This window comes from Salvelinus namaycush, chromosome 11, assembly GCF_016432855.1.
Source record: "Salvelinus namaycush isolate Seneca chromosome 11, SaNama_1.0, whole genome shotgun sequence".
NCBI lineage: Eukaryota > Metazoa > Chordata > Actinopteri > Salmoniformes > Salmonidae > Salvelinus > Salvelinus namaycush.
The window spans coordinates 11,048,160-11,170,055 of NC_052317.1; the positions used below are offsets into that span (position 1 = coordinate 11,048,160).

Sequence of the window (121,896 nt, forward strand, 5' to 3'; positions counted from 1 at the left end):
CAGCTCAGCTTTAGGGTGGCGATATTCTCCTGGTTGAGCCCAGGGTCCCTTTCCGTCCAATATTTCCTCCCATGTCCATGAGTCCTGGTTACTTTGCCGCTCTTGTTGGTTCCGCTCACGCTGCTTGATCCATGTTTGGTGGGGAATTCTGTCACGGTCGTCTTGAGGTGAATGAATGGACCAAGGCGCAGCGTGTGCAAAATACATCTTCTCTTTATTTTGAAGATGAAGATGAAGATGAACATGAAACGAAACACTTATACAAACTATACAAAACAACAAACAACCGTGAAGCTACAAACGAAAGTGCACACACAAGCTACTTACGTTCAACATAGACAATTCCCCACAAACAGCTAAAGCCTATGGTTGCCTTAAATATGGCTCCCAATCAGAGACAACAATAACCAGCTGTCTCTAATTGAGACCCAATTCAGGCAACCATAGACTTTCCTAGATACCTACTCAACCATAGACACAGCTAGACTTCTATACTAAACATAAACCCAACTACTCTAATAAACCCCCTAAACCTTACAACCACCCTAGACACTACAAAAACACATACATTCCCCATGTCACACCCTGACCTAACTAAAATACTTAAGAAAACAAAGAAAACTAAGGCCAGGGTGTGACAGTTTGTGTCTGATATCATTTAAAATCTTACAAACAGGATTTTCAAACTGTTTTATAATTTCCTGTAAAAAATGTTTGTTTTTTAAAATAATATTGTAATTTTGTTTTAACCTTTAAATATCAATTATCTAAAAACAAGTAAACTCAGATTTTCTTTCTCCATATTCACTTATGTTGTAGAATGGACCTATCCCTGGATGCCATTGTTTTGGCATACAGGTCCAAAGAGTCCCTTTCTTCCATAGGCAAACATGTATGGAAGGCTTTGTTTAAATCAAAAGGGATGCTGTCAAAAAGTGATTGAATTCATATGGATTTACCCTACTGTTTTAAGAGATTGGTGTCCAGGCGAACTATAAGCTTCTTCTCCTCTCTACTTATTCTTCCTCACATAGGACCTATCTGATCAGGTCTCTTTTCATATTTATTTTTAACTCCGGAAGGAAAAGTGCTATATGAATAAAGTAATGTCTATTTTCATTGTTACAGTCTTACAGGACAGTTATACATCATGGGAGCATAATCCACTTCCTATGAGCTGCCGATCTCGTTTTAGTCTGCCAGGACAGTCATAAATAACTTTAACCTCCATGCACATGACTTCAACTTGTCAAATTGTGCCTCCAATTAGGAAACCAAGAGGTCCATTCATCCCCTATTAGATCAGCCAACCACATTTCCCATAATGGATGTTACAATCTCTTTCAACTGATCTGGTTGCTCTCACAGGGACCTCAGTCTGGTTTCACATCATTGTCAGTCTGTAGCAAGTCTGCTTTAGGACTATTGGGCTTGGACTCCCATGCCCCAATTTTATACATTTTTTTATTATCTGTTCCAGTAACAGAAATGTTTTCCCCCATATATCGTTTTCCATAGTTCATTGTACATACATACACTTGGAATATCAGTGTGAGGTGACCTCTCGTCACTAAATTGGCAACCTAATTTTATTTCACGGCATCCCATAAAGCACAAAATGTGCATTTAAATTGAAAATGCAGTGTACATAAACCAAAACACTTTACACGTAGTTGTTATAAATATGCAATAGGTCACTAGGATAATAATTAAGTGATAATGCCCGAGAAGCCAGTGTTTGGAGGATATATTGGCGCGGGTGTTGTTTCATCTCGGGCCTGCAAACCTTACAAATATATCCTCCAAACACCGGCTTCACGGGCATTATCACTTTTATACAACGGGTTACCAACATATTCAAATAATGATTGACATTTTTCATTAAAAACGTTATTTGGATTAATTAATTCATACTATTTCATCCTTCCACAAGATATAGTCCCGACACAAATCTGGGGTTGAAACCGAAGCCGTCTGGAGGTTCATTCTATTGGTTCAGTTGCCAGAGACGCGACCCAGTCGTTCAGTCTTTTTGTTCGGTACCCATGGACTCGACCCAGTCGTTCGTTCTTTTTGTTCGGTACCCATGGACTCGACCCAGTCGTTCGTTCTAAATGTTCCATTGTCATTCTGGCTGGCAAAGGTTCTTATCCCTTGCTTGCTAGCTAGCCAACAACGGCTAATTTACAGTCACTTCAAACAGTGCAGCCAGAATAACAACAGTAGTTGTATTTGCATTTTTTATGCTGTTTTCTAGTGACATTTATTGTGACTTCCATAACAATGAGCTAATGAGGCGCGATTTCGCCTGAAATAGAACATGTGCTCACTCGTCAGGACACTTGTTCAGAGGAGCTAGCCAACAACACAGCTAACACAATCACTTCAAACTGAAGCTGGAAAGACTGCAAACTAGCTGCACTTCGTTTAGTTGTACCTTTTTTCAATTCACATTTCTTTGTATACATCCATAAAAATGATACAAGCTGATTCATGAGTTCGACTGGCTGAGAAACGCTGCCTGCCTGTCTGTTTCGTCCCGACTCGTTCATTACTATGGGACAGCTGGAGATGGAAATTGAATATTGAAACAATGTTGCAAATGTCGGAGAGACAGACAGCAAGGTTTATACAAATTATATATTTTCTTGATAAGTGCGTGAATTAGACAATTTTCCTGTCCTGCTAAGTATTCAAAATGTAACTAGTACTTTTGGGTGCCAGGGAAAATGTAAGGAGTAAAAAGTACATTATTTTGTTTAGGAATGTAGTGGAGTAAAATTTAAAATCGTCAAAAATATAAATAGTAAAGTACAGCACAGATACCCCAAAAAACTACTTAAGTAGTACTTTAAAGTACTTTACACCACTGGATTTAGCTGGTGGTAACGTGTGGAATAGACACAGGCTGGAATGCGGTTTAACCAGCGTTCAGCATTCAGGATTAGACCCACCCGTTGCCTAATTAATAAGAACAAATCCATTCATGCAATGTGCATATGACATGTTCATAGGTTAATCACCGGCAAAGCATTTTGAATAGACATATATAACCACATGTCATATCCTCATAACCATTACTTGTTAAAAAAAAAGTTAATTTTGTTATTTATACATGTAAGGACCTAAAACCGCCCCTTTTTATATAGGGTGCTGCAGCTGATCATGTGAAAGATTGTATAAAGGTTTCATGTTAAATTTGCGTGATCGGGCGGAGACAAATTGACGTAATAAGGCAAACTGTCCAATAGCGGACTCTGTTTTGCAGCCTATATGATTCTACTGTAGTTAAATTCTAGGGATATGACCTATCGCCTCTTACTGCAGCGGTGAACAGTTAAGAAACGAAAGCTAGGGGAACTGTTGCAAATAACGATTGATAGAAGCAAGAATACATAAAACAATCTTCCTTTTGAGTTTCTCTTCTTTTGTAGTATAACGATCTACAAATTCAAATAAGGTCTGTTCAAAGAGGGGATTGCTCGAAACGAAGATAAGGGTTTGTGTAGCACGCAAGTAGACTAGCTGTCTAGCTAACGTTGCTACGGCAATCTGAATCACCGTTCTAACTGTTACTGATTGATAATCGACGTCGCTGATTTATCGAAGTGCGCAAGTCGTCTTCGAAATCGGGGTGGTCGACCGTTCGCCATCCAACCCTGTCTTCCCGTTTGACGCAGTCCGAAGAGTGTACTGGTACAGAGAATGCTAAAGAATGAGTCAAAGGGATACCTTGGTTCATTTGTTTGCCGGAGGGTGAGTAGCTATTATTTGCTAGGAATAAGGTTAGGTAGTCGACATAACATTTCGTGACTGACTTTTATAGTCAAAATTAGCTTGCATGGCTATCTTGGTGAAAATAACACCCATTTATTTCCCCATTGCCATTTTTGCAAGGCGCGCGTGCATGTTACATTAGTAACTGCACTACCCGACCCATCCTCAGGCAGCAGCTAGCCATTTGCAGTATCACAGTAGGTACCACGGTCTAGTTAGCTAGGCGCTGGCCACTACTATTGTAGCCTAGTGTCAACACATCAGAGACATTGCAGTAGTGTCCGATGTTGACTTTTATCACACACATTATTTAATTTGACAGAAAACAGGTTGACACCAACGCATCACACTCCACAGTGTTCCTGATTGCGCTGACAGATGAGTATGCTCGTGAATGAAACATCCATGACGCACGAGCCTTTGTTGTTCTCGAGCGGCGTTTGACCGATTAGCGATAGCTATGTCGCCGAATAGCATGATTACATTTCTTGACACATTTGTTTTGCATTTTATTACTCCGACAAACCTTTATAAAACACACGGAGAATATGCCCAGGCCTATTCGATTCATACATTGTATCAACTAACTTACTGCCACACCATTCCATAGACTGGATAAAAAGGTCAGGTCAAAACAGAGGTGTAATCATTATTCCGAACAGGAATAATGATGATTGCACTATAATGATTACATTATTTCAAACAGTTGGAACGTTTTACAACTAAAACTATTGGACAAATTCAGGTAGGTCCCTCCCCGTTTCGTTCCGTCTGCTTCCGTTTAAAAAACGTTTTGCAACTAAATGTAATAAATACGCCCCTAGGTAGGCTACAATATATTAGTTTGACTGACACACACGGTAGGCTATAAGTAAAACTCAACGCCACGATGTAATTCACATCAGCGGAGTTGAGCGGTGACTAGTGTGGGCGGACTTGGGCTCCGACCTCACATAAAATGTAGTTGTTTTTAATCGAAAACTAAGGATTTCAGCACCCCCAAAATAGCCCGCAATTATATTGCACATTCATTGTCCCGCTCTACTCCATTGTGAAGTTGTTTTACTTGGTTAAGGATAGTCTAGTTATGCATGTCAGTGAAAATATTGAGGAACAGTATTCTCCGTGAATTCTATTTCTAGCACACATGGAAAAAAACGGGTCTCGTTTGATTTGGACTGAAGTCTCCCAGTGTTTATTTCAAGTGTCATTCTCATTCTAGCTTTGCTACATTGTAGTAGACCTTTACATTCAATACATCATGCTGACACAGGGAAGTTGAACAGGTTAAAGGGCACCTGTAGTCTAGGCTGTGGAAAATGTACTTGTTATTTGTGTTGATTCCATGTCAGACTGCTCCAAGTAAATTGAGATTGTAGATTTCACCAATGTGCTTAGGGGCATTGAAACATGACCAGTTGGTTATTAGAGCCATTCTCGCAATTGGACACTAAATATGCCTACTTATCACGGCAAATCTAATTCTAGTATACTTTTAGGCGCAAGTCTTTGGATGACACATTCAGAGGAAGACAAGATGCTGCTTGATTCCATTGTAGTGCCAGAATAGTTTTCTTCTTCTTTCCTCTTTCTTTCTTAGCTTTGTTTTCCCCTTTTTATATTGTTTACTTTGTCAGTCAGCCTCTTCTTTTCTTTCAGGCACTCTGCAAACGTTTAAAATGTCAGCATGTAAGGCCTATCTTGCCAAACCAGAATATTTTATATCTCCTTCATTGTCCTATGAAAACGCAATGTTAGGGGCACAAGTTGTGACAAAGTTACTTCAGCGAGAAGCAAATAATTACAGTCCCCTTGATATTTCTCACAACAGGGCTCAAGGCCTGTGCATGTTAACTCTTACTGCCTGTTGTACACACACACACACACACAGGCAGCAGCATGGAACAGCCTTCTGAATCTAGGCCAAAGGTCGCTCTTGCCTGGTTGTGGGTTAGTCTGACAGAGAGCTCAGCCTGTAGCAGCCAGTCAGCACTCACCATCCATGCTACTCACATTCACTAAACCTGACCTACAGATTATATACAATGGTGACTATTTTCAGGAACCATTCCACTATAATTGTGCGCATTCTACACAGCCCTGAGCCCATGTTGAGGTTCATTTGACGAATATTATTTGAAAGAGGAGCTGGGAAAGCCTGTAACCTAGCAAACACAGAAGTCACAACACATGAATAGTAACCCACTTAACTCAGGGGGGGGCCAGACAGACCATGTCAAGGCATTACAGGCAAAAGGGCCAGCACCTCAGTTTGCACATTGTCACAGACAAGTTAGTCCAGTTCAAAGTCTCCCAGGCAGTGGGTTGGCCCCTGGCCATAACGGTTAGCGACTATTTACAGTTGCACGTTTTATGTTCAACTCAAGCTGAATGTGTGTCAATATGCTGAACCTGACCCAGATCCAGCTGCTGCTAGCATTGAAAATCAGCTGGTTGTTTCCAGAAATACCAGGTCTAGATATGGGTGTCTTACTCTACTTCTCCACTGCGTTGTTGGCCCCAATAAAATCAGAGTTGAATGATCCACCATTCACTTCAGGAGATTTTATGCCCATCTTAGTATCACAAAGCATCAAAACATTTTAAAAACACAAGCAACAAACTAGGATATAGCTGTTTGTTTGGTAGCACTTTCAATTACAGCACAGAATAAAGTAGTTAGGACTATAACTTGGCAATAAAGTGGATAGGACTATAACTTGGCAATACAGTGGGTAGGCCTATAACTTGGCAATACAGTGGGTAGGCCTATAACTTGGCAATACAGTGGGTAGGCCTATAACTTGGCAATACAGTGGGTAGGCCTATAACTTGGCAATACAGTGGGTAGGCCTATAACTTGGCAATACAGTGGGTAGGCAATACAGTGGGTAGGCCTATAACTTGGCAATACAGTGGGTAGGCCTATAACTTGGCAATACAGTGGGTAGGCCTATAACTTGGCAATACAGTGGGTAGGCCTATAACTTGGCAATACAGTGGGTAGGCCTATAACTTGGCAATACAGTGGGTAGGCCTATAACTTGGCAATACAGTGGGTAGGCCTATAACTTGGCAATACAGTGGGTAGGCCTATAACTTGGCAATACAGTGGGTAGGCCTATAACTCGGCAATACAGTGGGTAGGCCTATAACTCGGTAAAAGTAAAGTTTAGCACAGTATTTACTGTACTTTTGGCTATTCTGACCTGCCCATCTTCCTCCCCTACTCTCTCTCTCTCCCCATCTAGGTGTGGGGGCACAGTGGGTGCTATTCTGACTTGTCCGCTGGAAGTAGTGAAGACCAGACTCCAGTCCTCTCATGTCACCTTTTACATCTCTGAGGTGCAGCTCAGCACCGTCAACGGGGCCAGTGTGGCCCGCATGGCCCCCCCGGGACCCTTGCACTGCCTCAAGTAAGTTCACCAACACACAGGGGTCACAGAGAATATCCTACACATTATGTGAGTTTACAGGGTTTGGTGGGTCAGTTCTATTTTCAGTTCAGTTCCATGAACTGAAATGTTTGCACTTACCACAGAGAATACACACTGTCTACTCAGTGAGGTTGGAGTCAACTCTGTTTGAAGTTTAGTTCAGTTCCAGTCTATTCTTGGGATGAGTGGGTGTTTATGGACATTGCACAGACAAAAACCATGTGGGTCAAATTCCGACCCAAAACGTTCACGTGTAACCTGATAAACTCTGTTGACATCAGTGCAGGGTTTCCGTGACAATAAATGTTGGGGTCAATCTGATCTCTTATCAATTCAATTAATCAATTGAAAACTCACAACTGAATGGAATGAAAATAGAAATCATCCTAACCCTTGTACCAGCAACTGGCAAACCAACAGCAGACATTTTTCCATCAAACGATCGCCGACCCTCTCGGTAAGAGTTAATATCTGGCTGTTTCACTGTCAAGGCCACCTATAGTATCGTACCTGCCCTTTAATACCATTACCGAACACCCTATGACTCAAAGATGAGTTACTGTAGACGGGAGTGTTATCAGACAGAAACATGTTTCAACTTCTCCTTTTTCATGGTTACGGAGCGGCCATCTTTTATTGTCCACAAAGGTCGTTAATGAAAGAGCCTACTTTAACCCGTCTCAAAACAATTATTAAGCTAGGAGAGTCCTTCCCTGCTTTCATCATACTATGTTATGACTGAATCTTCCCTTGCATTCAGCATTTTGATCGCAGGAATATGGATATCCCATACAGGGTCCGACATTAACGATGCCCCGGGACCAGTAAAAATATGCCGGGCCAGTGGATCTTGTCAGTGCATTTTTGCATTCCAGTTCAACATTTACATTCCAGTTCAACATTTACCTGCTCTGTCGCAGTCTACCATTGAAGACTAAAGTCGTGCTTTTTGTATTTGAGCAATACGATTGGCCGTTCGTTCAAGCTCCACCACGCTCCGAGCACTCAAACAGTACAGAAGTTAATGCGTTAACACAGCACACTCGAGCTGTCCAGACAAGAAGACTTGCCCATCAATCAACTCGCTGAGTTTATTTTTTTTTAAGGAAAGTGATTTACAAAATGAATTTTGAACATACTAGCAATATGCTGGCTACTGTTGATTGTCTGCCAAAAGAAAGTTACAAAAATACGCTTTAGCATTAGTCTTGGCTAGCCTGCTGTAGCCAGGTCTATCTCTTTTGGAACGCAGTTCTCTTAAGGGGCCGCGTCCTATTTTGAGATAAAATAAAAAATATTTTCAAAATGGCATACTTTACCAACAAAAATGAATACAATGCAATTCTAAAAGAATGGAGTAATGACTTACATTGCTAAATTATATTACACAGCTTTTTAATACATATCATAACCAAATGTTGCATGTCAATAGATGCATATAGAGAGAAAGGATGCCAACCTATAGGCTTTGTATGATCCCAATTAATTGAAAAACCACACCATGTCCGGGCCAGTAGAAAATCTGTTTGGGCAAGTAGATTTATGGCCAGGCCAGTGAGAGAAAAAGTTTACATTGGACCCTGCCCACACACAACCACATAGCGAGAATAGCTTCTTGACATTATTTTGGTAAAACACATCTCAGATTGGGGATTTAGCATTGTTTTCATCATTTCCGATTAGGCAAAAATATCCCTTATCATATTGGACAAGTACAAGTTGTTCCATTGCATACTTAAATCAGGCCTCTCGCTCACTTGTAAAAATAGAAGGAGAACAGAAGGGGGAGAGGCTTAGTGTGGTTCTGTTTTGGTTTGCTTATACCGACAGCTGTCAACATGCCCTCATCTCAAATATTCCCCACCGAGGGGCCTGGAGGCACAACCTGTTTCACAACTGGCGTTATGAAGAGAGCATACAGTAAGTGAGGGGTAATGGAGGCTTGAGCGTATTACCTAAAAACACTGGGCCATAGACCTTGTAGTTGTATGGGCATACAGTGCATTCGGAAAGTATTCAGACACCTTTACCTTTTCTAGATTTTGTTACATTAAAGTCTTATTCTAAAATGGATTAAATCGTTTTTTTCTCCTCAACAATCTACACACAATACCCCATAATAACAAAGCAAAAAGGTTTTTTAAAGAAATTTTTGCCAATGTATTAAAAATGGAAATTCAGACCCTTTACTCAGTACTTTTTGAAGCACCTTTGGCAGTGATTAAAGCCTCAAATCTTCTTGGGTATGACGCTACAAGCTTGGCACACCTGTATATGGGGAGTTTATCCAATTGTTCTCTGCAGATCCTCTCAAGCTCTGTCAGGTTGGATGGGGAGCGTCGCTGCACAGCTATTTTCAGGTCTCTCCAGAGATGTTTGATCGGCTTCAAGTCCGGACTCTGGCTGGGCCACTGAAGGACATTGAGACTTGTCCTAAAGCCACTCCTGCATTGTCTTGGCTGTGTGCTTAGGGTCGTTGTCCTGTTGGAAGGTGAACTTTTGCCCCAATCTGAGAACCTGCTCCAGAGCGCTCAGGACTTCATCAAGGATCTCTGTACTTCGCTCCGTTCATCTTTGCCTCGATCCGGTCTAGTCTCCTAGTGCCTGTCACCGAAAAACATCCCCACAGCATGATGCTGCCACCAACATGCTTCACTGTAGGGATGGTGGCAGGTTTCCTCCAGACGTGACGCTTGGCATTCAGGCCAAACCGTTCAATCCTGGTTTCATGATTGGGAGTCCCATAGGACGGCGCACAATTGGCCCAGCGTCGTCCGGGTTTGGCCAGTGTAGGCCGTCATTGTAACTGACTTGCCTAGTTAAATAAAACAATCAACAGACCAGAGAATCAAACTCCAAGCGGGCTGTCATGTGCCTTTTAACTGAGGAGTGGCATCCGTCTGGCTACACTACCAGAAAGGCCTGATTTGATGGGGTGCTGCAGAGATCGGTGTCCTTCTGGAAGGTTCTCCCATCTCCACAGAGGAACTCTGGAGCTCTGTCAGAGTGACCATCGGGTTCTTGGTTAGACTGACCATCGGGTTCTTGGTCACCTCCCTGACCAAGGCTCTTCTCCCCCGATTGCTCAGTTTGGCCGGGTGGCCAGCTCTAGGAAGAGTCTTAGTTTAAAACTTCTTCCATTTAAGATTGATGGAGGCCACTGTGTTCTTAGGGACCTTCAATGCTGCAGAAATGTTTTGGTACCCTTCTCCAGATCTGTGCCTCGACACAATCCTGTCTTGGTGCACTACGGACAATTCCTTCGACCTCATGGCTGACATGCACTGTCAACTGTGGGACCTTATATAGACAGGTGTGTACCTTTTCAAATCATGTCCAATCAATTGAATTTACCACTGGTGTACTCCAAGTTGTAGAAACATCTCAAGGATGATCAATGGAAACAGGATGCACCTGAGCTCAATTTCGAGCCTCATAGCAAAGGGTCTGAATACTTCCGTAAATAAGGTATTTGTTTTTTATTTTTAATACATTTGCAAAAATGTTTTTGCTTTGTCATTATGGGGTATTGTGTGTAGACTGATAAAAAATGTATCAATTTTAGAGTAAGGCGGTAACGTAACCGTGGAATAAAGGAAGGGGTCTGAATACTTAACGAATTAACTGTATTTGTGGGTCTCAATGAAATACATTGTCAGAGAATCACGTGGCAGTTATCTTTTCAAGGAAATTAAATATTACACTAGTTTAGTATAGTGTCTGAATAAATATTGATAAAGATGTGGAGGGTGCTCAACCAACGTGAGTCGAGGTGCAAAACATTTAAAAAAAAATCCTAATTAAAAAGAAAAAGGTGCAACGTGCACATAGGTTAGGTTTCTATGATTAGCGAGCGGTGCGCCTTTTCATTTGAAGTAAATATTGATTTCCCGTTTATTTGTCTCTGCCTGCAAATCGGCAGGCTATATCCTATATGCAAAGCGTAGCTCAAGGGAAAGTGCAAGTGTCTGCTGTCATCATTCTTGCTGCTTCAAGTTCAGTAGCTATATGTGCAAGATCAGGTGCCCGTGTGGTCTCAATTAAATAGAGTAGGCTATATCCTACGCATGGACGGAGAGGCACGGGACAGTTATCTTTTCAAGGAAATGTACTTCCTAAATATGATTAGGCTATAGTTGACTACATTGCCTAGAAATAAATATTGATCATCCAGATTTGTCTTGGTCTGAATAAATAAAACGTAGCTCAAGAGAAATTGCAAGTCTCTTCAACCCCTTAGAGTCGATTTCTGCAGCCCCGCTGAATTTTAATTGGCGTAATAAAAAACATCAAAATCCGTCTGTTTAAGCTAGAGATTGCATTGGATGAGTCTCAAACGACCGCATCCGCCGATGTTGCCCTTCCGCATCTGCGGTGAAAGGTGGCAGAGCTACAGCGGGGTTTTGTCAGACCACGAGACATCCTTTAGCGCCCGAACGGTTTGGCCCCAAAAATATTATGACACCTCTATTCGCTGATATAGCCCAGTAATACCGACAGCCTAATATAATTGGCCACGAGAATTTCTGGTAATTTAACCTATTTCTATGGTAATTTTTTCTAATTTTGATGTTGCCTATAGGGCAGAAAATTGCTGGGACTATGGCTGCCAAGTGAGCTGCGTCACAGGTGCCTAAAATAACATTGCGGGACTGCGATTGGGTTCGGGACCAGTTCTTGCGGTAGCGGGTCGGAGTCGGACAGAAAGCCAGCGGGTGCGGTATGAAAAGCTGCGGGCGGGAGCAGGATGAATAAATCCATCCCACCCAGACCTCTAGCTGGAGGCTTGGTTCCGTCTTAACACAGCTCCGCTGCAGTGTTCTTGGGCCTGCTTCTCCCCCATCTTTCCCTCAGTCAACCTCCATGCTTCTTCCCTCAGGAAGCACTAGCTGAAACCCAACACCACCACTAGGCAGCACAGGGAGAAAAACCCTGCAGAAGTGGGTCACTTACGCAGTGCAGGCCAAATCCCATTTAGAACCCATTAGTTCTGTATGAGCTGAGCTCTGTGGCTGCGTAGATATGAGGGAAGACGCTGTAAGTCTTCTAGGACTGTATTCATAGTTGAATTCACAGTTGAATCTAGAGTCCTTAATCCTTGATATAAAGCTATTTCAAAGCAGTGCGCGTGTGCTATCTCGATGGAGTAGGTTAATAGTGGAATAACCTTGGCTTGAATTCAGGCTAGTGATTCCTAGGGTGTAGGGTAGCAGTGATGTCAGGAAATGGGGTAACATTTTGTCATGGAGCTCATACACTGAGTGGACAAAACATGACACAGATTGACCAGGTGAATCCAGGTGAAAGCTCTGATCCCTTATTGATGTCACTTGTTAAATTCTCTTTGATCAGTGTAGATGAAGGGGAGGAGACAGGTTAAATAAGGACTTTTAAGCCTCGAGACAGTTGCGACATGGATTGTGTCTGTGTGCCATTCAGAGGGTGAATGGGCAAGTGAAAATATTTAAGTGCCTTTGAACATCTTATAATAGTAGGTGCCAGGTGCACCAGTTTGAGTGTGTCAAGAACTGCAAAGCTGCTGGGGTTTTCATGCTCAACAGTTTCCTGTGCGAATCAAAAATGGTCCACCACCCAAAGGACATCCAGCCGACTTGACACAACTGTGGGAAGCATTGGAGTCAACATTGGCCAGCATGCCTGTGGAACGATTTCCATGCCCTGACGAATTGAGGCTGTTCTGAGGGCGAAAGGAAGGTGTTCATGTTTTAAAAACTCAGTATATAGGCTAATGACACTATAAACACAGCATGAGCACAATCCTCAGCCATTACCATGTTACATAGAGCAGCTACTCGCACTGCGTGCCCTTACAATGTCATGCTGTCTCCATTGGAGGCCTGCTATCTATCTTTACTGTTTGGCAAGGCGCCTAATGCCACTCTCTTATCGCTCATCATGACACAACATACGTATCAGGTATATTGCCCTGTAGTACATTTCCACTCGTTTTAAATCCCCATAATGTCCCAATGTCACACTCCCACGTACGAATGCTGAGATGCGTCATCTAATCGACTGCGTCATCAGTAATATTGATCAGTTTTTACACGTTTTTGGTTCTTTCCATTTGTGACTAATATTGTAATAAACAGATGCGTTTATGGTCCATTTCCTGATACTGTGTGTTATTGCAAAATGGGACATAAATGCATCGGTATATTAGTCACAAATGGAAGATTTTAGGCAAAGGGCGATGTGCTATGGTCATGGCAGTCTGATTATCCACATTGGCACTAGCCCACGACTGGAGCACTGTCTTAAATATCAATCTTTTCTTATGTTTCAGCATAATGAATAATTAGTACTTTGATTCAGCACTATGCTAACTAACAATGCCTCTCTCTCTCTCCCTCTACAGGTTGATACTGGAGAAGGAGGGACCCCGCTCGCTTTTCAGAGGGCTGGGGCCCAACCTGGTGGGTGTGGCTCCTTCCAGGTATGACCTCACTTGTGCAATAATTATCCTTCCTGTTGTGGCTTCTGCTGTTATTTTCTGTCGTTCTGTGTAGGCTACTTCATGGAGCTTTTGTCTGGCAACTGCAGATTTAAACGTGGGTGGCGATGTAGATTTTATATTCTATTCAGCTGGGAAACGGAGATAATTATGTTTGTCTTTGGTTTTCCATTATTTGACCTTTGCGAGACCTCCGCTTCAGAATCCCTTTTTTTTTTAACCACAACCCTCATCGGAGGACAAGATGATTACCACAATTTACGTTATTTTTCATTACACCACACAGAACATAATCTTTGTCCATGAAAAGAACAATACATGATTGCTACCGAATCTCAGTAAAATTCCGCTCCTGCCCCGTCCTCATTTTCCACCTCCACCGGGGCATTATTCATTCTCCCTAGTGGTAGAACCCAGACGGAAAGGAGACCGTTCTAAGTGTGAGCCATATTACGCAACAGCAGCCTCCGGGGTCTAGTCTCTGTTAATCAGAGTCACTGTGAGCAGAGCAGCGGCCGTCCACTGGGGCTGCTGCTGGGTCATGTGACTGATGGTGTCGCTGCCGTAGCATCGCAATGCAGCGACACCATTGGCCGGCTCTGTTGTTGTGTGTTAATCTCCCCTTCCCTGGATGAGATGGTTCTTTCTGTCTCTGTTTATCTTACACATTTGTTTTTATCTCTATCTGCGCTTCTCTCTTTACCTTTCTGCATGTAGATTATCTCTCTCTCATTCTGTTTCTCTCACCTTCTCTGTGGGGCGTTAAATGCCCTTTGACGGTCTGCCCTGTTTCCGGCTGTGTATTTTGTCTGTCTAGGCTGTGCCTGTGAGTATGCAGAGTCTGAATAGAGTGTGTGTCTGTTTTCCCGTCCTCTGTGGAGTGAGCTGCTCTCCCTAGCTGTGGCGGCTGGCTGCCTCGTGACGGGCAGGGAAGAGAGGGGATGTTATATAAAATCTAACTCAACACTGCAGGAGAGCGAGACCAACAGCAGGGAACACTAAACCTGAGCATGCACACGCCTTTGCTAGCACTGCAGGACACGAGAGAGGGAGGTAGTGAGAGAAAGGTGAAAGACTGACCTGAGCTCAGACTGCCTTGGAAAAATACTGAGGAGGAAAGAGTGAGAAATGCAAGGGGAGAGAAATCAAACTGCAGGGTTCCTCAATGCTGGACTGGGACAGAGCAAAAAACACAACTCTTCACCAATACCGCACACCAGCGACTTGACACTAACCAGGCTTTGCCTACAGTAACACAGCAGGACACCTCATCTAACCAGGCTTTGCCAACAGTAACACAGCAGGACACCTCCTCATCTAACCAGGCTTTGCCTACAGTAACACAGCAGGACACCTCCTCATCTAACCAGGCTTTGCCTACAGTAACACAGCAGGACACCTCAGCTAACCAGGCTTTGCCTACAGTAACACAGCAGGACACCTCATCTAACCAGGATTTGCCTACAGTAACACAGCAGGACACCTCATCTAACCAGGCTTTGCCGACAGTAACACAGCAGGACACCTCCTGTAACCAGGCGTTGCCTATAGTAACACAGCAGAACACCTCATCTAACCATGCTTTGCCTACAGTAACACAGCAGGACACCTCATCTAACCAGGCGTTGCCTACAGTAACACAGCAGGACATCTCATCTAACCAGGCGTTGCCTACAGTAACACTGCTACTGTGTGCTCTGGCTGTGGAAAGGTAATGGCTGATGTGTCTCCCCTTGGCAGCGCGGCTGCCGAGCTGAGCATCTTGTTGGCCATTAGAGCATGGCTGGATGGTTGGCTGGGCAGTCAGCTGTTCATCCAGAGCACAGCACACACTCAGCATCACAGGCTTTAAATCAGTCCATTTCACCATCACTAAGGTCGGCTGTTGCGTAATGCTTACCCTCTGACAAACGCACACTGAGGGCGAGGTGAGCGAGCCAAGTGCAGGTGGGTCGTTGGTTGTAAACCCCCACAGTGGAAATGTCTACTTGAGTAATCCTGTGATTTGAGTTAAGTAGAGAGAGTAGGAGTTGCAAGCGCAATAAATCTGCAGCTAGAGCAGGGCATGTGATCTGGGAGTGGGGGGGGGTGTGAGTTGAGATGTACGCGCTACGCAGGAACCCTCCTAATGGACCATTATATAGGCCTAGATGGAGGCTTAATGTGGGTTGGTGACATGGGGACACAGACACAACTACCCAAATGAAGGCAACTGGTTTCAGTGAAAATCGCTCATGTCATCAGTCCCAGGCCATTTACCCCGTGTCAATTTGGACAGACGGGACGCTGCCTGTCATTTATACTGTGCTATTTTGCCCTAAATCTCACAAGAAGGAAACATGTTTTTTGTTTACTGTGTTGGTATCGACTATCGTGACCCAAGCAAATATTGTTTATTGGAAACGGCCCAGAGTTCCGGTGTTGTTACCGATTGATTCACGGTATTCTTAGCTCCCGTCAATTCCCTCCTGTTTCCACAGAGCCATCTACTTTGCAGCCTACTCCACTGCCAAGGAGAAGCTGAACGGTGTGTTTGAGCCTGACTCCACGCAAGTCCACATGGTGTCTGCAGGCCTAGCAGGTAACAGTCGTTCCACAACCCCCCCTCCCCCCTCCCCCTCGGCTGTCTAACATCTGGTCAGTGCAGTTTCTACTGGTTGTTGCTGCTTTCAAAGCTCACTTGTTTAGACAATTGATTTCCAGCTACTTATTTTATTTTGACGGATTACATAGAAACATCAAGGGGATATTGTTTCTTTTTTAAATATTTATTTTATGTTTTAAAGTAACATATTTTAATTTAATGAAATAGATTATAGAAATAGAGTTGCTGTTTTCATTTGAAGATAATTAAATGTTGTAGAAACATTGCTCTAGCTTATAGCCAGCTACAGCTATGTGCTAGACATTGCCACTATATGGTATACCTTGATGTGGACATTTTCTTGTTTTGAATATCAACCACAGATGGTTTGTCCGAAAGCACAATTGAAGACTTTCAGGATCAAACGGTCCCTTTGACAACTACAATAAACCCCATTTTATATTTATAGTGACAGTGAAGAGGTTACGGCTTATTCTGCCCTTCAATATTGCAGTTCTTAAGTTAGATGTGAACAAACGTTTTGTCAAAGCACTTAGAAAATACAAAAAAAAGTGCGACAAAGACAAAGCACACAGTTAACTGTTGCATTTTGTACTAACTGCCTCTATTCATATATTTAACTGCTCTCTCTCTCTCAATAGCTTTTCCACTCAGCGAATAGACCCACTGACCAACAACTGCTTTGTCTTTAACCTACAATGATATACAGCCAACATGGCAGAGGCTCAACATTTTACTACTTACCACTATAATACTTACCAGTAGCTAGCTGGCTGGTCCAGCAATTTGATAAAAGAAACATCCTCAAAGTTTGGGTTGTGCTTTCTGTCCCACCCCCACTTCCCCCAGTTATTTTTCTCCTTTCCCCGTTTCTTCATTTGTCGTCTCTTTTGAGGCTCTTCGGAGGACCCTAAATCGTGTTGACGTACCAGTTGGTTGCTAAACAGTGAGTGTGGCCCTTCACGCGCTGTCTGTGCTGTGTGTGTGTGTGTGTGTGTGTGTGTGTGTACAGTAGTAAAGGGCCCCAGGGTGCTAACATGTCAGGGGCCTCACTGCGGGAGGTCTCCTCGCCTCGCGGCTACACGCCGGCCGGACGTTGTTGGGCGGACGCCTCAGGTAGCACCCCATTTCCTTTCACTGGTATGACCATTATGCTAATGATGATGATGATGCTATTGATGCTAGTAATAATGATGATGCTGATGATAGGTCACGGACAGCTGGTTTGCAGCTCTCGTATCTCCTGTAACTTCAATGTGATTGCGCCGCCTTGATACACTGCCCCCCTCCCCCTCTTACCAGCCTGTTACACCCCCCACCCCCCCCCCCACTGTAAAAAATAAATTAACAACACACCCACTTTGATTTTCCTTTAAATCGGCATATGAAGGGAAATGCTAACCTTGTCACTATTAGAGGTTTGAGTGTCCTTATTTGGCTTGTCCATTCAACATCGTTAGTCTTGAACAGCGAACACAGCAGACGTAGTAAATATATGTAGTTCACGTGTGATTCAGCTATGTACGTCCGCCCTCTAACGGGAGCTCTCCACTGTGCCTTCAGTGCCCTAAATATGGCACCCTTGTAACACGCATGTACGGTGGCGTCCGAAATGATTGACACCCTTGATATAGACGAGCAATTATGACTGTAAAATAAATAATTGAAATACTGCGCTATATTGTATGCTAAAAAAAATGCAATTGCTGAGAATTTTTTTTTTTTACCAAGTAATACTCAAAAGGTAGGGGTCAAAATTGACACTCATAAATATTCTTATAAATAAAGTAGTCCGAAGTTTATTATTTGGCTCCATATTCCTAGCACGCAAGTACTACATCAAGCTTGCTTCCAATTTGTTGGGAGCATTTGCTTGTTTGTTTCGGTTGTGTTTCAGATTATTTTGTGACCAATAGAAATTCATTGAAATGAATTGCTACCAGGATTACGGATAATCCTGAATGAATCGTGAATAATGATGAGTGACAAAGTTAGAGTCAAAGATCATAACCCCAAGACATGCTAACCTCACCATTACAATAACAGGGGAGGTTATGATCTTGGGGGTATGATCTTTGACTCTCTAACTTTGAATCGTAAATAATGATGAGTGACATTCAGGATTATCTGTAATGATAGCCTTAAACTAGGATGTAGATTATTTGACCCCTCGACGATAATATTGCTGCGTTTAAAAACAACTGTGAACTTGGAGAAATACAAGGACAAATCATCATGTCAGTTACCTTCAGGTCGGAAAGTCTGAGCTCTAGAGAGAGGTCTGAGTTCCCGAGATGGAATTTCGAGTTGGATTACTGTTCAGTGCTTTTTCCCCAGTCGGAGCTGAAAAGATTTCTCTCCAGAGTTCCCAGTTGTTTTGAACGCACTTTCGTCGGAAGTCGGAGATTTCAGAGTTCCCAGTTGTTTTGAATGCGGCATTGGTGACCCTCTTTGTGCAGACAGATGGATACCTTCTCCTCCTCTATCATGTATTTTAATAGAGGGCTCCATTCAGCTTAAAGCACACTGCATTACAGCAGATGACTGCAGTAATAACACTGGAACTAAGCCACACCATTGAATTTGTTTAGATATGAAACAAAGGGGCCCAGCAGGAAAAGGCTGACTGACACTCCAGTAAAAAAAAAAGAAGGAAAATGACTGTTTGCGACATCAGGCCTCCACACAATCCTTCGTCCAACATACTATCAGACCCGATTGGTGGTATTCTTGAATTGGCATATCACAAAACAGAGATAAACAAATCAGACCTTCTAAGTTAGTCATTCATAGACTATATTAATAAATATGATAATATATGCCATTTTTTATAAGCCAGCTTGACAAGGTTAGCATTTCAACCCTCTCTTGCACTACTTGACATTTTTTTATTATGACAGTGTTGACGTTGTCCCCAATTATTATTATTTTTTGACCCCATTGCTCCTGTTTAAAATCAATAAAAGTGATTATGGTAATGATACGATGGTACACAAGGAATGCCACCTGTAGCATCAGCTAAGAAAAGAATTGAAAGAAAATATTGGATTCTTATTGTGTACCTCGCATGTTTATTTGTTTTGTCCTGCACATCATTTGAATTCTACCAGAGGGCTGATGTTCCGTTTACGACAGACTTGCATTTTTCTCTTTCTTTCCCTTACCAAGAAAGACATACCTGACAAAACATAGGGGAGAGAAACGCCACGAGACGTCCTCTTGCATTTAAAACAGGTGTGGGTCGGGAAAGGTCACGGGGTCGGGGGAAGAGATGGGGTGTGACCCCTTTCTCCTCTCACCTTTAGTTGTTGGTTTAACAAAATGGCGGGTACAAATGTGGGAGTGGGGAGGTTAGGGGGATCTTACCTGTTTATATAACAAGTGGGGGGTTGGGAGTGATGCATTTACCTCCTATTTTACCTGTTGAAAATAAAGTGGGATTAGGTAGGATTGGTAAATTTCCTCTCCCATCTATGCTTTTGTGGGTGGGTGGGTTGGTTGGTTGACTGCTGCCTGTGTGTGACTGTGGTACAGAAAAGTCTGTGTCTATTTTAGGGCTTTACTGTAGCTTTCACCCCTGCATGAGGGGGGGACAGCCCCAGCCACCTCAGCCCCCCCCCCCCCCCCCCCATATCTGCAGGCTTCTAGCTGCAGCTGTGAGGCGGAGTAGCTTTGCCCCTACTCTGTGAGTACACGCCATAGACGCTATCTCTCTTCTTCCTCTTCTACTTCTTCCGCAGACTTTTCATCCTCTTCACGCAGTTGCCTTAGGACTGTGTCCCTTGAGACGGTAGAGGCTCTAGATCGAGACTGTACTGTAGAACTTGTTTAAAGAAGATGCTATCGTCCATTTTAGCTCTTGGCGCAACGTAGCGACGCATATGTATATTTCTGTTCGTTTTCCAATGGCCTTGTTTGACTTCTGTTGTTTAGAGATTAAAGTGTCTCGACCACAACAGGACAAAGCACACGTGATGTGCCAGATTTCTGTCCGTCTTTAAATATGCACACCTTATTGTCACACTAGCATTACCGGCACCTTACACATTTGTCGTATACCTCGTAAAGTGTATGGCATAACACTCACTTTTGAAGTAACATACTGACTTGATGCATTGTCAGGGGATTCATTGGTCTCTCGGATTGAAAACTAATTCAGACCCAAATTAGTATAAGCAACTTATTAATAACACAAAAATAATACATGTTTTGGTGTCACTTATATACAGTACCAGTCAAAAGTTTGCACACAACTAGACATTCAAGGGTTTTTCTTTATTTTTACTATTTTCTACATTGTAGAATAGTAGTGAAGACATCAAAACTATGAAATAACACATATGGAATCATGTAGTAACCAAAAAAAGTGTTAAACAAATCAAAATATATTTTAGATTCTTCAAAGTAGCCACCCTTTTGCCTTTGAGAGCTTTGCACACTTGGCATTCTCTCAACCAGCTTTACCTGGAATGCTTTTCCAACAGTCTTGAAGGACTTCCCACATATTCTGAGTACTTGTTGGCTGCTTTTCCTTCACTCTGCGGTCCAACTCATCCCAAACCATCTCAATTGGGTTGATGTCGGGTGATTGTGGAGGCCAGGTCATCTGATGCAGCACTCCATCACTCTCCTTCTTGGTCAAATAGCCCTTGCACAGCCTGGAGGTGTGTTGGGTCATTGTCCTGTTGAAAAACAAATGATACTCCCACAAAGCGCAAACCAGAAGGGATGGCATATCGCTGCAGAACGCTGTGGTAGCCATGCTGGTTAAGTGTGCCTTGAATTTAAAAAAAATCACCAACAGTGTCACCAGCATAGCACCCCTACATCACACCTCTTCCTCCAGGCTTCACGGTGGAAACCACACGTGTAGAGATCATCCGTTCACCTACTCTGCGTCTCACAAAGACATGGCGGTTGATACCAAAAATCTCAAATTTGGACTCCTCAGACCAAAGGACAGATTTCCACCAGTCTAATGTCCATTGCTCGTGTTTCTTGGCCCAAGCAAGTCTCTTCTTCTTATTGGTGTCCTTTAGTAGTGGTTTCCTTGCAGCAATTCGACCATGAATTTCACGCAATCTCTCTGAACAGTTGTTGAGATGTGTTGGTTACTTGAACTCTGAAGCATTTATTTGGGCTGCAATGTCTGAGGCTGGTAACTCTAATGAACGTATCCTCTGCAGCAGATAACTCTGGCTCTTCCTTTCCTGTGGCGGTCCTCATGAGAGCCAGTTTCATCATGGCGCTTGATTGGTTTTTACGACTGCACTTGAAGAAACTTTAAAAGTTATTGAAATTTTCCGAATTGACTGACATTAATGTCCTAAAGTATTATTTGAGCTGTTCTTGCCATAATATGGACTTTGTCTTTACCAAATAGGGCTATCTTCTGTATACCACCTCTACCTTGTCACAACACAACCAATTAGGCTTTTAACGCATTAAGAAGGAAAGAAATTCCACAAATTAACTTTTAACAAGGCACACCTGTTCATTTAAATGCATTCCTGGTGACTACCTCATAAAGCTGGTTGAAAGAATGCCAAGCGTGTGCAAAGCGGACAAAGCAAAGGATGGCTACTTTGAAGAATCATAAATATAAAATATATTTTGATTTAACACTTGTTTGGTTGCTACATGATTCCATATGTGTTATTTCATAGTTTATGTCTACACTTTTTTTATTCTACATTGTAGAAAATAGTAAAAATAAAGAAAAACCCTTGAATTAGTAGGTGTGTCAACTTTTGACTGGTACTGTATGTACTCATTCAGACTCCTCGACTTTTTCCACATTTTGATACGTTGCACAGCCTTATTCTAACCCATAATGACAAAGCGAAAGCAGTTTTTTTACAAATATTTTTGCACATGTATTAACAATAAAGAAATACTTTATTTACATAAGTATTCAGACCCTTTTGTATGAGACTCAATTGAGCTCAGGTGCATCCTGTTTCCATTGATTATCCTTGATGTTAATACAACTTGATTGGAGTCAATCTGTGGTAAATTAAAATGGACATGATTTGGAAAGGCACACACCTGTCTAATATAAAGGTCCCACAGTTGACAGTGCATGTCAGAGCAAAAACCAAGCCATGAGGTCAAAGGAATTGTCCGTAGAGCTCCAAGACAGGATTGTGTCAAGTCACAGATCTGGGGAAGGGTACCAAGAAGTTTCTGCAGCATTGAAGGTCCCCAAGAACACATTGCCCTCCATCATTCTTAAATGGAAGTAGCTTGGAACCACCAAGACTCTTCCAAGAGCTGGCCGCCCGGCCAAACTGAGCATTCCGGGAAGAAGGGTCCCCGGGAGGTGACCAAGAACCCAATGGTCACTCTGACAGAGCTCCAGAGTTCCTTTGTGGAGATGGGAGAACCTTCCAGAAGGACAACCATCTATGCAGCACTCCACCAATCAGGCCTTTATGGTAGAGTGGCCAGACGGAAGCCACTCCTCAGTAAAAGACACATGACAGCCCGCTTGAAGTTTGCCAAAAGGCACCTAAGACTCAGACAATGAGAAGCAAGATTCTCTGGTTTGATGAAACCAGGATTGAATGTTTTTCAGCGGCAGGGACTGGGAGACTAGTCAAGATCGAGGGAAATATGAACGGAGCAAAGTACAGAGAGATCCTTGACGAAAACCTGCTCAGGACCTCAGACTGGGGCGAAGGTTCACCTTCCAATAGGACAACAACCCTAAGCACACAGCCAAGACAATGCAAGAGAGGCTTCGGGACAAGTTTCTGAATGTCGCTGAGTGGCCCAGCCAGAGCCTGGACTTGAACATGTCTGCAGAGACCTGAAAATAGATGTGTGGTGACGCTTCCCATCCAACCTGACAGAGCTTGAGAGGATCTGCAGAGAACAATTGGATAAACTCCCCAAATACAGGTGTGCCAAGCTTGTAGCGTCACACCCAAGAAGACTTCAGGCTGTAATCGCTGCCAAAGGTGCTTCAACAAAGTACTGAGTAAAGGGTCTGAATACTTATGAAAATTTGATATTTTATTAGCAAAAATGTCTAAACCTGTTTTTGCTTTCTTATTGTGTGTGTGGAAAAAACTATTTATTCCATTTTAGCAGAAGGCTGTAACAAAATGTGGGAAAAGTCGAGGGGTCTAAATTCTTTCCCGAATGCACTGTGTGTATATACACGCACGCACGCCTAGTTCCCCTGGGAAATACCACTCGACCTCCTCTACTCAGAGATATTCAGTTATTCCTCTTAGGTCCTCTTGAATAATTCAAGAAAGCCAGACTCCATTTTGTTTCCTCATGGTCCGTGGCAACCGATGAGGCCTTCAGCTGAGGCTCACACAATGACGACACAGCACAGTTATTTATATGTAGGCCTACTGTAGGGCTGAGCTCTCCCCATCTGGGAGCTATCTACTAATGTTCACATTAAATTGACAAAATTCATTGACTCATTTATATGGTAGTCCTTTATCAGGCACTCTTAACCAGAGTGAATAATAATATGAATTGAGGCTGTACAATGGAATAGCACTATTCTATTTCTATACTGCCTGTTCTGTACATGAGATTCAGGCCCATCTTGTTTATACATTTATGATTTAATTACAGACAAATCTTAGATATATTTGTTACAACTTCTAGATATGATAATGAGGAATGTTAGATACTTTGAGTAGGCTACATCTTTAAGCTGAGTTTTTGCCCATGCTGTAATACAATCTTGATGAGGAATCCTGTGAGGACAAACAGTCTGCCTTAATCAAACGTAATGAAGTTCATTTTTATATCATCTCTGGCCTGATTCCGGAATACCGACGATAAGGAAAGGTTTCACGAGATTGCCAATACGTAAATAAACAGCTCATAAACGCAGCTTAAAGATGTCAACAATGCTTTTACACACTGTGGCCAGTTGAGAAGGAAAGTAGCTTCGTGTAGAATTCACCGGGGTTGTATTTCACAAACGCAGGATCGATAGATTGGCCAGGACTCAGTTTTAACTCGTACTTTTTCTAGTTCATAAAGCCAGCTGAAGTTTAATGTCATTTGGTTGGGTTACTGCGAGTATTGAGTCGGTAATATCATTCCCGATATTCAAGTTTTTCTTTCTTTATCATCCAGGAAATAGAGGAAATGTTGTTAGCTGGCCAACTCCTTGGTGGTGCTTTGTGAAATACCCCCCCCGTAGGCCGGTATATATCTTTGTCCTTGGATAGGCTGTCTTTCACACTGTGTCACTCTCCTCGTCTGAACCTCTGAACTCTTCTTCCCAGGGTTCACTGCTATCACTGCAACCAATCCCATCTGGCTGATAAAGACCCGGTTGCAACTTGATGCCAGGTAAGCACTTAGCAGGGAGTCTGAATCTAGGCCATCAGCCGATTAAATTTTTTTAAAGTTAGTTTTTCCCTTAGCTTATGTTATTCCCCAGCTGTTTCATATTTTACTGGTTCTCTAACTATGTTATGGGTTGTCATGCTTATTTGACTAGTTTCATATTGCATTGACTCATGGTACTAGGGGAAAGGGTGTTATTCTGAGTAGTATTGCATATACTTTATTGGACTTTGCAAATCCCTTTTCAATTATTACTTGCCAAATATTTCCTGTTTGCTATATGATCAAATATCCTTTTGCATACCTTTTTTGCCATGTTCAACTATTAATTTACTCACCCGCTACATGTTTTTACCACAGGAACCGTGGCGAGCGGCGCATGAATGCCTTCGAGTGCATGCGGCGGGTCTACCAGACGGAGGGATGGCGTGGCTTCTACCGCGGTATGTCTGCCTCGTACGCCGGCATCTCCGAAACAGTCATCCACTTTGTCATCTACGAGAGCATCAAGCGCAAGCTGATGGAGTCCAAGGCCCAGGCCAGCATGGATCAGGACGAGGATGAGTCGGTGAAAGACGCCTCAGATTTTGTGGGTATGATGCTGGCAGCCGCCACGTCCAAGACCTGCGCCACCTCCATTGCCTACCCCCACGGTATGCACCTACACCTTCCATTTCTACTTATTATGTAACCTTAAAGAATAAATCAAAAGAAAAGACAAATTAAGACTGAATGTATTCTGATCATATCTTTGATTCTGTTTTATTAGTGACAAAATTGCCTAGTCTACAAAATGGTCTGAATTATTGAAACACGATATATCATCCATATCGTTATCAGATAATAACAAAAAAAAGTTCAAACGAATCATGGTTATTAATACATAATTTGGTTGTTGCTCCCATCTCACGGGGAAAATATTGGCTATCGTATCCGTCCGGAATTTCTATACTGTTGTGTCCATGTTCTAAATTAGTCCCCTCTTCTCTACCCCCCTCTTGCCTCTTCCTTTGTAGAGGTGATCCGCACCCGGCTACGAGAGGAGGGCAGCAAGTACCGCTCCTTCTTCCAGACATTGCTGACAGTACCTAAGGAGGAGGGCTACCGCGCCCTGTACCGCGGTCTCACCACCCATCTGGTCCGCCAGATCCCCAACACCGCTATAATGATGTCCACCTACGAGATGGTGGTCTACCTGCTCCAACACTAGCCCCTCCCCTTCCTGTCTGGAGAGGAAGTAGGAAGTGACTGACTTGGTTGGGGATATCTAAGATGGAGACCAAAGGAAAACCGATACTGACCAGAACCAAGAAGAAAGAAGAAGAGCTCCCCCACTAATTCCCCACCAACAACCCCAACCCCCCCTAAGCCTACAGGCCACCCCACAAGGGGGCGCTATGGTCTGGGATGATAGAGAAAGGATGGGGTGGGAGGAAGAGAGAGGGACGGAGAGAGACCATTGGGTCAGTCCTTTACAGAGCCTGTCAAACAGTCTCTGAAAGAAAGACGGAAATCATTTTGTGGCCTTCAAGAGTTTAGTCTGTCTCTCTGTAGAATGAAACCAATCTGCTTTAGCCTGTATCGAAGATGACAATCTGAAAGGGGAATGCAAGAAAACAATCGATAAAAAACAGGCGTCATAACAACACTATGAACATTATAGAAAATGTTTATTGCAAAATGTTCCACCAGTAGTTCTATTTGATTAGATTAGCACTTTTTCCCTAGGATTTAGCATATAAGCCAGGTATGGGCAACTGGCGGCCCGCTTTTTGAAGGCCCTTGGATCAACTTCCCCGAACTCAGTCGGGGTCTCAACTTACTGTTGCAAGTTAGAATAGCAGAATACACAAGGTGCAATTTTAAAATTAGGTTGTGCATCAGCAGTTTCTCTTATGTCAGTCACTGACAGTCAATTAGCCTATCCATGTCAGCGAAAATGTTTTTGATTAGTAAGTTAGTCGAGCGGCTGGTGGGCCCGCATTGATTTTGTTACATGCTGACCACACTGCTCGCGTTGCAAAATAAATTTACGCCTACATGTTATTCAATCATTGCACCCACACTGCTCGCGCGCGCCTACGAGCGTCTGCGTTGCCAATCGCTAAAATAGAAGTCAGTTCTATTTGTGACGCTCAACGCGGTGCAAGTCCTGCCTCTCCCATCTCCTCATTAGTTTATAGAAGCAGATACCCACGTGCCATCTCCTCATTGGTTATACCCACGTGGGTGATTGAAAGATGACCTGAGGTCGGTCGGTCGTGGCAATACTATGAAAGTTAGATGCCAATTGCCATATAAAGTCCAAAGAAGGAAAAAGCCTGGAAGGAAGAAAGATGACTAGAAACGATTCGGTTGACCGTTTTATGTGTGGGTTAATTGTGCATTTCAGGTAAAATAACAACTCAACATTTATATCCCAGGACAAATTAGCTAGCAACAGCAAGCTAGCTGAATAGGACAAGCTAGCCAGCTAAATTGCCATACATTTTTTATGCTTTTTGACCTGTCCCCAAATTAATATAATTGGTTGAGTTTGTTTTGTTATTTCAACCTGCGTGTCGTGATCGCGTTTGGTGTGGGGGGACAAAATCAATTAGCGCACGATGGCGCACTCGCACGTCCGGTCATGGTGTAAGTTTCACTCAGATAACATTTCTCTACACACTATGGCAAAATGTGTAGAATTACAGGAAATTAGCTGTAAAACAGCTCATTTTCCTCTCCGCCACATGGCAAAATGATTAGAATGGCATGAAATAGTTTATAAAGTTGCAAAAAAATGTACTCTAAAACTTAGTCTCTCCGCTGTCAAGAGGGGTGGGGGGGGGGGGGTATGGATGTGGGTATGCAGACAACTGCAGCCTATCCAATTTTTTTTGTGTAGCATAAAAATTTGTCCATCCCTGATGTAAGCTAATGTTTAAAACAAGCTGTGCATGCTTTGTTTCAGCAACTTGAACCCAAGCTTGGTGTTTAAGGAATGCCAAACAAACATTGGCGAGGGAAGTTGTTTTTAAAGGACAATTTTTCATTTTTACAACCATCTCTAAATGGCATGCTATAGAAGGATCCAGACACTTTTTTGGCGACTTCACTTGTTTTTGAAAAACGTACCCCCAGTCAGTGTCACTTCCTCAACGTCGTTGTGCAAAATGGCGGCTCTGAAGAAACATGAACAAATGCTCCAAAAACACCCAAATGCGTCATTTTCATTCCAAACTTTATCTGCAACGTTATATTCCACTTTGCGCGACTCGAGCTGCTTCCCCTATCCAGCTGTTCCATTTTTTGGTAGCCTGCTGCTAGAATGGACGGACAAGTATTGCTTGAGTCACAATAAAATGGAATATAACGTTATAGATAATGTTCGGAATGACAATTTCATGTGTACAACATCTAAAGACCTGCATCACTATAGGGAGAGCTTTTCTGTTTCTAAAATGACGTATGAGTGTTTATGGAGCATTTTGTTCATGTTTTTTCAGAGCCCCCGTACTGTACAATATGGATGAGGAAGTGACTCACTGGTTGTCTGTATCCTTCTATAACATGCCATTGTAAAAACAAAATATATACAGAGAGAGATTTGGTTGTAAAAAAAAAAAGATTTTGAACTTGCACAATCATTTTTCCCCCCAGATCATTTAAGATCACTAGCTAGCTATATAAGAGAATAGCAAGCGAACATTTCATGTACTGCAATGAGTTTGGCTTCAAGCATTCCCCTGAAGGCCAGAGTTTCCCCTTATAGTCTGAAGCAAGGCATATGGTGCACAAGACTAGGGATCGCCGCTGATCACAACACATGCCACAGACGCTTATCCAGTGTTTTATTTGTTTGGAAAGCTGACCATTATTTCAGTGTTTTGTATAATGGTATTGTTTCTCTGATACTAGTCATTGGGAGGGATGTAGTTGTCTCTTGTGAGTGCACAAGATTTCTACGACCTAGATAGGGTGCGAGTCTTTCCAACAGGTACCAACACTTAGCTGGTTAGAGATCTGTCTACCGGTGTGACGCCGCTACTTGAAGATAATTTGTTAAGTGTCGGAAGTCAGGAACTGTCAATGTCATTTCATCATCTCTCCCAACCCTTTGTGTGAGATTTGGATGGTGACTGTGTGTCGATGTGCATTTGACTCTGTGTTTGAGTGTGTTTGTGTGTGTGTGAGGTGAAAGCGAACTGCCCTGATATCTACTCCAGAGGTAGTGAGTGGCCTCCACTAAAGGTTAATCATGTAGATCACTGAGGTTGGGAGCGAGGCAAAGCAGTGAGCCACACCAGCTGCTACACTGTAGCCCTTCCCTACCAGTGGCTTCCAACTGAAGTTTTATGCACTTTTTTTTGTGGCCTTTTGGGGTTTGTGCTTAACATTTTCTTGTGTGGACATTTTTATCTTGTATTATCAGAATAGTATTACTGTATATGCAAAAACGGTGTTTTGCTCAGCAGTTCCCATTGCAGATACTGTACAGTTCAGAGTATAATACATATGCATATCAACTATTGTGTGTATTTTGCTTAGGTCCACGTATTATTATACTGTAGTGTATAGTTGCAAATTATTTGTTTGACTGCATTTGTGTACAATTGTAAGATGTTTGAACCTGTTGCAACATGGTGTGTTGACATTATATTTTTATTTTGTTCAAGTTTTATATTATACAATGTGTATTTCATTTTACATCATGCAAGCCTTGGTGCTGAAAGATAGTCTTTGATTTTATGTCATAAAAGTATTATTTTTCAGAATTTTATATCTATACAGTATATCACAAGTGAGTACACCCCTCACATTTTTGTAAATATTTTAGTATATCTTTTCATGTGACAACACTGAAGAAATGACACTTTGCTACAATGTAAAGTAGTGAGTGTACAGCTTGTATAACAGTGTAAATTTGCTGTCCCCTCAAAATAACAACACAGCCATTAATGTCTAAACTGCTGGCAACAAAAGTGAGTACACCCCTAAGTGAAAATGTCCAAATTGGGCCCAAAGTGTCAATATTTTGTGTGGCCACCATCATTTTCCAGCACTGCCTTAACCCTCTTGGGCATGGAGTTCACCAGAGCTTCACAGGTTGCCACTGGAGTCCTCTTCCACTCCTCCATGACGACATCACGGAGCTGGTGGATGTTAGAGACCTTGCACTCCTCCACCTTCCGTTTGAGGATGCCCCACAGATGCTCAATAGGGTTTAGGTCTGGAGACATGCTTGGCCAGTCCATCACCTTTACCCTCAGCAAGGCAGTGGTCGTCTTGGAGGTGTGTTTGGGGTCGTTATCATGTTGGAATACTGCCCTGCGGCCCAGTCTCCGAAGGGAGGGGATCATGCTCTGCTTCAGTATGTCACAGTACATGTTGGCATTCATGGTTCCCTCAATGAACTGTAGCTCCCCAGTGCCGGCAGCACTCATGCAGCCCCAGACCATGACACTCCCACCACCATGCTTGACTGTAGGCAAGACACACTTGTCTTTGTACTCCTCACCTGGTTGCCGCCACACACGCTTGACACCATCTGAACCAAATAAGAAGTTTATCTTGGTCTCATCAGACCACAGGACATGGTTCCAGTAATCCATGTCCTTAGTCTACTTGTCTTCAGCAAACTGTTTGCGGGCTTTCTTGTGCATCATCTTCAGAAGAGGCTTCCTTCTGGGACGACAGCCATGCAGACCAATTTGATGCAGTGTACGGCGTATGGTCTGAGCACTGACAGGCTGACCCCCCACCCCTTCAACCTCTGCAGCAATGCTGGCAGCACTCATACGTCTATTTCCCAAAGACAACCTCTGGATATGACGCTGAGCACCTGCACTCAACTTCTTTGGTCGACCATGGCGAGGCCTGTTCTGAGTGGAACCTGTCCAGTTAAACCGCTGTATGGTCTTTGCCACCGTGCTGCAGCTCAGTTTCAGGGTCTTGGCAATCTTCTTATAGCCCAGGCCATCTTTATGTAGAGCAACAATAATTTTTTTCAGATCCTCAGAGTTCTTTGCCATGAGGTGCCATGTTGAACTTCCAGTGACCAGCCAGTATGAGGGAGTGTGAGAGCGATGACACCACATTTAACACACCTGCTCCCCATTCACACCTGAGACCCTGTAACACTAACGAGTCACATGACACCGGGAAGGGAAAATGGCTAATTGGGCCCAATTTGGACATTTTCACTTAGGGGTGTACTCACTTTTGTTGCCAGCGGTTTAGACATTAATGGCTGTGTTGAGTTATGAGGGGACAGCAAATTTACACTGTTATACAAGCTGTACACTCACTACTTTACATTGTAGCAAAGTGTCATTTCTTCAGTGTTGTCACATGAAAAGATATACTCAAATATTTACAAAAATGTGAGGGGTGTACTCACTTTTGTGATATACTGTATATTTTGTGTAAATTCCCCTCAATCTGATTTTTACATTTGAATTTGCTCTCCAGCCATCTTCTAGCGATAGTATCCTGTATATCTAACTGTGTAGGCTACTGCATCCTATCTGGTCTTTGTTCCAAATTCTCAATCTGGCATTCAGTAGACAAAAACAGTGTGATGGAGATTAATATAAATGAATATTATATTAATGTCAGTGTCAATATTATGACAAGATTATGTTTTGGCGTTCAAGTCACCCTGAACTATTTTAAACTGATTCAGGCTCTGGATTCATGCCTGAAGACTGTCCGACAGTGCAGAGGCTACATTGGATTATGGTGCGCATCGTTTAGATGGTTGTAAATATCCTTCTGTACACTGAAGTTTTGACTCGAGGCCTCAGTCTATGGTAGTTGCTCATTTTGTCAGGCCAATTTCGAGAGTCTTTTCCTATCCACTGGCATACTGTATATAACAACTGTACTGTGCATATACTGGAGTCCTTTTCCCACAGACTATAGCCTAGCTGTTTTTGTTACTATCATTGCCCTGACAGTCATACTGTGACTTGAATAACTAGCATACAGTACATAACTGTGATGTATTTTGTGGTGGAGCGTAGACTTGCATATAAGGTGATCTTGTTAGACTTTAGTGACTGCCCCGTGCTGCTATCTAAGAGATGGGGCTCAATGCCACTACGCTTCCACTCCACTCAAGACGGCTCTGTTGTATTGAAAACAAATAGCACTACACAGACCAGCAGGTCTGCAGTTTCATGACTTGTCCCCACATAGTCTTGGGTTAGTAGGTTGGCAATACCTCAACCATGTCACTAAAGACTAATCCATTTAACACTGTGGATGCCATCATGGTGGTTCCCATATGGCTTCTCTATTGGCAAAACTGGAGTCTGCCAGGGAGTGTATACACATTTTATACAGCCAAGGTACAGTTTGCACAGTTGTTTGGAAAAGTAGGCGTACGTTTTCTTTTAATGGTACGGTACTGGAGAACTAGAAACTCAAGAATCTACTTCTCAGCTCTCTATCAATGTTATTTCGTAGTCAATAGGGGTCCAGGTTGACATCATGCTGCCCAATTTATATCTGTGCTAGATAAATATGCTTACTCATTCATGTCCATGTTTTTGCCTGAAACATTTTTTTTCTTTTTTTGAACACTACTCAATACTTCAAGGAGAAATGTGATTACTATATGTAAACATTTCAGTGAACTGATTTTTTTTGGAATGTTGTTTTGTTGATTGTTTTTCCTCTTAAATCAGTCAGTACCCCCCTCCTATTTGTTTGGTTTAAGCTGGTGAAATTAATGTGGCCTATTCTTTGCCATCTATGTATCATCATACCTCCTTTTTGTACAAAAGTCAATAAAAACCAGATTGCAACTCCCATTGCTTGCATGCTTAATTTTTTCTTATGGCCTAGAAGCACAGGAAAGAAAGGCCATGTTTGTTCTGAAAAATGGACTGGATTTTCTTGAAGGCTGTAGGCCATTTTATTCGGAGTCTGTTTTACACTGTTCTACTCCATTTCACCACAAGGTGTCAGCAAAGGCAAAGCCAATGTGACGACTATACACAGTGCACAAAACATTAGGAACACCTTCCTAATATTGAGTTGCACCCCTTTATTGCTTTAGAACAGCCTCAATTAATCATGGCATCGACTCTACAAGGTGTTGAAAGCATTCCACAGAGAGGGTGGCCCATGTTGACTTAAATGCTTCCCACAGTTGTCAAGTTGGCTGGATGTCCTTTGGGTGGTGGACCATTTTTGATACACATGGGAAACTGAGTGTGAATAACCCAGCAGCGTTGCAGTTCTAGACACACTCAAACAGGTGCGCCTGGCACCTACTACGTTCAACGGCAGTTAAATATTTTGTCTTGCCCAGTCACCCTCTGAATGTCACACAAACACCATCCATGTCTCAAGGCTTAAATATCCTTCTTTAACCTGTCCTCCCCTTTATCTACACTGATTGAAGTGGATTTTACAGTTGACATCAATAAGGGATCATAGCATTCACCTGGTGAGGCTGTCATGGAAAGAGCAGGTGTTCCTAATGTTTTGTACACTGTAAATCCCACTGTAAACTATATAGGCTTCCGCGGTGATCTCTTGAGCCATAACTCGATGCAAAGAGGAGCGATGGGCCGTCAGGTCATCCAAACAACCATGGAAGAGGTTCTGAAGATCTATTAATTAATCAATCATAGATCTTTGTCTCCCTACTATTCAAAACAATATAAAGACACCGATTTCCTTTGTTTGGTCTCTGCCAGACCTCCCAGGCCCACCCATGGTTGCGCCCCAGTCATGTGAAATCCATAGATTAGGGCCTAATGAATTTATTTCAACTGACTGATTTCCTTATATGAACTGTAACAGTAAAACCGTTGCATGTTGTGTTTATATATTTGTATGTACGGTGTCCAGTGGAGGTCGTTGTTTGAAAGCAGCTTGGAATCGAAGAAAGCACCCGAACCACGGCGAAATCTGAATCTTGCAGTTTTGCAATGCGCGGTTTGAAAAAGCACGTGATCAAATGAAGCTTTTGACGTCATTGATTATATACTTCTGATAAAGCGATACACGCATCCGCACACTGCTTCAAAGCATGCCTCGGAGCTCCGTATCACTACAAAAGCCGTGAGGAGCACCCATCTCAAATCGAATAGTAATCTACGCTCGGTCATGTTGTCAACAAGGCAGCATATGGTGCATCGTCCAGAAACAAACATCACGTTCCCATTAAATATGTTTGAATTAAAATTCGTTTTCATTGGGAAGGCAGATAAAGTACTTTTGCATGAGAAAACAAAGAATCATACTCATTACTCCATGTGCTAATTACCTCACTTTTGTTTTGAACCGACTTCGCCGTGGGCTTTGAACCGACACTTTGCCCACGCCCGGTAGGGAGCCCAGATCCAAAACGAATGCAATCAACTTTCCCCCAATGCAAAACTTACCCGGACAAGAATAAATTAATCCTCTCATTGAATGAATATTGACATCCATTCAAATCTCATCGACTGTGGCCTTTTCTCAAATGTTCCTTCTCGCGTCCTCTCTCCTAGCCTCCTTCTCAAAACCCATTGGAGGAGAAGGTCAAAGGGCGGGACCTCTGGCTTTCTCATCCAATTGGTTTTGAGAAGGAGGCGACGAGCAAGGACGCGAGGAAAATAAAATTGAGAATAGGCCTGCCCCTGTGTGCTCGAGCGATTATGAAGTAACAAAGAAACGAATGCGGTGGGTTGTTACAATTTTATCGGTAACATTTTATCAATATCAAGCGGGGTTTTTTGTACGCGAAATTACTTTGCGAGTGTCCTGTGGCGTTGACATTCTTCACAATTGTCGCTTAGAAGTTGACTTCTCGACGGTGAGTGTTGTTCCAATGTTTACATGCCTTCAAAATGGAAAGCGCTCGTTTAGGCTACAGCAAAAAATTCTGCAAAGAATAACAGAATGTGTGTATAGATTAGTTTATTTTGGTACACTCGACAACCTATGAATATGCAGACTACTTATTTGTAGTTTAAAAAATCTTAATATCAGTTTCAGGTGTTTTCAAATGTGTTCTAAATTCCCATTAGTGTGTCTAATGGTAACCTACGTAAACCAATGATTTAGTTGAATAATCGTTAGAGACAATAAGCTATTACTCGAGTTGGTTTCTTTTTTAATTTCATAGTGATTATCTTGTTCTAATTATCTAATTACATTGGCTGGCAAACCGGTGTTTCATAATGACGTCTTCTTCCTTGGCCGGACGTCAGTCACTTCCTTTAATCCTACGTCAGGACAGTGATCTATTTGATCCACGAAGGGAAAAGGTCTTGTAACATTTGCCCTATACCTGAGTATCCACTCACTTGTCCTCGTGTGTTTCTCTCACGGTTTTTGTGTACATACCATGTGGGCATCTCGTTTACTCGTTCACATGGTCAACTGATATATTTTATCACGTCTCAAAATGGTGGTACAAGGTTACTTGATTGTGTCTCTGATACACCATGTTCTGTGTCATGCAGGACATATATTTGCATGGATTATGGTGGTTGTCTCTGTTTGCACACACCTGTACTGACAGAATCTCTGGAGTATACTTTTGTTTGACCTTTTTTACTCTTTGTTGAGATAAAGGGTGGAGTCACTTATTTTTTTACTCTTCCCAATAAATAATTATAGTATTTCATTTGATCTACAGTGTCTCATGTCTTGAATTACATTCCTCCCTCCTCAACCTTCCCACTAGAGTCATTCCATGTTAGGGATGGGCACAGTTATTTGAATATCCGAACAGACCTTAGTGTTCGATTAGGCTTGATAGGAGAGATTCTTTTTATTTTTGCTGTTTTGAAGTTAAATAAAATGATCTGTGACATTTCTACATAGCCTACAAGGATATACCATTAGATTCCATTTATTTTTTATAAAACAGCAGTATTTATGAGTGTGCACCATTAAAGAAAATGCACAGGTAGTCTACACACTTTATATAGGTGTAGCTTGTTTTTGTTGTCAATTCAAAGTGGTTCTACAGTCAGAGGCTCTGTAGAGTAAGTGAAAGATTTTGAATCACTGCAAAATGGAGTTAATTCTGTGATTTTTAAGTTGGCTAAATGAGGATGAGTAGGCTACAATGATCACCCAACAGGGAGGTTGTTGTAGACAAGGACCTGGGAGTGCAGCAAAATAGCCTCAATTAGCCTTGCTACTTTAGTTAGCTAGCTGGAGACTGTAGCTAGCTAGCTTTTTCCCAACGATTTGATTCAACCAAGACAGGCACTACCAGATGGTATGATAAATAACCTGTGGAAATAATTTATTATTAACGAGCAGATGAGCTCCTGCATTTTTCAGCATGTTTTGAGAAAAAAATATTTAGTTAGATAAACATGGATTTTTTTTTTGGCAGGGACACGTGCAGGATGCTACCCTATACTACAACCTTAACTCCAAATCAAAACTCCAACCCTACAACCTGATTTTTGGATGGAATTACCTGAAGAGCTTCATACCAGCAAGGATTATTATTCTCAAACTATACAGCAAATGCACTGGCAAACAAACAGAAACCTGAGAACACCATCCAACCTGGAACTAGTCTGAAGCCATATTTTTATTTTCAAAAGGCAAGAAGAAAATACATTATAATGATATATTTTACTTTAAAAGGACTGAATGCTAAGTTAACAGCTGTGTGTGAGCTCTCACATTTTTCAACATGTTTTTTACAATAAGATAGTTTTGGAGTATTTTGAGTTTACTTGATGCTACCCTCCACAGCATAACCTTAACTCCAGATCAAAACTCCAAACCTACAACCTAGGCGTGAAGTGTCGGAGCCTTTGAGCCAAACACATGGCAGGAGTCTCACAGGCTACCCCTCCCAAATCCAGAGACCTTGAAGCACGCTCCTGCTGTTCAGGGCCATCCACTGGCATTTTCTACAAGAAATCTGCCTCCAGAAGTAAAGCTTCCTACTCCCGCTGCCTACTGCACTGCTGCTTGGATTCCACCCGGCGATCTGTTCACTGTCTGCCCTGGCTTGTCTCCCCCTGTCTGGTACAGGTACCCCCACCACACACCCCCCTCTAACGTGCTTTTGCTCGCCTCCAGCACACTGGCACTGTTGGGGCGAGTGACTCTGAACTTACAATGGCTAGCCCCAAGTCGTAATTATTTTTCTTGTGCGTTTTGCTATTTGCCTCATGGCTCCTGCTTGCTTTGGTGACTGAACTTTCTTGTTTACCCTACCGTGGGACAGACTGTTTGTTCCCACACTTGGGACTCTGACTCTATTGGTTACAGACTTTTGGCCCCCCATCCTGTTCTAACCACCTCTCGCTGTCTTTGTATTCCTGTTATCTGATGAAGTGGCTGTACAATATGATCCTGTTGCCATCAAATGCACATTCAAATGTCGTAAATCAACACTGCAATGCTCTCCCTGTCCTCTGCCGTGCCTTGATTGTATTACTGTTGATGATGTACACCCTGGCCCATCTACTGTTGCTAGCCCCAATTGACTATTGCTCTGATAACTGTTACACTGATTTCTGCTCTTGTAAAAGCCTGGATTTTCTGCGCGTTAACACTAAACTTATTACCTAAAATAGATCAATTGAAAGTGTGGGTTCCCAGCTCCAATCCAGATGTTGGTCATTACTGAGACGTGGTTAAGAGTATTTTGAATTTTAATGGACAAACATTTTTGCGTTTCTTTCAAAAAAACAAGGACATTTCTAAGTGACCCCAAACTTTTGAGCGGGAGTGTATATATCCTTACAAATGAAGAGGGCTAGGTTTTGTTTAAAAAAAATAAGTCACTTTGGAAAGTTCTTGCTAGCTTACTTTTTAGTTTGGATCCCGTGACGCCGTTAGCATCAGTTGCTGGGACTGCTTGTCTCTGTCCAGTGATCCTTCCAACCAAGGACTGGTCTGAGGACCTATTTAGTGTTGCAGCTAGCTAGCTGCATATCAAGCTAGTGGGGTTTTCTTGGGGGTTTGAACGCAGCCTGCGATGAGGTTAGCCATCGTGGATTGTCCCAGGTTTGTGGCTGTCTAGATCCCTGCTAGCGGTCTTTGTCCCCATGTGCAGTTGCAAACCGTAGTCTGGCTTTTTTTTATGGTGGTTTTGGAGCAATGGCTTCTTCCTTGCTGAGCGGCCTTTTCAGGTTATGTTGATATAGGACTCGTTTTACTGTGGCTATAGATACTTTGGTACCCGTTTCCTCCAGCATCTTCACAAGGTCCTTTGCTGCTGTTCTGGGATTGATTTGCACTTTTCGCACCAAAGTACGTTCATCTCTAGGAGACAGAATGCGTCTCCTTCCTGAGCGGTATGACGGCTGCGTGGTCCCATGGTGTTCATACTTGCGTACTATTGTTTGTACAGATGAACGTGGTACCTTCAGGTGTTTGGAAATTGCTCCCAAGGCTGAACCAGACTTGTGGAGGTCTAGTTATTTTTCTGAGGTCTTGGCTGATTTCTTTTGATTTTTCCCATGATGTCAAGCAAAGAGGCACTGAGTTTGAAGGTAAATAGGAAATAGGAAATAAGGAAAAAAATAAATAAAGGAAATAAATAAAGGAAATAAATCCACGGGTACATCTCCAATTGACTCAAATTATGTCAATTAGCTTATCAGAAGCTTCTAAAGCCATAATTTTCTGGAATTTTCCAAGCTGTTTAAAGGCACAGTCAACTTAGTGTATGTAAACTTCTGACCCACTGGAATTGTGATACAGTGAAATAATCATCGGTCTGTAAACAATCGTTTGAAAAATTACTTGTCATGCACGAAGTAGATGTCCTAACCGACTCAACAAATGAGTTGTTAACACACTTAGGTTGGAGTCATTAAAACTAGTTGACGTAAACTTCTGACTTCAACTGTATGTCGTCCTCAACGAGGACTATCCTAAAGCTGTGCGCCAGAAGAGGAAAGAACCTATCCCAGCAATGACAGCTGCCAGATAGCGTGGGGACATCGCTTACATCCGCAATGACACGCTCATTGTCCAGCCACCTTCCCAGAAGCCTGGAGGGGATGAGAGAGCCATGCCTATGGGTTTGTAGCTTTAACCCTGCAGCACGCACAAACCAATTGATTTAATGGGCTGCTGAATGTATATATTTTTCTCTTGCTTTGTTTGCGCTTTTCAGTGTTATGTCTATCTCTGATAAGCTACCCAGGAAAGGGAGGAAAATAGCCCATATTAATATAATCTCAGTAAAAAATAAACGTCCTCTCACTGTCAAATGTGTTTTAGTTTCAGCAAACTTAACGTGTAAAATATTTGTATGAATATAAGATTCAACAACTGAGACATAAACTGAACAAGTTCCACAGACATGTGACTAACAGAAATTGAATAATGTGTCCCTTAACAAAGGAGGGGGTCAAAATCTAAAGTAAGTCAGTATCTGGTGTGGCCACCAGCTGCATTAAGTACTGCAGTGCATCTCCTCCTCATGGACTGCACCAGATTTGCCAGTTCTTGCTGTGAGATGTTACCCCACTCTTCCACCAAGGCACCTGCAAGTTCCTGGACATTTCTGGGGGGGATGGCCCTAGCCCTCACCCTCCGAACCAACAGGTCCCAGAAGTGCTCAATGGGATTGAGATCCGGGCTCTTCGCTGGCCATGGTAGAACACTGACATTCCTGTCTCACACACCGAACGAGCAGTATGGCTGGTGGCATTGTCATGCTGGAGAGTCATGTCAGGATGAGCCTGCAGGAAGGAAGGGTACCACATGAGGGAGGAGGATGTCTTCCCTGTAACGCACATCGTTGAGATTGCCTGCAATGACAACAAGCTCAGTCCGATGATGCTGTGACACACCGCCTCAGACCATGACGGACCCTCCACCTCCAAATCGATCCCGCTCCAGAATACAGGCCTCGGTGTAAAGCTAATTTCCTTCGACGATAAACGCGAATCCAACCATCACCCCTAGTGAGACAAAACCGCGACTCGTCGGTGAAGAGCACTTTTTTCCAGTCCTGTCTGGTCCAGCAACGGTGGGTTTGTGCCCATAGGGGATGTTGTTGCCAGTGATGTCTGGTGAGGCCCTGCCTTACAACAGGCCTACAAGCCCTCAGTCCAGCCTCTGTCGGCCTATTGCGGACAGTCTGAGCACTGATGGCGGGATTGTGCGTTCCTGGTGTAACTCGGGCAGTTGTCGTTGCCATCCTGTACTTGTCCCGCAGGTGTGATGTTCGGATGTACCGATCCTGTGCAGGTGTTTTTACACGTGGTTTGCCACTGTGAGGACGATCAGCTGTCCGTCCTGTCTCCCTGTAGCGCTGTCTTAGGCGTGTCACAGTACGGACATTGCAATTTATTGCACTGGCCACATCTGCAGTTCTCATGCCTCCTTGCAGCATGCCTAAGGCACATTCACGCAGATGAGCAGGGTCCCTGGGCGTCTTTCTTTGTTTTTTTTCAGAGTCAGTAGAAAGGCCTCTAGTTTCTTAACTTCTCTGAAAAAGGGATGTTTCCTTTTTTTAAAAGTTTATTTGATGCACTTCAACAAAATGTTTCAGGAATGCGTATCTTATTTGTTGCTAACTAGAAAGGATTACAGAACAATCTGAGATGGTGGGTTTGAATATTCTTTCTTGTGCTTTTTGAGGTGGAACACACTCACTACTAGTCAGAATTTGACTGTAGGTGTGAAAGCAATAGGCCTGTTTAGATGGTGGAAATTTGTCAATTTCTTAGTATTGGTGATCACTAAGGAAAGGTTACGAAGCAATAGTATTTAAACTTGGCATTGGCCTGTTTAAATGCTTTGAAATGTGTATTTTCCTTTTTCTGTGGGAGTCCTTGCATTCACCTGTCAATTCATGAAGGTTGCATTGTCAAAGCCCTGTGCCCTGGTTCGGGTTCAGAGGCTGGCACACCTGGCTGTCATTGGCCAGGGCGGTTTTAGACACTGAACAGCTGGGTACTGTGGGTCCTCAGGGAGGGGGCCAGGTGCCACCCTTTTTAATTTGACTAATTCACTGGGGGGGGTGGGGGTGTATGCCCTGTCGAAGGGACTGGGGAGGGGCCAATAAGGTGGGATGGATGGATAGAGGGGAAAGAATAGGAGGTATACAACACCATGGTGACGGGGTCCTTTATTCTTCTGGATCTGCCCAGCCAGTCACGAAAGAGGAGACCAGAGGCTCCCCAGGGCAGTCTGACTGTTTACCTGCTTTCCCCCTCTTCTGTGCCTTCATCTCCCATCTCTTATTCTCTGTTTGGCGCTTTATCTGTGGTGTTTTTAAACGAATGAGCATGTCTCATTAAAGAAAGATGGTCAGTCTGTCTGACTTTCTCTCTCGCTCTTTTTCTTTCTAGTATTCTTCTTTCATTCTCTCTGTATACCACAACTTTCGATCAGTGTCTTCCGTTCTCCCTGTCTCAACCCCCTCAGCTCTCATGCTCGCTCTTTAGCTCTATCTTTTTATTGCGCTCTTCCTTCCTCTCTCAGCCAGTTATCATACCACAACCCCCCCCGTGCCGCCCTATCAATGCACAACAATAGTTCACCCTCTTTCTGTTTCTCATGCCATCCGACTCACTTGCCTGTAGCATGAATTCTCTTTTTCGCTTCACTCATTTCTGGTCATCTCTCTTGCATTTTCTTCTGTCTTTCATGTCCTCTTTAATCTCAAATGTTCTCATCTACTCACTCATCTCGCTCTTATTCTCTCTAACTCGGTCATTCTGACTCGTTTTTTCACTTTTTCGTTCATGCTCTCCCCCTTCCCCTCTTTCTCTCCCTGGTGGCAAATGACCTAAAGTTAAGCGAATGTGTTAATGAGAGGGGTTCAGTTGACAAACCAGCTACTATCCCTCCTATTACTAAACCGAAGCACTTTAAAGATGAGCATATCTATTTTCGGTTTTCTTTTTATTAGTGCCCGCTGTCGGCTATAGAGCCGGTTACACACATTTTCAGCCATGTACTTTTTTACAATTCACAAGACAGATATGCATCTTCTAGTGATCTATTGATATGACAGGTGCCTGTCAGCCACAAAGTGAGCGATGACGGGGAAACACTGCTGGTTTGACAGTGCTGTCTGTCCCACCTCCCGGTACCTGGGTGGGTGTGTTGTACGCTGTGGTTGCAGTCAAACTTCTTTACATGGAGGGAGAGCGTGTGATGCTCCTTCATCGTCTATGTGAGTCAATTTGCACGTCCCATATAATGTTGTAGCAATGAGTCAACATCCATTTAGCCTGTTTTCTGTCACAAATGATTTTCTGTCGCATGTTTCATATGCAGCCACGAAGTGCTGGCTCATAGGCTTACTGTGCTTTGATTGACGATCAGCAAGCTTGACTGGTTTATAAATTGTGTTGAACTGACTGAATAAAGTCTCATGTTGTCATTTAGGAATCATACAACCTAGTTATGTGCCCGTGGTATGCATCGGGACAAGTAAACTAAAGATCGTGTTTGTATTTTCAATATAAAGTCCAGTGGCGCCGTAAAAATGGCGCCAGAGATGAAGGCTGACGTTCTACGTGTCCCCAAACGATTTGTTTTTGTTTGTTTATTTGCGTTGTTATTTTGTACAAGATGTTCCCGCTACCGTCTATGACCGAAAATAACTTCTGGACATCAGGACTGCGATTACTCACCAGACTGGCAGAATCCTTTTTTTCCTTTAACGAGTCTGACGAGCCCGACGTGAACGATATACTGCTTTCTTGGGAACAGGCCCAGATCCCCATGATTTGCGTGAAGAGGTGGGAGAAAGGGGCCAGAGAGTGGGCTGCCTTCTGAGAATTCATAGGCAATCGAATAAACCCCCAATTCTTTCCATTCTGCTAGAAAATGGGCAATCTCTGGAGAATAAAATCGATGACATACGTGGAAGGTTAAACTACCAACAGGACATTTGCTGAACAACGACACTATCAACATACAGCTGGCTGGTTATACACTGTACCGGCAGGATAGGACATGCAGCGTCTGGTAAGACAAGGGGTGGCGGACTATGGATTTTTGTAAATAACAGCTGGTGCACGATATCTAAGGAAGTCTTGAGCTATTGCTCGCCCGAGGTAGATTATCTACCTAGAGTTTTCATCTGTATTTTTCGTAGCTGTTTTACATACCACCACAGACTGAGGCTGGCACTGAGACAGCATTGCATGAGCTGGAAGCAAACAAGAAAACGCTCGCCCAGAGACGGCGGTCTTGGTAGCCGGGGACTTTAATGCAGGGAAACTTAAATCCGTTGTACTAAATTTCTATCAGCATGTTAAATGTGCAACCAGAGGGGGAAAGAAACTCTGTTTGTGGAGTTAAGGTGGTCCAGAGACTCATATACAAAGCTCGACCTCCATTTGGCAAATCTGACCTTAATTCTGTAAACCTGCTTACAAGCAAAAATGAAAGCAGGAAGCGCCAGTGACTAGATCAATAAAAAGGTGGTCAGAAGAAGTAGATGCTAAGCTACAGGACTGTTTCGCTAGCGTAGACTGGAATATGTTCTGGGATTACTCTGATGGCATTGAGTACACCGCATCAGTCATTGGCTTTATCAATAAGTGCATCGGTGACGTTGTGGAAGTCCTGACATATAAAGAATGTCTTTCAAGGGAGACCTGGCCAAGATGGTACGATTTCTAGCTTGTTTGTTGTTTTTGTTTTACATACTTGCTTAGTTATTCCACTAGGGCTTGTATGCTAGCACAGCAAGAGGGCAAAATGTATGTCAACACATTACATTTTGCCTCATCAAAAACACATGCTTATATCTGGGGTAACTTTTGTATTCGGTGGCACACACACTCAACCATCATAGGTGTCCAGACTGCTCTCTCTTCTCTCACTTGGTCTCTGTTTCTGATTCTCTCTCTTCACTATGTGATGAACACTGATTGGGAACACAGGCACAATATTTCATACCAGGTGATTTTGACAAAGAAGCATAGGTGGCTGCAAGACTAACCTGGTGTCTGTTATGTCCCCCATCTTATCTGAAGTTATTTATTCTCATTCCCAGAGAATAAAGATCTCTCTTTAGAGTGAGCTGAGTGTCGGCACTTCTCATTTGCATTTAGATGACAGACGATAAGGTTTCCCCCACCCTTGTTTGTCATGTTGTGATGAGTCAATGTCTGGCTGGGTGTTAGTTAAGGGGACTTTTAGAGTGTGTATGTGTGCACATAAAAATTATGTGTTACACGTGTGTGTGTGATCCAATTCTAGTGTGTGGTTGTGTAAGCCAGTGTTCCCCAATGTGGTTTTATTTGGCCCCCTAAGGGGGGGGGGGGGATTTTCATTGTTGGACATAAACTGTCAAAACACCAGGAAATCAGCTCCAAGTGATTTTAATTTTGGAATCTGTTCCCAAGTATTTCTACGCATAATAGAGACACGTGATCATATACAAAGCCAGGTTTGATCTACAGAAATATTTGACTAAAACATGTCTGTTTTGGCTTCTTGCGGTTAATTTGCAGTCAAATGATTTTCAATTATGTTCCGGCAACCCCGATAGTCCCCTCAAGAAAAAATTGTCCCACGGCTGACTAGTTGATGATCCTTGGTGTAGGCTATACTTCATGTCTGTGTGGTTTGCCATGTCTGGGGTGTGTTCATTCTGTACAGTGTGGTTTCATAATGTGTCTGTGTTTGTCTGCCACAGACAGACTGAGCTGTCCTGTGATCCAGTGAGGTCATACAGTATGTGGTCTGTGTGTTCCATGTGGTTTGACGCCTGATGGCTTTTCCGGTTATGTCCGTAAGATTAAGTTTTCCCTAGACACCGGACTAAGGTCAATTTTAGTGCTGTTCCACCCTAAGGATTAAGGTTAGGATGTTGGGTGAGTAAACTGAGAGGGGGTCATGGCCAATGGCATGGTTTGAGGCCCTCTTGGCCACAGAGACAACATTTTGTTTTTAAAGCAAATGCCCTGTAATACTACACATTTTGTCATGGGGCAGAGAACGTTTTACCACTTCTAAAGCTAGCTTCCTGCAATTATACATATTTTGCCATGGCTTATGCCTTCGCTTAGGGATATCTGAGTAACTCAAACATAACAAAATCAGTGGTGGCCTCATGTAATGAAACGTGATTTATTTTAGATTCTCCCCGACTGTCTAGCTTTTATTTTGGTGATTTGTTAGTTCTCAAAGAGGATCTAATAAGATATTACTCAATTATATTTTATATCTGGTTTTAGGTGTTTAAGATAACATTGCACCATGTAATTATTTTAGCAGTGTGGCAGCCACAATTTAGCATCGGCGATGCGTTGCCGCTAAATGCATATAGGGGAAACGTGTGTGTGTGCTGGTCATGCTCATGTCAGAGCCATGTCCGAGATGAGCTATCATCTGGGGACACGAGAGACAACTGGGCGACTGGAGTCGGTCAGTCACGTTTCTGCTCTGGAAGATGTCATGGTGGGATGGAGGAAAGGGAAGGGATGGAGGGAGGCAGAGGGGAAGATGATGATGATGAGATTGATAAGCAAAGAGGGATGAAGAAAAGAAACCAAGACGAAGGCCACCCTGGGTCATTGGATAGATGGCTGTCAGTTCTGAGAAACAGCAGAGTGGGTGGGTGTCTGTCTGGGAGAGTGAATGAGACACGGTGTTTGTGTCTTTGGGCATGGGTCATACTGTGCCACTTTGCCTTGGCTGGCTCATTGTATTGACAGGAGTTACTGGTAGCCCATAGAAAGGAACCAAGTAGTTTTCATCGAGCATTATACAACAATATGGAAACGCAAGTGCACCAGCATAGAGGTCGCCTGGATGGGATAGTCTACACACGTCTTGGTGTCTAGCCAACATTTAATAGACCATTAATAATTTCCCCACATGTTAGCCTACATTAGTCGCGCACACGCACAGTCCTACAGGATACACGTGTTACAGAACTCCATAGCAGCCCATATGTGTGTGTGTGGTGACGTCCTCTTAAAGTGGAGCCATCAAGGGCTTTTGATTTAGTCTGGGCCTAGCACCCTGTCTAATCTGCTACAAAGACGGAGAGGGGTGGATGGAAGAAAGAGACGGAAAGAAAGAACATGTGGCGGAGGAGACGGAGCAGGAAGGGTGGATGTAGCAGATGTTCACGGCAAAAAAATAGGATGCAATGTGATCAGTAGACAATTGTGAATGATAATGTGTGAACTGCTATTTCTGCCCTGACTTTGTCATTGAAGGCTTCTTAATACATTGACCTGATTCTACAGAATGACTGGATTTAGACAGGAAGTTCTTAACTAGAATCTTAATTTCCTGTGAAATGGGCCTATAATGTTCAAGAAATCCACAGATCAACATAAAACACACTCACTGTAGCGCATACTCAGTGTTAGACTTCAAGGTATTTAAAAAAAAATCTATTTAACCTTTTTTAACTAGGCAAGTCAGTTAAGAACAAATTCTTATTTACAATGACGGTCAAACCTGGACGATGCTGTGCGCCACCCTATGGGACTCCTAATCACGGCCAGATGTGATACAGCCTGGATTCGAACCAGGGACTGTAGTGACGCCTCTTGCACTGAGATGCAGTGCCTTGGACCACTGCGCCACTCGGGATTTTTACTGGGGGGGGTGTGTGTTGAAAAGCCACCACTTCTCTGTTTTTATATCATTACCAGGTAGGCTGTGGCCCTCCACCCAGACACTGTAGTAGTGAGGCGGGCACCGGGTTCAGAGAATATGGAGCACCCCCCCCCCCCCCCCCCCCCCACCCTCCTGATTTATTCATTAATTCACTTTCTTGTTTCATTTGGGGAAAGGATCTAGGTCAGACCTTTTATAGTGTGATACAGAGGAAAAGGAGATTTGTATTAAAGTCACTGGCAGTGCCAAACATGACAATCCATATACTGGTATGATAATGGTGAATGAATGGTGAAACCATGTTCCTACCTTAGCTTGCCACCTGAATGTGTCAAGTTACATTGTGTTTCAGGTTGGATGTATTGTCAGTTGTTTTGTGGTGAGGGGAAAACCTGTTTGCAGTTTAATGGTGTTAGATAACGTTATTCCCGTGAAGAGATGTAGCAAGATAACAACCTTAACTCAGTCAATTCCACACTAGACAACCCATCTGGATAGATTTTCTATAGACTCACTCTGCTAAATGGTGGCGCTGTAGGCCTTACAATGGTCGCTGGTGCAGCTCAAATAGGTATGTATGGCAGCTTTTTTTTTAGAGGACTATGTAAACCTACGTACTCAAAAGCGTACTTCAAAAGTAATGGGTCAGACACACACATCCTGCACTCTCTTTAGACTGAGTGTAGAGTCCCGCCTTACACTGGGACCTTGACTAATTCAGGAAGGAAACCTATTGATTTCAGCCAAGCAGGATCACCTTTTACCTACAGGAGAGCACAGGACACTGCTGCTGGCCTGGGGAGGCTGGATGGAAGGAGCAAGATGGCGGTAGATGGATGGAGGTTGACAATAGGCTAGGGCTGTCCCTGACAACAACAAAAATCTTGGTCGTCTGTTCTTTCAACCAATCGATTGGTCGAAATGTTTAAACCTGTATTTTTCCATATATAGACACAACGTATGTTTGAATAAAATCAACAGTACAGTGTCCTTACTCAAGATTGACAGGAGCGCTCCAAACAAAAGACAATTAATACATTGACAGCTTATAAATGGAATGACATAAACAAACCTTTTTTTCTCACAAGTGTAACCTAGGTTGTGCGGTCTGCAAACAACGTGTCCACTCCCACTATGACAATGGTAAAACTGTGGTGGTGATGATGATGAATGCATTAACAGAAATTACCATAACCAAACATTGTAGGCTAGAAATAATGGTAAATGTACTACTGGTGTGCCATCCCTGTGGCCTCCGCAATGGGTTAGTCCACTCACAGGCATGAATCAGACAGGTGTCTCGTGTGCCATAACATTTCATTTAATATATTTGCCACTGCTCGACTAAAACAATCTTGGTCGACCAACTTGGCCTGTCGACTAAATTTGGTCAGCCCTACAGTGGGCAGCATTTATAGAGTGAAAGCGTTGGAAGAGTTTCATGTTTTATCTGTGGTGGAAAAAGTAGCCAATTGTCATACTTGAATAAAAGTAAATGTACCTTTTTTTTTAATAGAAAATGACTCAAGTGAAAGTCACCCAGTAAAATACTACTTGAGTAAAAGTCAAAGTATTTGGTTTGAATTATACTTAAGTATCAAAAGTAAACGTATAAATGATTTCAAATTCCTTATATAAAGCAAATCAGATGGCACTTCTATTTTTTAACTCTTTTTATCTTACGGATAGCAAGGGACACGCACTAACATTAACAAATGAAGCATGTGTGTTTAGTGAATCTGACAGATCAGCGGCAGTAGGGATGACCAAGGATGTTCTCTTGATAATGCTTTGCATTCAACATAAACAAATACTTTTCGGACTCGGAGTAAAGTACATTATTTTCTTTAGGAATATAGTGAAGTAAAAGTTGTCAAATTATAAATATTAAAGTACAGATACTTTTCTGTAAGTAGCACTTTAAACAACTATTTTTACTTGTTTAATTAGTCGTATTGGATACGCACGGTATACATTGTCCACTAAATGTTTACTTGCAGGTTCCTTCTCCACAATGCAACAACAATAAGAAAAGAATACCAACACAAAGTAAATGGCAGTAGAATAAACATTTTAGCATAAGAGATTAGAAGTAGTGTTTGAAGGCCTAGTGAAGGATATGAAGTGTGAGAATTAAGATGGAGTAGGCCTGTAATAGAGGGTTTATAAATGGCTGGTTGATAGCATCCAAAAGACATTGGAGAGAGGGGGAGAAGAGGACATTTATTTTCAGTGTAGGAATGTACCTGCCCTAGAAGTGACATGTTTTCAACTGTAACTCTATGTAAGTAGGGCAGTACCATGAGGTTGTTATGCTAGCCTTTTAATGTTTTACCCGCTCACTGCTATAGTTAACTGGTCCTATTTCATTCAGTTGATTCTGAGGCTGTGAGGCTGTTCAGACTGGGCCACTGCCCCAGATCCCCAAATCTCTCAAATCCCTCTGGGATTTAAGACACTAAATCCCCAGGGAGCCAGAGCCAGAGAGCTTGAAGAAACAACACTGGTGGCTTGGTGGTGTAGAGCCATATAGACAGAATAGAGTGAACTAAATCCACCATCTTGGCTCAACACCCCCCATGGCAAAATACTGTAGTTTACATTTGGGGGGGGAAATATATAGGCCCTGGAATCTCTCATGTAGAAGATTCTCGAACAAGTAAAAAAAAAAAAATGATATACCCTTTCAGACTTTAAGGCAGTGTTCCCAACAGGTGGGGGAAAAAATACCAGGATATCAGCTCCAAGTGATTTTATTTGAAAATCTGTTTCCAAGTATTCCCATGTGTAATCTGGCAATGTTTTTTAGAACCCAATTTATAGTCCCATTTTTACCACATTCTTGCCAGGATAAGCCTTTTATACTGTATCTCCCGTGCACATGCAGGCAAGTTTAGGAGTGGGTGGATGTCTATTTGAATAAATCCATTAAATATACACATCACAAAGAAATCCATTAATTCGTTTTAGGCAGGTCCTAAGAAACATCAGTATAAAAGTATTTTCAAAAGAATAGAATGGCATATTTTGAGATGAATTATGCTACTTGACTGTGCCATGCACATGAAATGAATAGTTGTTTTCTTTAGGAATGACCCCGTTTTAGTCGACTGGTCGATAGGCTGTTGCTCGACCGAAATTTCTTCAGACACCGGTCTGATTCGTTCCTGTTTGGGTGGACTAATCCATTGGAGGCCGTGGGGATGGCACAGTCCATCACTCTGACATGTGCTATTGAAATAAGCATATTGCTTATATTACATAAGAACAAGGGTCCAACACTTAGAAAATAATGTTATATAAGAAATGCGCTTTCTCCCGTGTTAGATAGCGGTCGCTGTCCACGGTTCTGAAACATCAGTACGCTGTTGAAATGGTTCCTTTTTCCTAGACCATGTTGCTATGTGCATTATAGCAAAGTTACCCAGCATGTTGGAGGCAGAAGTGGAGTTAGGAGACGAGAAAAGTAAGGCAAGGGCTGTTATCTAAGAAAAGTGAGGAGAGCGGAACCCCCACCTTAATTAGGTCTGCCATCAACAGCCTAACTGTTAAATATGCCTGGCTTTATATATCTACAGAAATAAGACGGCTCCTGCTTGTTGCCTGTGAGTGTTTTGTTTAATAGCCTACTGATTCCGTGAGCACCAAACCTCATGCAACCACGTCGGTTGTTTTTAATCTTTGCAATGCTGTAATAAAGGCTTTTCGTTAGAACAGCCTATCTGGTATTGCATATTTATTTATAGTTTACACTTCCAAATTGTCTTAAATTATATTTAGAATAACTCACATTTTTCTTGATCTCCTTGTTATTGTTATCATTATAAGTAATGTCTTCATTCGTAGGGTTAGTATAGCAGCCTTGTAATAACCACCATCGAGCTGTAGGCCTAAGAGCACATCCTGTTTAGTCTTTATACTGTAACTTACTGAGGCCTATATTTCAATACTTATATAGGCTACTGTGTCAATCATTCCTTCGTTCATGTCATCACACAGCAAATGAGTCATTCATGATTTGAAATGCAATCAAGCATTTTAGGTATAAAATAACAAACCGACCCTTGAATAATTGGCATAAACAATTCCATGTCGTCAATTGCATTCACAAATTCATGCTAGTGTTTTTAGTCTTTGCTGTAATAAAGGCTTTCCCCCAAAAAACATTACAATGCTCTCTGTTAAGCTTATCATTTATTTTGTGTTTGTTCCAATGGTCAGAAAAATGAATATTGTAATCTAACAGCACCTGTTTGGCATACATAATATTCACAACGCTTGCTCTTCACCAATTTTTTATTTTTTTTCTTTATCCAGTATTTTCCACAATTTAGTAAAATGAATTCCACACTGCTGACTTCCTCCTGCACAACCAAACATTCCCCCGTTTCGAGTTTGTCATGTCATCTGCATCCGTTACGGTGTTCGGCGTTTAACAGATTTATTGACGCGATTATGATATGCTATAGTTTAGGCCCTATTGGTCACGTGCATGCAATACATGGTGCATTCAGAAAGTATTCAGACCCCTTTTTCCACTTTGTTACATTACAGCCTTATTCTGAAATGGATACGTTTTTTTTTCTTCCCCCTCATCAATTTACACACCCTACCCAAATAACACAGTTTTGTTCATTAAACAGACGACACACTTAGGCTACCCTGAAATGTGTGTGTGTGTGCCAAAAGTTTGAAGGCACCTACTCATTCAAGGGTTTTTCTTTATTTTTACTATTTTCTACATTGTAGAGTAATAGTGAAGACTTAAAAACTATGAAATAAAACATATGGAATCATGTAGTAACCAAAGGTGTTTTCTATTTGAGATTCTAAAGAGTAGCCACCCTTTGCCTTGAAAGCATTGCACACACCTTACATTCTCTCAACCACATTCACGAGGTAGTCTCCTGGAATGCATTTCAATTAACAGGTGCACCTTGTTAATTTGTGGAATTTCTTTCCTCAATGCGGGTGGTGGAATTATTGCGTGTGGTGGAGTCACCTCAGACTTTTAGATTTCTTCAAAACAATCAGACTTTATTATTTCATTCCTGCAGTAATGGAGCTGGTCGGTAATCACCCCTGGAGGTGATCACTGAACTCAACGAGCTGGTTTCAGCCACAGCATTTTATAGCAAAGTCCATCCGCCTTCAGTGTACATGACAAACAACAGATGTATGGAATGGGTCACAAGGTTAAGATTTGTATGAAAGATACCTATAATTCACAGCAGACAGTATCTGCTGTAAACATTTTCCTCATTGTGTAGAGACCAGGGTCTCGTCCCCAACTCCATACTGGAACCATCTCCCCCTGGTCCAGAAATATTAACTCATGCTCTGGAATGTGGTATCACCCAAAGACATTGTAAATCCCCCAGAGGCCCACTTTCAGTTCACACATACAACAGAGTTATAAGAACCCTCTATTCTGTTGCATAAAACAACCATTTGATGCAATAAAAGTATTAACATAATCTTGTAATTTCTCACATGGGTTTGAGCCAATCAGTTGTGTTGTGACGAGGTGGTATATAGAAGATGGCCCTATTTGATAAAAGACAAAGTCCATATTATGGCACAAACAGCTCAAATAAGCAAAGAGAAACAACAGTCCATTGCTTTAAGACATGGTCAGTCAATCTGTAAAATTTCAAGAACTTTGAAAGTTTCTTCAAGTGCAGTCGCAAAAACCGTCAAGCGCTATGATGAAACTGGCTCTCATGAGGACCGCCACAGGAAAGGAAGACACAAAATTACCTCCGCTGCAGAGGATAAGTTCATTAGCGTTACCAGCCTCAGAAGTTGAGGTGTGGGGGTGCTTTTTTTTGTGTTGCTGGTGACAGTGATTTATTTTGAATTCAAGGCACACTTAACCAGTATGGCTACCACAGCATTCTGCAGCGATACGCCACCCCATCTAGTTTGCGCTTAGTGGGACTATCATTTGTTTTTAACAGGACATTGACCCAACACACCTCCCAGGCTGTGTAAGGGCTATTTGACCAATAAGGAGTGATGGAGTGCTGCATCAGACGACCTGGCTTCCACAATCACCCGTCCTCAACTCAATTGAGATGGTTTGGGTTGAGTTGGCTGGTTTTCCTTCACTCTGCGGTCCAACAAGTGCTCAGCATATGTAAACTCCTTCAAGACTGTTGGAAGAGAATTCTTGGTGACTACCTCATGAAGTCGGTTGAGAGAATTCAAGAGTGTGCAAAGCTGTCATCATTTGTGTCATTCTCAAAACTTTTGGCCACGACTGTAGCTGCTTTGAAGAATCTCAAATATTTTGATATTATACTTTTCTGGTTACTACGTGATTTAATAGTTTTGATGTCTTCACTATTATTCTACAATGTATAAAATAGTAATAATAAACACTTGAATGAGTAGGTGTGTCAACTTTTGACGTGTGTGGACTACTGTTCAGAAGTTTGTTGTCACTTAGAAATGTCCTTGTTTTTTTCTATTTTAAAATTACATCAAGTTGATCGGAAATAGTGTAGACATTTAATGTTGTAAATGACTAATTGCAGCTGGAAACGTGTGTTTTTTTTGTTTTTTTTAAATATTTTTTAAATGGATTGTCTACATAGGCATACAAAGGCCCACTTCTTTTTATTGGCCAGTCTGAGATATGGCTTTGTCTTTGCAACTCTGCCTAGAAGGCCAGCATCCCGGAGTTGCCTCTTCACTGACGTTGAGACTGGTATTTTGCGGGTACTATTTAATGAAGCTGCCAGTTGAGGACTTGAGGCATCTGTTTCTAAAACTAGACTCTCTAATGTACTTGTCCTCTTGCTCAGTTGTGCACTGGGACCTCACTCTTTTTCTATTCTGGTTAGCCAGTTTGTGCTGGTCTGTGAAGGGAGTAGTACACAGCATTGTATGAGATCTTCAGTTTCTCTGCAATTTTTGTTGCTTGTTTAATCAGAACAACAGTTTTCAGCTGTGCTAACATCATTGCAAAAGGGTTTTCTAATGATCAATTAGCCTTTTAAAATTATGAACTTGGATTAGCTAACACAATGTACCATTGGAACACAGGAGTGATGGTTGCTGATAATGGGCTCCTGTACGCCTAGGTAGATATCACCTAAAAAAAATCCGTTTCCAGCTACATTAATCATTTACAACATTAATGATGTCTACATTGTATTTCTGATCAATTTGATGTTATTTTAATGTACAAAAAAATATGTTCTTTCAAAAACAAGGAAATTAATTGACCCCAAACTTTTGAGTATGTATGTACAGTTGAAGTCGAAAGTTTACATGCACCTTAGCCAAATACTCTTAAAATCAGTTTTTTAAACAATTTCTGACTTTTACTCCTAGTAAAAATTCCCTGTCTTAGGTCAGTTAGGATCACCACTTTATTTTAAGAATGTGAAATGTCAGAATAATAGTAGAGAATTATTTATTTCAGCTTTTATTTCTTTCATCACATTCCCAGTGGCTCAGAAGTTTACATACACTCAATTAGTATTTGGTAGCATTGCCTTTAAATTGTGTAACTTGGGTCAAACGTTTTCGTGTAGTCTTCCACAAGCTTCCCACAATAAGTTGGGTGAATTTTGGCCCATTCCTCCTGACAAAGCTGGTGTAACCGAGTCAGGTTTGTAGGCCTCTTTGCTCACACACGCTTTTTCAGTTCTGCCCACACATTTTCTATAGGATTGAGGTCAGGGCTTTGTGATGGCCACTCCAATATCTTGACTTTGTTGTCCTTAAGCCATTTTGCCACCACTTTGGAAGTATGCTTGGGGTCATTGTCCATTTGGAAGACCCATTTGCGACCAAGTTATAACTTACTGACTGATGTCTTGAGATGTTGCTTCAATATATCCACATAATTGTACCTCCTCATGATGCCATCTCTTTTGTGAAGTACATGCTCCCACCCCTTTGCTTCACGGTTGGGATGGTGTTCTTTGGCATGCAAGCCTCCCCCTTTTTCCTCCAAACATAACGATTGTCATTATGGCCAAACAGTTCTATTTTTGTTTCATCAGACCAGAGGACATTTCTCCAAAAAGTACGATCTTTGTCCCCATGTGCAGTTGCAAACCGTAGTCTGGATTTTTTTATGGCGGTTTTGGAGCAGTGGCTTCTTCCTTGCTGAACGGCCTTTCAGGTTATGCGGATATAGACACTTTTGTACCCGTTTCCTCCAGCATCTTCACAAGGTCCTTTGCTCTTGTTCTGGGATTGATTTGCAATTTTCGCCCAAAGGACATTCATCTCTAGGAGACAGAATGCCTCTCCTTTCTGAGCGGTATCACGGTTGCGTGGTCCCATGGTGTTTATACTTGCGTACTATTGTTTGTACAGATGAACGTGGTACCTTCAAGCGTTTGGAAATTGCCAAGGATGAACCAGTGTACAATTCTTTTTCAGAGGTCTTGGCTGATTTCTTTAGATTTTCCCATGATGTCAAGCAAAGAGGCACTGAGTTTGAAGGTAGGCCTTGAAATACATCCACAGGTACACCTCCAATTCACTCAAATGATGTCAATTAGTCTACCAGAAGCTTCTAAAGCCATTACTTAATTTTCTGGAATTTTCCAAGCTGTTTAAAGGCACAGTCAACTCAGTGCATGTCAACTTCTTACCCACTGGAATTGTGATACAGTGAAATAATCTGTCTGTAAACAATTGTTGGAAAAATTACTTGTGTCATGCACAAAGTAGATGTCCTAACCGACTTGCCAAACTATAGTTTGTTAACAAGAAATTTGTGGAGTGGTTGAAAAATGAGTTTTAATGACTCCAACCTAAGTGTATGTATGTCTCTAACACACATTTCTCATCTTTTGGTTGCTATAGATGCGACGCGATCGTTTATATTCCATTGCTATGCTCGGTGGCAGTGTTCTTATCCTTTGCTTGCGGATAGCTAGCCAGCTAGCTACAGCTACACAGTCACTACCTCTGCAGCCAGAATAACAGCAACGTTTATTCTGTTGCATTTGTTTAAGCTGTTCATCCCACTTATACCACAGTTGCCTAAGAAAACAATAATAAGCCCATATTTACTGGTTGAAATATATTTCAAAAATATAAGGAAATTCCTACTTTATCATCTTTTGGTTGCTATAGATGCGATCTAGTGGTTCGTTCGATTAGTTCAGTATTTATGGACGCGACCCAGTCGTTCTTTATGTTCCGTTGCCATGCTCGCTGGCAACGTTCTTATGCCTTGCTTGCCAGCTAGCTACAGCTAACACAGTCCTCGTTGGAGGTTGGTTGTGTGGTTGTTGGTTTAGCTTTCCGTAACTTTGTAGCAAGTACGGTCTGCATGTGTAGGCACATATTGCAAGGTGTACAGATATCTGTTTTTAATATCCATTCTAGAATGCCCTTCTAGCCAATCAGAAACAAGTATTCAACAATTATTTGGTATACTGTAAAATATAGCAGAATAAGATGCAAATAATAATTTTCCCACAACTTGCGTCACGGCAACATGTTAACCGCTGTCATGTAAAGTGATATTTTGAAACGAAGCCCACTTTTCACCTCTTAATTACTCACTCCACTTTTTTAGGGAGCAGGCAAAGGGTCTTTTTTATATTGAGTACTTTCATCATGATACCGTTTCTAATTATTTTTTTGAAAATAATAGCATTCTATATTTTCAAAAGCATTCGAGTCTCGTGCTCATATTTCACAACCGCCCTCAAGCTAATAGGTCTATACTTGATTTTAGGTTACATTATTGCACGCTAAATGTTTCTGATTAGTGATAGTATAGCTCATCTATTCAGCGACAAACAGATGAGCTATGCCACCTCCGCTTATTTGCCCAGCCAGATAATTAACCAAATATACAGACCAAGATTCAGTGAAACAGACTAGTCACAGGCCTTTGGTCGGGGAGTAGCCCTGGACTACTACGTGACTGAAGAGCAAAATAATCCACTTGTTAAGGTACATAACATGCTGGCAAAATGTTCTGATCAGTGCTAATGAATGAGCCAACTAGACAAGATGGTCATCAGCAGCACTCACCTCTCATCTCAGCTAACATTTCCACACCATAATTGTAGCCTAACCAGTATCCCAACGGTGCAAAATCTATAAGCATACTTATCTTTTGGTTGAAAGAAAAATCAAACATTGATTGATTTTTATCAAGACATGTCCCCACGCTTGTCTCGAAGCAGCGGGAAGTGGTGCGGAAATAGTTGAACACGCGGTCGGCCATTGCTTCAGATGTTCTATAACAATTGGATGGCTTCGGGAGTTTCCGTAAGCTATAGTTTGATGCCTTCAATTGCATTAGCCTACTTTATTCCAATATTTTCGGCATTCAGTGATATTTATTCCCACAGTAATTCCCACAGTAACACAGTAAAGCAGGAGAGGGAGAGAGACATTAATTTATTTTCAAAAATAGAATGGATAATGTATAGCTACTTATCCATTTCAATCCGTTCTGTTTCTATCCATGATTCCACATCTGTTCTGCTCTTCAGTGGTAGTCCTTAGCATGACCCTCGACCCAGATGTACGTAGCCTAGCGACTAGCCTTCTGTTTAGTGAGCTGGATTGAGTCTCCTTATCGACTTGCTCTCTGACGCAATCAGCTCTGTTGTTGTGACGCCGTCCCCTTTGCCTCAGCTCCACTTCAAACGTGTCCATGACTAACACAGCGATAAGGTGACCCTCAACCTGCTCCACTCAATTCACTCAGGGGAAAAAGCAAGAGGCCCAGTTCTGATACTTTTAAAATGCTTCCTTTTTCCATCTTTCCACCCTTCCATCCTTACTTGAGGTCATCACTGATCTCACACTATCGGATCGATGAAAGCAAGGATCTAGTGGATGGCTAGGCCTACATGGTGATGTAGGGGAGGAGCTGAAGATGCATTTTACAAGTAGCCTATTCGAACAGGGCCTACCTACACACTCGAGTACAGAAACTGCTCCTCTCGGGCCTCTGGGAAATTTAGCAGTGAGGTAGAATGAGGGTTTCTGCCGTCGACTGGTTGGGCATGTGGATTAAGTGAAAGATGGGATGGAGTGGAGGAGAACATGTAACGATAGGAACCCAGCTCATTAGACTGTTCCTATATTTGGCCTACTTCCCCCTTCATACCCTCACCCCCCCCCCCCCCCCCCCCCCCCCCTTTCTGTCTTCATGAGGGAAGTTGTCTTTTGCGTGCATCCATCCCTGTCTGTCGACAGCACGTGTGTGTGCCATGCCTTCCTCCGTGGTTGTCATAGAAACGTTAAAAGGACATCTTCCTCATAGGGTTCTGGGTTTCATTCCACCACTTCTCAACCTCCAGCACCATACCAGTGTCTGTATGTGAAAACACGTTCTATGATCTGTGGTTGAAAAAAAAATAAAGGTTCTTAAAAATATACATCTTTTTTGGGAAACGTGCAACTAGTTTCTAGCCAGAGGGAGGGCATTTCCTCAAATCTGTGTTTTTGAATATCATTGTTTTTAAAATGTTAAGACTTGATGTCATTGGGTATCCCTTTTTTTTTTTTATGTAGAAACACTCCGTTTTCACATGTGAACACTGGTATGGTGCTAGAGATGATGAATATGAGGTTGAAAATCAAATCACATTTCAGAACTTGACAGGCCTGCACAGAGCCCTGACTTCAACCCCATCGAACACCTTTGGGATGAATTGGAACGACGACTGCGAGCCAGGCCTAATTGCCTGATCTTACCAACACTCTTGTGGCTGAATGGAAGCAAGTCCCCGGGGCAACGTTTTAACGTCTAGTGGAAAGCCTTCCCAGAAGAGTGGAGGCTGTTATAGCAGCAAAGGGGGGGGGGGGGGGGGGACCAACTCCATATTAATGCCCATGATTTTGGAAGGAAATGTTGGACGAGCAGGTGTCAATACTTTTGGTCATATAGTGTATGTGCTGTACATATAACTAGGGATAAAGTGACAGATAATAAACTCCTGATGAGTTGGCACAAAAAGGGTCAATGCAGATCGTCCGTGTAGCTATTTGCTTAACTATTTAGTGGTCTAATGGCTTGGGGGTAGAAGCTGTTCAGGGTTCTGTTGCTTCGGTGTCTATTGGCTTTCAGTTTCATATGGGTATCAGCTCCATTGTGGAATATCATCGTAGCTTCCTTATTTGGAGACCTTTTTTATACTGTAGCTTTAAGATGGATGTATGGAATCAAATGTTCTTGGTTGCGTACACACGTTTTGCAGATGTTATCGCGGGTGTCGCGAAATGCTTATTTTCCTTGCTCCAACAGTCCAGTAATACCTAACAATGGGAAGCAATAGAGCCCCCCAATAGAGCCCCAAATGGTTCCAATAGATTTTCCACCGTTTTTCCAAGAGGATTTTAGAAACACTTAAAAATAAGGACTGTTTCGTGTAGGTTTACCCTGGCGTGACATTTTGATAACTGAATCTTTCTCGCAGATGAGGTGACTTTTTCAAATGTATTTATTTAATTTTTTATCATTATTTTAGTCTTATCACCCCAACAGATCCACAGATGATGCAATCTCTATTGCACTCAACACTGCCATTTCCCACCTGGACAAAAGGAACACCTATGTGAGAATGCTATTCATTGACTACAGCTCTACATAGTGCCCTCAAAGCTCATCAATAAGCTAAGGACCCTGGGACTAAACACCTCCCTCTGCAACTGGCTCCTGGACTTCCTGACGGGGCACTCCCAGGTGGTAAGGGTAAGGAACAACACATCTGCCACGCTGATCCTCAACATGGGGGGGCCCCTCAGGGGTGTGTGCTCAGTCCCCTCCTGAGCACAGTCCCCTGTTCACTCATGACTGCATGGCCAGGCACGACTCCAACACCAAGTTTGCCGATGACACTAGTGGTAGGCCTGATCACCAACAACGATGAGACAGACTATTGGGAGGTCGTCAGAGACCTGGCCGTGTGATGCCAGGACAATCTCTCCCTCAACGTGATCAAGACAAATGGGAGATGATTGTGTACTACAGGAAAAGGAGAACCGAGCACGCCCCCATTCTCATCGACGGGGCTGCAGTGGAGCAGGTTGACAGCTTCAAGTTCCTTGGTGTCCACATCACAACAAACTATCATGGTCCAAACACACCAAGACAGTCGTGAAGTGTGAAATACAAAGCAGATTCTCCCTCAGGAGACTGAAAAGATTTGGCATGTCTCCTCAGATCCTCAAAAGGTTCCACAGCAGCAACCGCTCGACCTCCGACCGCAAGGCACTACAGAGGGTTGTGTGTACTGCCCAGTACATCACTGGGGCCAAGCTTCCTGCCATCCAGGACCTCTATACCAGGCGGTGTCAGAGGAAGGCCCTAAAAATTGTCAAAGACTCCAGCCACCCTAGTCATAGACTGTTCTCTCTCGCTACCGCACGGCAAGCGGTACATGAGAGCCCAGTCGAGGTCCCAAAACAGATTCTACCCCCAAGCCATATGACTTCTGAACAGCTAATCAAATGGCTACCCATACCCCTCTTTTACGCTGCTGCTACTCTCTGTTTATAATCTATGCATAGTCACTAACTCTACCTACATGTACATATTACCTCGACTAACCGGTGCGCCCGCACATTGACTCTGTTCCCGTACCCCCTGTATATAGCCTCGCTTGTTATTTTACTGCTGCTGTTTAATTATTTGTGTCTTTATTTTCTACTTAGCTATTTTTTATTTTTATTTTTTTATTTTTTTACTTAACACTTGTTTTACTTTTTTTTTTTCTTAAGGCATTGTTGGTTAAGGGCTTCACTCTAAAGTCTGTTGTATTCGGTGCATGTGACGATTTGATATTTACGCTCAGATTCAAAAATCCCAATTAGCATCAAAGTAGACATCATGCAAGACTACAAATCCCTGCAGGCTCCTGTATGTCTTCTTTAGCTGACACCTTTGCTAAGAGGTATTGTGTCAATTTTAAAGAGATGTTGCCAATTTATACTTTACTACATTATAGCTAACATTAGATAGTTAATCCAGAGAGATTCTTACCTTTGCCTCGGTTCGGCAGTCTCGTCCAGATCATCATGACATTTGTAGTTTTTTTTTCTTCTTCTGATAGCCACATTTAGCATTTCGTTTTGGGAGGGTAAATACAGGCATATTGACGAAAGGCAACTTGTCCTAGAGAGATTTACACGGTTATCAAAACGTCAAACCAGGATAAGCCTATATGAAACACAGCCCTTATTTGAAGTGTTTATAAAATCATCTGAGGAAAAAGGAGTGGTGAAAAATGATTGAAACCATTTATGGGTACTATGACTCATAATGTGGTACTCCTATATACTCTAAAGTAGAATGAGGAATGTCAGAGTCCGGAATATAAATATACATGTGTGCCCTATTGGAATGAGGAGCCTTGTATGCAATGTCTCAAAAGCAGTGCTCTATTACTGAGACTGTAAAAGTTATTGATTGGGTTTCTAAAGCTGAGATGAGTGGAGATCTTTGAAAACAACAAGATTTAAAAAATGTTTTACAATCTGTTTTGTAGAGATTGTGGGCCTGCATGTTTGTGTGTTTACGCACGCGTGTGTTTCTGTGTGTGAGGGAGAGACCTGTCTTCCCACTAATCCCAGGGTAAAGTGGCTTATTTAGCTCCACAGCCCACCCCGGTCTTGAGGAAATGGAGAAACCATAAACCAGACAGCCAGCCTCATGGGCTTTCCCCTGGCCTGGGCCGCGCAGCAAAGTGCTGAGTGTGTCAGCGTTTTCTCTCTCTGTGTGTGTGTGTACTCTATCTCTAAGTGTGTGTGATGTGCAAAGAGCCCCCATCTGAAAAGCCTCTTTGACCGACAGTTCTGTGTTTATGTAAAGATACTCTCTCATGAAAATACACTCTTTTGACAAAAATGACATTGTGTGTGTGCGGGCATGTTGGTGTGTGTATGTTTTATGAATCTGAATAAGATTAACATACCACTCCATATTTGCCAAACACACACCACACACTTTCCTGTCCACTTCATTCACATTGAGGGTGATATTTTAAATATGAAACCATTCTTAAAATCTCTGTAGCAAATTGAGTTTCAAAACCATGTTGCATATGCAAAAATTCCACTCATTCCGAGGACTAAGATGTCTCTTTTTTTCCCTCATTTGTTATCTATTCCTCCTTCATTGTTCCTCAAGGCCGATGACATGACTTCCCATCAAGCCAACTCCTTGAATGCCTTACTCCTTGAAGTTGGCAGAAAACACTAGTTTTCTCTTTTTACCCTTTAGTGTGTGTGTGCACTTCACTGTGTTTATACTTGGGATATCGCTTTTCAACAGGAAAAGGACGTCTCAGGGATTCAGGGAGAGTAAGCTGATCCTAGATCTGTGCCTCAGGGCAACTTCCACTGGGAGCCATGTCTGCTGCTGCAGCTGAATACTATCGGTTCACATTTGTCTTGTTTTTCACACACTCAACTTGCATCATTCCATGGGTTGTTTTCTCTGTTGAGGTCTTCTCAGGTCCAACAAGTTCCAAAATGGACCCGGGGCTTACTCAAATAAATAACAATTTAAAATCTGGAAACCCAGTCCGAACAGACCCGAGGACAACCAGACCTGGCCCCGTATAGGCCCGATCGTGTCCAGATCCGATCCAAGTGAGGGAAGCGGCAGAATAATTCAAATAAAATATTGTTATTAACTGAAGCTGTTGATGTGCACACAGAGATCAGCAGGTGGGGGAGGGGCTGTGCGGTATGTGTCTGAGTGGCGAGAGGAGGGAAAGCGACCACGGCAACCAAGCTGACACGCAGTAGTTACTCTAGCTACTGTAGGTTATTCATCATCCAATGTGATGACATAGTACCTGTTTTGATTGCATCACACCGAGAAGAGAAGCTCGTTACGCTAGCTAGCTGGGTTGGCTATTTGAGGCTACATAGGCTGTGCTTCCCCTAGCCACGTTTTTCTCAACTCCACAATGTACATCACATCAATGGAGTTGCGTGGAGATGAGCGTGTGGACTCTATCTCCGACTACATCGAGCCGCTGTCAGGCGATACTTCAACATGTTTTCATTCTTTAACAATTACCTATGTCCTCTGTAGCTGCCTGCCTTTCTTTCCTTGTGGAAATCCATACTATTTAATAAAACGTTAATCAAATACGTGGAAACCGTCGGTGGGTGTATCGACTAACAGCGACTCTGTAGTTGACGGTACACTCCGCCCACAGTTGTGCAACCCAACTCAGAATGTACATATGGTGGAGTTGAGAAACCCAGCTACGCTACCCGTCCCCATCCTACACAATTACAACACTGACTCCTTTCGAAATATTAAGCAGCAGCCTGTTGGCTCATGGTTGTTGTAGACTATCCTTGTCATTTCACTTTTAATTGCGTAATTTTAATTCCAACTTGCATGCCACGGCACCCAGAGACTAGTGCCACTTTGACTTGTGTCCGACAATAAGCTACACGTGCCACTCATGAGAAGTTTTCTCTCTACTGTTTGCTTGATAACTCAATATCTATCTCTTATCTGTTGCAGACTCACACCATCTGTTGTACTGATCTTACAACTTTGAACCAGAAGCACAACAACAGACTGAAGATGTTGCTTTCCTAAGAACCAACAGGTAATACATTGCTCTTGTTTGATTCTTGCTTGAGTCATTTGATCCTTAAAAGTGAACTGTATTGTTAGTATGTGAATGTGTCTTACCCATGGTTTGGGCGATTTGTAACTGGGTGATTCTTAAGTGTATAGCAGACGGTACATGTACGTTGCTAAATATAATACGCTTTTGTGTTTATATCCAAAGCGACTTAGTCGTGCGTGCGTACATTTTTACGTAAGGCTGGTCCCGGGAATTGAATCCACGACCCTGGCGTTACAAGCGCCATGCTCTACCAACTGAGATACAAAGGACCACTGCTCCATTGACCTGATAAGGGGCAGGACCCTTTTCCCAGTATCGTGCCGGCCCAAACTCCTAAGGGGTTGGGTGTACTGCTAAGTCTTCTCTTTCAGTGGGCGCCTTATATAGAAACGCTCACAACACACTCAGTGAAACTAGGTCAGTCGTAACATGTATGAGCCTAGCTCTCTGGTGGTGGCGTGGTGGTGTTAGCTGACATCTTTGATTATTTGCATTGACCCCGATAAACCAGGTAAATAATGGTGAGGAAACATTGCTGTATGTGGGAATATACATGAGTGCATTACACCACACACACACACACACACACACACACACACACACACACACACACACACACACACACACACACTCCCTCTTCACTGAAAGCCTCTTAAACCTAGTGAATGCAGGGTGAAACCACAGCGCCTTGCTCCTGTTTACTGTCCAGTGACTGGTGCCCTGAATATTTCAGAGGCAGAAATGCTGTTCACTACCATTTCCTCGGTCCCTCTTCATTTCCGTATGAACTGTAACTCAGTAACATTGTTGCGTTTTAAATTTTGTTCATAAAATCTTATAAGTTTAACTTATATAAGATGCGTCATGCTCATGGCTCCAGTTATGCATTTGGTTTGCTTACCTGCTAGCTAAGTGGCTAGTTTGCAAGATAAAGCTTCTTTTTTTTTTTTACAGCAGCAGAGACAATCAATCCCCTCAGATCAAGATCCCTGCTGCCTGATATTTGTTTTGTGTGCAGCAAACCTTTTTGAGATATTGCAATTACCACAGCTAATGAAGTTGAACTTTTATTTACGTTCCCTTCCGCTTGTTAGCATTTAGCTGGCATCCGCTATGGGAATTCATTGGTACTTTTTTAGCATTTGTTAGCACTATTATTATGATTATTTATACACTGCTCAAAAAAATAAAGGGAACACTTAAACAACACAATGTAACTCCAAGTCAATCACACTTCTGTGAAATCAAACTGTCCACTTAGGAAGCAACACTGATTGACAATACATTTCACATGCTGTTGTGCAAATGGAATAGACAAAAGGTGGAAATTATAGGCAATTAGCAAGACACCCCCAATAAAGGAGTGGTTCTGCAGGTGGTGACCACAGACCACTTCTCAGTTCCTATGCTTCCTGGCTGATGTTTTGGTCACTTTTGAATGCTGGCGGTGCTTTCACTCTAGTGGTAGCATGAGACGGAGTCTACAACCCACACAAGTGGCTCAGGTAGTGCAGCTCATCCAGGATGGCACATCAATGCGAGCTGTGGCAAGAAGGTTTGCTGTGTCTGTCAGCGTAGTGTCCAGAGCATGGAGGCGCTACCAGGAGACAGGCCAGTACATCAGGAGACGTGGAGGAGGCCGTAGGAGGGCAACAACCCAGCAGCAGGACCGCTACCTCCGCCTTTGTGCAAGGAGGAGCACTGCCAGAGCCCTGCAAAATGACCTCCAGCAGGCCACAAATGTGCATGTGTCTGCTCAAACGGTCAGAAACAGACTCCATGAGGGTGGTATGAGGGCCCGACGTCCACAGGTGGGGGTTTTGCTTACAGCCCAACACCGTGCAGGACGTTTGACATTTGCCAGAGAACACCAAGATTGGCAAATTCGCCACTGGCGCCCTGTGCTCTTCACAGATGAAAGCAGGTTCACACTGAGCACATGAGTACATGTGACAAACGTGACAGAGTCTGGAGACGCCGTGGAGAACGTTCTGCTGCCTGCAACATCCTCCAGCATGACCGGTTTGGCGGTGGGTCAGTCATGGTGTGGGGTGGCATTTCTTTGTGGGGCCGCACAGCCCTCCATGTGCTCGCCAGAGGTAGCCTGACTGCCATTAGGTACCGAGATGAGATCCTCAGACCCCTTGTGAGACCATATGCTGACACATGCACATTTGTGGCCTGCTGGAGGTCATTTTGCAGGGCTCTGGCAGTGCTCCTCCTTGCACAAAGGCGGAGGTAGCGGTCCTGCTGCTGGGTTGTTGCCCTCCTACGGCCTCCTCCACGTCTCCTGATGTACTGGCCTGTCTCCTGGTAGCGCCTCCATGCTCTGGACACTACGCTGACAGACACAGCAAACCTTCTCGCCACAGCTCGCATTGATGTGCCATCCTGGATGAGCTGCACTACCTGAGCCACTTGTGTGGGTTGTAGACTCCGTCTCATGCTACCACTAGAGTGAGAGCACCGCCAGCATTCAAAAGTGACCAAAACATCAGCCAGGAAGCATAGGAACTGAGAAGTGGTCTGTGGTCACCACCTGCAGAACCACTCCTTTATTGGGGGTGTCTTGCTAATTGCCTATAATTTCCACCTTTTGTCTATTCCATTTGCACAACAGCATGTGAAATTTATTGTCAATCAGTGTTGCTTTCTAAATGGACAGTTTGATTTCACAGAAGTGTGATTGACTTGGAGTTACATTGTGTTGTTTAAGTGTTCCCTTTATTTTTTTGAGCAGTGTATATATTATGTTTGGAAAGAAATGGCACTGCCAATGATACCGTATGGTACAGGAACTGTATGAAGGTATGCAAATCTAGATACCGACCAACCCTAGTTCTTGCTGTGGTGAAAAATCGAACTATTTTGGTAGGCACGAGCTAGCGCATTGATATCCAGTAGTGAATAAGTGAGTGAGGTGAGGGATGCACCGTTTTCCTTATTTTAGAAAGGGGGAAGGTCAACAGGGAAGAGGGGATGCACCAGATGGGGCCCTATAAAATCTGTGAAATCAACTTAATCTATTGAACTTTATTAGAAAATGTATTACTTTGTCCAAGATTATGTTAAGACATGAACAAAATGCTTAAGGGATTTTCCTTAAACTTTCTCAAGAGGCAACGGCAAGCAAATGCCCCTCTGTGTGTGCACGTTTGTCTACCACTGTTGTAGTCGTTAATGATGACAACCTTTCCATTTAACAGAAAACGGTTTTCTCAACCTGGCTTTAGAATGTCCAATTTAGTTTTTCTATTAAAGTGCAATTTTGAGAGCGAAACCTGGAAAAACTAAACGAAGAAACAGAATTTTTGCAGAAAAATTGTGGAAATAATGGAATTAGGCGTTGACCCATTACTGACTTTATTTGTACCATTTAAAAAAAAATCTAATGTATAAAGAGTACAGTGGTCTGGATCTCTGTCATATGTAGCTATAGTCCTCTGGCACAATAGCCAGTGACAATATGCTGTGTTATTACAATTTCACAGTTAAACCTGACAACAATGGAAAGCGAGGGAGAAAAAAAGAACAATTGCATGGTAGACATTCAACTAATGAAATTGAACAAATGTGTGTGTGTGTGAGATTTTAGGGGTACTGTGGGATAGCTAGGGGAAAATTCGACGTGTGGCAACAAGGGGTCGTGAGCGACACTCAGACAGCAGATGCCAGGATAGAAGGGAGAGAGGGACATGGAGATGGAGGGGTGGAGGCCATCAATCAGATTTAACTGTGACCTGTAACCTTTTACCCCCTTATGACCCTCACAGTCTGGGTGAGTGCGGTCTGTATCACAAGAACTGGGGTTTACTGGAAAATGAAGGAAATGTTTGGGGAGATGGAGAGGGGGGGAGCGTTAGGGAAAGAGCGGACGAGACCGACGTTGGGAAATGGCGAGAAACAGAGATGTAGGAGATGGAGGGTCTATACGAATCATAAATTCCATTTCTAGTCCCTTCAGCTATCTGGGACCCCAGAAGCATGTTGACACAGAGATAGACTGTGTGTGAGAAAGATGGAAACATATAATTTCAGCTCTCAGCATCCTACTCCACTTAAGTGTATCAATTGTAAACCTTAGTAGTACTATTATTTACCTGCTGTCTGTATGCATGCTTAGTACTCTGCCCTGAATGATTATAGTCTATAAGCAAGATGACCCATTCTCATGCTGATTATCAAGTAGATCCAGCCGTGGGATTATTTTATTTTTTGAGCGGATGGTATCACTTGGAGCTGATTTTCTGGTGTTTTTACAGTCTTATGTTCCTGCTGCCAGTTGGGGAACCCTGCTGTAGAGAAATTTCCTGTGCCCTTACATGGTGTTAGAGAACATTTATTCACAGTACAGAGAGACTTAAATTGTGGCTGGCCCCTGAACCCATCAATCTGGTGTGTGTGTGTTTATGTTCACACGTATGGGAGGAAGGACGACGGATGAGGAGTGGGTGAGTCTTCCCTCTGTCCCCCTCCCCATCCGTTTCACCATCACCCTCTCCAAACTGAAGCTTTCCTCTTTCTGTTTGTTTGCCATCTGTCTGGGGTCACTTTGATGACTGCCAGATGAGCGTCCTCCTCTTTCTCTCCATCCTCCTCTATCCGAATCCTTAGGGCTCTAGTACCCTGCATTGTTTTTCTTATCTCCATTCATCCCCTCCTCCCTTTCTCGCTCCCTTGGGCCTTGTGTTGAACGGTTGGGAGGCTTGGTCTACGACACGTGTGTTGGCAGAAGATGGTTCACACACACTTTCGCTCTCTGGCCTCTATGAGCAACTTACTGACAATATGGGGTACCCTGGTCCCTATTCTTTCTATGGGGAGAGGGAGGGGGGGGCGGCGTGTCCTGAAGATTAACCCCCTCTCACACTGTAACGAAGCTCACCCTACACTCACCCCTTCATCCCCACGCACACACTCTAGTGATGCGTGGGTCCGCTGTTTGTTCACCTGCACCCGCCTGCAATTGCTAATAATCCATCCGCAACTGGCTGACTATATGTGAACACGCTGCAAGTCCTGCCTCTCCCATCTCCTCATGGGTTTTAGGAGCATATACCCATGTGAGTGATTGAAAGATGAACTAAGGCCCACACACCAGTCCAGTTGGTGGTGGTAATGCACCTTGAAATTGGTTGCCAACCGCCATATAAAGTCCAAAGAAGAAGAGATTACTAGAAACTAACTCTGTTTACCCTTTTATTTGTGGATTAATTGTCGGAGTAGAGGACCTTGTGCATTTCAGGTAAAATAACAACCCAATGTTTATATCCCGGGACAAATGAGCTAGCAACAGCAAGCTAGCTAGCTAAATTGCCATAAATGTTTCATGCGTTTTGACCTGTCCCCAAATTTAATATAGTTGGTCAGCGTTTTTAATTTGTTTTTATTTCAACCTGCGTGTCCTGATCGCATCAGGAAACATAATGAAACAGTGTGCACGACAATGGAGCGCGACGTGCCTGTTGAGCGTCTTTGTCCCTCCCCTTATTCTGGTCTCGACATTTAAAATGATGCTCGAGACACTTTCCTCACACATAAGCAGTAACCTCAATTACATTGTCAGGATGTAGCAGTGGTCATTTTCCCTTCAACTGAAATCGTTACGGTTCAGTATTTCTAAACCCCCCCCCCCCCCCCCTTAAATGCACACACTGAATTGGGGATAGTGTGTAAGTCAATGTTGAGATAAACCTCACACATCCCATCATAGGGCAGACACTCCTGCAGAGTGCCCCCAAAAGGAAAAGCATAGGAACAGGAAGGAGACAGTTTGGACTCAATCAATGGAGTCCTCACCAGGGACGACTGGTAGACTTGACCACACCCTTATAAATGAAATATTACAGGCAGAGGCGTATTGCATAATTCACTTAGACTACCACAGAGATGAGAAGCGGTTGCTCGGCTATTGAAACCCATTTCATGAAGCTCCAGATGAACAGTTATTGTGCTGACGTTGCTTCTAGAGGCAGTTTGGAACTCGATAGTGAGTGTTGCAACCGAGGACAGATTTTTACGTGCTTCAGCACTCGCTGGTCCTGTTCTTTGCACTTGTGTGCTCCTAGATGTTTCTACGTCACAATAACAGCACTTAGTTGACTGGGCAGCTCTAGTAGGGCAGAAATTTGATGAACGGACTTGTTGGGAAGGTGGCATCCTATGACGGTGCCATGTTGAAAGTGAGCGCTTCAGTACAGGCCATTCTACTGTTTGTCAATGGAGATTGCATGGCTGTGTGCTCGTTTATTTTTTATACACCTGTCAGCAACTGGTGTGGCTGAAATAGCCAAATCCACTAATTTGAAGGGGTTGCCATGCCGTGCATGTCTAGCTAATGGGAGGGAAACGGTTCGGTTCAAAGTTGCCTATCTTTGAACACACCGTAGTTACTTTCAACTTCTTTCTTTGAAACAAATATCTGAAACACACAAGCGTTGGTAATGTATATTATGTTTAGCCTACGGTGACTGCCTACATTGTCGGCCGTTTAACCTACGTGGGCTAGCCTCCGTGGCTATAATGGCTAACAGTGAGTAATTTTAGTGTGTGTGTTGGGGAAAGGTAAATGGGGTTAGAAGTATATTTGACTCAGTTGATCCGCAGCGAGGGCTTGTGTTTTTACAGTGCTACGCGTTTCCCCTTTACCTCGCTCCACCGTAGTGGGCTGAGGTGGGACTGGGAGGGTGAAAGGGGGCGATTGAGAAGTCTGCGTGTGCGGTGCAGAGAGGTGGAGGTTCAGGCCCGGTGTGGTGTCAGTTAGTGCTCCCCGGTGGTCCGCGTGGCCCAGGAAATAGGAAGTCCACTCAGATACTCTGTGCCTCATTCATGACGATGGAACACTCACGCTGTCTGTGCTGCTGCCGGAGGGATGTGTGTGTGTGTACTGTGTCTTGAGCTGAACTTTTTATTAGGTCTGTCTATGGCAGGAAAAATCTGTCAAACTGTGTGTCTGGAATGGAGCACATAAATAACTGTTTAAATGCCACTATGTGTATGAAATCTGTTTGTATTACGTTGTGTGTTTAGATTCTGCATAAAGGCATGATTTGTATATGTACCTGCGTTTCTAAAGTGTATATACCATATGAGTAAGTATGGTTATGTTAATATAGGCTTAGACTATATGATTGTAGAAGTGTGTTCTATCCGTGTGTGTATTTTATGCGTTTGCTGCGTGTCTCTCGGTATCTGTATGGTAGAGGGGGTTGTTTGGGCTCAGATGGGGTGAGGGAAATGAAATGGGCGTGTTCCCCCCCCAGCTGCCCGTCTGTCTGGTCTCCGTCGGTAACCCTGCTTGATGAGATCAGAGGGGTTTGGCTTTCAGCATGAGGCAGCCAGCCTTCCCGCTTATCCTTGTCCTACTGTCTGGCGCTCTCTCTCTCTCTCGCTCACTCACTCTGTGCTGAACTGAAACTAACTCTGAAGAAGAAGAGTGCTCGATAGCGACAGGCGACGGACGCCACGGCAACAAGAGTCGCCGAGGGCAGTAGCGATAGCGGCCGGACGGCTTAGCTTCTGCCAGGCAGGGTGGGAAGAGAGGGTTGGTCACCGCTCTAGGGAGAGGGAGTCTTTTCCCTCAGCAGGACTCAACTGGCTTCTTTCTGTTCTCCTCTTTTCTCATCTGTTCTTTCCACAACGGAGAGAGGGAGAGCTTTTATCACCGTTCTTCTCTTGATTCGTTTTTTTTTATCGGCTTTGAGGTGGAACAGGAGACACGGAGTTTCACAGAGAAGAGCTACACTGCTGTTACTACTGTAAGCGGCTTGTTTAAGACTGTTAGAGAGAGCGCATGGTAGCGAGGTGGATGGCTTTTGTGAAAGTTACGTTTTTGTGTGCGTGAATGAGGGATGCCGATACCTCGTGATGCACTCTGTACTGTTTATTTGACTATGTACTCCTTAACTAAGAGTTAATTATTCTCGGTGTGTGTGCGTGTGGCATCCTGCATCTCTCTCATGGCTGACCAGATTTTTCCCAGACGCTGCGTGTTTCCTCTCTTCAGTGTCCAGTCTTTTCCTGTCGTCTTTAATTCCCCTAATGGACCAGAGGCCCCAGCTGTACAGGATACTCTTCCCTCCTCCGCTCCGTGTGTGTCGGGAATTCTCACATATGCCATCCTCGGATTTCCCTGCCCTTACTGACACTTAGAATTCAGGAGTAGATATGCTTTTATCTATTTTAAAACCTGACCTTTTCTATACCTTTTGACTTCTATATACCCCCCTCCCCTCCATTCATCTAATATGCTTTGTGCCACAGCTATAGGTTTCTGTTGTCCTACCATGTTTAGGTTAGAGGGGAGGGGGTAAATCTGAGCTGTGCTGTTGGGATGGTTAGATAGCGGGGCTTCATTCTGACTTCATCTCTTTTGTTTTGTCAGCTGCTGACCTCTTGTTTGGCTTGTTATCGCTCTCTCTTTCTCTCTGTCTGCCATTCTGTTTGTGTGCGTTGCTCTTTCGCTCCCCCTTTCTTAGATAAGGTGATTTAGAGAGTAGCAGAGGTTGTGGTGGGTTTCTCTGGCCCATACTGTGTGTTCAAATCCATAATGTTTGTGGGGTGGTTTTCCGGAGGAAAGTCCTTGAGCAGTGACTAACATTATGCTTGGGAGAAGACAGCTGTTAGGAAGTCGTGTTCCATCTACATTTTGGGTTGTTATGCTGTGCGTGTCTCCGCAACGCTAGCATGCAACGGTGTGTGTGTGTGTGTGTTAAGTACCCTTCTATGAGTTTATACCACTGGCGTCAGTTCAGCTAAACCTAGGATATGGCGGGAGGGGTTAGGGTTAACTCTAAAATGCTATTTGGAGAACAGAAGAAAAAAAAATACCCCCGCCATTCATTATTATTGTAATGTTTGTTTTAAATGTCTGTGGAACGGCATATACACTGTCAACCACTACTCAACCTTATCATAAATGTACTTTTACTTGTTAGATGTGATTTTCGACATCAATGCATTTGCATTGCTGTCAGTGGTGTTAGAGGGACAATAGAGCCCTGAGTACCAGGCCATTAGGTCTTGATGGTCGTTAGCGAAATGGGTACTACCAAGCATGTCCAGAGTGCATAAAACGAGATTACCATGTCTCAATGGTCACGTGAAAATTTTACTGCGGGCATAACTGCCGGTGTGTCGGACCGCAAACAACCCTACCTGTGTCGTGCCATTCATCCGCCGCCATCACCTCATGTTTCAGTATGATAATGCATGGCCCCATGTCGCAAGGATCTGTACACAATTCCTGGAAGCTGAAAATGTCCCAGTTCTTCCATGGCCTGCATACTCACCAGACATGTCACACATTGAGCATGTTTGGGATGCTCTGGATCGACGTGTACGACCGCGTGTTCCAGTTCCCGCCAATATCCAGAAACTTCGCACAGCCATTAAAGGAGTAGGACAACATTCCACAGGCCACAATCACCAGCCTGATCAACCCTACGCGAAGGAGATGTCGCGCTGAATGAGGCAAATGGTGGTCACACCAGATACTGACTGGGTTTTCTGATACACGCCCCAATTATTTTTTTTGGGGGTCTGTATTCTCAGTCATGTGAAATCCATAGATTAGGGCCTAATTTATTTACTTCAATTGACTGAATTCCTTATGAACTCTAACTCAGTATAATCTTTGAAATTGTTGCATTTTGTTTGTTCAGTGTAAATTCAAACTGATATATTGGTGTGATTTTTAACCAAGTGCTCAATGACTATTAAAATGCCCATAAAGGCTAGCCATCCAAAACACATGGCATATCACAGTGCTCTGTGTGTGTGTTCCTGAAGACATCGCTGCCTGTCAAGCATTCATTGATTGCAGCACTGCAAATTGCCTGGGCCGTTTTTGTCGGCAGCATGATATAATTTGTACCCACTGATAGGGTGTAAGTGCTGTTTTACCCTTCGCTGATGATTTACTGTTCCTACAGAGCGAGGGATGAGGAAACAAAGGCATGGAGAAAGGGGTGGGCGTACGTCAGGGGTACTCAAATACTATTTGAGCCGGTTCGGTCACACATTTCCTATGTGGCAAAGGTCCAGATGTCAATTATCGTTGTAGAAAGAAACCACCTTGTGACCCATGCATGGTTTTTATGTTCAGATAATATAATTTAAATCTATGGATTTAAGGCATCTGTAATAGAATATATACTGGTCCAAAACGTGTGTAGACGTTAATAAGTGTGTTTCTATAGCTTCCAAAATATTTTTTGCACGGTGGGGGAGTGCCAAGATGACCGTGTTTGCTTTAATACAGCGCCCCTGTCAGACATTTAGTGTATGTACACATCATTGTTCACGCACCTCTTGTTGGCGGAGTGTATATTTAGCAGTTTTAAAACCATATTTCCTGCACGTTCCTTTTTTTTTTTTTGTGCATTTTGCGATGTCTCCTGTGTTCATATTTGAGTGGCTCAAACATTGTAACCAAATCAATGGGGACCCCAGTGGGTCTAGGCCCCTGGGCACATAATCTGGCTATGATAAGTACAAGGTTTAGATATGTTAACTTACCTACCATGCTAAAGAATGTTAGCTGACATGGTCTAGTTACAACAAAAATGGTATAGAATCAACCCCTCTGTCACTTGTACCTTCTTTTTTTGATATTTTCAATGGCTTTGTTAACAAACACACCTTCATAAAGAAAATTAGAGTTAAAAATAGGTTCAGCCCCTGGTTCGACCGTGATCTTGCAGAGTTACTCCACCTCAAGAATTGCATTTGGCAAAAGGCCCGGCACACGCATACTCAGGCTGACTGGCTCTAGTTCAGGCAAATGAGAAATAAGAGCAGGCAGGCTATCTGGAAGGCCAAAGTTAGTTACTTTAAGGAGCAGTGCTCGCTCTCTGGGTCTAACCCCAAGAAGTTCTGGAAAACGGTTAAAGACCTGGAGAATAAACCCTCCTCACAACTGCCCATGTCCCTTAATGTTGATGTGGTTGTTATTGACAAGAAGCACATGGCTGAGCTCTTTAATCACCACTTCATTAAGTCAGGATTCCTATTTGACTCAGCCATGCATCCCTGCCCGGCCAACATTTCCTCATCTCCCACCCCTTCTAATGCGACTATCCCCGACGCTTCTCCCTCTTTTTCCCCAGCCCCGCTACAAAGTTTCTCCCTGCAGGCGGTCACTGAGACCGAGGTGCTAAAGGAGCTCCTTAAACTTGACCCCCCCCCCCCCCATCTGGGTCAGATGGTTTAGACCCGTTCTTCTTTAAGGTTGCTGCCCTTACCATCGCCAGCAATTCTCCAACCTTTTTAACCTGTCTCTCCTTTCTGGGGAGGTTCCCATTGCTTGGAAGACAGCCACAGTTAGTCCCTTTTTTAAAGGGGAGATCAAGCTGATCCAGCTGTTATAGGCCTATTTCTATTTTGCCCTGTTTATCAAAAGTGTTGGAAAAACTTGTCAATAATCAACTGACCGACTTCTTCTTGAGGTCTATAGTATTCTCTCGGATATGCAATCTGGTTTCCACTCAGGTTATGGCTGTGTCACTGCAACCTTAAAGGTCCTCAATGATGTCACCATTGCCCTTGATTCTAAGCAATGTTGGGCAGCTATTTTTGACTTGGACAAAGCTTTTGATACGGTAGACCATTTCATTCATGTGGGCCGGCTAAGGAGTATTGATGTATCTTGTGGAGTCTTTGGCCTTGTTTGCTAGCTACCTCTCTGAGTGCAGTGTATAAAGTCAGAAAATCTGCTGTCTCAGCCACTGCCTGTCACCAATGGAGTACCCCAAGGCTCAATCCTAGGCCCCATGCTCTTCTCAATTTACATCAACAACATAGCTCAGGCAGTAGGAAGCTCTCTTCCATTTATATACTCAGCTGGCCCCTTCCTAGATGTTGTGTTAAACGCTCTACAACAAAGCTTTCTTAGTGTCCAACAAGCTTTCTCTGCCCGTAACCTTGTTCTGAACACCTTCAAAACAAAGGTCATGTGGTTTGGTAAGAAGAATGCCGTTCTTCCCACAGGTGTTATTACTACCTCTGAGGGTTTAGAGCTTGAGGTAATCACCTCATACAAGTACTTGGGAGTATGGCTAGACGGTGCACTGTCCTTCTCAGCATATATCAAAGCTGCAGGCTAAAGTTAAATCTAGACTTGAGGTTTTCTTGTAATCGCTGCTCTTTCACCCCAGCTGCCAAATTAACCCTGATTCAGATGACCATCCTATCCATGCTAGATTGTGTAGACGTAATTTATAGATTGGCAGGTAAGGGTGCTCTCGAGTGGCTAGATGTTCTTTACCATTCGGCCATCATATTTGCCACCAATGCTCCTCATAGGACACATCACTGCACTCTACTCCTCTGTAAACTGGTCATCTCTGTATACTTGTCACAAGACCCACTGGTTGATGCTTATTTATAAAACCCTCTTAGGCCTCACTCCCCCTGAGATATCTACTGCAGCTCTCATCCTCCACATACAACACCCGTTCTGCCAGTCACATTCTGTTAAAGGTCCCCAAAGCATACACATCACTGGGTCTCTTCTTTTCAGTTCGCTGCAGCTAGCGACTGGAACGAGCTGCAACAAACACTCAAACTGGACAGTTTTATCTCAATCTCTTCAAAGACTCAATCATGGACACTCTTACTGACAGTTGTGGCTGCTTTGTGTGATGTATTGTTGTCTCTAGCTTCTTGACCTTTGCACTATTTGTACCATGTTGTGTTGCTGCCTTGCTATGTTAGGTCTCTCTTTATGTAGTGATGTGTGTGTTGTCCTATATTTATTTATTTATTTATTTATTATTTATTTATTTTTAATCCCAGGCCCCTGTCCCTGCAAGAGGCCTTTTTTGATAGGCCATCATTTGTAAATAAGAATTTGTTCTTAAATGACTTGCCTAGTTAAATAAATAAATAGTTGATTTCAAAATTGCACCTTCTGCATTCTACTGGGTTCTTTAAAAGAAAGCTGTGACCCCGCGTATTGAGTCCGTTCTGTATCTGGACAGCGGTCCGCCTGATTATGGCTGGCGTATGTAGTATTTAGAGGGATGACGGGAGGGAGAGAGGCTAAATAAACTGACAGGGAAAGTTGGAGGGAGAAGTATGGAAATAAATGGAGGAGAGAGGGATAGATTGAGAGCTCTCCCGCCGTCTTCTCCTTGGCTTAATAGGATCAACGGCCCCCGTTAGCAGTGTGGAGTGTCCCTCCCTATCTCTTAAAGACAAATCATCCTGTGGAATTCTGTCCTGTATTTTGACATACTCTAAATAATAACATACTGCGTTCAATCTACCTACTGCTGGCATATCCTCACTAGAAATTAATCTAAATTATGTAGATGCTAACGGTTGTTGTAGAATAGTTTGTAAAGGTTTTACTCTTCACTGCAGTTCACACTTCATAGCAACACACACACACACACACACACACCACTAATTGGAACCAGGGTTGCTAGGTATGTGTTGGTCTTTTTTAAACACACACTGTTTTGGATTCCCGTTAACAGGCTGGTCTGGGTTATTCCCCCTGTGAAGCCGACAGACCGTGATCTTTTTGGTAATTTCCCAAACATTATTATGAGTTTTCCCTAGAAGTCTTCCATCTTGTGTTTGTGCGTAGCTGTTCCGAGATAATGGCTCTACTGTGACCAAAAAGAATGTCAGTGTGAAGGAGCTGTGTCTGAGAGTGAGATTGCGTGTGTGTGTCACATCAAAGCCTGTCTCCCCAGTCAGAGCATTTTAGATATGCATGAAAGCATGGCTCTGAGGCAGAAGGGACCGAGCAATGATTTTTATACACACATTATGCAACTGATTTTTTTAAAAGCGTTGTTATAGGGAAGGTGGCCAAGTCACCCCCACCCACGTTAGACCTCCCTTTGTTTGGGTCTGTCTTTTTCAGTGACTTTTTCTGTCGGTCCGTGTCTTCGCTCTCGTTCGCGCTCTGTCTTTGTGTTCACTCTTGCTCTTGTGCGCGCTCTCTTGCTTTCTCTTCATATACCTCCATTTCATCATGCTTTTCTGTCTCCCTCAAGAAAAAAAAATATTATTTAGCTCTTTCCCATCCTATATGCTGTCCTTTCTGCTCTCCTAACTGCCATACCTGTCTAGCCCAGCTAAAAGAAGGGATGATGACGGAGAAGAGCAGACTCTCCTAAATAAGTCGTCAGAAGGCTGGGGGGAGCGAGGGAGTCTGCCAGAGATGGGAGAGAGGGAGAGCGATCTAACTCAAACGGGATGGTAGGATCTAAATGTAAACAGCTGGTATGTTGTAGCTTTTCACTGCAACCTCTGGGTCTAGCCCCCTTCAGAGGGGTAACGGTGTGTTGCAGGTCAGAGGTCAAGCACCCCCTTGAAGGCGTAATGCATAGGTTACCACCCACATGCCCTCCCAGACTGGGTCTAGGTCAGCTGAGGTTGATGTAAAGGAGCCATCTGGGGGAAATGGGAGGAATGGACATGCTGTGTACACACACACTCACACACACACAATAACACATACAATAGCACAAAGGGGTACACGCAGGCAGGCCATTTCAGATTTTTTTTTTCTTCACTAATTTGGCTTTTGACCAGTCAGATCAGCTGTTTTGCCAATTATTTGGGAAAATATCAGAATTGGGCTACCTGTGTAAACGCTGCCATAGACACAGATAATACAGAGAGAGACACTTGTACAGAACTACACCTAGTGACACACACACACACACACACACACACACACACACACACACACACACACACACACACACACACACACACACACACACACACACGACTACAGCTTGGCTACAGTTACTGAGTAGCTAATGACATTCTCCCAGAAACTTCCATAAGAACCCAGCCCTAACCCACCTGCCCACTTATGACACACTCGGAACAGTTAATTGGACACACCGACACAGACGACACACACTCCCTGCTGGGAACTGAACTCTCTGGTGCCACACACACACTGCCAACTCTCATGACCTCATTCCTCTTCTCATTTAATGGGAGGAAGACCGAGAGAGGGGGGGGGGGAGGACTCACAGCTGTGTGGCTGTCTGGCCGTCTGGTCACCCTCCTTCCTGTTAACTTATGTAGACAGACCTCTCTCAGGCAGTTGCTGACCTCACTCTGTCTGAGTGTTGTTGTACAGTACTGCATTTGTGTCTGGATATTAGCTTACATAGCAACAGTAGACCTGTATTTCAGTCTGACATCTGTGTGTACAGTACTATATAATATTACACACACAGCTGACTGTGTGTCAGTCTGGTATGAGTGTCCCTTTCCCTGCGTTCAGGAATAGCTATCCCTCATTCCTGGAAGAGACCGATGTGTCATTTCAGCTGAGCAGGAAGTGTGTGTGTGTGTCCCAAACAGGAACTGCCTGCTATTGTTACATAGGGCCCTAGTATTTTTAGCTTATCAACCAATCTTCCATTATCTAGTTCACAGAGTGTTCTTTTTCACATCACCATGGATCAATTACGCTGCGGCAAGGAGGGATTTTGTTTATTTATTTTGTTTTTTTAGGCTTTGGAAACTTGGATGGAGCAATACAGCCGACTCGGCTGCTTTTCTAAAAGGCGGTTATTGAAAATGTATTATCTAAAGGCGCGTTAGTGTCCTCTGAGTTCTACTCTAGGGGAAGTATCTCACTTTTGGTGTGTTTTGTTATAGCTCTCGTTCTCTCTCTGGTATCTAGAACTTTGAGTGTCTTTTGCAAGGAGGCAGTGATTTGGGCCAGAACGGAGCAGTCATAAGCTGTAACGTACCCTTACATGCACTCACATTCCTCTCTCTCTGCTTTCTCCTCTCAGGAGTGTCGTTGGCGGCCCCCTTTTGAAAGCGGCGTTGTGGAGTCGGCCACCGACAGGAGTGCGTCATCACCGCTCCCTGTGGTTCCCCTGGTTACTGCACCGAAAAATCCGCTTTAATGAAGTAACGCCGGGGCGACAGAAGACCGAAACCGACCCAAACTAACACCTTCCTCCCTCCCCCTCTCCCCCTTTCTCGCCGACACCATGGGTCAGAAGATCTCTGGCGGTGTCAAGTCAGTGGACAGTCGTGGCGAGGGTGGCTCGCCCTCCTTCCGCCCGTCGACCCACCGCCGGCACCTCCACCCCGAGCTGCGGGGCCCTGACTTCTACAAGCCGCCGCGGCTGGACCTGCTGCTGGACATGCCCCCCGCGCCCCCTGACCTCCAGCTCCGCCATGCCTGGAACCCGGAGGACCGCTCGCTCAACGTTTTCATCAAGGAGGAGGATAAACTGACCTTCCACCGCCATCCTGTAGCGCAGAGCACCGACTGCATCCGTGGCAGAGTGGGCTACACGCGGGGTCTCCACGTCTGGCGGATCCACTGGCCGGCGAGACAGCGAGGGACACACGCTGTGGTGGGAGTAGCCACGGCCGACGCCCCCTTACACTCGGTCGGCTACACGGCACTAGTAGGCAGTGACTCGGAGTCCTGGGGGTGGGACTTGGGCAGGAACCGACTGTACCATGACAGTAAGAACCGGGCCCAGGTTTCCCTACCTTCATATCCGTGTTTCTTAGAGCCAGAGGAGGCTTTCGTGTTGCCGGACGCTCTTCTAGTGGTGTTGGACATGGACGAGGGCACGTTGAGTTTCATGGTGGACGGACAGTACCTCGGTGTGGCATTCAGAGGCCTGAAGGGGAAGAAGCTGTACCCGATCGTCAGTGCTGTGTGGGGCCACTGTGAGATCAGCATGAGATACGCCAACGGACTGGATCGTAAGTGTCCTCCTTTTTTTCCCCCCTCTCTGCTATCTCTCACGGGAACTAATAAGTAGAGGTATTTCGCAATGCGTCATTGTATAAGATGGTAATACAGTGATATACTAATAGTAGACGACATTGAAAAATGCTTAATTAGCCTCTTTTTTTCATTACCGCTGATTTGACAGGATATTAGAAGCAGCATGGTAGGAGGTCCTTTCAACCAAAGTGATCATGAAGGAGAACAGATGAAGAAAGCAGGCCTTTAAAGCAGGGATCTTCAACTAGTTTCAGCCCCGGGCCAATTTCTTGAGTGGATGGTCAGGGGGCTGGAAACATATTTACAAATCATTTGTAGACTGCAAGAAGACCAAACAGATGTAATATTTGACAAAAACATTTCAAACCTTGCTTAGATAGATAGATATCTATCTCTCAGTTATGCGTGCAAGTACTTTGGAACAGCTTTCCAAAATTTAAATCACTTGGAGCTGATTTGCTGGTCTTTTTAGTATTTATTTTTTTATGTCCAAAAAGAGACTTGAGACAACTTTTTTTTTTTTTCAGAACTTGGGGGACAAATATGTTTGGGAAGCCTGCTTTGAAGGGTGCATGGAACTTTGCATTGCGTCATTATAGGATGCTTTCCTGGAATAGCTACAATTACTGTTCAGAACATCAGAGGGCAGATACAGACGCCAAACAGAACCATATCTGCCTACAGTATCTTGTTCTGTCATTATCTACCCATAAAGAGGGAGTGTGGACACTGAAGTCATTTAGCTTCGCAATGAACAGGGTTCTTTGTTTACTGCACTGTCGATATGTCACGTTTAATTTGGTAACATACAGCCATATCACTTTGAGATATAACGCATTGTATGATAGTATAGAAGCAGTATGTCAATTCCAAATGATGAAGGATTAAAAACACGTTAAGACTTCTGTGGTGGTCTTATATCTAGGGCTGTGATGGTCATGGACTTTTGGATGACGGTTAAACTTTTTTGTTTTTAATGCACATTTTTCTCCTCCGCTCCTGACTATGTGCTGCCATGGAAAAATAATGGGCATCACCATTCAAGTCAATGATGGCATAGTGGGTAGACTAGCGGTCATTGCGAGTGTACCCATAGGAGAAAAGCAGGAAGTAAAATATGTATTTATTCAACTGACATTACAAAGTTAACATCAGCCACATCCAGTTAAAATCATTTGAATGAATATTCTACTTTAACTTGGAAATTGCATGACAATACCAGGGCAGCCTTTGCGAGTGTACCCAAGAGTTTACCAGTCAAATTGACAGAATTTAAGTTCCAAGCCCGTACTCTTTCTGACTGATGCATTGTGCGGGATGTTGCCATGGCAACCGAAGACTCATTTGCTTGTTTCAGGAAGGAGTAACCAAGTTGCATCACATTAAGAGTCCATGTTATGGCCGAAACGGATGCCCGGCTGTCTCCCTTGCACATACAGTGCATTCGGAAAGTATTCACACCCCTTGACTTTTGTTACGTTAGTCTTATTCTAAAATGGATTAAATAAAAAATACAAATCCTCAGCATCTAAACATAATACTCCATAACGACAAAGCAAACACTAGTTTGTAGAAATGTTTGCAAATGTATAAAAAAAAAAAAAAAACTTATCACATTTAGGTATTCAGCCCCTTTACTCAATACTTTGTTGAAGCCCCTTTGGCAGCGATTACAGCCTCGAGTCTTCTTGGGTATGGAAGGTGAACCTTCACCCCAGTCAGGTCCTTAGCAGGTTCTCATCAAGGATCTCTGTACTTTGCTCCGTTCATCTTTCCCTCGAGCCTGACTAGTCTCCCAGTCCCTGCCGCTGTAAAACGTAGGGATGGTGCCCGGTTTCCTCCAGACGTGACGCTTAACATTAAAGCCAAAGAGTTCAATCTTGGTTTCATCAGACCAGAGATTCTTGTTCCTCATGGTCTGTGAGTCCTTTAGGTGCCTTTTGACAAACTCCAAGCGGGCTGTCATGTGCCTTTTTGCTGAGGAGTGACTTCAGTCTGGCCTAAAGGCCTAATTTGGTGGAGTGCTGCAGAGATGGTTGTCCTTCTGGGAGGTTCTCCCACCTGGTGCTCTGTCAGTGACCATCGGGTTCTTGATCACCTCACTGACCAAGGCCCTTCTCCCCCGATTGCTCAGTTTGGCCAGGCGGCCAGCTCTAGGAAGTCTTGGTGATTCCAAACTTCTATTTAAAAATGGAGGCCACTGTGTTCTTGGACCTTCAATGCTGCAGAAATGTTTTGGTACCCTTCCACAGATCTGTGCCCCGACACAATCCTGTGTCGTAGCTGTACGGACAATTCCTTCGACCTCATGGCTTGGTTTTTGCACTGACATGCATTGTCAACTGTGGGAGCTTATATAGACAGGTGTGTGTGTGTGTGTGTGCCTTTCCAAATCATGTCCAATCAATTGAATTTACCACAGGTGGACTCCAGTCAAGTTATATAAACATCTCAAGGATGATCAATGGAAACAGGATGCACCTGAGCTCATTTTCAAGTCTCATAGCAAAGGGTCTGAGTACTTATGTAAATAATGCATTTGTTTATTTTTTAATAGATTTGCTAACGTTTCTAAAAAACTGTTCGCTTTGTCATTGTGTGTAGATTGAGGATTTAAAAAAATATTACATCTATTTTCAAATAAGGCTGTAACGTAACAACATGGACAAAGTGAAGGGGTCTGAATACTTTCTGTGTGTGTCTATTCTCAGCAAAAAAAGAAACGACCCTGTCTTTCAAAGAATTCATAAAAACCCAAATAACTTCACAGATCTTCATTGTAAAGGGTTTAAACACTGTTTCCCATGCTTGTAGGCAATTAAGGTCACAGCTATGAAAACTTAGGACACTAAAGAGGCCTTTCTACTGACTGAAAAACACCAGAAGAAAGATGCCCAGGGACCCTGCTCATCTACGTGAACGTGCCTTAGGTATGCTGCAAGGAGGTATGAGGACTGCAGATGTGGCCAGGGCAATAAATTGCGACGTCTGTGCTGTGAGACGCCTAAGACAGGGAGACAGAACGTACAGCTGATCGTCCTCGCAGTGGCAGACCACATGTAACAACACCTGCACAGGATCGGTACATCCAACCATCACACCTGTGGGACAGGTACAGGTTGGCAACAACTGCCCGAGTTACACCAGGAACGCACAATCCCTCCATCAGTGCTCAGACTATCCGTAATAGGCTGGGCGAGGATGGACTGAGGGCTTGTAGGCCTGTTGTAAGGCAGGTACAAACCGGACGTCACCGACAACAACGTAGTCTATGGGCACAAACCCACTGTCGCTGGGCCAGACAGGACTGGCAAAAAGTGCTCTTCGCTGATGAGTCGTGGTTTTGTCTCACCAGGGATGATGGTCGGATTCGCGTTTATCGTCGAAGGAATGAGCGTTACACCGAGGCCTGTACTCTGGAGCAGGATCGAGGTGGAGGGTCCGTCATGGTCTGGGGCGTTGTGTCACAACATTATCGAACTGAGCTTATCATTGCAGGCAATCAACGCTGTGCGTTACAGGGAAGACATCCTCCTCCCTCATGTGGAACCCTTCCTGCTGGCCCTCAAGCATGACAATGCCACCAGCCATACTCCTCGTTCTGTGCGTGATTTCCTGCAAGACAGGAATGTCCGTGTTCTGCCATGGCCAGTGAAGAGCCTGTATCTCAATCCCATTGAGCACGTCTGGGACCTGTTGGTTCGGAGGGTGAGGGCTAGGGCCACCCCCACAGAAATGTCTGGGAACTTGCAGGTGCCTTGGTGGAAGAGTGGGGTAACATCTCACAGCAAGAACTGGAAAATCTGGTGCAGTCCGTGAGGAGGAGATGCACTGCTGTTGATTTCCCCCCCCCCCCCCCCCCCATGTCTGTGGAACTTGTTCAGTGTATGTCTGTTGAATCTTGTTATATTCATACAAATATTTACACATGTTTGCTGAAATAAACGCAGTTGACAGTGAGAGGACGTTTCTTTTTTTGCTGAGTTTATATATTTTTACCGATTTTATTTTATTTTCAATGGCCTCTCTTCATAATGAGTAATGCTGTCAATTTATTGAATTGCTGAGTCCTTGAGAAATCCAGCAGTCCCCGAGGCCCTGTGACCACGACACAGGTAGTAACTTTGTATCTTGTACCTGGATACCATTTCAATTAGGGACTTCCATCTTATGTCCTCACAAGACCACTCATTATAGAAGCCTGACCATTCTTCATTCATATAATATGTTTCTCAACACGTTGTGTGTGTGTGGTGAGAATCCCCATGTCTTCCTCTGGTCTCAGTTTAAACTTTCAAAGACTTGTTTAAACCGCCCCCTCCCCCTCACACACACACCTGCAAAGAGTGTTCTCATAACACACACTTTTTGATCTGAACCCCCCCCCCCCCCCCCCCCCCCGCCGGAGTCATATTTAACGTTACAACATGGAATGTTTTTGTCTGTTGCTGGGTGGAAACTGAAAGGAAAAAAGCCCCTGTAAAGTCTGCTGTGTTTGTTCTTGCTAGACGAGTCACTTTCGATGTTTGAGACCAGAGGAAGACCTGGGGATTCTCGCCACACACACACTGACCTTTCTTTGAAGTTGTAAGGTTTGTTAAACCTGTAGTTTTCATACCGCTGCACACATCAGATGACTGTTACGTATCTTTTGTGCCGCAGTGGCTTATGTTGGTCTTTTCCTGAGTTAGGCCTTGTTCAAAGCAGCCCATTTGTTATCCAGAACGGTTTTAACCGAACCGTTCACATTTACCATTTTTGTGCTGTTGAATATCACGGATTGGAACCGCAATGGTCTAGCTCGGAGAATCTCGACGTCTGTTCAAAGCACCAGTTTAGAAGTATTTTCAGTGCCTGAAAAATGCTTTTAGACAGTTGAAAGTGGGCTTTCAAGCTTAGTGCTGAGAAAGTAGAATGAATGTTGAAAGCTCTTCTCCTTCAAAGGTGGTAGTTTTAAAGAAATGGCTGATGGTGTACAGTAGGAGCTGAAAGCCTCGGCTAAAGACCCGTTTTTGAAGATGTGATGCACCTTCATGCGTTTACACGTGTCTGTATGTGTGCGAGATTGTGTGTTTTGTGAATGTCTGTGTGCGCCTTAATGTTATTGCATGTTCTGTGCACTTACGTATGCGTGTTTGTGAGTAGGCCTATGTCTGTGGGTGTGTTAGCGAACGGGGGGGGGGGGGGGGGGGGTCTCTGATTATTTATATGCCAAGGCATGCCCATCAGAATAACGAAATTCTGCCTTTTACAGAAGGAGAAAGTTGGAGCAACAGAATGAAACATGAGGGCTTTGAACTTTTCAATCTATAGCATCTAAATGAGCACGAGAAGGCACAATAAACGAGCTGGGGAAGTAGAGCCATATATGAGTCAACATGCCATGCATCAATATGCTCCCATGATATATTGAGAAATATGTTGATTCAGGATGTGACCTCAAATAAATCCATCAGGGAAACCCCAGATGCGTGTGATCGGGATGCTTTCAATTTACTGTGAAACGAGGTAGGTAGAGTAGATACCCTTAGGCAAATGCAATTTTTTGGTGGAGAGAGATGGGATATCTAGTTGTCCTCCATAGCGGTGTGTGATTTAAAATATATATATATATATTTTTTTTTTCTTTCTTTCTGGAATTGAAATAAGACATGACTTTAAAAAAAATAGATGTACATAACTGCCAACAAGTGATGTTTAGATTGTTGGAATTAAATTCATACTTAATCTCATCTAGCAGCAGCTGTTTTAGCACACTTGGCTCACTGTTATGAAGTCCTCATGAATGTCTGTCTGCCACTGGGATGTCGTGGGTGTTTGCTTGTCTCTGGACTTTTTTTTTTGTTGCTTGTTGGCGTGTGTGTCTTAGTACACTGTGTGTTTGCTTGTCCCCATGGGAGGCTGTGGACAGTATGTAGGAGGAAGCCAACAACTGAGTTTTCCCAGAAATCCCCTGGAATTCTCTGATGGCTCTGTGTGTTGATTTGAGGTGGGTGATGTGAATGCTCTGACTGGGGTGAGCTTCCAGAGAAAGTAAAGGTGGAGAAGAGGGTGGGTGGAGGGATAGAGGGACTCTGCTGTCTGAGGTCCAGTGTCTGTATTGGGAAATGAGTGTTACGCCCAGTGGGCTTTGGCTGAGACGCAGGCAGACACTGTATGTATTGCGTGTGCGTCATTGTATCATTTGCCTTCATCCCATCCAGTGATGCTCACAGAGCCCCAGTGTCGTGAACAGCGGGGTGGGACAGGCACAATGTCTCGTGTGTGTGAAGGTAATTTGTGAGGGGAGAGCGTCTGTCAGACAGGGAGCCGTGTGTGTCCTGTGTTTCTCTCGCCACAGAGCCACAGTGTGTGTCTGTGATCAGTGGGCTGAATCTGTCTGGTGCTTTGCTACTGATGGGGTCTCCTCTCTGGTGCCCAGGAATGTGTGTCAGCCAGCCGGTGTACACACACACACACACACACACACACACACAGACCTCACTCACCCCTTTATCATAACCTCAATGATTCACCTAGCTCATGACTGTCAGCCAGTGTGTGGTAGGACTGTGTTCAGGAAGGTAATGACTTTTGAGAGACGTGTGAGTGAGAGACGGTGCTCTGAAGTATTGTGATGTGTGTACACCGGCTGGCTGACACACATTCCTGGGCACCAGAGAGGAGACCCCATCAGTAGGCGAGCGTCAGCCAGACGAGCGAGCGTCAGCCAGACGAGCGAGCGTCAGCCAGACGAGCGAGCGTCAGCCAGACGAGCGAGCGTCAGCCAGACGAGCGAGCGTCAGCCAGCCAGACGAGCGAGCGTCAGCCAGCCAGACGAGCGAGCGTCAGCCAGCCAGACGAGCGAGCGTCAGCCAGCCAGACGAGCGAGCGTCAGCCAGCCAGACGAGCGAGCGTCAGCCAGCCAGACGAGCGAGCGTCAGCCAGCCAGACGAGCGAGCGTCAGCCAGCCAGACGAGCGAGCGTCAGCCAGCCAGACGAGCGAGCGTCAGCCAGCCAGACGAGCGAGCGTCAGCCAGCCAGACGAGCGAGCGTCAGCCAGCCAGACGAGCGAGCGTCAGCCAGCCAGACGAGCGAGCGTCAGCCAGCCAGACGAGCGAGCGTCAGCCAGCCAGACGAGCGAGCGTCAGCCAGCCAGACGAGCGAGCGTCAGCCAGCCAGACGAGCGAGCGTCAGCCAGACATCTCTGGAGATCTGCAGAGAAGAATGTGAGAAACTCCCTGAAATACAGGTGTGCCAAGAAGACTGAAATCGAGGCTGTAATCGCAGCCAAAGATGCTTCAACAAAGTACTGAGTAAAGGGTCTGACTACTTAGGTACATGTGATATTTAAATGTAATTGTTTCTGTTTTTGCTTCCTCATTATGGAGTATTGTATATAGATTTGATCCCTTTTAGAATAAGGCTGTAACATAACAATGTGGGGAAAAAGGGTGGCTACTTTGAAGAATCTCAAATCTATTTAAATGTAACACTTTCCATGTGTTATTTCATAGTTTTGATGTCTTCACTTTATTCTACATTGTAGAGAGTAGGCGTGTCCAAACTTTTGACTGGTAATGTATATATGCGGTGGTGTCAGGAAGACCCAAAAATTGTCAGACTACAGTCTGGGTGTCATGGACTGTTCGCTCTGCTACCACACGGCAAGTGTTACCGGAGCGCCAAGTCTAGGTCCAATATGCTTCACAGCTTCTACCCCCAAGACATAAGACTGCTGAACAATTAATCAAAGGGCCACCTGGACTATTTGCATTGTTTGTTTTTACACTGCTGCTACTTGCTGTTTATTATCTATGTATAGTCATTTTAACCCTACCTACATGTATAAATTACTTCGGCTAACCTGTACCCCCGCACATTGACTCGGTACTGGTACCCCCTGTATATAGCCTTGTTACTTTTTTAAAATTGTAGTTTTTACTTTAGTTTATTTAGCAAATATTTTCTTAACCAACAATGCAGTTAAGAAAATAGAGTTAAGGGCTTGTAAGTAAGCATTTCACGGTAAGGTCTACACCTGTTGTATTCAGCGCATGTGGGTGAATCCAAGTAGAGGAGTGGACTTGGCAGTCCTTTTAGGGAAGGGACACGGTACAGCTGTGGCAGATGTTTCAGCCTTCCCTGTCCTGTGGGAGTTTGTGGCACAAACAGGGATTCTCTCATCTCTCTCTCCCTGTTGAATACACGGTGAGAAGGGAGAATCTCGCTCTCTCTCTCTGCCAAGCTAAATATGAGAGATTAATTTCTCACTAAATATTTGATGAAAGTTGTGCCAACATGCCAACACTCATTTTAATTAGCATTTGTGTGGAAGAGAAGGGGCGGTTGGACAGAGAAGATTGCTATCAGCGTAAAACATCTAAGAATAGGGCCAGGAGTTTTTCCTGGTGTTGTCAGGTAATCTGGAAACACTTCTGGTCCTGAAGCATGGGCTCTGTGTATTAGAGCCACCTCTATAACAACTGTTCCATGACCTTTTTAATTGTTTATTATAAAGCATGGTAGGAAGACCATGACACTCCACTGTGTGTAAGCTCTGTGCCTCCATGCAGCCCCCATCGCGTGTGCCAGGACTCTGGAGAGAAGCTGCTACCGCTAATGGGTGCTTGGCGAGTGTCCAGCAGACCGGAGATACTCTAGGGAACAGGGAGAGTTTGCGCGTGAGGCTAAAAGCAGCGTAGCCCAGAACTAAGCGCTAACCCTACTGTGCAGCAGCACACTGTTGGCATTTATCCAGAGCTCAACGCTAACTCACTAACGGCCTGGCTGCAGGGAGCTGGTTGGCTGGCGGCTCACAGCTTGGGCTACTTCCTGTTATGTTGACTGATCTATAAATCATCTAACTCTCTAAACCGCACTGGTTATGAATGGATCCTTATTGTATAGAGAATTTGATAAAATGCCACTTCTGGCTGTGTACAAAACTGAATAAATAGGAGGGAAAGGAAAGCCAATGGGGTCAACTGCCGGAAGAGCAGGCCAAAGTGGAGAGAAAATAGTTTTTCAAGCGTCTCCGGCATTGCAGGTCCATACGCCTAGGTAATATTCTGTTTAGCAATAGTACATCCTGTCACCAGGGAGTTGCATATTAGAGGCTACAAATGCCTTCTTACGTAGTTGGGCAACCTGATTTAAGTAGTTCAGAAAAAAGCGGATGTTTCAGGTAGGTTTGTTTCATAGGATACCGGTACTCAAAAGGCACAGACACATGAATATGTGAGGAACTTAACCTCACTAGGGTATGTGGGACGGTAGCGTCCCACCTTGTCAACAGCCAGTGAAACTGCAGGGCGCCAAATTCAAAACAGAAATCCCATAATTTAAATTCCTCAAACATACAAGTATTTTACACCATTTTAAAGATACACTTGTTGTAAATCCAGCCAAAGTGTCTGATTTCAAAAAGGTTTTACGACGAAAGCACACCAAACGATTATGTTAGGTTAGAGCCAAGTCACAGAAAAAGACAGCCATTTTTCCAGCCAAAGAGAGGAGTAACAAAAAGCAGAAATGGAGATAAAATTAATCACTTACCTTTGATGATCTTCATCAGATGACACTCATAGGACTTCATGTTACACAATACATGTATGTTTTGTTCGGTAAAGTTCATATTTATATCCAAAAATCTGAGTTTAGGCCGGACGCTACTGTCTCACTTGGCAAAAAGCCAGAGAAAATGCAGAGCGCCACATTCAAATTAATTACTATAAAATCAACTTTCATTAAATCACACATGAAAGATACCAAATTTAAAGCTACACTGGTTGTGAATCCAGCCAACATGTCAGAATTCAAATAGGCTTTTCGGCGAAAGCAAACAATGCTATTATCTGAGTTAGCACCATTGTAAACAAAGAGAGAGAAGCATATTTCAACCCTGCAGGCGCGACACAAAACTCAGAAATAAAAATATAATTCATGCCTTACCTTTGAGCTTCTGTTGTTGGCACTCCAATATGTCCCATAAACATCACAAGTGGTCCTTTTGTTCGATTAATTCCGTCGATATATCCAAAATGTCCCTTTATTTGGCACGTTTGATGCCGAAAAACACCGGTTCCAAATTGTGAAACGTGATTACAAAATATCTCAAAGGTTACCTGTAAACTTCGCCAAAAATATTCAAACTACTTTTGTAATACAACTTTAGGTATTTTTTTACGTAAATAATCGATCAAATTGAAGACGGGATGATCTGTGTTCAATACAGGATTAAAACCAACTGTAGCTAGCTTTCTGGTCATGCGCTTCTAACAAACAGGACACTTCGAGTGACCCTCCTTCAAGATGGCCGTACTTCTTCATTACACAAAGGAATAACCTCAACCAATTTCTAAAGACTGTTGACATCCAGTGGAAGCGGTAGGAACTGCAAGAAGGTCCCTAAGAAATCTGGTTTCCCAATGGAAAAATCATTGAAAAGAGTGACCTCAAAAAAATAAAAAATCTGAATGGTTTGTCCTCGGGGTTTCGCCTGCTAAATAAGTTCTGTTATACTCACAGACATGATTCAAACAGTTTTAGAAACTTCAGAGTGTTTTCTATCCAAATCTACTAATAATATGCATATCTTATCTTCTGGGGATGAGTAGCTGGCAGTTTAATTTGGGCATGCTTTTCATCCAAAATTCTGAATGCTGCCCCCTACCGAAGAGAAGTTAAGGGAGTTACTACTAGTACTACTAGTGGTGGTGGCTATGAAACACTTCAGGAGGAAGTTACGGTGTTTCGGTCTTTTTTCCCCTCTTCCGTCTCTCACTCTCTCACCAATTCTTCAAACAATGGTCATCAGCTAGTCAGCATCTAAAGCAACGACAGGGCTGTGTAGATTGGGAGTCATTGTACAGGGAATCAAAGCAAAGCTAATTGGCGCATTTATAAAGAGGAAAAAAGGAGTCAGGGAGAGAGACGATGTGGTGTGGACTTGCATGCACACATAATGCACAGAACATCGGAACACACACCTTGTTTAAAAAAAAAAAAGATAAGACACGTCACAATTTGTATATTTAAAACAAGATTTTAGTATTCATATAAATTAGGTAATAATCTTACTATACTTACCATACTACTACATAAGTCAGATTCACCGGAAGACCATCTCTGCAGATGACTCCAACACCCCCGGAATGGCCTGCAGTTTCCCCATCCGTATAAAGAGCCACTAGTCGCCTGAGCTCACACTCTGCTCAGAGAACTCCCTCTTCACTCTCCTGTAAAAGTCAACCTTGCATCACATCTCTATGTGCTTGTGGAACAGACGTTGCCTGCTCAGGCATGTTGTGGTGGTGGAAGCTGGCCATGTTTAGGGACTTCCAGTACCACTCACAATGTAAGACCTTGTAGAAGCTCGGGAGGGACTAACCTAAATTCACACAACACCAGTTGTAGATTTACCTAAATGAATATTAAGCGTGGAATGTTGAGTAATACTCTAAAATAAGCAATGATAATCCTGACAAGAATACGCTATTTGAGTCTGACCATTGACAATGACATTTGATAGTCTTGCAGGAAGGTACTAATGTCCCTGTGGAAACCATGGTCCCATAACATTTTAACAAGGAAATAGTTGTTATATCATTCAGCCTACAGTCGCAGCCAATGTGTGGTGTTCAATGTAGGCCTACATTCCATGAGACTTTAAAAAACATGCAGGGCTTGACATTGACCTGTTTATCTACTTCTCCTTCTGACAAGGTGACTGAAAATGTTTGATGCAAGAAACCATAAAATAAAATGCATTATTACAGAGCATCAGACAAATTATGCTATCCTCTGCCTATTGGATACTTAGCTTATTCAAGCCTGTCTCAATATACAACACTGCCCCTTTTTAAGAAGGAAAAAAAAGCTATTTACTTGAATCACTCCCCCATTGATCTATAACTGGGCTAATAACTCACTAACTAGCACAGGATATGAACAAACGTGCCCACGTGGCTACATGCAGCTCTCGCGTTTATCTCAAAACAAGCTTAACTACTCACGACCCGCTGATGCTATAATCACAGTCCAATTCGAAGTGAATGGCACAGATCCAATAATGGCAATGCTCTATTTGCATATAGGCCTACTGCAGCTCTGATTGGTTATGCACCGGTCTGTGTAGAGTAGGGGCTGAGTAGTGTGTCAATGCAACAGAATCCTACTCCGTGTTCTGCCTACAATAAAATCTCTTGTGTTTTCCATACTAAGTCTTGCGTGTTTTGTTTCTGTGTTGCATTCAAAGAGGCTAATATTGCGTTAATTTGATCACAATTCCCACAGTAAAGGGAACCGTTGATAGTGTTAACTAAGGAGGAAAACTCTACAAAGTTGAGTGAAGTTCAATCTCGTGCTTCTCTGCTTGGGCTGATATTTCTTTTGCGTGCGCAGGGGAGCTGGGCACCGAGCTTAGAGGGAACATTGGTTGCAACAATCACCCAGATATGTTGTGGTATGCAATTACCGCTCACTCCGTTTCTTTACTTTATTGTAGAAAAATTAATTAAGTAGCAGGTGTGAGTCGGTCGTGGTTGCTCATGGTCACGTGATGGATAGCCCCACTTGTGACTTCAAAACCAGTGTGGACCCTCAGACGAAAAGGGAATTTCCTCTTCGTCTAATGGTTAAGACGTTGGCTTCTCACGGTGGTAGACTCGGGTTCATATCCCGCTTTTTCCATGTGTGTGTAAGCATCATCTGGCTCAAATGCTGTTTAGTTATATGGATAGGGGTAGTCCTCGCCCCTCGGGGACCAACGGGGGGGGGGGGGGGGGGGGGGCTCAGGTGAGACAGCCAGCCTACGGAGAGCCAAGAGACCCAATAAATACCTCCTGTTCTGTTATGAGAGAAGCCACACTTGACCTTGACTATACATGGCATAAAAGGCAACATCCCTGGGAGATTCACTGTATACCGCCAACTTATATATGTGAAGGAGAAGAGACCGCAGTAGCTTACACCCACCAGTCCAGTCTCACTTTCTCTGCCTGTGGGCTGTTTTGGATATAAACACAAGGTTTCACAAAAACCTGTTGGCTATACAGAGGGTCTCCAGACCACACAGCGTTGTGGAATCTTGTCTAGCTGCTAAGTATACAGGCGAGGTATTTAGCTCCAGGCTAGTGGTCAAGATCACTTTCGCAGTCAAAAAGCAAGCCGAGATCTACCGCAGTCTTTTTTTTAAACATGACTTTAAAAAAAAAAAAATAACATTAACCTAATAAAAACAGTTCTGTAGGAATGAGGCTTGTGCAGTAGCCTAGGCCTTGTATATTATCACAGCATATTGGCTATAAGCCTGACCTGCCAATATTGTTATTCTCCGAACATATTAAGCCTATATTTCAAAACTCACGCTTCGATAACAAAATAGATGAATTGGTTTAGCATTTGAGGCACAGCTGAGCATACATTTGAATCATTTGCTTTTTTACTTTACTGGAATGATGGTACCTGCATCTGATGGTCATGGTGCTTTCAAGACAACTGCGAACCCCCCCCCCCCCCACGCACCTAAAAAAAAAAATAAGAGGTCAAATCATGATGTCGATGATCTTCAGATCGGAAAGTTGGTGCTCAAGAAAGATGCCCGAGTTGGAGTTTTCCCACTCGGATCTTGTTTTATTCCGAGTTCCCAGTCGTCTTGAACGCACTGAAGCCTGAAGTCGGAGATAACTGACTTCCCAGTTGTCTTGAACACGTCATTAGTCTCGGCGAAGAGGACGAGAGCGCAGCAGAGGATCGGCCTCTCATGGTCCCTGCTCTCCTTCCTTTCCTCCGGTGAGACTGACCAGAGGGGACAGCATCTTCCACCTGATGGCGAAACTCAATCCGCACTGCATCTGCATCTGCCTCATGCGCAAATTCATGTTCCTATGACCAGAGAAAGTTAAATATTCCTTGATATTAAAATAGATAATAAAAACGCAGTTGACAGTTCTGAATAAATACTTAGACATGAACTCACTCATAAAAGCAGCAGCTCTTTGCTGTATTCTTTTGAAAGTCTCTGTGGTCATGGTTTTGAAAGTTCTGAAATCTCATGTAGGCTGTGGCCAGGTCATGGAAGCTGTAGGCACAGTGACTTGAGCTATCTGATTGGCCAGCATAATAGGGGCACTCGATTTTAGCTACAGGTCTGCCGGGTAGGCAGAGATTTGTCTTTTCTGACAAATTAAATGGTTCAAAATGGGAACAGTTTGTCTACCCGGTGCGCAGGGCTTATGAATCAGTGCACCTACTGCACAACACAAATAAAAAAATATATCTTTGTATTCTCTACAGAAATGTTTGGCAATCGACCAGGCGATCGCGACCGACCGGTTGGTGACCACTGCTCTAGGCTATGCTCAGTGCCCTGCAGGCAGACAAGGGGAAAGGTGCTGTGTCATAACAGTAGTCCTCATTTTTTTGTGCCCGAAGAACACGTTTTTAATGGCTGTCAAATTCCATGAAAAATCCACCAGCCCGGTAGGTGAGCAATCATGACGGAACGGACACTTACTTAGTCAACACTTCTTCCCTGCTTGAACTGACAAATGGAGAATTTATAGAAGAATTGTGGTTGAAAGACACTGGCAGAATGTGATTTCACACATGACTTTCCCTCTGTTTCTTTCCTCCCAAGTGCTCCATTTCCACTAATCTGTTCCTCCATTTTTGCTCACCTAATGGGCTGGTAGATTTTTCATGGAAACTGACAGCCGTCGCTCACCAACTGAGACAGAGATGTGAGGAGGAAATGAGTTGTGACAGTAGGTTGGTAGGGGAATGTTGGATTCGTAAGTACGCGATCTCATTGGAGATTTATGCTACCGAGGCCTTTAGGATAGTCTTTCTCAAACCTGCGTAGACAGGTGCACACGGACGTACGCTCACAAACACATTACGCACCCCTCTGCTCGCTTTCATTCCCTTGGATGTCATTTTACCTCATTTGTTTAAATCAGCCTCTGATTGCTTTCTTCTCTGTATAATCAAGGCGTACAATGATCTAGACACACACACACACACACACTTGGGAGGTTCCGGGGCCATTAACTCATTGATTGAGGCGCTGGGTCTTTCGCTAATGAGTGCTGAATATAAAATGAGCACAGAGAAGGAAACCCTCTGTCCATTTTGTTTGGTAAGCCATGGATAGCACTCAAATCAACGATTACATTTTCCCTCCCGACACATTCAATTAAGCGTGGTCTTCCCTTCATTCTCCATTCAGCTGAACCTTCTATTCAACCTGCTTCTTATTGAATTCTGTCTGGGGGTTTTTTAATTCAGGCATTTGCTTTTTGCTGTAGGCAAAGTGAATGTGGATACGTTTTTGGACTAATGTTTCCTTATATTGAATGAATCTGTACATTTTCAATGACGTTTGAGTTGAATGTTTTGGTATTTGGAGCCCTGAATGTTGCTTTAGGGACTTTAGCGTCTTAGAAAAATGAGGAGGAAACACTAGTTTATAAATTCTAATAATAGTGTCACTCAACACCGAAGTATTTTGGTATGTAAGCAAAGGGTAACCATGGTTGCATTTCCTCTGTTCTACATGGGCTGATGTCATCACCTAAAGTCTTGCACAGTTGCTCTACTACCTTACCTCAGCTCCAAGGCATCTGCACATATGCACTACGCCAACATATAGAGGACATGACTTGTGCATTTGACTCACTTTATATTGCTGTTAAATATATCCATGTTCCACATTCTATCAGTAGTCATTTGTGTTATTCAATCTTGATCCTGGAGGGTGTGCAAGCTTCATTCAGCTAATCTCACTGCTTTTCAAGCACTTTGATTCGTTGAATCTGTTTTCTCATTGAACAAAAACCTGCACACCCCCTGGGTCTCCAGGACCCAGATTGAAGAACACTTTAGTATGATAAGCCAAGCCCATGTTGGCGGTAAAGAAAATCCACCAGTAGGAGGCACACTTTCCTCCTTGACCAACTTGACCTTTTCTTTTCTGAGCCAGTCATCTTGAATGAATAGACTCAGGAGGGAATGATGCGTTTTTCAAAGTGTTTCAACAGAGCTATTTTGTTACGAAACAACATGCTCTGACCTCTTGTAGCTTATGCTCTTAACCGAACAAAGGGGATCAAAAGCTATTGTAGCCACTTTGAGGAGATTGTATTACCATGCGGCGCCAGCTTTCTGTCCTCTCCTGCTACATGAGCTAAAAATCCATTTGGTTGTCTCCTTCATATACAGTGCCCACTCACCCTCTCCTCCTGCCTTGCTTACTACCCAGCTAGGGCACACCGCGATAGTCAGCTTTGACCAACTCTGCCACCTCAGTGCTCTGTACTCGGATCACTCCTCAGGTACATCTCAATAGTCTCAAGTGTCTTCCTCTACTTGTCTCCTTTCTTTAATCTGCAATGGTGCAGGAGTTGGACGGGTGAAATTAAATGGTGTTCAGTCCACCATACTAAGTCCCCTACTCTATTCTCTTCCGGAGGCCATAATTAAACTATTGAGATGCACCCCACTTATGCTCCATAGCCTGGTCACGTTACTGTGTTGTGGGTGGTTTCAGCAAATATTGACCATAGCTACATACACATCCTCTCGTCAAGTAATGTGAATCTGGTTTTAGCCTTACCAAGCATTATCATAAAGTACTTTACTCTGTGCGGGTGTGATGGATGCTTGCCCTATAGGATAACTGCCCTGGGGTGTGCCAGCCAGAACGTGGCCACGTTCCAAACTTTGAACGTCATCCACCCTTCTAAATGACCACCGCAAGATCTTTCTATACCTCGACGGAAGGGTAGTAGCGATGAAGTTAGTGAGGAGATCGTCCAAAAATGAAACTGTTGTGCTGCATTTCATTCCGGAGTTGCTACCTCTATTCTGTCCTTCCATTCACTTGATGCGACCTTGGAGGCGAAAGCAATATGGCAGACATTGCTTATAAGCCTACCCAGTAGCCTCAGGTCTGTGTCAACGGGAGTGAATGCGAGCAGGGGATAAGGGCACAAACTTTTGGAATGAAATGCAGATTTTGTTTGTTTGGTTTATGTATGCACTTCACTAATGCAAGCACCATAGGGCTACAAGGCGAAGCCTAGACAGTTCTCATTGACAGCCTCTCAAAGGAGGCGTTGCAGAAACCCCCCTCCCCCCCTCGGCTGGCTCTTAGTAAACCATCCCCAAGCTTCCAGCCGTGTAATTGAACTGTTTCAGCTGACAACTAGGTCACGTTATGTCGTTTTGTTCTCGCACACTATCACCAAAAGCGACAACGGTGACACGCCGGGTGTGACGGGCTCGTGAAGCTGAAAGGACAGTGACCGAAATATGCAGCACACTTCATGTAGGAGATCGCACTTTTTGTGAAACACACATAGGGCTGACAGAAAAACAGCGGTTGTGAATAAGCATGTAAAAGAATAAGCAGCCCATTCACTCTGGCATAATAAGACATAAGGTCCCAATCTTAAGAATACAGAAACACAAGGCTAAGCATTTCCCAATTGAAATGTACAACTATTACTTCCCATTACAAACACATTTTTCACGTTAAGCACACAAAGTAACCAGTGATCTGAAGTTTAAATGCAACAATATTTCACACGTTATTTTCAGAGATGGCGAACAACCGCAAATGAGCTGCAATAAAAAAGCACAATTCCACTCACCAGATGATCATTTGTTAATCGAGAGTTAATCTTAAAAAGGGGGAAGCTAGCAAATTAGCAACAACATCCTCTTCGATAACACCTACTGCAGCCGCTGCAAACTAGCCTACAAAAAAAGCTAGCTTGCTAGTCTGTGGGGAAAAACTACTGTTCGCTATTGTGCTGTTGGCCTTCTAGTAGGGGGAAGTTGCTATACCTTTTTGTAAAAACAGTCCCACCCATTACAAGTTAAAATGTGATTGGTTGATTCCACGGTCACTCCAAAATTCTGCCCTAATACAGTTAAATGGCCTATCTAGCTTCAGCTTCTAAAGGCCTAGCCATTGGCTAACTAGATGTATCTCCCCAGAGACCACCCAAAACTTAATCCTGATTTTAGATTAAATCAGAATGTCATTGAAAATAATATAATTAGAATATTATTGAATGATGAATTTTATATTAAAAAGACAAATAACTATTTCATAAATCCTTAGGCCTTCTCTGTAGGCCCTCACAGTTCCCCATTGTTTTCCATTCGGGGTCACCTCTGCAAAGTGAAAGGGAGGTTAGTGGAACGCCAGTTCAGAGATGCAACCCTTTTTTGAAGAAGTGAAAGGATGAATGTCAAAGATTGGAACACACTAGGCCAGTGGTTTTGAACTTGTGGTCTGCATACCTGCAGGTGGTCCATTAATTTTTTAAATATATATAACAGTTGGGCGTTTTAATGGTGTTATAAGCAATTTTGCATTACTTTTCTAAATGCTAATTGTTTATAATAACGATAGGCCTTTATTCTGTTACATTCATTGATAAAATGTACTCTAAATTTAACCGGCAAGGTATTTAATGTAAAAAGAGCTTTTGACAGTGATTTAGTGGTCCCTCGAACTGAAAAGGTTGGGAACCGCTGCACTATGATGCGTCCAACTTAAGAAAGTTGGCTAGCATTTCAGTCCACATAGTTCCCTTGTGCTATGTGCTTGAGTTATTAATTCCCGTCCTCCTTATCGCTAATGCTAATCAGCGTATGCCGGGTTGCGCTGTAGCCACAGAGGTAGATTACATTAGTGCAGATTTATTAGCCATTTATCCCCACATGAGACCTTTGCTAGCAGAGCTCAGAAAAGTCAAGCCTGCAGAGGTTACTCTATCTACTTCATAGAGACTTAATAAGAGACTCCTGAACATGTCTTTCCTACCCCCCCCCCACACACACACTGGAGCGCTTGCTCTATCCTGTCTTCTCCTCTCATTTTCTCTTTACCTGCTCTCTTCCCAGTTACTCTCCCTCTCCCACACTTTGAGCATCCTCTCTCTCTCATGCTCCCTCTTTCATCTTCTAAATCACATGTTCCCCCTGGGAGTCAGATGGAAGCAGTGTACCTTGTTAGCTCAAGATGCCATGCAAATCGAGATCCATTAAACATGTCACGGTCATCTTTAGGTAATTTAATAGCATATAAACATCTGAGAGGAAACGCTTCAGTCTAGGAAAGAGGGAGACCGTAAGACCAATAGTATAGGCTTGGGCAAAACTAAACGAGTGATAAAGAGAGGAGAGACTTAAATTATTGAAGATATGGCTCTTGACAGATCAAGTATGTGTTTTTAATTAAGGTGGGCACACAATTGTTGCTGAAAGAAGAACTCTGGTGTGAAGTGCTCAGTCGCGGGAAGTAGGGGTGCTGGAGTTGCTGCAGCATCCTCGGATAAAGGGTGCACCCTCTACATACTCCTGTCTGTAGCGTACAGACATCAATAAATCATTCAAAATACTACAGAGACGCAATTTGGGCAGCAAGAGCAAACAGCTTGTTGCGTTGCGGCCATATTAATATAATCCATAGAAGGGCCTTGGAACCTTTAACCCTGGCAATTAGACTGGTAAACTCATGGGTACACTCCCAATGGCTGCCATTCCTGATTGGAATGGGCATGTTCGTTCTGTGGATTCTATTTCTATAGCTATACCTAATTGACCTTTCGCAAATTTCTAAATATAATCGTGGGGGAAATCCGTTCACCTTCTCTGCGTCTCACATAGACACGGTGGTTGGAACCAAAAATCTCAAATTTGGACTAATCAGACCAAAGGACAGATTTCCACCGGTCTAATGTCTATTGCTTGTGTTTCTTGGCAAGTCTCTTCTTATTGGTGTCCTTTTAGTGGTTTCTTTGCAGCAATTTGACCACGAAGGCCTGATTTCACCCAGTCTCCTCTGAACAGTTGCTGTTGAAATGTCTGTTACTTAACTCTAATGAACTTATCCTCTGCAGCAGAGGTAACTCTGGGTCTTCCTTTCCCATGGCAGTCCTCATGAGAGCCAGTTTCATCATAGCGCTTGAAGATTTTTGCAACAGCACTTGAGGAAACTTTCAAAGTTCTTGAACTGGTACTGTAGTTTGGAAAGCAAATACCAACTGCGGAAAAGAGAAGACTAATCTGTCTGTAGAAGCTACCAAATGTCTTCAACTTCTCTCCAATATTGAGCGAACAGCACTGTTTTTCAAAGAAGCCTAACTTGAGAGGCTATTGGCACAAGAGCATCGGCCATGGTGTGTAGCCTAGCCAAAGCATTTTCATGCTCTCTTTATACTGTAGCCTATTATATAGACACACACGTCTCCCCTATTTTCATTGGCCTGGGCTATAGGTTGCTTACATATTGATCTCAGTTTGTCAGTGTAGAATTGCATGAAATGCGTTAATGAAGGCCACAGACAACGTCAACAGTGAAGGGGCGACTCCGGGATACTGGCCTTCTAGGCAGTTCATCTGTCCAGTGTCTGTTCTTTTGCCCTTAATCTTTTATTTTTTGGGGGCCAGTCTGATATATGGCTTTTTCTTTGCAACTCTGCCTAGAAGGCCAGCATCCTGGAGTCACCTCTTCACTGTTTATGTTGAGACTGGTGTTTTGCGGGTACTATTTAATGAAGCTGCCAGTTGTGGACTTGTGAGGTGTCTGTTTCTCAAACTAGACTCTCTAATGTACTTGTCCTCTTGCTCAGTTGTGCACCGGGGCCTCCCACTCCTCGTTCTATTCTGGTTAGAGCCAGTTTGCGCTGTTCTGTGAAGGGAGTAGTACACAGCGTTGTACGAGATCTTCAATTTCTCTGTGATTTCTTGCATCGAATAGCCTTCATTTCTCAGAACAAGAATAGACTGATGAGTTCCAGAAGGAAGTTCTTTGTTTCTGGCCATTTTGAGCCTGTAATCGAACCCACAAATGCTGATGCTCCAGATACTCAACTAGTCTAAAGAAGGCCAGTTTTATTGATTCTTTAATCAGGACAACAGTTTTCAGCTGTGCTAACATAATTGTTAAAGGGTTTTCTAATGATCAATTAGCCTTTTAAAGTGATAAACTTGGATTAGCTAACACAACGTGCCATTGGAACACAGGAGTGATGGTTGCTGATAATGGGCCTCTGTACGCCTATGTAGATATTCCATAAAAAATCTGCAGTTTCCAGCTACAATAGTCATTTACAACATTAACAATGTCTACACTGTATTTCTGATCAATTTGATGTTATTTTAATGGACAAAAACCAGGACATTTCTAAGTGACCCCAAACTTTTGAACGGTAGTGTATGTGTGTCATAGGGTTGGGTAAGATTGATGATAACCATGAAACCATATCTGGATTGAAACGGAATGCTGTTGCCTTACTTTGCACAGAGCAGATGTCAGCACCCTGTGAGATTCAATTACCCAGACGTTATATACAACTTTTCACACATTTCTTTAAAAGAGCATTTAAAGTATTAATGGCTGTGTCAGTTGGGCAATATTTATTGCTCTATTAATACTTCATATCTTGCCCCCAAGACCTCTGACTTTGCACTTGGCTGTGACAAAGGCGTAAACCTCCAGTTCCCCATAGCATTGAAATCAGTCCACTAAGTCTAGAAAGTGCATCTCACTTGGTCTCAAAGACATTTCTGTGTGGGAAGCTTAGTTTGCTGTATTTGTACATCTGGGTTCTCTACATTTTTAGGTTTGTTTGGTTCCCAGGAACGTAGCAATTAGTCAAGGCTTATTCTGGATCCCACTTCTGACACCAAATGTTACCGCCTGTGTGAAAGCTCTTTGCTGCTCATTTGGTGACCTTTTTTTTAGGTCTCTAGCTTGTGGGCTTATTGACTTAGTGACGTATGCTTCATGTACTATACTATAACTCATGTGTTGATGCGCCTAAAGCGTCCAATAAACAAGTTGAACCTGGAAGCTCTCTTGTGGCAATTTCATCATGGTTTTCAATCCCACAGTAGCTAGGGACAAAGACCAGGTGCTACAAGAGCCTCTATCAATGGACTCGAGCAGGAACAATGGCTTTCAGGAACACGTGTTCATTTATTATGCATCGTGAATGTATAATTGATAACAATAGGTCTAGTAGGTTGGACACATTATGAATACATGAGTAATTGGTTTGTAAGCCAATGAAAGGAACTACACAAGCTTGACATGTAATAAACTAGATCAGTATTGTATATTGATTATTTTTCGTTTACTGTCATATAAATAGTACACAAAATTATAGTTACACAAATAGAAAACACCCTGGCAGGTTGGTAGATGTTGGTTCATCCCGACCAGACCCCAACCCGAGCACTCCGTTCTGCCACCTCTGGTCTCTTGGCCCTAAATGACTAAAATATAAGTGTAAATACTGTACATGGCAAAACAGACAGCACATTCAAAAGGCTGTGTTTGGTGTGTATAATGTGTCAAACTCGAGGCCTGCAGGCCTAATCTGGAGCCCAATGTGGCCCGTGGGTGGTTTGAGTAAAAACAAAATTCGGGGGAAAATCAACCTCCGTTGAAATGACTAAAACCAAATTGAAACCGTGTAGAAATGATATTGATCTAGAGTTATACAGTCCCTTCACTCTTTCCAGGTTGCTAAGAATAACCAAAACAAAAGCTGGCTAGTCAGGGAGCATCAAATTCCCCAAAAATACTATTTTGGGGGGGGGGGGGGGATTTGACACCCCCAGTGTATTTCAGTCATTTCCACATAAGCCTTCCTGACACTTGGAATGAGTTCAACAGTCCTTATTCAGTAGTCTTGGCTAATTGCTGCTAGAGGTATGTATGGAGATGGCTAATTAGGCTAGGTGGCGTCTAATGGTGCAGAAGGCCCGTCTCTGTCCTCTCCCAGGCTCATATGGTGTCACCATTTTAACCACTGACCTCTCAGCCCCTCTCCCTATCACTCTCTGAGTCTCCCACTCCTCCTGGCCCTTTCTCTCTTCCACAGTCTCTCTCATCCTCTCCCGCTCAATCTTCATCTCCCTCTCTCCCTCCATCCTCTCCCTCAGCTCCTGCTCTCTCCGGCTCCACTCTTCCTCCAGCCTGTGATACATGTGAAGGGAGAAGTGCCATCCCCCGTTCTCCTGCAACATGTCCTTCACCCTGCTCACTAATGCTCCCACCTGACCCCTTCCCTCCTTTCCCTCCCACTGTCCCTCCTTCTTGTTATCCAACACGTGGCACCTGTACCTGCACTTTTCCATCAGCCACTGCAGTGCCAGGCCCCCAGATTGGATATGCTGCTCCAGGCTTCGCCCCCTCCCCTTCAGTCGGTCGCCGAAAGTGAAGAGCACCATGGTGTGCCTCCACACACTAGAGGTCATGACCTCCATGCGCCTCTCTGCCGCTTGCCTCTCCATCTCAGTGAAGTCCAGTAGGGGAATCACCAGGAGGACAACGTGGGGACCGGGGCCACACAACGACAGGGCTCTTAGCAGCTCTATCTTCTCCTCCCTGGGGACGGAGTCTTCTGAGAAGCCCCAGCCCCGGGCATCAATCACGGTGACGTCACGACCGGCCGCGGTTCCACTGGCCGCAGTGCTAGGCCCGCCCCCTCTGGTGTCGAAGGCTTTACGTCCAAGTATGGTGTTGCCACAGGAGCTCTTGCCTGTGCGTTTAGGTCCTACCAGGAGAAGGCGAACGTCAGAGGTGTCTCTGTCAGCTGGGAGAGAGGAGAGAGGGATGCTGTTAGAAAGGAACGCGTATCTGCTCAGACCTTGGCGCCAGAGTCTGAGAGAGAGGAGTGGGATAGAGAGATGGAAGAGACAGTGAGGAGACGTTAATGAGAAAGGCAGGCTGTCAGACAACTATCCAGTAAAAAAACATCTCCAATGTTGCTCTGTGTCACTCGTTGAAAGAAGTTGTACTGTTTGTCATAAAAAAAGTTAAATACAGGTGACCTTGCGAGACTCCAAGTTCTGAAAGTTTCCTACATTTTCTACACAATGCACTACACGCATTCGCAATGAAAATTATGTTTAATCTGCCTCCATCTAGCCTCTCCTGACGTAGAACTTGATTGAGCGCATCCACTTGTACTTCGTAAACTCAGCAAAAAAAAGATGTCCTCTGTCAACTGTGTTTATTTTCAGCAAACTTAACATGTGTAATTATTTGTATGAACATAAGAGTCAACAACTGAGACATAAACTGAACAAGTTCCACAGACATGTGACTAACAGAAATGGAATGTGTCCCTGAACAAAGGGGGGGGTCAAAATCAAAAGTAACAGTCAGTATCTGGTGTGGCCACCAGCTGCATTAAGTACTGCAGTGCATCTCCTCATGGACTGCACCAGATTTGCCAGTTCTTGCTGTGAGATGTTACCCCACTCTTCCACCAAGGCACCTGAAAGTTCCTCAACATTTCTGGGGGGAGTGGCCCTAGCCCTCAGCCTCCGAACCAACAGGTTCCAGACGTGCTCAATGGGATTGAGATCCGGGCTCTTTGCTGGCCATGGCAGAACACGGACATTCCTGTCTTGCAGGAAATCACGCACAGATCGAGCAGTATGGCTGGTGGCATTGTCATGCTGGAGGGTCATGTCAGGATGAGCCTGCAGGAAGGAAGGGTACCACATGAGGGAGGAGGATGTCTTCCCTGTAACGCACATCGTTGAGATTGCCTGCAATGACAACAAGCTCAGTCCGATGATGCTGTGACACACCGCCCCAGACCATGACGGACCCTCCACCTCCAAATCGATCCCACTCCAGAGTACAGGCCTCGGTGTAACGCTCATTCCTTCGACGATAAACGCGAATCCGACCATCACCCCTGGTGAGACAAAACCGCGACTCGTCAGTGACGAGCACTTTTTGCCAGTCCTGTCTGGTCTAGCGACGGTGGGTTTGTGCCCATCTGCGACGTTGTTGCCTATGGGAAACAGTGTTTAAACCCTTTACAATGAGATCTGTGAAGTTAATTTGTAAAAATCCAAATATCTTTGAAAAACAGGGTCCTGAAAAAGGGACGTTTCTTTTTATGAATGAGTTTATGAAAGTAGACCCATTGGTGAAATCATGAAACGTTACTTTACATTACTAGTCATTCAGAAACATATTTTAGACTAAATGCTACCGGCACTTATCTACTTACAGTTGAAGTCGGAAGTTTACATACACTTAGGTTGGAGTCATTAAAACTCGTTTTTCAACCACTCCACAAATTTCTTGTTAACAAACTATAGTTTTGGCAAGTTGGTTGTTTACAGACAGATTATTTCAATTACAATTCACTGTATCACATTTCCAGTGGGTCAGAAGTTGACATACACTAAGTTGACTGTGCCTTGGAAAATTCCAGAAAATGTCATGGCTTTAGAAGCTTATGATAGGCTAATTGACATAATTTGAGTCAATTGGAGGTGTACCTGTGAATATATTTCAAGGCCTACCTTCAAACTCAGTGCCTCTTTGCTTGACATCATGGGAAAATCAAAAGAAATCAGCCAAGACCTCCACAAGTAGACCTCCACAAGTCTGGTTTATCCTCGGTAGCAATTTCCAAACACCTGAAGGTACCATGTCCATCTGTACAAATAATCGTACGCAAGTACATACACCATGGGACCACGCAGCCGTCATACCGCTCAGGAAGGAGTCGTGTTCTGTCTCCTAGAGATGAACGTACTTTGGTGCGAGAAGTGCAAATCAATCCCAGAACAACAGCAAAGGACCTTGTGAAGATGCTGGAGGAAACGGGTACAACATTATCTATATCCACAGTAAAACAAGTCCAATATCGACATGACCTGAAAGGCCGCTCAGCAATGAAGAAGCCACTGCTCCAAAATCGTCATTAAAAAAGCCAGACTACGGTTTGCAACTGCACATGGGGACAAAGATCGTACTTTTTGGGTCAGAAGAACACCATCCCAACCGTGAAGCACAGGGGTGGCAGCATCATGTTGTGGGAGTGCTTTGCTGCAGGAGGGACTGGTGCACTTCACAAAATAAATGGCATCATGAGGCAGGAAAATTGTGGATATATTGAAGCAACATCTCAAGACATCAGTCAGGAAGTTAAAGCTTGGTCGTAAATAGGTCTTCCAAATGGACAATGACCCCAAGCATACTTCCAAAGTTGTGGCAAAATGGCTTAAGGACAACAAAGTCAAGGTATTGGAGTGGCCATCACAAAGCCCTGACCTCAATCCCATGTAAAATGTGTGGTCAGAACTGAAAAAGCGTGTGTGAGCAAGGAGACCTACAAACCTGATTCAGTTACACCAGCTCTGTCAGGAGGAATGGGCCAAAATTCACCCAACTTATTGTGGGAAGTTTGTGGGGAGCTACCTGAAACGTTTGACCCAAGTTAAGCAATTTAAAGGAAATACTTATTGAGTATATGTAAACTTCTGACCCACTGGGAATGTGATGAAAGAAATAAAAGCTGAAATAAATCATTCTCTCTATTATGCTGACATTTTCACTTTCTTAAAATAAAGTGATGATCCTAACTGACATAAGACAGGGAATATTTACTCAGATTAAATGTCAGGATTTGTGAAAAACTGAGTTTGAATGTATTTGGCTAAGGTGTATGTAAACTTCCGACTTCAACTGTATATCTACCCTGTAAAGTGCACTTACCACCATTTTCAGGCGAACTCCAGCTCCCCATTAAGGCGGCACAGCAGGCTGCAGGTCACAGTGGCAAATGTAGTAGTCCGTTTCACAGCGAACCCTCTGCTCCATAAAATTGTTAATTAGCATTAGTTAGCAAATAAGCTTTTGCTAATTCACTTCCCGAGCCTATGTGGTCAGGTATTTCTTCACGAAACAAGTGCAAGTTAGTTGGAGTGTTTGTCTCAAGTGTAGAATGTATAATGACTTGTTCAGAGATCGGCTCCTTATTGATATAAAGGACCTTTGCAAGCCCCTCCCCTTTGTATTGCAATAATAGTTTCTTGCTGACTTGACAGCCTTGAGTAGTAATATGTTGCTATTATTAAACTCTTGTTTCTATGGTTACTGTCAGGCAATACCTTTCTAGTTATGTAACACACCGTAAAGGATTGTTTATTTTAAGACTTCTTGGATTATGTTCCAAATTATTTTTGTCATTTTACGAGGCAACTCTTTCACTGTGGTTAATGTTGAATCAAGTTTTAGTGTAGGGCCAGCGTTTTATTGAGGATCTCTTTGCTATGATAAAATACCTGGGAATCAAGAAAATGATTGACCAAGTGGGATTTGGCAATGTTTTGCATGGACTGTGCGCACCCATTTTCTTGTTGGTAAAAATAGGTTTCATGTGAAAACTCTTATCTTAAAAGACCCTGTTGCTGTCATCCTCTTCTCATTCCTCCTCTTCCCATCCCTTCCTCCTCTCTATTATCCTCCTCAGTCATTTATCTGCAGTGCCAGTAACACAAGCATGTGCTCACTCTCTTAGCCTTTGGGGCACTGGGAACAGATTTCTTTATGCAACCTCTCATTTGAATTCACTCTGTGTGTGTGTGTGTGTGTGTGTGTGTGGCAGGTGATATGAATCTCATTGCCACCAGTGTGATAGTAACTCTAGCTATAGTAATATAAGTATTTTCTATAGGTCTGTTATACTGTAGCTGAAAGGATATAGAAGAGATGGCAAACACACACATACTATTTAGTGAGAGGTTGTATTGTTTTACTGCTGTGAACCTGACATCCACCTGACAGGTAGTTATTTCCTTGTTGTGACCATAGCTTATACTGCTCCTTGTCCTCATGCAGGTGGCCTGGCTCTACATTCCAGCCTCGTATTCCACTCTGTTTACACTCCACACACACATACCCTTGCACCTTTTACAACCCCCAAACCTGCAGAAGTGTGTGTGTGTGTACTACCCCCTCTGAGTTTAGACTATACACAATATGTCTTCCAGCACATTTTACAGCTGACATTACTGGAAGAAGGTGGGCGTGTACCAGACCCCCCCCCTCCTTGTCTGTGTTTAGACTACAGGCTTTCACACTCGGCATGTTTTAAACAAGTCATTACTGTTTGAGTGTTCACACCTCTATTTTTCCTGTCGTATCCTTCTGCCTCTCTCTCGTTTCAAAACTATCTCCTAGATCCAACTGTACTTCTTTGTGACGCTATCTCTCTCTCTCTCACACACACTCACACAGAGACATCTTTCCCAGTTCACTCAGCTATAGCGTCAGCGAGGCATTGATTCAGCTTTTCTGTGTGAATCACTGGAGAGCGGCACACATGAAGGAAGTGTGTGTGTGTGTTCAGTCTCGTCGCCTGTGGGATATCTCAATCACATCGACTCGTATTCCTCTTGTTAGGTTTCTAACTGTGGTTTACATATGTGTGTAAAGAGTGGCGAGATGGAAGGATGAAACGGGTAAGGTGGACGGAGCGCTGTAGGTTTGAGAGTAGGGATGGAGGGATGTAGAGCTAGAGAAAAGGATCGATGGAAAGAGAGCTGTAGCGCTAAAGGGATGAGCGGAGTGAACAAAAGGGACAGAGGGATGGATGATGTTCCCTAGGCTCTGGAGCTCAGTATTGTGTGTGTGATTCCTGAAATGTGTTCTCCAGTGTTTGAGGCCTGCTCATGTCTGACATCTCAATCCCCAAGCATGTATGTGCCTCTGCCTCACCTGTAATATCTCACAGAACCCTGGGGATGTGCTGTGGTGCTATGACCGACTCGATTGCATCTTTGTCCACACTTTGGACGAAAGTATGTGTATGTTTAGTAGCTGTGTGTGTATGATAAGTGTCAGTGTGTGTGTGTGTGTGCTTTCATGTCCTCTTTCTGGGTTCTTTCATATCTGTGAGATGATGACTTTGTCTACTGCTTGGAACTATATACATTATGTGGACACCGGCTCGTCGAACATCTCATTCCAAAGTCATGGCCATTAGTATGGAGTTGGTCAGCAGTAGGATTGTCCAGGTCTGACGTCAAGGATTCTGACGTTGGCAGGTGAATAGGTTTCCTACCCAGGCAGAATAGAAGTAGGAGGGAAAACTGAATTGTACCCTCGTGTAAAATTACCTCTCCGTCTCTCTAGCTCATTCTCTCGTTTTTTTTCTTCTTTCTTTCCCTCTTTCTTTTTCCTCTCTCACACTCATGCTTGCTCAGACACTACACACATACACACACACACTACCCCTGAGCAAAGCTTGAAGATGATCAGACTGTATTTTCCTCTCTCAGACCTGAGTCCCTTGCGTTCATCGGCTCAATAATGAGACGCCACCTGAAGTGTGTGTTTTTGTCTTACCCTCAACTTTACCTCTACCCATGGGTGGCCCTCTTATCTAAATGAGGAACTGTGCACTGTCCTCCACTCCTCTCTCTGTTCGGCCAGAAACCGCGCTGTCAGTGTGTTCTCTGGTAATGAGGACTTAAGGTGTTAGGGGGTGGATAGGTCGCTCGCTCGCTCGCTCTCTCTCACACACACACACAACATGCTGCCTATGCTTGCAGTGCTGGGAATTTGAGCACCCATACAGTTCACCATCAAAACTGACTCCTGCATACAAGTTTACGTCACACGTTTTATTCATGAGTGAGAGAGTGCATATCAGGGAGACCATGAGAGAGTAAGACGGAGACAATGAGAGGAGGAGGAAGGAGAGAGGGAGAGAGCTGTCGTAATCTCCTGAACATAGTGACCCAGACTCTGATCCTGTTCGTTTTCACATCTGGTGCCCCCATTCTCCCCTCCATCTTTCCCCTCGTCAATTTTTCCTCGCTCTGTCCCTCTCTCCCTTACTCACTCTCTCTTTCATCGACAGTCAGTCGGTTTCTTTTGTGTCCACAAGGTTTGATTTCACTCTATTTTTTTTTAAGTGCTTTAATTCTCTATCAAACCACTGCAATAAGCCCCTCGCCCCTTCAAGCCTGCCTAATGATGATGACAATACTTCACAGTGCCTGTCAGACATCGTTAGCATTCTAAATCATTCAATCTAGAATAAATAACTAGAATAAATAAAATCCTGAAAACAATAATAAAAATGGTTCAATAGTCAGATGGAATAAGATATATGCCCACTTCAGCCCTAGCCCGGTCTCAGACCTGCATGGGCGGTCTTCCCAACTCCTATGGTCAGTGTAACACCAATGGCAAGATACTACCACAAACTGATCTTGGACCAGGCTACTTCAGCTTTGCTTGGTGAAAGGCATCTCAGGGACAGGCTGCCTTTAGAGAACCAACGACCTGATTTCTCTCACAGGACACTGTAACTGTTAAGAGATTTACTGTAATGTATAAAAAGCTGCGGCCAGTGAGGGTTTGTTTATATTACCCCTCACCAGCCCTGCCCTGTTCTGTCCCTGACTGGTGCTGGACACCGCTGGCAGGAGAGTAGAATATCAAAGCGCAGGAAGTTGGTGTTGTGGACAACATTTGGGTCCCCGGTCTCGTGTTGTTGGCATAGGAGGAAGTAATGTGTTCTGAGATGTCTATGGCTGTTATTACAGTATTTATTTCACCGCCTGTCTATTTGTTTTATTGAGGACAATTATGGGTGTGTGTGTGTGTGTTGTGTGAGCTTGTTTGTTTACGACTGTTCTCTCATTTGTTATTGTTGTTTTCGGGCAAACTAGGTGTTTTCTATTGATATTGGCACAAACTAATAAACCAAAATGGATTCCAAATTCCATCGCTAGTGCTTTATGGAATCTTGGAGTAGCTTGAATACACAGCCCTCTGCCTTTTTATGCCTATGAGTGTACAAAACATTAAGAACACCTTCCTAATATTGAGTTGCACCAAAATGTCATATCTGCGCATCACTAGTTCCTAATGTTTTGTACACTCAGTGTACATAACAAAGTCAAGTGAGCAGCTTGCTAACATAACCTCGTCCCAGGGTTACATGTACAGTTAGCGTGGCTGCTACAATCCGATAACCTTTGTTGTCATCCTTATTGGATGTCTAAATATTTACTGGAAGTGTCTGTGTTTTGTATGACTCTCGTTGGAGAGAGACCTTCATTGGCAGCTTTTGCTTGTGAGAGCTCATTAGCTCTGGCTGCTGTATCGTACTGTACCGAGGAAAGAGGATTATCTGTCTCGACAAACACCCACACGTGTTGACACTGTACTGCATTTAATCAAGTTTCCCCAGAAACGTAGATGTTTGAATAGTTAGTTAGCATAATGCTAACACTACAATATGGGGATTTCCCTCTGGATCTGCAGGAAACGTTAGCCATTGAATGAGCATGTGAAAGCTGTCGCTGGTCCTGTACTCTACTATCAAACTGCAGTAGACTGCTTCTGTATTCCTGGCCAATGGCAAGTGCCTTGGTCCTGTTAAACTACATGAGTCCTGATAAACCTATAATCAGCCCCAGCCGTTCCCCTCTCACATACTGTAGCTAGCACTGATGTACTGGGATTAGAGGAGAGCCTTTCTATCCACAGTGGGGATCAGTCTCATTTGTCCTTGAGAGCGCCTCAAAGCCTTAGCTTGCCTCTGTAAATATGCCAGTGGCAGAACTGGGAAGCTGGTCAAATATTAATTCTGCAAGTCATTTGCTCCTGTGGTAATGGGTGTGGGTAGCAGTGCGTGCGTATGTAGAGTTTATTTGCGCGTGTGTGTATTCGCAATTGTCTATGTCCGTTTCCAAATCTGTGTTTCCATATCTGTCTACACGTCTGTGTTTCCATATCTGTCTGTGTTTCCATATCTGTCTACACGTCTGTGTTTCCATATCTGTGTTTACACGTCTGTGTTTCCATATCTGTGTTTACACGTCTGTGTTTCCATATCTGTGTTTACACGTCTGTGTTTCCATATCTGTGTTTACACGTCTGTGTCTCCTCGTCAGTGTCAAATCTTGTGTTCCTAGCTCCAACAGTGCAGTAATGTCTAACTATTCACAAAAGAATGGAATTAAGAAATATATCAATATTAGGATGAGCAATGTCGGCGTGGCATTGACTAAAATACAGTCGAATAGAATACAGTATGTATATTTGAGATGAATAAACTTTATTATTGAAGTGGCCAGTGATTCCATGTCTATGTATATAGTGCAGCAGCCTCTAAGGTGCAGAGTTGAGTATCCGTGTTTATATACAGTACCAGTCAAAAGTTTGGACACACCTACTCAAACCCTGGAGTTTCTTTATGTGTACTATTTTCTACGTTGTAGAATAATAGTGAAGACATCAAAATTATGAAATAACACATATGGAATCATGTAGTAACCAAAAAGTGTTAAACAAATCAAAATATATTTGAGATTCTTCAAAGTAGCCACACTTTGCTTTGACAGCTTTGCACACTCTTGGCATTCTCTCAACCAGCTTCATGAGGAATGATTTTCCAACAGTCTTGGAAAAATGTAGAAAATACCCTTGAATGAGTAGGAGTGTCCAAACTTGACTGGTACTGTGTGTGTCTACATGTCTGTTTGTGTTTACATATCAGTGTCTACATCAGTTTGTGTTTTCATCAATCTTTCCCACTTGTTCACGTTCCCAGGCAGCTTGAGAGACAGTGGAAGTCAAGGAGACATTCAATCCATAACAAACTTCTTCCAAGGTGGTGACCCAGCTGAATTCGACCCAGAGAAGGTTGATCAACATCACTAATTGCAATGTAAAAAAGCAATCATTGAACAATTCCGATGCGTCCAATTGTTATCATCATCCTGTAGCTGCAGTGTGTATGGATGTCCCTTGAATGCAAATGGCATGGAATTGAATGAAAGGCATACAATTGGATGCATTGAATTGGACTCTGTTGGAGGCTTTGGAAATCATATGACGCGTGGGTTCTTTTCCACGTTAATCGCTAATTGTAGCCTCGAGGGAGAACGTGTGTGCCTCTTCACAGTACTGTAATGTGTATGACTCGTAGGAAAGCCACCATGACTGGTACGGGTGCACTATTAGCAGATCAAACACTGGCGATTCTATTCCCTTGGAAAAGAAGTGAAGAAGGGTGGAGGAGAGAAGGATTGGGTTTCATACTGCGTGGGATCTTCTGGTATCTTTCTGTCTTTCTGCCATATTGTTCAATGCAAATACACGCGATCTGCACACTTATCACAGTGGAAAACCTCCTGTGTATGGGTCTCTCCCTTCCTACCAGTCTATCTCCCTCTCTTTATCCCACCTGCAAACAGTGCTTTCGTATTTGTAATTTATCTTTTATATCGATCAAGTGTCCATCTAGCTTTTCCCCTGCCCGTTGTCTCTCTCTCTCTCTTGCTCTCTCTCTCTCTCAAATCTTCCCCTCTCTCAAATCTTCCTCTTAAATCTTTAAATCCATCATATTAGAGCAGGGTTTCACAGTGGATTTATTGTCAGTCCCTTCAAAGGCAGCCGGGGCAAAGACTGCTGATGCAGCATCTAATACAGCGTTTCCCAACTCCAGTCCTTGATTACCCCCAACAGCACACATTTTTGTTGTAGAACCTCATTCAACTCCTCCGGGACCACAATGAAAATGTGTGCTGTTGGGGGTACTCGAGGACCGGAGTTGGGGAACACTGTATTACAGGATTCTGCGAAAGCACTTTACACCGGCTGCCTTTTGAAGGGACTGACAGTAAATCCGCTGTGAACTACTGTCTATTCGCATGTCACTAAGGAGTGTCATGTCAAGCGCTCCATCAGATGTGGCTCCCCTCCCACTACAGTAGACTTGGCCTGGCCTGATAAACGAGTTAGCTGCATAACCTGACTCGCCTCATTAGCTTATCAGCTAGCATTAATAGATGCTGCTGCCGTTATGTTCAAATAATGGCTTTGTGAGTCACCACTAAGGGTATCTTGGGTACTTATGTACTGTAATTGTGGTGGTAATTGATACCATCATCATCATACCGGACCAAATTAATAGTTAATGACAAGTGATGTGTAATGAGTGGATATTTTCTTGTCATTTGTCATCCGTGAAACCAAGTGACAATTTGATGTGTAAAATAGCTGTGTGTTTTCATGCGTCTTATGACGAAGGGTTGGCAAATCTTTAGTTAATTGCTGCAACGTGCAGCTTTATAAACTGTTTTATCTAATGGTGTTTTTTTTTAGCTGTGAATCCCCTAGCAGTGGTACAGTATTCCCACTTCCCACCACTTAATATGTCCTGAGCTGTCTGGTGTCTCGCTTCGTGATAAACTCTGACCCATCCTTTCCTTGATCAAAGACTACTAGCTGCACTAATCACTCAGGACTGGATCACTTCGATTACATTCCCAGTGGGATCCACTGAGGCATGACATCTTGTGAGGGCTTGTATAACTTACTGGTCCCCTTTCCTTTGAAGTTAAGTCATCAGCAGACAAGCGTAGGGAGTTCGAAGACTTTGAATGATCAGAGCGGAATGTCCTAGTTTAGAACATCTGCCTTTAAAAAAAAAAACTGGAACCTTCTACCGGGCTGTTTAGGGGGAACCTGGCTGTCATCATTCCCTCAGAGCTGTTCGAGAACCATCCAGTGCTCCCCAAAGAGAGATGGGTGACTCAGTTCTACTGGTGACTCTCCGTATTCGCTAAGCTCCTGAGACCGGCGCTGCTGCAGAAAAGTCCCCACACTACTGAGCACTAAAGAGCTTTTGAGCGTGCTCAAAATAATTGGATTCGCTACAAAACGTGCCCCCTTTTTGATATGTTCACTCCCTCAGCTTGTCAACCGGGCTCCAGAAATTGCTTGAGCAATAATCATAACGACGAACCAGAAAAACCCTATCCTTCGCCTCCCCCAAGTAGTTATTTTTTTCTCTGCAGAAGAACAAATTATTATTTTCCCCCAGCTAATGGGCAGTGGATGTCATAAATGAAGACGAAGCATGCTGCGACTTATCAAACGCAGGAATGTGCTCATTCCTCAAACAGATGGAGTGGTGTCTACAGGTCTGCACTCTCTCTGAACCGTCTGCCAGCAGTATTTGGGAGTTTGGCAGACTTTACTTCATAGGGTTATATAGCCTCAATACCTGGCTGAAGACTCTTTCTTTAACAATGCTTTGTTGTTGACTGTAGAACAGTGACGCATGGCTCCGGATGGTCCTCGAAGGCCGACGTGTCTTCTGGTTTTCAACCTTTTCCTTTTTTACCTGATCGATAAGTCTGTAGACTCTGTAGCCAGTCAATAACCTTAATTGATCATTTAAGTTCCAGGGAGAAATGAAAACCAGCAGGACTGTGGCCCTCATAGACTAGAATTGTGCTCTGCTGCCTTAGCGAGACGATGACAAGTTGGCTGAAGCAGAAGCAGACTGGAATGGAGGCTCTAGGGTACCATGACATTGTAGCATGTTTCTGTCCTCTGCTACGTGGTGGTGGGGGGGGCACTTCACTTTCGATAACGCCAGGGCTTAAACCATACAGCGAGCACTATGTACAGTATGTGATAACCATACGTTGGTATATTGTACGCCTGAAAGACCAGGACACATCTTGGGATATATAGATCCTGATGTACAAAGCATTTTCACTGGTCCATTTTCAGAAGGATACACAGCATGACCAATAAGGGGGGAAAGGCAAACTAAGGTCACCGAGAACGACACAGATCCTAAAACAAAAATAGAAATGTAATGTTTGGCCGCCTTGTTTTTTTGGCAAGTGTAAAGGCGTAGTCTTCCCCGCACTGTGGTGCAGTGCGTCTGAAATGCTTTTAGGATTTAGCAAGAGAAGAGAAGACGCTGTCTGTGTGTCCTTAGTGCCAGCATGACAGAGTAGCCTCCATTGGCTAGTCAGGGGGTCTTGACAAATGGAAGGTCTACTGTACAACTGGAAGACGGATGGCACTCTGCAAGGTTACGCTGAGGACAGTATCGAGCAGCTTTGTTCCAACCTGCCACTAAAACACCAGATTTTGCCAACCGCTTAATAATCAAGACCTTGTTTTGCTGAATCTGGAGTGGTTTAGTGCTGCGCTTGAGCAAAAGCCTGCCCACACCGTCTTTTCATCGGCAGTGTTTTTGACTGCTGATATACTGTTAAGACTTAGACAGGTTTTAGAAAGTGCCTCGTGTTCCTTGGGAAATGCTTTCTATTAGCGTCAAGTGTTTCTGTGTCTTTTTTTTCTCGTAGCTAGCGCACCGTGAACATTACTTCGCGTGTTTTGTGCTTTCAGGTGCACGTTCAGCTTGCCGCACCCACTTTTATTGTCAAGACACGTGCACGCGCACTCTCCCCTTTACCTGGGGGCAACGGCAAAGCCAGCTTAGCATCCGTTTGTTTTATTCTGTTGTCTAAATTTAGCCAAGATAACGAGGGCCTTGTTATTTTATATGCTTTGAGATTCTAACGAGGGCCTTGTTATTTTATAGGCTTTGAGCTTCTGGTTAAGTCCAGCATTAACCTGACAGAGCTGGTTCTCATGCTCACACTCCCGGCGGGCGGTGTGTGTGTGTGTGTGCCACCTTGTATAACCTAGTGCTTTACTCACCCATTGTAATTCATAGAGTATTTCCTCTTGTTACTAGAATAACAGTGTTTGTTGAACCCAGTTAGTCTCCCCCTCCTGTAATGGTATGCATTTGCTTACTGTTATTTGATAAGTGCCCCACTCCTAATAGCCATGCAATAGAGAGCGCTGTGCAGAGGTTGTGATTCTTTCTCAACACCTGCATATTGTTACAGGAACACAGTATGGTAAGAAGTGTGCCTGAACGTATTGTGTAATTTGTATGTGACGCGTCTGTCTAATGAGAAGTGTGTGGGAGTGTGTATTGACGAATTACCGTGTATCGATAACTTTGAGCACGTGGGTGTGTGTATCAGCTGAGACGGACAGGTCTCTAACGCGTGGGGTTAACCTTGAGCTCAGCGGTGCTGGTAGGAGAACAGGTGGGAGGTTGGTGATGAGTGTTTTCCTACAGAATGACAGCAGGGTGAGACGCTGGCTGTGTCGACGTGTCCGCCTCCTCCGATGACGCCGTAACTCTCCCAGGTCTGTTAGAAACGGGTATGTCAATGTTGTAACTGCCATTTCCCTTCATTTGAGTCACTTCAACAAACTCTGAGGCAAGACCCCGTTTTGTTTGTTCGTTTCAAAGCTCTTTCTCCATTTTTGCGGCTTATGGATGAGACAAATGGATTAGCAATTATGGGTATCGATCTGAATTGTGCTCACTGTTTCACTATTTTATTTCAGTGGCCAACGTTTCAGTTTCTGGTTTCTTTGTCAAAGCTGTACTGTAGCACGACTGTGGTGTTGCGTCCCTCAGGCAACAGCGCGTGGTATGTCACCTTACACACACTCTCTCTCTCTCCTCTCTCCCTCTCCATCTGGATGAGTGGTACCAGAGAGCGGTGAAGCGAGAGCCCGATCTCTGCCCAAAATCTGTCCACATTATGTAGTTCTTTAATTATTAAGCTGGGGATGAGTTTTTGTATTGGGGCCAGTGAGAGAGTGTCGATTTTAGTCAAGATAACCATGAATTGCTATTTTGATACGTGAGGCTTATTTGATCTAATAGAAGTTGCGTAATTCTTAGGTTGTTACGAGGGCACTGATAAGTGTGATGCACGTGACATCCCGGCAAATTTGATAAAAAACGCTTCATATCGGAGTTGTCTCTGTTGAAGTTCGAGACGGTCTATGTACAGGTCAGCAGATCTGACTGTCCGTTCAATACAGGCGGTTCATGTCAACACCTCTCATTGAATATTCAAAGAAAATATTCAATGAGATGTATCCACCAATCCGCTCTGTGGACAACAATTCCCATTGTTAAGGCAGACATCCGCATCTCGTCATATATCCATATCTCCGGTGCTGTCCATCTCTGCGCCCCGCTTCCCGCCATCTTCTATCCCTGGGCCAACCTCCACTGGCACTGATGGCAAGGGTCACAGAGGTCATGGGCAGGGACATGCCCCTAACCCCTCCCAGCCATCCGCACAACCGTATGATGTAATTAAGCTAATCAAAGGTTTTGAATGTGAGCTATTGGGCCAATCGGAGAGCGGTATGAGCTAACGGCAAGGGTGAAATGGAACATGTAATTTCCTTTAATTAGATAAGGTTGCTGTCCCAAAACACAACAATGCACAACGAAAGTAGTGTTGCCGTTGCCAACCCTTCCAGTTCAGCCTAGAGTCCCCAAGGAATACAACTCGAGTATGAGCAGTAAAGCTATTACAGGATATTTTAATGAATGACCGACTGAAGGAAAAAGGAAACCGCACACTGCTCTTGATAGTATCACCGATATTTAATAAGCTTACGTATCGGCCTCACGGCCTTCGTCAGAGCTTTTGCGATTTTTTGAAATTTGCACCCTTATGTAGACCAGGCCCCACCCACATCCGTTCTACACATCGAAGGGGGTTGGAGGCAAAGGAAAAACAAATAAGTGCTACCAAATATAACAATGCATTTCATAAATATGACAAAAGTGTATAAATAAGGCGTATTGAACACGTCTGTAAAATCTCAATGAGGACATAGCAAGTTTTCATTAGTCATTGGGTACATGACCGACTGAAAGGAATACATGGAATGTAATCAATCTCCCCGATTTTTGATTTGAGTCAAAGTTGGCAGCCCTACATGAAAGTGTCTCATAATTCACTAGCAACAATACCTTTCATCAAAACCTGCAGGAGACGAGTCAAACAGAACCATGAAAATGAACACTGTCCCTTTTTAGATTGACATTTATAATTAGTTTATCCAAAGGTGGCTCCACTTCACTAATAAAATGTCAACAAATATGTGTTTTCATGATGGAGTAGCAGCTACCTGTCCTTGTCTCCTCTTCTTCACCCGATCAGTATGATAACACCCATTCTTTTCACATACTAATAGTCCAGAGGGAAAGGAGGCTAGTAAAGAAACCTCAAGGGTATTGGGATGCAGCCCAAGATTTTTAATATAGTGATAGTCAAGAGTGACTGGACACACCAGTAAAGAAAGACATTGAATCGTATTGGGATGCAGCCCAAGTTCTAAGGTTGTAGGAGCAACGCCTTTGTACTGTAGATATATGGGTCATGGCTTAGGGTCTTTATGGGGAAACGGGTCTAGGCAGATGGGAGGCAATAATGTCATTCTAGCAACCGGGCTGTGGGTGTAATTTAAAAGTCCTTGTGAAAGGGAGCAGGCACTAAAGGTGATTGACGGGAGCGTCAGCAGGAAAGTGGTAGGGAGAGGAGGTGAATTACAACATTGCTTGTGTGCTTCTCTTTTTATGCATAGTTAAACACCTACAGTACGCAGATACATACATACACATGCACGCATACACTGAACTGATACCGTCTATCGACGGATCTGTAGGCAATTGGCGTAGCGACTTCATGAACATCCTGTTGTCCTCCGACATCAAACTCGTCATTTATGAAAAAGTATAAAGCACCATAGGACAGCCTCCGCATAACATCAGCAGCCCGTTGCTCCAAATAGCATACATTCTCTATTTTAACACCAAGAAACCCATCCGTTTTTAAAACGGAATTCAGTAACTGTCAATCTAGCAAGCCATGCAAATGAAAGTCATTTTCTAAACAATGTCTTGGTTCGTTGCTAGCTAACTATAGCTGACAACCTCTTAACTCTTAACTTTTTATGCATTATTACAGGAAAATAAACCGACATGATCATTATTTACAAGGTAATGGCGAGCTTACAGAAAATATCTTCATGCCACAGTGTGTTGAAATAAAAGTAGTTCATTCTATTGGGGAATTTTAGAACTCCTACATCTTGTCACAGGAGGATTTGGTCTGGTTGCTGTGGCAGTCCGGTAACCACGACAACAGACTTGCTACAGTCGCAGAGACTTGAACTGTTTTCATGTCTGTGCCACAAGGAAACTGGCAGTTTACACTACTCTACAGACATTCCACCGGAGTATAAATTAAATGTTTTGACCAGCGACACTTGTCACTTATCTACAGACATGTCATACTGTCAGATATCCTGCTTCCTTGTCACGAACAGTAAAAAGTGAATTTTGTATTTTGCAGACTTTTTTTCATTGTAAAAACCACTAACTAACCTTTCCCCTTCTCTTCCTGGTTACAGCGGAGCCCCTCCCCCTGATGGACCTGTGTCGTCGGGCCGCCCGGGTAGCGTTGGGCCGAGAGCGCCTCCAGGAGATCGAGTCCCTGCCCTTACCCCAGTCTCTCAAGAATTACCTGCAGTACCAATGACCAAACCACGCTCCACCAACTGGGACCACCCGGACGGAAACCATGGCGAACTAAGTGTGATGGAAGATAGACAGAATGTCAGGGGGGGTCGAATGAACAACGGCGGATGCCGGAAGCAGAATGTTTACATTGTGGGATAATTAAGCTCTGCGATGAATAGATAGACACTTGTGTTCAGGTTTTTGACCCAGAGGATGATTGATACTTTTGTTCTGGGATTTGACACGTTTGGACTTTTACAGTTAGTGATGGCTGTAGCTCTCTTCCAATGAAGCCCCTATTTCATGGACTGGTATGGTCCACGGTCACTTTGAAGTATGGGTGTTAGGAGACTACTGCCATCTGCTGGTTTGAGTGAGAACGGCGCCTAGAAAGCACACACTAAATACCCCGGGAGGCCTTTGAAATCATATCACTGCTACTGGATACTCTATAGTCAGTCTCCTACAATGTCCTGTCCAGTCGGCAGGCAGACACAGGACTTTTCTACAGGGCTCAGATGTGTTTCGGTCCATTTCCAGTTCAATCTGGCCTGGAGCCCACTGTAGCTCTCTGGTAACATACAATATCTGCCCCGTTGTCTTAAAGGACCCATTAAAGGACTATGCCAGTTCTGGATTTACTAGATTTACACATCTAGTTTTTCTGGATCTATGTCAAGTAATGCAAGGGGAAAAAATGGCACAGCAGCCAATTTGGGAGGGGGTGTGGATGACCACACACCATAGCAGTCATCTTTTTTTCTCTAGAAGGCTTGAGTCACTTTTATTTCTGAGTTTGTGCCCAATATTTTATTCTTAGTGTGGATTATGATTCTGACGACGATGATAACGTTACGATGACTGTTTATTTATCATGAGGTAGTTTCTTTTTTAAATTGATCATGATGGTTACGTTCAGGTAAATATACTACACCGATATGGGAGATGATGATCAGCGCTGTCACCCTAAGGCTTTTTAAACCGGATGCTGCTTTAATTATTAGTATTATCATTATTATTAAACGATCACTGATGGTTTTAATCTATATCTGCCTGCTTGGATGGGAGACCAGGGCCATTCGGGGGCATACACAGTGGAATGTATGGGCAGATCTGAAATGTGAATAAAAGCCAAGTGAATGAAAAAACCATTTGTTTTCTTGGATGGTAATTTCCTCCGTATCAAGGTTGGGCTGCCAGCTGTGTGTGTGTGTGTGTGTGTTTCTTTCTTTTTGGATAAAAGCCAAGGAAGGCAGATTTTGTTTTTTACGTGTTTTTCTCCCTCTTTGTTTATACCGTCAGTCACGCTCAGGGGAAACCAGGGCATCCTCAAATCCAGCTGTGACAGTTTGTAACCTCGTCATCCCTCGACTGCATCTGACATAACTCCCTACCCCCTCTCTGTATCTCTACCTACCCCTATCTCCATTTACCTACTCTAGATCTCACTCCATCTCTACCCTACTTCTCTCTAGCTACCTCCCACTCCATATTTCTCAGCCTCAAATCTCTATATTGTAGACTTAGTAAATGGAGCCATTAGCTAGAAACTGAGTTTTCCCACTAGAGACTATTTAAACATGCTGGGGTCATTTCCTATGAGCCGTAAAAATTATTAGAGATATTAAGTGGATGATCAGTGCTGAATTCAAGTGGACACTTCCTTAGAACATCTTAAATTAGGTCTGAAGAGGGTTTACCTTCTTGGGAATGGGGCGGCAGGTAGCCTAGTGGTTAGAGCGTTGGACTAGTAACCGAAAGGTTGCAAGATCGAATCCCCGAGCTGACAAGGTAAAAATCTCTCATTCTGCCCCTGAACAAGGCAATTAACCCACTGTTCCTAGGCCGTCATTGAACATAATTTGTTCTTAACTGACTTGCCTAGTTAAACACAGGTGTAAAAAAAAAAAAAAAAGAAGCCCAGCAATTTGGTTTCCTCCTCGCTTCCAAACCACTCCACTAAGCTCAACCATTGAATCTCAAATTTAAATTTTAATTTGAACAAACGTGCATTTTTGTGCGTCGGTCAGACTGCTAGCTGTAAATATAGCCTGTACAGTAAAGCTGGGCGATATGGACCAAAATCCATATTGAGATAAATTGACTGAATTAGTACTATACTGTACAACAATGTGAACCAATTTTATTTTTATTACCCTATGAACAACTAGTAATAGTTTGAATGTTGTAGCTGTCAATGGTCTCATTAACAATCATCCATATTAGCAAGTAATCACTTTCCCTTTATCGTTCTAGTGTACAACTAGCTGTTGATACACGGACTTGTGTGTTAGTGAAAACAATGGATCTTCAAAGGGTATGCTAAGTGCATGTCCCAAATGTGGCACTCGGGATAGTGGAGCAGGCATCTGCCAGCACGGTGCTTTCAACTCT

At 43.5% G+C, this 121,896-nt stretch overlaps 2 protein-coding genes across 3 annotated transcripts; both read left to right on the plus strand.

Moving 5' to 3' along the window:
- Nucleotides 1–3,334: 3,334 nt before the first annotated feature.
- On the plus strand, nt 3,335–26,702 carry LOC120055810 (solute carrier family 25 member 36-A). The gene is made up of 7 exons (XM_039003795.1): nt 3,335–3,756; nt 7,029–7,193; nt 13,594–13,671; nt 16,170–16,270; nt 24,559–24,625; nt 24,983–25,275; nt 25,639–26,702. The coding sequence occupies exons 1-7, from the start codon at nt 3,716–3,718 to the stop codon at nt 25,830–25,832; spliced, it is 939 nt and encodes a 312-aa protein (XP_038859723.1). The 5' UTR covers nt 3,335–3,715; the 3' UTR covers nt 25,833–26,702.
- A 7,527-nt stretch (nt 26,703–34,229) lies between these two features.
- Nucleotides 34,230–120,607, plus strand: LOC120055811 (SPRY domain-containing SOCS box protein 4-like). Of its 2 annotated transcripts, XM_039003796.1 has the most exons (4): nt 34,230–34,418; nt 62,640–62,727; nt 78,534–79,470; nt 119,394–120,607. In XM_039003796.1, exons 3-4 carry the CDS (start codon nt 78,738–78,740, stop codon nt 119,519–119,521), a joined length of 861 nt encoding a protein of 286 aa, XP_038859724.1. In that variant the 5' UTR covers nt 34,230–34,418; nt 62,640–62,727; nt 78,534–78,737; the 3' UTR covers nt 119,522–120,607. The 2 variants fall into 2 exon arrangements, with proteins under 2 accessions (XP_038859724.1, XP_038859725.1); XM_039003797.1 differs by lacking the exons at nt 34,230–34,418; nt 62,640–62,727 and adding an exon at nt 70,215–70,508.
- Nucleotides 120,608–121,896: the final 1,289 nt, after the last annotated feature.

Bases quoted from the DNA above. Each gene is read 5' to 3' on its own strand.
- LOC120055811 (XM_039003796.1), top strand. From the start codon at position 78,738: ATGGGTCAGAAGATCTCTGGCGGTGTCAAGTCAGTGGACAGTCGTGGC. The intron at 79,471-119,393 runs GTAAGTGTCCTC...TCCTGGTTACAG, and splicing joins ATACGCCAACGGACTGGATC to CGGAGCCCCTCCCCCTGATG.
- LOC120055810 (XM_039003795.1), top strand. From the start codon at position 3,716: ATGAGTCAAAGGGATACCTTGGTTCATTTGTTTGCCGGAGG. The intron at 13,672-16,169 runs GTATGACCTCAC...CTGTTTCCACAG, and splicing joins GTGGGTGTGGCTCCTTCCAG to AGCCATCTACTTTGCAGCCT. The intron at 24,626-24,982 runs GTAAGCACTTAG...TTTTTACCACAG, and splicing joins CGGTTGCAACTTGATGCCAG to GAACCGTGGCGAGCGGCGCA.